This window comes from Macrotis lagotis, chromosome 1 (assembly GCF_037893015.1).
Source record: "Macrotis lagotis isolate mMagLag1 chromosome 1, bilby.v1.9.chrom.fasta, whole genome shotgun sequence".
In the NCBI taxonomy this organism is placed as follows: Eukaryota; Metazoa; Chordata; class Mammalia; order Peramelemorphia; family Peramelidae; genus Macrotis; species Macrotis lagotis.
Window position 1 is genome coordinate 415,181,178 of NC_133658.1, and position 144,179 is coordinate 415,325,356.

The 144,179-nt window shown below is 36.5% G+C and overlaps 3 protein-coding genes across 6 annotated transcripts; all 3 read right to left on the reverse strand.

Moving 5' to 3' along the window:
* Positions 1-8,624: 8,624 nt before the first annotated feature.
* On the reverse strand, positions 8,625-21,969 carry LOC141506320 (alpha-1-antiproteinase-like). 2 transcript variants are annotated; one of them, XM_074212997.1, is made up of 5 exons: positions 21,859-21,969; positions 16,511-17,136; positions 13,578-13,848; positions 11,841-11,985; positions 8,625-8,899 (listed from the first exon to the last, which is right to left on the reverse strand). In XM_074212997.1, exons 2-5 carry the CDS (start codon positions 17,133-17,135, stop codon positions 8,717-8,719), a joined length of 1,224 nt encoding a protein of 407 aa, XP_074069098.1. In that variant the 5' UTR covers position 17,136; positions 21,859-21,969; the 3' UTR covers positions 8,625-8,716. The 2 variants fall into 2 exon arrangements, with proteins under 2 accessions (XP_074069098.1, XP_074069099.1); XM_074212998.1 differs by having other exon boundaries at positions 21,891-21,968.
* A 29,214-nt stretch (positions 21,970-51,183) lies between these two features.
* LOC141504206 (uncharacterized) lies at positions 51,184-99,173 on the reverse strand. The gene is made up of 11 exons (XM_074209055.1): positions 99,076-99,173; positions 92,788-93,426; positions 91,020-91,290; positions 85,315-85,462; positions 83,928-84,113; positions 76,710-76,714; positions 71,442-71,506; positions 64,733-65,392; positions 56,353-56,620; positions 54,312-54,459; positions 51,184-51,886 (listed from the first exon to the last, which is right to left on the reverse strand). Exons 2-11 carry the CDS (start codon positions 93,422-93,424, stop codon positions 51,674-51,676), a joined length of 2,601 nt encoding a protein of 866 aa, XP_074065156.1. The 5' UTR covers positions 93,425-93,426; positions 99,076-99,173; the 3' UTR covers positions 51,184-51,673.
* Positions 99,174-121,036: 21,863 nt separating this feature from the next.
* On the reverse strand, positions 121,037-143,851 carry LOC141518534 (thyroxine-binding globulin-like). Of its 3 annotated transcripts, none has more exons than XM_074230664.1 (5): positions 143,788-143,851; positions 127,638-128,290; positions 125,168-125,441; positions 123,498-123,645; positions 121,037-121,372 (listed from the first exon to the last, which is right to left on the reverse strand). In XM_074230664.1, the coding sequence occupies exons 2-5, from the start codon at positions 128,269-128,271 to the stop codon at positions 121,169-121,171; spliced, it is 1,260 nt and encodes a 419-aa protein (XP_074086765.1). In that variant the 5' UTR covers positions 128,272-128,290; positions 143,788-143,851; the 3' UTR covers positions 121,037-121,168. The 3 variants fall into 3 exon arrangements, with proteins under 3 accessions (XP_074086765.1, XP_074086757.1, XP_074086753.1); XM_074230656.1 differs by lacking the exon at positions 143,788-143,851 and adding an exon at positions 134,422-136,533; XM_074230652.1 differs by lacking the exon at positions 143,788-143,851 and adding an exon at positions 131,796-132,015.
* Positions 143,852-144,179: the final 328 nt, after the last annotated feature.

Here is a 144,179-nt window from a genome sequence, read left to right on the forward strand (position 1 = left end):
AAAGCTTTTTCAGCATCTATTGATATAATCATATGATTTCTGACAGGTTTGTTATTGATATAATTAATTATACTAACAGTTTTCCTAATATTGAACCAATGCTGCAACTTGGTCATAATGTATTATCCTAGTAATAACTTGTAATCATTTTGTTAAGATTTTATTTAAGATTTTTACATCTATAGTCATCAGGGAGATAGGTCTATCATTTTCTTTCTCTGTTTTAACTCTTCCAGGTTTAGGTATCAGCACCATATTAGTGTCATAGGCAGAGTTCTGTCTTCACCTATTTTTCCAAAGAGTTTATATTGAATTGGAATCAATTGTTCCTTAAATGTTTGATAGAATTCACTTGTGAATCTATCTGGCCCTGGAGATTTTTTCTTAGGGAGTTCAATAATGGCTTGTTGAATTTTTTTTCTGAGATAGGGTTATTTAATTATAATAATTATATATTATATATATATATATATATATATATATATATATATATATATATATATATAATTTAATTTCATCTTCATTTAGCCTGGGCAACTTATATGTAAAGATTCATCTATTTAGCTTAGATTATCAAATTTATTGGCATGCATACAGTTGGGCAAAATGCTTCCAGTTTATTTCTTACCACCTCATTGATGGTAAGTTCACCTTTTCCATTTATGATACTAGAAATTTGGTTTTCTTCTTTCTTTTTTTAAATCAAATTGACCAGAGGTTTATCAATTTTATTGTTTTTTTTTTCATAAAACCAAATCTTGGTTTTATTTATTAGTTCAATAGTTTTCTTGCTTTTGATTTTGTTAATTTCTTCTTTAATTTCTAGAATTTCTAATTTGTTATTTAATTGGCGATTTTTAATTTATTCTTTCTCTAATTTTTTTAGTTTCATATTTAGTTCATTGATTTCCTGTTTCTCTAATTTATTCATATAAGCATTTAAAGATATAATAGAAGTTGCCTTGAGTGTATCCCATAGATTTTGGAATATTGTTTCATTATTGTCTTTATCTAGGATGAAGTCATTAATTCTTTCTATAATTTGTTGTTTGATCCACTCATTCTTTAACATGAGGTCATTCAGTTTCCAAGTAGTTCTGAGTCTATATTTCCCTGGACCAACACTGCATATGATTTTTATTGCCTTTTGATCTGAGAAAGATATATTCACTATTTCTGTCTTTCTGCAATTAATTATTAGGTTTTAGGTTTTGATTCCCTAGTACAGGGTCAATTTTTGTGTAAGTACCATGTACTGCAGGAAAAAAAGTGTATTCCTTTCTGTCCCCATTCAATTTCCTCCATAAGTCTGTCATATCTAAATTTTTTTGAAAAAGATTTTATTTTGAGTTTTACAATTTTTCCCCTAATCTTACTTCCTACCCCCCCCCCCACAGAAAGCAATTTGCCAGTCTTTACATTTTTCCCATGGTATACATTGATCCAAATTGAATGTGATGAGAGAGAAATCATATCCTTAAGGAAGAGACATAAAATATAAGAGATAACAAGAACAGACAATAAGATATAATATTTTTTCCTAAATTAAAGGTAATAGTACTTGGTCTTTGTTCAAACTCTACATTTCTTTCTCTGGCTATAGATGGTATGCTCCATTGCAGTCAGCCCCAAATTGTCCCTGATTATTGCAGTGATGGAATGAATGAGTCCATCAAGGTTGATGTTGCTGTTAGGGTGTACAATGTTTTTCTGTTTCTGCTCATCTCACTGAGCATCAGTTCATACAAATCCCTCCAGGCTTCCATGAATTCCCATCCCTCCTTGTTTCTAATAGAACAATAATGTTCTATGACATACATATACCACAGTTTGCTAAGCCATTCCCCAATTGAAGGACATTTACTTGATTTCCAGTTCTTTGCCACCACAAACAGGACAGCTATAAATATTTTTGTACAAGTAATGTTTTTACCCTTTTTCATCATCTCTTCAGGGTATAGACCCCAGTATTCATATTGCTGGATCAAAGGGTATGCATATTTTTGTTGCCCTTTGGGTGTAGTTCCAAATTGCTCACCAGAAAGTTTGGATGAGTTCACAGCTCCACCAACATTGTAATAGTGTCCCACGTGTCTAGGTTTTCTAGCAATCTATTTACCCCCTTAACTTCTTTCTTGCAATCTATTTACCCCCTTAACTTCTTTCTTGTTTATTTTATGGTTCGATTTATCTAAATCTGTGAGTGTGAGGTTGAGGTCTCCCACTAGTAGAGTTTTGCTATCTATGTCTTCCTCTAACTTATTAAAGTTCTCATCTAAGAATTTGGATGCTATACCATTGGGTGAATACATTATTTAATACTGAAATTACTTTATTGTCTATGGTACCTTTAATGATATCTATTTTTGCAACTGCTTTGTCTGAGATAAGGATTGCTATCCCTGCTTTTTTTCACTTCAGCTGAAACCTTTTACTTTTACTCTATATGTATCTCTCTCCTTAGATGAGTTTCTTGTATACTGTAGGATTCTGGTTTTTAATCCACTCTGCTATTTGCTTATGTTTTAAGGGAGAGTTCATCCTGTTCACAATTAAAGTTATAATTACTAATTCTTTATTGCCCCCCATGCTATCTTCCCTTTGTTTGTATTTTTCCCCCTTTGTTTACTTTAACCGTATTCCCCAGTATTTTGTTTCTGAATACTACCACCTTCAGTGTGTTTGCCCTCCTACATCTACCTCCCCCTCTCCTTTCTTTTCCCCTTCCCTTTGCCACTTCTTCCTTCCCTTGCTTCTGTTAGTTCCTCTTCCCCCCTCCACTCTCCCCTTTTCCCCTTTTAATACTTGAAAGGTAAGATGAGTTTCTTAACTTAACTGAGTATATGTATGTTAACTTTAAGCCAAATCTGATAAGAGTAAGATTCAGGCAGTTCTCACCTTCTCCCTTCTTCCCCTCTATTGCAATAGGTCCTTTGTACCTCTTAATGCGTAATGAGATTTAGCTCATTCCATCTCCTCCATCCTCTTGTCTCCTTACTGTCCCCCCTGTTAAGGAGGTATTGTTTTTAACTCATTTTGTCTGTGTCACAGAAAAGTCACGAGTGTCTGTCACTTCTGGCTAAGTATATTCTCTCTAATAGAGTTACAATTCTTGAGAGTTATTAGAGTCTTTCTCCCAGGTAGGTAGATAGCCAGTTTCATCTTATTGCATAACAGTTTCATGACTAAGTCATGAGTATCCATCACTTCTGGCTACGTATATTCTCTCTAATAGAGTTACAATTCTTAAGAGTTATGAGAATTTTTCTCCCAGGTGGTGATATAGCCAGTTTCATCTTATTGGATAGCAGTTTTTTTCTTTAACTTTTTTTAATGTTTACATGCATCTCTTGAATCTCCTGTTTGATGTCCAAATTTTCTATTTAGCTATGATCTTTTCATCAGGAAATGTTGGAAGTCTCCCATTTCATTAAATGACCATTCCCCTCCCCCCCCCCCAGAAGAAAAGGCTCAGTTTTGCTAGATAGTGGATTCTTGGCTGCATTCCAAATTCTCTTGCTCTTTGGAATATGTCATTCTAGGCCCTTTGATCCCTTAATGTTGGTGCAGCCAGGTCCTGCATAATCCTTACTGTGACTCCTTGGTATTTAAATTGTTTCTTTCTGGCTGCTTGCAGGATTTTCTCTTTTATTTGTTAATTCTGGAATTTGGCCAGAATATTCCTTGGTATTTTCATTTTAGGTTCCCTTTCTGGAGGGGATTGATGTATTCATTCAATAACTATTTTGACCTCTGGTTCCATGATATCAGGGTAGTTTTCTATCACTAAATCTTGTAATATTAAATCCAGGTTATTTTTGTCTTCAATGTTTTCAGAAAGACCATAATTCTTAGGTTATCTCTCCTCGATCTATTCTTGAGGTCAATGGTTTGGCTGATGAGGTATTTTACATTTTTCTTCTCTTTTTGATCTTTTGGCTTTGTTTAACAGAATGTTGTCTCATGAAGTCATTAGTTTTCACAGATTCCCTTCTTTTTTTAGAGAACAATTTTCTTTATTTACCTTTTGCAGCTCCTTTTTCCAATTGGTCAATTCTATTTTTGAAGGAGTTTTCTATTTGCCCAAGTGTAGTTTTGAGAGAATTATTTTCTTTTTGCATTTGCCTAATTGAAGATCTGAGATAATTATTCTCATTTTATATTTGTCCAATTGTATTGTCCAAGGATTTGTTTTCTTGTTGCAAGATGTTAATTTTCTCTTGCAAGGTGTTAGTTTTCTCTTGAGTTTCTTTTCCCAATTTTCCCAATTGATTTTTAAACTCCTTCCTGATTTCTTCAAGTCTCTTTGGACTGGAGACCAATTCATATTCTCCTCAGAAGTTCTATATCTCTCTGGATTAGGATCCGTTTCTTCTAAATATTTTTCAATGGGCCTTTCTTCATTTTCCTAAGATCTTGTCTTGGAGGAGGGGCTGGCTCTCAGAGCTTTGCTTTTGAAAACCCTAGAGGTTTGTTTACTTGACTTAGAAACTCCAAGGGCTGGCAAGTAGAGGGCGCTGGTTGATTTCTCTGGAATGTTTGAGGACCTCAGCAGCAGGGTTTGAATTGTCCTTGAACAATGGTCTGGGCCTTGGGGGAGGTAGTTAATCTCCCTTTCAGCTGAGTGAGCTCTACTGCCCACACTTGCATCTGAGGGCGTGGGGGGGGGCAGGTGGTTACTGTGTTTGTTTTGGTAAGAGGACTCGGCTAAACATATGGTACTCAGGCCCCCAGCCCAGGGGTTGATCTCCAGTCATGCTCTGCAACACTCTATTCTGGTACTTGCCCTCCAGCCTGGCTGGGTCTCCCCAGACCTCTGCTTCCCAAGCCAGAGATTCCTGGATAATGTTGGTCCTCAGACCTGCCACCCACCAAAACCTCCATGGCTAAAGTCAGTCTTCTGGCTTCACCCTGCTGCTACTCCTGCACTAGCCCTCTTGTCTCTGCTCCCAGTTCACTCATGGTCCCTTGAGACAGACCTTTTGGTAGGTGTTCTGCTCCTAGCTTCTCTTTCCGGGTTTTGTTTCTACTCCTAGCTTCTCTTTCTGGGTTTTGTCAATTGAACATCTCTTAAGAGGTTTCTTTCATGTTATTTTTGAGGGGAAACCAGGAGAACTTAGCACAGTGCCCATCTTCTTTCTGCCATCTTCTTCTCTTTTAATTTGAACTGAATAGGCTTTGTTTATGCAAAAATTTTATTAATTTTATGTATCCAAAATTGGCTGTCTTTTGGGATCCTTTCTATTCTTTGGTCATGAATTTTTTATCTGTCAATAGATTAGAAAAAAGTAATTTCTTCCTTGTACCGCTGATTTGTTTATGATCATTCTGAATGTCTAAGTCATGTACCCATTTAGCGTTTATCTTGGTGTTAGTTTGAGATGTTTGTCTATTCCTAATTTTGACCAGACAGCTTTCCACTTTTCCCAGTCAGCATGTTCATTTCTAATGAACTCTCCTTCTACTCACAGTGATGATTTAAAATGAAAAAAGAAAAAAAGTTCATCAAAATCTACCAACACATCAATGATTTTTTGATCATATATATGATATCCCCTCACTCTCCTCACCCTCTGACCCCCATTCTTTATCTTGGTAGTGAAGGAAGAAAAGTACTTTTCTCATTTCTAAGTTCAAGATTGGTCATTAATAATTATACAACCTTTATGTTCATTTTATTGCTTTTTCTGCTTTATCATTGTCATTATGTGTATTTTTTCCTGGTTTTGCTTTCTTCACTCTTACTTTATCAATTCATCTAAGAATATCCACTTTTTTAGATTTTTTAATATTTGTCATTTCTTTTGGATTAGTAAAATTCTGTTGTATTAATGTTACACAATTTGTTGATTCCTCAATTTGTGGGCAACTAATTTGTTTCCCCTTCCCTTTTTTTTTGCTATTATATATAGAAGTAGTTAGTACTGAGAGAAATGATTATTAATAACTAATGATTTGGAGGGGATCCAGAGTTCCCTTCCTTTCTAAAGCCCTCATTAAAAACGCAGTCTCTGAAGTTTGAATAAACTTTCTCCTCAATTGTGGTCAGACCCCATCCAAGCTTTCAAGGAATTTAATCTAAGTTGGGGAAGTCCATTTTACTCTATTCAGGTTTGAATGTGGATGACTTGGATTACCTAAACTGAGAATAATTTAGAAATAAATTATAAGGGACAGTGCATAGAGCATCAGCCCTGGAGTCAGGAGGACCTGAGTTCAAATCTGACCTCAGATACTTAATAATTGCCTAACTGTGTGACCTTGGACCTGTTACTTAACCCCATTGCCCCTTAAATAAAAATTAAAAAAAGAAATATATGACATAAAGTTCATTAAAATATTGTAATATTAATTTTCTCTCATTACTTGTTAACTAATCAGCTTTAATTTGCCACCCTTTGAAATACCCAGTTTTCCAAGGACAGATAAGCCTTGAGTTTACCATTATTATGGTCTTTGGCAGTTGAGAGAACCATTGACCTCTTTAATTAAAATGCTATTGTTATTAATAAAATTATTAAGTTATCCAGAATCTATGTCTCTTGAACTTTTTAAACGTCATAGTACTATGAATATTTTGGGACCTTTTCTAGTGCTCTCCCTAGTAGAATTTCTTCCTAGAAGTCTCTCTTGATTTTTACTTAGGAGCCTTACCACATCTACATTTTCCCATAAACTACACTGTGATTCTTTCACAGAGGTCTTTTTTGATTGGAGTGGGGACATTAACACAAAAGGCAGGACAAAACTCATTTAAATTCTTGTTTGTTACCTGGGCAAGTTATGGGTTAAAGCCTCTGCCACTTTTCCTATATAGAACCCCTGTGTCCCTCCATTCTCATCCTTTTGTTGACATGATTATCCATTTTTTTTGATACTATCCAACCTTTTACTTACTATCTAACCTTTTACTCTGACTGTTTACTCTTTTTGGGTTTTCTCCTTTGGCTTTATTCTCCTATTCCTTAAACCTCTTTACTTTACCAAGTTTCTATCATTAGCCTTATTCTCATTTTTTTCATTTCCATTTGTTTCCTAGGTAATTTCATCTATCATTAGTTATCCTTTTTATGCAAATAACTCCCAAACCTTCATCTCTGTTACAGAGTTTCAATCCTTCTAGCTGCTTATTAAATATTTCCAAACATGTATTCACCCATACCTTAAATTCAACACATTCAAATAAAAACTAACCCTTTCCACCAACTATGTCTGCCCTGTCCTGGACTTTCATGATGTCTTTCCACCTCTCTCCCCACCACATCTACACTGTTAACTTCAGAGTCTTTCCCTCATCCTACACGTTCAATAAGTTACCAAATTTTGTTAATTTTTACCTCTGCAAAGCCTTCCCCTCTTTTCTATTCTTGTATAACCATCCGACCTCAGATATAATTTCTTCTCTTGTAATAACTAACAATTGATATTTTTTCTTCAATCTCTCTTTCTCTCTAATTATTACTCCTAATAATTTCTAACATAATTTCCTATGTTGCTGCTCTGGTCATATGTTATTCCTGAATTGTCCAAAGGGATGTGATTGAGACTAGGATATTGAGGAGCATATATTGTTCTTTTTTGGATGAAAAAATAATAAATCTTCAGCCTGGAGAAAATAAGATTTAAGGTGAAGTATCCTAGTTGTCTTCTAATATTTTAGAATGAAATGGAAGAGGGCAAGACCTCTTCTGTTTGACATCAGAGGCTAGAACTAGCAAAAATGTGTGAAAGATCAAGAGTGGGTGATTGAAGACAAAATAAGTGTAGTTCCTAGCAATTAGAGTTGTCCCATAGTGGAATAACTTGCCACAAGAATGAATGAATTTCTTCATTTCTTGAGGTCTTCAGAAGCAGATTATTATAAAAATGATTCCAACACATAATTTCTAAACCTCTTAATGACTAAAATGATGTGATTTTATATTATGACTTTTGAGTTTTTTTCACTTTTGTGATTATATCTAATTTATCCTGAATGCAATTTTGTTTATACTAGATTATTTGCATATTTTTTAGTTCAAACTCTTTAAAGGCCAGGTACTGTTTTTGGTCTCTTTCTCTATATATATATCTTAATCACTTAGCATAGTATCCGGTACATAATAGATGCTTAATAAATATTGTTGCCTTGACTTGATCAATTCAATTAAATGTGCAGTTTTTTGACTGTCTACAATGTTTAGAATTCATTGCCAGGCCACTGAGTGGGCTAAAAAGATAGATAAATCCCATTGAAATGAGACAGCTTTTACTCTTTTTCAGAGATGGATACATGAATTATATTCTAGTGTTCCCAAGGGACCCTTTGGATCAGTTAAAGTCTTCTAGGCCCAGGGGAAATCTGACTGGGATATGTTACAGAGAATTTCTGAGAGTACAAGATTGATTCCAGTTCAAGTAAACTCAATTTCACTTATGACCATAACTAAAGCCCCCTATAGCATCATCATTCTATATTCTTAGGGTCCTTTTTAGCTCTAAATAACTAAGGTCTAAATTCTCTTGTTTATGCTTTTAGTTGTCACAAGTGGTTTCCCTTTTCATTTGCCATAGTGATTTATAGACATCTCTATGAATCTTTCAAATAAATTGATACGAAGGAAATTGAGACTCCATTCTGAGGGTACAGATGTGAGCAGGATTCTGTTGCTTTATTTTGCAGTAGAAGAGCAAACACTGATATTTTGGGGGTCTGGGACTGATGAAGTTAATTTCCTCAAGGTTTTACAACTTTCCCAAAGAAAAGTGTGCTCCTTGTTTGTGATTCATACATAAGGATTATAAAAGGCTTGTTGAAGTCAATGGTAGGGGGGATGGACATAGGTATGGCTTCCATGAAAGTAGCTCCTGAAGCCTCTGTTCCTTTCTCATCAATGTTCAACACAGCCTTGTGCACAGCCTGGAAGGAAAAGGAATAGCACAAGTCAAAGACAAAGGAAAAAATGATAAGAATTTCTGGACATTATTACATTAAGATATTATCTAGGGAAGACCTAGAAAGGACATTAATTTGATTGGGTGGGGAGCCAGATAGTAGGTTGTTTTGCAAAAAAGCAGATACCTTATTATTGACATTTACTATTAAGTTCTAGACCACTCAGTTCTGGGCCATTAAGGAGAATACAAGATGAATAAAATATCATCCTCTCCTCAGGGAAATTATAGCCTAGATTTCTAAAATATCAGGTAGAGGATGATAAGAGGAAATACCAACAAAGGAATTTAACAGTTAAGGATGTTTAATTCTAACTGGCTAGATCAGAACAATTTGTGACAAACCTCTCTAGAAAGGTTTCTGTTTCTAGAGATGACTTGTCATAAGTTGTTCACCTATCCATAGTTCTGATAGGTAATATGTTCCATATTCTTCTAATTTTCTCATAATCTCTCTCTTTATATTTAAGTCATATATCTATTACTTTATCTTGGTAAATGGAATAAGATAACGATCTATGCCCAATTTCTCCCAGACTGCTTTCCAGTGTTTCAAATTTTTAAGTCATTACACTTGTCAAATACAAGGTTATTATATTTATTTTGCCAATCCTCACCCCTACCAAATGATTGAGTCATAGACACTGCCCCTAAAATGTCAAATTAATTTGGTCAGTTTAGCTAAATAATCTTTAGTTGAATTCCTCTATTCAATAACTAACAAAGGCTCCTTCCTATGTATAGTATATGGGAGAAACAGTTTGACATTCAAGGTTTTCTATTATTTGGCGCCACCTATTCTCTATATAAGCTTGCACTTGATTCCCATAGTCATATGCTGTTTAGTGATTTTTTCCATTGTATTTATATTTTGACTCCTTAATCAAATTATACATTATTTGAGTTCATGTGAAAAATCTTTCCTGTTTTTTTTCTCTATTGGGTAATAGAGCTTTCAGCAGTAGCTTCTTATTCTTGGTCATTTCAGTTGTGCCTGACTCTTTGTGATCCCATTTGGGGTTTTCTTGGCAGAGATACTGGAGGTGTTTTTCATTTCCTTCTTCAACTCATTTTACAGATGAGGAAACTGAGACAACCAGTTCAAGTGACTTGCCCAGGATCATGCTGTCAGTAAGTGTCTGAAGTCAGATTTGTACTCTAGGCCTGGAACTCTAGCCATTATGTACTTAGCTGCCTTTAATAATTAGATTTCAATATAATTGTTTTTCTTTGTTGTCTTATGGTATTTTAAGAAAACCTTATTCTGAGAAGTGGTCCCTTAGGCTTCACCAGATGTCCAAAGGGAACCATGACACAAAAAGAGTTAAAAAAACTTAAAAGTTCACTAAAATGTCAAGATCACAGAGAAATTGTTTTCTAATATGCATTCTAATAATATATAGAATTTACCTATTGCTTGCTTTCTAAAAATTTTACAATTATTATTTCATTTGATGCTCAAAACTACCCTAGGAGGTAGATGCTATTTTGCAGACAATTATGAATATAGAAAATTTATAATTAGAAACAAATTCTGTAATCTTTAATGCTGTTAAATCTTGTTAAATGTGCCAGGCTCTTTGCTGTTGAGATGTAAATTGATTCCTATTGTTTCATGGTTAAATGTAAAATTTGCTTTTTTTACATCTCAAATTCTTTTTGTTGTATTTTATTTATGGCACTTTCCTTAAGTACATGAGGAAAAAATTGAATTATGTTTTGCCCCTGGATATCTTATACTAAATTACAGCCTGACACACTCTGATTCCTTTAGCGCTCAAGTCACCTGAAGCTCTGATTCTAGGTAATTACTATATTGTAATATTTTGATAATTGATCTGCTATTAAATTTTGTTCAGGTGTGCCAGACTCTTTGCTCTTGAGATGTAAATTGACTCCTATTGTTTTACTGTTAAATGTAAAATTTGTATCTTGTTTCCTTAATCCCAACCCCTAGCTTCTAACCTTCTATCTGGTTTTAGTCATGTAAGGTGGAGGGATTTCCCTTTTTACTCTGTGTTCAGATAATGGACAAGGCTATAAAACCTGAGCTGGACCCCTGATTGTGGCTGGTTTGTCAGCTCCTCTTGACTGTTCTTTATCTCTTTCTCTCTTTTATCTCTCTTCTCCAGGAGGAAAAAAGTTTTATCCTGTTTACTTTGCAATATTTTACAATAAATCCTAAGCAGTTTTAAAATTCCAGGGAGCATGCAAATTCCTTTGTTTTTCATAACTCTTGATTTATATCCCATCAGCAACACTATCATTATACCCAATTTACAGATGAGGAAACTGAGGCAAACAAAGGTTAAGTGACTCACCAAGAGTCACACAGCTAGTTAAGAAGCTAAGGTTGGATTTGAACTCATATTTTCATGACTCAGTGCTTTTTCCACTGAACCATCTAGTTGCCCACAAATCTATTAGATCGGATTCAGTTAATAATGAATCTATTTTCTCTCCAAAATAGCTAAATCTGAGTCTTTACTTAAAACTTCTGGGTTATGAGGTCTGTTCCAAATTTAATACAACTTCTCTATGATGAATATATATATAAACTCTGTTTAATACATTCATTTATGTTGTATTATATATTCTTTCCAAGCTCAATATTCGTCTCAGTTTAAAGGGGAGGAAAAAGATGAAACAAGATATTTGATTATAGAGGGATATTTGAATTTGAGTTGTGATCTTTATTTCCTTATTATGTGTGTGACTTTGGACAAGTCATCTCTGAATTCAGTTTTTTCGTCTGTAAAATAGGGATTATTGCCTAGCTCCTAGCATTATTGTAAAGGAAATGCTTTTCAGTCTTAGAGAAAAATGCAAATGAAAGTTCTTCTAGCTATTATCACACTAGTAACATTTGGGGGAATTTAAAACTAAGACAATGTTCTTAGACTTACCTGGGAAAGTTTAAGCTTTGCTTCATCTGTGATTCCAGAGAGATCTGCATTATCTCCAAATACTTCTGTAATACCCAGCTCTCTTAGGACCTTCAGATCATAGTTTCCTGAGATGGAAACTTTTGGAAGATATAAAGTAACTGCACTATTAATAAAGGAAGATAAAAGAAAAAATCATCATGGTTAAAAATAAATAAAAAATGACAAACATGTAAATATAAATAAAATGATAAAACAATGAAACAAATGATAATGATATAAATATAAATAACAAATAAAATTTGAAAATATGTTACATAAGGTTTAAGTTTTATTTTTTTAAATAAATATTTATAAGTAGTTTCTATTTTTTTATATTATAGCTTCCAATGTGTTTTTCCCTCTTCTTCTCCCAGGAAGGTATCTCCAGAACAAAGAATAAAAAAAAGAAAAGAGAAATATCAAAAAAGATTGAAATTATTTGTGGTGTTCCACACCCATCAGTTTACCTCTGCAAAGAAGAGGGAGAGATACTTATTTCTCATATCTTTTCTTTGGAGAATCATTATATTTCAGTTCATTCAGTTCAAAACTCCTCAAATGAATTGCTGGACCTCCTCTGGAGGAGCCATTCCCCAAATAACCTTTCAGGCCAGTATGCCCTTCTCATTCTACTATCTCCTGCTGCCCCATCTTCCTTTAGAGGCCAGCTTGCTCTGGGCATGATACCCCAAACTTTCCCTCCCTGTCTTCAGGCTGAATCCATGTCATTATCTAAGCTTAGTCACCATCTCTTGGCTATTTCTCTTTCCTCCTTATTAGCTGTCATTGATGTTCTCACCAGCTCAACATGTAGTCTCCTCTACTTCTTCTGAAACTCACTATCTTGCTGTTTCTCTGGAGTCTAGCTTGTAAACTTTTGCAGAAACCTGTGAATTAAATTTTAAACTTTTTCTAGCCCTCCTAAGTCAGAAAGCCTTGTTATTTCTTCACCCAAAATAAATCCACATTGATTCTTAAGCTTCCTGCTCCCCTGAAAGTCATTTCTCCCAGCTTCAGTATGAATGTTATTTCTCTTAACTCTCACCCCCTCCCCCAGTCCCTGTGATTGTAATCTCCTTTAAAACAAGGGTGGGGGGCAGTTAGGTGGCACAGAGAATAGAACACAGGCCCTGGAGTCAGGAGGACCTGAGTTCAAATGCAATCTCAGACACTTAATAATTACCTAGTTGTGTGACCTTGGGCAAGTCACTTAACCCCATTGCCTTGGAAAAAACCCAAAGAGCTTTTTTTCTTTTTTTCTCATTTCTTATCAGTGTCTATCCCAGTGATTTGCACATAGTAAGGCTTAATAAATGTTTTTTTTTTAATTGAATTGAATGGATGATCTCTGAGGTGTTCTCTAGTTCCATATCTCATGATATCATTTATGGTGTAATCCTGAAGTAGAGGAAATGTTAAGAGAAATAATGAATCCCTGCTTTAGCCTGAAAGGATTAAATCTCTGAGCTTCTACCTCTCACATGCATATCCCAAATTACATCAACTCTTCTCTCTGGATTATGGCCCCATCAACATATACCTGATTACCTCATCTTCCTGCCCCTTTTAAAAACTCACTCCTCCTCAGGTTAGATCACAGACATGCAAAGATGAATATTGAATCATTATTATTGTTATATCTTTAGTATTACCTTGATACTGGCCAGTTTACAACTTAACAAATAATTTGCTGATAGCACAGAGTAAGAGGATTACCTGTAATGCACATTTCTTGACCATTTTTCTATCAACTCCTTGCTCAAGGAATTCTCCACTAGTGCTAACTTCCCTGTGTCTGGCAGTATAAAAAAGGCAGTTGCATTTCCCAAATACTTCATTGCCACAACCCAGCAAGCCAAATCATCATCCCGAGTCACGTGGAACATTCCAAGTCGACTCATTGTTTGAACAGGCACAGTTGTTTTGTCATCCACATGGAAAGGACGTTCTGTAGTGAGCTCTGCTTCAAAGGGTTTCTCCCATTTGCCTAACAAGAGAATGTGTACAAGGCAGTGAATTTATGTAAGTTGCAAAGATAGAAAACCAGTGACAGAAAAATTAGCTATTCCTATTACCTACAAAGCTATTACTTAAGGGCAGCTAGGCCAGTGCAGGGCTGGACCTAGAATCAGGAGGATTCATCTTTCTGAATTCAAATCTGACCTCAGACCCTTACTAGCTGTGTATGACCTTGGGTAAGTCATTTAACTCTGCCTCAGTTTCACCTAAAATGAGGAGAGGGAAATGGCAAAACATTTCAGTATCTGCCAAAAAAACTCCATGAACACTCAAAAATGACTGAAAAAACCTTAGTATTTACCATGACCTTTCACTGGAAAATAGAGGTAGGGAAAAGTATAGAGAAAAGTTTGGACAGAGAGTTTGGAAAAGACTTGAGATCATGTCTTGACTCTGCCAACAAATGGGCAAAGCATTTTAGTTCTTGATGTATTATTCTACAAACCTTCCAAGAGTTACTTAGAAATCAAATGGGTTTTTATACTTTGTCACCATTTACTATTTCCTTCCTAAACCCTGATGGGGATACAGAGAGTACAAAGAAAAGGGAAACATGGATGATCTTTAGATGACAGCATGAGACCCATTCTTGATGATCAAAAGTTATTTCTGTGAGATACTAATGTGGTTAACACCTGGAAAATGGAATATTATAGTTTCTATTCATGTCAGGAGATACCCAAACTAGGTAGGTCTATGGGAATCATACGATACTAGATCAAGAAGATACCAGAATGGGAAACATCATAATTGTTGCAGGGAAATGATATAGAGAATTATGAATGTGGCAGAAACAAAATCTTGTTAAATGGTAGGAGGTTCCTCAGTCTTGAGATCTTGCCTCTCTTGGACACTTTGTTGTTTGTTTCTTGTCCCTTTTCACTTAACCCTACCCTGGATGCTGGTGCAGCAGAAAATGACATGTTGAACTTGGAGATCAAGGAAGGACCAGTACATGGCTTACCATTGGGGGATACCTGGTCCAAGGTGTAAGCACCCTACCCCAGTTTATTTTTTAAAGTTTTTTTTTTTTTTTGCAAAGTAATGGGGTTAGGTGGCTTGCCCAAGGTCACACAACTAGGTAATTATTAAGTGTCTGAGGCCGGATTTGAACTCAGGTACTCCTGGTGCTCTATCCATTGCACCACCTAGCCACCCCTAGAAGGGTATTTTTAATAGGAAGTGCTGCCCCTTTGATCTTCTTGCTTCTTCCAGGCTCCCGTACAGAAGGATGGGACTTTCTTATACTCTTTCTTAATCCACGTGGAGCATCATGGGCCTCACCATGTAACCTGGTTAAACCAAGCCCAATGGCTGCCTGCCCTTTCCTCTCTCTCTCTCTCTCTCTCTCTCTCTCTCACACACACACACACACACACACGCACACACTTCACCTGGCCTGTTGTCAGGGTGCTTACTACTTCTTACTAATTTTGGCCATTGTACTTTGTAATGATATTTTGCCATAATAAAATCCTGAGCAGTTTTAACATCCCAGAGAGCTACAAATTCCTTGGCTTTTTCAGAGGCCTTAAATCTTCTGCTATCAATTTCTAAATCTTTAAAAATCGGCAACAATAGCTTACTTTTGGTTAAAGTTTACAACTGTTGGTCCCTTAATAACTCTATGAGCTGGTCAGTGTAATTAATGTCACTCTGCAGATCTCCAGAACTCTCCAACTCTGTTTCACTCCTCCCCCACCCCTAGGCTCTCAGCTGTAAATTGAGCATCAGTGAAGTTAGGTGTGAGTTGCTCATAGTCTAATCCAGGTAACTCAGTCCAGCTCTCTATCCAATATTCTATAGTGAAAAATAGCACAACAAAGGACATCAAAGCAAAACATTACAACCTAGATCATAGAATGATAAACTTGGAAGAAACCTTAGAATATGAAAACGTAGACTTGGTATTGATGATCTATCTATACAAATTGGAACCAATTATGATCTCAGGGCCTTGATGCAGAGAGAATGTTAAGCAACAAGAATGTTATACTAGCAAAAAGTTATCTTGTGCCATTTTGGGCTGGTCTGGTACTATCTTGTATATCCTAAATTTTGTGCTAACAAATCAAATTGTATATCAATGTCAATGTCAAATCTATCTTGCCTCATAGGAACCATCTGGCACTGACAAGGTTATCTTGAACCTTGTACTAACAGAGCTAACTTTTACTGGCACCAACAGAAGGATAACTAGAATGCAGCAGAATGACAACCACAGACACTAGTTAACCCCTTAGGACATGTACAGCAATCTTAGCCTGGGACTATATTTTAACCAAGCCTAATTAACACAAAATCTGATTATACAAATTAGTCCCCCCTCCCTTTACCTACTGGAAAAAGTACAGGTGCAGATGGGGATCAAACTACATATTCCTTTAAGAACTGAACACTCCTGAGTTCCTCCCTAATTCCTTCCTAACCTTTTCCATTCCCTTTAGTTCACTCACCATGCTCTGCTCTCCCTTAAAAAAACACAGCCTATCCCCCTTCTAGTTTTCTATTTCCCTTAAGAAACCTTAATGTACAATAAAATTAGCATGTCCCCTGTATTACTGAGTCTGAGTCTGAGTCTGGCTCTGTCAAACCTCAAACCCAGAGTAAATGCATCAGAATGATCTTACCTTTAAAGAAAATACAATTCACCAGAACAAAGACTGCATCAGGGTTAAGGTCTTGAACCAAATTAACTATTTTTCCTTGGGTCTCCTTCTCCACATAGTCATTGATCAATTTCTTGGCAGCCTCGTTGTCTTCAAAATTAGTAGAGAAGGTGTCTGAAGCATATAGTTTCTTGCTGTCTTCCAAAAACTTCTCTGTAATTTTCAACTTTTTGTCTATGAATAGACCATTGCTTGTGGTCAGTTGAAGCTCATTTCCAGGTAAGTTGAGTGTATGAAGAAGCTGTTGGAAGCCACTGAAGATTTCTTCCTCTGAAATCTGAGTGAGATTGAATCCCAATCCATGCAGGATCTGATCATGAGTGGATGATTTGGCCCCAAGAGCCAGCAAGGTAAAGGCAGTGAAGATGCTTACTGGAGAGAAGAATATGTTGGTGGTGTTGGACTTAGAAACCAGCAGCCTGTATAAATCGAAGCTAAATTCAGCCATATAGGGGGAAATTTTGTGACTGGCAGAGAATGGGTGAACAGGTTCTTTAATGGCTGGGGGTTCCTCAGCTAGGTGGCTGGGGACCAGGCTGCAAAGCCCAGCCAACATTAGGCAAAATTTCAGAACGAACGGCATCATTCTAAAAGAGAATAAGGTCACAAAGTTGGAATACCTCTGCTAGAAACATCACAGATTGTTCTCTCTGGTTTTCAACAGGCCTGGCTTAGTTATGCCTCCATATCTTCCCCTGGGGTATTATTTAAATAGCTAGATTTAATCCCCACATCCTGCCCCTTGTTAGAATTTACTGTTTCCAATCTAACAACATTTGCTGTTCATGCTTTTCAGTTGTGTCTAACTCTTTGTTGACTCCATTTGGAATTTTCTTGACAAAGATATAGGAGTGGTTTGACATTTCTTTCTCTAGCTCACTTTACAGATGAGGAATGGAGGCAAATGGTGAAGTGACTTGCCCAGGGTTACATAACTAATAAGTATCTGAAAATGAGTCTTCCTGACTTCAAGTCTGGTACTCTATCCACTGTTCCACCTAGCTGCCTAATTGAAATTATGCTTTAATTCAATTTCACATTTAATTTTAATGAATTTAATGAAATAAAATTAATAAAACAAATATCAAAATAAATGTTAAATAAATAAAAATTTATTTAATGCTTACTATAGTTTAGGCCTTATACTCAACATTAGAGACATGTATGAAACCCTTCTCCCAAAACCTTATATACACCTCTACTTCTTATTCTCCATGACCTTAAATTGGATTAGATTAAAGAGATTAGAGAACTATAAAGAGTTTAGAGCTAAACAGATAGAGATGATAGATAAACACTATGTGTGAAACACTGTGCTAAGGTAAGGAATATACACAAATAAATATGAAGAACTTAGAACTCATAGTAGGCACTTAATAAATGTTTATTGATTGAATGATGCAAGGTAGAATGCAATAAGGAAAGAAAGTTTTTGGCAAATTTGAGGAAAGATAACTTTTGTTGGTGATAGGGATCATCAGGGAAAACTTAAGAGCCTCCATGGCTTTTAACCTGAGTTAAAGGACCTTAAAGTAAAAGGAGAATTTCAGCAGGAAGAGATGTTGAAAGAATGGATGTGTTCTAGGTTTGAGGGAAAGGTTATTATAGAAAATTATTATATTATACTATATTATTTATACAATATATTATAATATAATGTAATGTAATATAATGTAATACAATATAATATGATATGATATAATTAATATAATATAAGATATAATATATTATTATGCTATATATAATATATTTTTGTCTATGAATAGACCATTATATTATATATATTATATTATATATAATATATTATATAATATATCATAGAAAATAAATTCCTTTAGTATTTTGAGATGTTTTACCTTTGATTGTATTTGATAGAATCATAGAGATATAGCTGGAAGGATTCTTAGAGGTCATTTAATTCAGTATTATTTTACAGATGAGAAAACTGAGGTTAAGTCAACTTGTTTAGAGTTACACAGCTACTAAATGTCTGAGGCAGGATTTGAACTCATATTGATGCAAATAATTATTTGTAATTAGAAGCAGATTTTGTGATCCTTTATGCTGTTAATTTTGTAAAAGTATAAAATGTTATTTGTTCCTGGGATATAAATCGACTCCTATTGTTCCATTGTTAAATGTAAAATTTGCACCTATCTCCTCATTCCCAACTCCCAGCTTCCAACCTTTTACCTGGTTCTGGTCAAGTAAGGGGGAAGGGATTTCTCTTTTTCCCTCAGTACCCAGAGAATGGGCAAGACTATAAAACCTTGTCCTAAACTGCCCTCCTACCCACTGATGCTCACCCTGGCTCTCTCCCTGACATCTTTCTTTCTCTGCTTTCTGTTTGTCTCGGTCTCCTAAAACAACCTGGACTAGCATTTTGTTATTGGCTTATGTCCTCAAAGTGCTTGCTGTTTTTTTTAACTAGGAAGAGGAAAGTTTTTAATCTCCATACTTTGTAACCTTCTATAATAAATCCTGAGCAGTTTTAAATCCTAGGGAGTACGTGAATTCATTCACTATTCAAGGTCTCTCAATCTCTATTGAAGACCACACTTCTCTCCCACTAGAATATGATTCTGATTACATACACTCTATCCACCTCACTAACCCCCCACCAAGGTGCTTAATTAATACATACTTATTGATTGATTAGTTGAACTTAGAATAAGTAAAGGAAAATTGTCTGAATAAGGTTGGAAAGATAGATTAGAATCTTTAATAATTAATTAAGGAGGATAGCTTTGGTATGATGGAAAAAAAGCATTGTAATTAGAGTCTAAATCCTGGCTCTGGTATCTTCTATCAGACTTCTGTTGTGGCCTCTATGTCTCCGGGCAAATTATTTAACCTCTCTGGGCTTTAGGTTCCTGTTGTACAAAATGACCTCTGAGGTTCCTTACAGTTCCAGATTACCTTAGTTTGTGTTTTTATAGGTCACATAGAGTCTCTCTATATATTTCTAATCAGAAGAATGAGATAGTTAGACTTATGCATTAATAGTAATACATATGTGAGGGATTCTATTTTTCCTGTTCTGCCCCAGAGGGAAGAACTAGGAGGAATTGTAGACAGTGCCAAAAGGCAAATTTGTTCTTGAAGTAAGGAAAAATTTTCTTCCCAAGGAAAAAACAACATTCTTTCCTATTCAAAAGAAGAGTGGGCTGCTTTTGGATGGTGTCATTTCCTTTCACAGGAGGTCTTGAGGCAAACACTGGTTGATGATTTATCTAATATATTATACTGTGGATGGGGGTATGGAAGATTATGGATTGGATTCATTCTTTTAAAGATTCTCCTGATTCTAAAAAGTGGAAATTTTTTGACCTGGAAGGTCTTCTCTTTTTAATCTCTGCCAGACCAAATTGTGCTACCTTAAGTCTCACAAGAAATGAAATATTTCTTGAGTTATTGAAACTATAGTGATGGCCTCTGCTGTTTTGTTTACTTAATCTGAGAAGATAGAGAAGGATAATGCCATCTTATGGTATTATTGGGTTAAATAAAACTGAATTTGAGTTAATGCTGACAAGAGACTTTTGAATATAGAAATGTAGTCATGAGAGAATCCCTCCCTCATCCTTCTACCTTGCTTGACTAGGTGGAACAAGCATGAGAAGAAACCTCCCTATCCCATGAATAGCCCTTTTTCCTGGGAATAGTTTCCTCCCTCTGGTCTGTGGAGACTCCCACAAGTCATACTTGCAGTTAGATCATCCTCTCATTCTTTTCACCTGGGAACTTAGCAAATCAGACTCCAACATCTAGACATCTGGGACTGGGTGGGTGGGTGGGGGGCAGTGGGCTGGTATGGGAGTTTGAATCTCCTATTTAAACTCACCCTTCTCTATCTAAGGTGGGTCATTAGTGTGACCTGTACAGATTGTTTCATAAATTCACAAAAGACTTTGACTTAAAAGGGATCCTTTGTTTTTGTGTGTGTTCTCTCACAAATCTGACACCAGACTGGGATACCAGAGACCCCTGACTAAGAGGATTTTGGCCCCTTGGGAGTTCCTCTGATAAATAGCTACACTTGAGATATTAGAGACCCTGTCTAGGCCCTTTTGGGAGTCCCTCTGGTAAACAGCTATAGTCTGCCATGTATACATATTTCTACAATTTGCTTGTCTCAATGATCGAAGAATATAGTGGAAAGACCAGGAAACTGTTTTCAAGTTATGGGGCCTGCCACTTCCTTCTTTCATAGAGAAAACAAGGATGTTTTGTCCCTTTTATCTCTAAAAGTAACAGAACCAGAAACAGAATTTCAGCTTTAAAAGATACCATGAAGAGTGACAATAATTATTGCCCCCATTTTATAGACTTAAGAAGCAAGACTGAGAGAAATTGATTCACCCATGGCTACAGAAATACTAAGTGTTTGAGGCAGGATTCTAAGACTTTTTTGTAGTTAGGCAGCAACTCATTAATGGAACAGGTTTTCTCATCTGAGAATGTAATATTAAAATCACAGTAATATGGATCTCAATAATACCATGGGCAGTTAGATGGCACATCTAATCTCAGATACATACAAGCTAGGTGACCCTGGACAAGTCACTGTTTGCCTCAGTTTCCCCATTTGTGAAATGAACTGAGAAGGAAATGGCAAACCATTCTGGTATCTTTGCTAAGAAAACCCTAAATGGGGGCATGAAGAGTCAGACATGCCTGGAACAACTGAAACAACTGAACATCAACAACCAATAAATGCTTGTAGTACCTATCTCACTGGACTATTATGAAGCTTGAATGAAATAATTTACATAAAGTGCTACATTGAAGTTGTTTTTTTAACACTCTTATAAGATATATTGTGCCTGTATTATTATCACCATTTATAGGTAAGAAAGCTGAGGCTTCCTCAGAGAGGTCAAGTGAGCGATCCATGAATACACAGCAAATACCAAAGAAAAGACTTGAACTATACCTTCTGACTACAAACTCAGCATTCCTTTTCTCATGGCAGACTGCCAAATTGAAGCAAGCTCTTCATAATAGTCTTTGTTCACTTTTAAAAAGCTCCCTCAAGATCTTGGTAAAGGCTAAAACCTAATACAATTAGCTGATTGTCAAATTCACTAAAGGCAACCTTGGTAGCTACCGACATTATTATTTAGTCCGAGGGATCATTATCATAGGTCCTCCTCTTCGCCCATTTTTTGGGAAGTTCTAGTTTTCTTTCAAAGAACTGAAATGCAGCCACTGCTCATTCCAACCTCCTGGGCTGTTCTGCAGATTCTCACCCACCAGCTCTACTGCAGACCACACAGAATGGGGTTACAGGAGAATACATTACTTACAGTTCCCTCTCCAGAGTCCTCAAGAAACTCACCAGGAAGCTTATCCAGAACCTCTTGCTTCATGGGGTGTTATTTAAATAGCTAAGTAGTTATGGGCAGGGGTGGATGAGGCTCTTCTTCCAGTGAATATTAACCAATGTAACTCTGGTTATTTGTACAGAGCAAACAATGACTAAGTCTGTTTGTCTAGGTGCAATCTTGTACCTTTCTATCGCCCCTTTCTCTCAAGGTTAACTTCTGGGATGCAAGGGGTCTCTTCTTATTACCCAAGGGGCATCTTTGGCAAAACATTAAATTTACAGTCTCCTAAACTTAAGTTCTTTGGAGACAGGACCTTCCTAAATGTCTTATATTTGCATATAAATCTTATGTGAAATTCACATAAAAACTTATGTGAATAGACTGGGAGGATTCATATCTAGTCTGGAAGCATTCCTACTTTTATTTTGCCTATCCTTGGATCAAAAGCTTCTAATCAGTTCATTGCCCATTGCAGAATGTCCAAGTAACATGTGACACTCAAAACCTTTCATAATCTGACCCCAATCTACCTACCTAGAGATCTAGAGACACTTTTTTTTGGTTTGAACAATCACTTCCCCTCTTCCATAGTTCCTATCACTAAAAATGCTCACAAAAACAAAAACCTAGTTATATAAAAGTGGCTAACATAGTATTAGAACTGACAGCACATTTAAAAACAAGGGCTAATAATTCCTCATTTCTTCACAGAAAGAAAGGACCTTTCTGTTCAAAATCAACCATTTAGAACTAACACTGGCCATTATGTTCCAGCCTGACATCTCCGGGCTTTGTTTCTTTTTTCACACCATTGTTGTCCATCCTAGCTCTTCTGTAAAATCAAAGCAATTTTTTTCCTCCTGAAAGGTAGGTGAGTCTATCCAAACTAAAAATATCACCTGGTGCAAAAAGTGGGTCTCCGACAACAACACTCTGTATTGGGTGTGAAGGGAGGTTGCCAACAGAAGGTCCTTATTTCTCTAATATGCAACCCCAGATCCTGAGATAGTTGAACTGGGTCACTATAAAGACTTTACTGCTGGTAATCTCCTGTCCAGGCTGGTTCCAAATTCCTTATCAGAGATATGACAATCTATTTTTTTGGCTAGGGAAAGGATCACAGGGTGTTTCAGTGTTGTGCTATGGATGTTAGCAGTAACCTTAACAGGACCTTGCAGTCTGCAAAATCTTGATGGGAGTTAGGAAAAAAATAGACTTTTTTGATTGCTTCCATGTAGCAATTGGTGGTGAGAAATTCTCAGTGAAAATTTTGCTTGGATAAAAGAAAGAATTCTCTATTATGGAGAGTTGTTCCACAGTGAATAACTTGACAGAGCTGAGATTGAGAGGACATATCTTGAAAAGATAGAAAGACGTGTCAAATCTAATGATGAAATTTAATCGATGTGAATATAAAAATCTTATAATTGAGTTTAAAAAATCAGTTGCACAAAGAGAAGACAAAGAAAGAAATGACTATTACCAATTATTGTGGGGGGGAAATGGGGCCTCTGGGTGGGCTACAAACTTAACATTAGATCACAGTGAAACAAGAAAACCTCAAATGCCAATTTGAATTTAGGTTGTATTAATAGAAGCTTAGTATGCGGAAAAATGAGAATTGATATTTCTGTTGTACTCTGCCCTGATCAAAATTTTGCCTTGGTCTGGGCACCACATTTTAGGAAGCTAGTGATCAAACTATAAAACATTCAGTCAGTCAGTCAGTCAATAAAAGGATTTATTTAAGACCTTTCTATGGACCAGGCACTGTTCTAAGTGTTGAATACAAAGAAAGGCAAAAGACATTCATTGCCCTCAAAGCAGTTCACAATCTAATGGAGAGATAACTTGCAAACAAATGTACAAACACATATAAGATAATTTAGAGATAATCAGCAGAAGAAAGGCACTAGATTTTGGAGGATTTGGGAAAGGGCTTTCTGTAGAAGATCAGATTTTAGCTAGGATTTGAAAGAAGTCAAGGAAGATGGAAGGTGGAGAGGAGGAAGAAAAGCAGGTTGGTGAGGGCACTAGAAACCACACCGTAGGAGGAGAAACTGGATCGTCATGTCTTGCAGATGGCTTTAGAAAGAAGCAGAAGCTAATTCAAATAGATACTTGGGGTTCAGTGGCCATCAGAGGGCAGCGATCAGCACAGCAGAAGAGGGGATTCCCCTCCTTTCTCCCTTCCCTCCCTCCCACTATATGATACTCTGTGATGAAAGCTTTTCTTTGTGCCAGAATGGGGAAATTAGCAGAGGGGAAAAGGAAGCATATTAAATTTATAGGCAAAAGTTTATCTTGTCAGATAATAGATTGGGAAGCTGGAATAACTGGGTTGATTCAATGTGAGCATTGACCATCAGGGAGAGCTGAGAAATGAGGAATGAAAAATCTTTAAGAACTTCAAAATCAAGGTATATTTTGATTAGCGTCAAGAATTAGATTCTCATAGTTGGAAAGACTTCAGAGACCATCTAATCTAACCCATATTTAACTAAGAAATGACCATAAATGACATCTTCTCCAAGTAGTTATCCAATCTTCCTTTCCCTTCCTCTTATGAGGAAGCCAATCTACTCTTGGATAATTCTAGCTGGTAGGAGGATTTTCCTTACTTCAGGTCTAAGTCTTTTTGACCTATTTCTCCTCATTCTTCCTTCTGGAACTAATTTGAACACATCTAATTTATCTTTCATATGACAGCAAGTAAAAGAGTCAAAAAACATTTATTAAACCTTGTCAGGCACTGTGTTAAGTCCTAGGATGCAAAGAAAGTCAAATAGATAGTCTCTGCCCTCAAGGAGCTTACCTTTAAAATTTTTTTTTAAAACTTAAGGCAATGGGGTTGAATGACTTGCCCAAGGTCACACAGCTAGGTAATTATTAAATGTCTGAGACTGGATTTGAACTCAGGTCCTCCTGATTCCAGGGCCAGTGCTCTGTCCACTGCTCCACCTAGCTGTCCTGGCAGCTTACTTTCTAATAAAGAGAGACAATATATTAATAATTTGATAGCTATAATACATACACAAAGTAAATACATATAATACATACACACACATACACACCCACATGTAAGAGTAGCTGGAAGACACTGAGAGGGGAAGGAATTAGCATCTGGGGGACTGGGAAAGTTAAGGAAACTGAGGTAGAAAGGTGATGGGCAAAGTACTCCAGGTGTTGGAACCATGTAGTACAACAACATAGGAATGGAAAATAGAGTATTTTAGAAATTTTAAGCAGACCACAATTGCTGTATTGTAGAGTTTAAGGAGGAAAGTAAGATGCACAGAGACCAGAAAGGTAGAAAGAGACCAAATTACAAAGACCTTTAAATGTCAGAGAAGTTTCTATTTGATCCTGGAGATAATATAGAGTCACTTAGAGATTATAGAAAAAGTGTGTCTGTGTGTGTGTGTGTGTGTGTGTGAGAGAGAGAGAGAGAGAGAGAGAGAGAGAGAGAGAGAGAGAGAGAGAAATACACTTTAGAAAAATCATCTTGCAGACTTCCTGTTTATGTGACCAAGAAATGCAGGCCTAAACATTTTTTCTGGTTCTCATTTTCCTCTTGAAATCCCCCAAAGGGGAATTATTCATTAGAGGTAGAACAAAGCTTTTCCACAGGAATAAAGAAGCAAAAAGCCAACAGGATAATGGTCTTATGAATTCATGAATGGAGTATAGATACTCCTATTGTGCTCCCTTAGCCCCAGTTTTCTTATTCTGGCAGGATTCATAAACATAACTGCAAGTCTGTACAGGATATACACAGGTATGTCTCTGCTGCTGTAATCGCTGGCAGTAAGTACATCATCCTATGTTTTCCCAGCATTCTTTCTTTCTTTTTGTTTGTTTCTTTTTAACATTCATTAAAAAAAATTGAGTTCCAAATTCTTTCCCTTTCTTTCTTCTCTCCCAAGGCAAGCAATATGATATCAGTTATACATGTAAAGTCTTTCAAAACACATTTTCATACTAGCTATGTTGCAACCCCCCCAACCCAATAAAAAACAAGAAGCATAAAGTGAAAAAAAAAACTATTCTTCAAACTTCACTGAATTCTCTCTCTGGAGGTGAATAGAATTTTCCTATCCTGAAAGCTTTGGAGTTGCTTGGGGATTTGGATTGATCAGAATAGCTAAGCCTTTCAGTACTGATCATGCTTATAATATTATTATTACCGTTTACAATATTTTTATGCTCACTTTACTTTGTGTCAATTCATATAGGTCTTCCCAGGTTTTTCTGAAATCATTCTACCTGTTATTTCTTATAGCACATTAGTATTCCATCACATTTCTTAATCGATGGGCATCTCTTCAATTTTCAATTCTTTGTCACTGCAAAAAGAGCTCTTATAAATACTTTTGTATATCTAAATCCTTTTCCCTTTTCTTTGATCTCTTTGGGATTCAGACCTAGTAGTGGTATCAGTAATAAGCAAATCACAATCTTATCTAGTCAAGTGTGGAGAAAGGGGAGGCAAAAGAAGAGAGAGACCATTTTTGCCTTCCTTCCTGGGTTAGACTAAAAGTTAGGGAACCCTCAGACAGTAGAAACTGTCCCTGGAAGAACCACTCTATCCTACAAAATGTGGCAGACACTGACTCAGCTCTATCAGAGAAATGGATATCTGTAGGTCATAGTCTGGCATGATGAGCTTCACTCTGTGGGACTGGGAATTAGAGTCTATATGGAACCAGTCTTGTCTTCCCAGAAGCTATTTGGGGAAAGGACAAAGTATTGGTAATAAGTGAATTCCTCAACATGGAAAGAGGCTGAGGGGCCAACAGTAGGGATAAATTCACTATCAAAAGGGACCAAATAGGGGTGGCTAGGTGGTGCAGTAGATAGAGCACTGGCCCTGGAGTCAGGGGTACCTGAGTTCAAATCAGACCTCAGACACTTAATAATTACCTAGCTGTGTAACCTTGGGTAAGCCACTTAACCCCATTGCCTAGCAAAAAAAAAAAAAAACCAAAAAAAACCTTATAAAAAAGGGACCAAATAAAGTGACAAGGAAATCTAAGGAAAAAAATATTAAAACCAGATTTTGATTTGAGGATGAAAAAAATTTAGTTAAAAATCAAGAGTAACAGCAAATAAATTAATAGAGAAGATAGTAAAACTAGAAGATAAGATTACCGTAACATCCAAATGACTAAATTATTTTATTTAGACAAAGAAAATTGGAAAATACTTGGTGAAATACACAAATTTGTGAATTTTGAAGATATCATGGAACCAAATCAGGATGTTATGAATAGTTCTAGAGAGAAATCAGCATCTTAAGAGAGTTCAAAAGGAACAAATGAGGGCTGGCTAGGTGGTGCAGTAGATAGAGTACTGGCCCTGGAGTCAGGAGTATCTGAGTTCAAATCCAACCTCAGACACTTAATAATTACCTAGCTGTGTGGCCTTGGGCAAGCCACTTAACCCCATTTGCCTTGCAAAAAAACCTAAAAAAAAAGGAACAAATGCTAGGATGTTGGCCTGTCCAGCAGAAAAATTAACAGAATAGAAAAACTTGAATTTATGCTGGTGAGATTATCCAAGAAAGTAATTATTTAATTGATAATACAAATATATTGAAGAGAAAGACAATATTGTAAGAAGAGAAGCCAAAAGAATAACATCAGAAAAGGCAAGATCTACATAAGGGCAAAACCCATTGAATACATTGAATAGTTTGAACTGAATTCAAAATACATTTGAATACAGAATCTGTAGAGACAACTTAAAGATCATAGATCTTTCAAAAAAAGTAAAAAAACACCTGAGCACCAAATGTCAGAAAAAAATACAAAAAATGCCCCAAAATGCTGAATAAGAGAAAAATAAGTAATAATCAAGGAATCCAAAGATCACCTCTAGAAAAAATATCCTATGCTACAAACTCCAAGACACACTTAGAATTCCAATGAAAAACAACAAATTCCACAAATTCTTCTGGTTAGAAGAAAATCTTCAAATATAAAGGAAAGAAAATTCGAGCAACAGAAGACTATTCTACTTTCACCAGAAATTACAGAAGGAAAAGGAATAATATATTTTGAAAAGCAAAAGAGTTCAAAATGCAAACCTTAGCCTAATCATCTGGACATCAACAAGAAAAGATGGTCATCAAAAAGAGAGGTAATAAAAGAGGTAATAAACATTCCTACAAAAATAAGATTCAGTAGATTATTCAACCTGCTAACATTTCAGTCAGTGGAAACAGAAAAAGGTAGACAAATGCAAATACTAAGGAAAGTACAAACAAAACAATATATATCTAGATTTAATAAATCATTTAAAATTTTAGTTCCAATTCTCTCCCTTCAATATCTTTTCTACTCATTAAGAAAGCAAGCAATCTGATACCCATTATTCATATGAAGTCATGTGAAATGCATTTCCATGTTAACTATGCTGGGAAAAAACCCAAGAAAAATAAAGAAATTGAAAAAAGATGCTTTCCTTTACACCCAGAGTTCATCAGTTCTCTTTCTGGAGGTGAATAGCAGCTAGAGCTTTTAAAAGGAAAAGAACTAGAATTAAAAAGATATTTATATTATAAAAAAGAAAAAGAATAATAGAGATACTATTAAGAGATTTCTTTCTAAAGGCATATAAAAGGGATCATGTTAAAATTATATTTAAGGGTGTAAGAGAGATGACTATGGAGGCACAAGCTTGAGATACAATGAACTAAAAACTCATGCCTTTCCTCTCAGTGGTGAATTAATGTATTTTGTTAGACTAAACTGTAAAATGGGAAGGTGCATAAAAGAGGAGAGGGAAGGTAGACGATAGAGGAGAATTGTGATGAAACCTGATTAAGTCAATGATAAATAAACAATGTAGAGAAAACAATTTCTATGGTTTCTTAGGAATTAGTGGGGGGAAACAAGAATACTAGAAATATGGCAAAGAGAGTATCTGAAAAAAAAAGGGAAGAAAAGAGGGAAATCTCATTTTTTTGGTGGGAGGGGTTCCTACTGATGGAAACTTCCATATGGGTAGAAAATTGACTTGCCCAATGCCGCACAGCTAGGCAATTATTAAATGTCTGAGGTCAAATTTGAACTTGGGTCCTCCTGACTCCAGGGTCAGTGCTTTATTCACTGTGCCACCTAGCTGCCTTGCTTCTGTGAATTTTTAATGTTTCATTGAGCCTTTTTTCCTTTGGTGTCCCTGTCTTTATCCATTAACTCTTCCTCCCCCCCCCAAAAAAAAACCCTTCTCCCATTAGAAGCCCTTCCTTGTAATAGCTAATTACAGTCATGCAAAACATTGGTTGCATCTGAGAAATATATGTCTAGTTTTGTGATGACAGTTTGCAAAATATTTATTGAGATGGGATGAGAACTGAATCATTGATTCTTTTGAAGTCATTGTCAATTTTCATTAAGTTATTATAGTCATTATATGAACTGTTTTTCTGGGTTCTACTGATTTCACTCTGCATCAGTTCATAGAAGTCTTAGATTTCTCTGAATTCACCGATGTTCTCTCAGTAGTCTTTTATTAAGCTCCTACCAAGAGCCAGGTACTGTACTAAGTTGAAGTGATTCAAAGAAAGGCAAAATATAGTCCCTGCTCTCAAAGAGTTCACAATCTTTTCATGCAATATTATTCCATTACAATTATATGCTATAATTTGTTCATTTCATGATTCAACCAATGGATATCCATTCTCGTTCCAGTCTTTTTGCTATAACAAAAAGTGCTGCTATGAAAGCTTATGTAAATATGCATTCTTTCCCTTTTTCCTTTACCTCTTTGAGGGGTTACACCTAGTGGTTGTATTCTGGTCAAAGATTATGCAGGTTTTGGGCAGATTTCCAATTTCCCCCAGAATACTTATGGAATCAATTCATAGTTTTACCAATAGTATATTTATGTGGTGAAGTGGTTAGAGCACCAGCCTTGGAATCATGAGGTTTTGAGTACAAATCTGCCCTCAGACAGTTGATATTTGCTAGCTGAGTGACCTTGGACAAATCACTTAACCCTGAGTGCCTCAAATCCAGGGCCATCTCCAGTCATACTATTCATATCTGGTCACTGGACCCAGATGGCTTCTCACTCAAATACAAATCACACATTTCTCATGGCATCACCTTCCTAATGTAATCATTTATAAGCTTGTCCTTCAACAATTAATATTTTTCTTATTTGTCATATTTGACAATTTAACAAATGTAAAGTTGAACCTCATAGTTATTTCTTTTATTACCAGTGATCTGAAACATTTTTCATTTGTTTGTTGGTAGCTTGCATTTCTTCTTTTGAAAACTGCTCATTTATACCTTTTGTACATTAATTTATTGCAGAATGATTCTTGTTTTTATATTTTCTAGCAATTCCTTATATACCTTCAATTGTAGACTTTTGCCAGAGTAATTTGCTATAGGGATTTGTCCCCCAGTTTCTAATTCTAACTGTATTGATTTTTATTTTTTGAAAAAGTTGTTTAATTTAAGCTATTAAAATTGTTCATTATATGATTTATAATCATCTTTATCCCCTTTTGGGTCAAGAATCTCTCTGCCTCCCTGCCCTCCCACCCTCTTTTGCTCTTAGTTATGGAATTACTTTTTATATGTCATGAGTCAATTTGGAGCTTATTATATATTATATGATGTACAAAGTTATTCTGAACTAATTTCGATTAGACTTTTTTCTATTTTCCTCAGCAGTTTGTTTACCCCAGTATTTGGTGTCTTTGAATTTTCTGAATACTTTGCTTCTATGTTTGATTGCATCTGGGTTTTATTTATATAATTTATTGCATTGGTTTATTTCTTAATTCTGTCACACTGGATGGTGTGGCTAGGCTTTGGTTCTTTTCACTTTAAAGTCTGTATGTTCCTACCATGATCCTGACAGAATTATGAATGGGGTGACTAGGTCTTGGTCCCTCCTCATGTCCTCACTGGCAACTCTGACCTTGGACAGGGAGTTTGGACTGACCCAACTTCAGAGTTGGCTTTGGTCCCATTTCCACCTTCACTCTCACCTCTATCTCCATCTTTTTTTTTTTTTTTACTGTGTGGAGCCACCAAGCTACCTTTATTCCCTTATAGGCCCTGACTGGATGTCTAAGTTTGTGTGCAGACTTAAGGCTTCCTAGAAGACCTCAAAACATGAATATTTTTGCCCTGTCTTTGCCTTCTCTCATTTTACTCTTTTTTAAAACTCTTTCTTGTCTGACTTCTGATGACATTACACACAACTGAACATGTACTCTCCAAAGTTAACAGTGATCTCTTAATTTTCAAAACTAATACCTTTTTTTCAATCCTTATCTTTCATGCCTTATTTGTAGTTTTTGATATTTTCTTATTAGATAATCTCCTTTTGGGGTTTTTATTATATTGCTCTCACTTGATTCTCCTCTTATCTGTCTTTCTCATCCTCAATTTCCTTTGCTGGTTCTTCACTCTTGTCAAACCCTCCAATTGTAGGAATCTCTCAAGCTTCTGTCCTGGTCCTTCTTCCCTTTTCTTTCTCTACTATATCTCTTGTCATCTTATTATCACCCATTGATCAATTATAATTTCTACACAAATTATTCACAGACTAAACTAATTTCTCTTCCAAGATCAGTCTCATATCTCCATTTTCACTTTGAACATTTTGAACTGAATGTCTTACTAGCATCTCAAACTGAGCATATCCAAAATAGAATTCAATATCTTTTCCCCCAAAATCTTTGCTCTTCTGGATCCCCTATTATTGTTGAAGAAACAAACATTCTCCCAGCCTTTTAGGTTTGTAAATTCAGTGTTCTTCTCAACTCATCATTACCACTCATCCTGATGATATTTTGTCCTTCATTCTTTTTTTTTAGGTTTTTGCAAGGCAAATGGGGTTAAGTAGCTTGCCCAAGGCCACACAGCTAGGTAATTATTAAGTGTCTGAGACTGGATTTGAACCCATGTACTCCTGACTCCAGGGCTGGTCCTTTATCCACTATGCCACCTAGCCACCCCTTTGTCCTTCATTCTTGAAGAAGACCATGACATCAGGAAAGTGATGCCATGACAAGCACATGAATTGGATTTGAGTGAGGGGTTGCTGTGCTAAGACACCAGCCTCACTTTCTCCTCCAGTGCTATCTGGATTCAGTGACCAGATATGAATTAGGATCACTGGAGATGGCTGTGGATGTGAAGCAATCAGGGTTAAGTGACTTGCCCAAGGTTACAGAGCTAGTAAGTGGTACGTGTTTGAGGCTGGATTCAAATTCCTGTCTTCCTGTCTCCAAGGCCAGTACTCTATCCATTGTGCCACCTAGCTGCTCACCCACACATCCTACACATCTCAGCAGTTACCAAATCTTGTCATTCACCTTATTTCTCATATATGTACTTTCCTTTTCCTTCACACAGCCATTATGCTACTTCAGGTCCTCATCATTTTTTACTTGGACTATTGCAAAAACAAATTTTCCAATTAATTTCCTTGTCTTATATCTCTCTTTAATTCAACCTTCACACAGTGGCCAAAATGATTTTTCTAAAACATAGGTCTGATCATGTCATCCAGGCTCAGGTATAAAATACTCTTAAGATTCTGGACAACCTGTCTTCTTCCTATCTTTCCAGGCTTCTCTTACTTTCATTCCTTCTAAACATTCTATAATCTAGTGATACTAATTTATGTGCTATTTCTTATTCATGATATTGTTTTCTGTCTCCCTGACTCTGCACTAACTGTTTCTCATTTTTGAAATGCTTTTCCTTTTCATCTCTTCATTTTTACATCTTGTTCCTTCCCATAATGTGATTAAGTAGGAATAATTGAACTTCTCCTAGGGAGGTTTCACATACCATATCTTCATAAGGATCTTAGTAAGGAGATTTTCTCCCAAAATATAATGCTGGTAATACAGGAGAGTTAAGGAATCATTAATAGAATTAGAAAATTCAAGGAAAGTGGAGAAACATGAGAGAATATTAAAGGTTTCAGAGTGATTATCAACTGGACCAAGATAAAAATTTGCAAACAACAAAAAAAGAAAGATGTAGCACCTTCTTGGACAGACTTATAAAGATTTTTGTGAATCATTCAGGTTAAGTACAAGGAAGGAGTGAGTGTCTCTAAGAATCCTTTTAGGAGAGAAGAAGTAGAAAGGGGAACCAGGACAGAGTTTTGGGTACACTTACTGTTTGGGGGTATGATATGAATGATGAAACAGTGAAAAAGAGCAATCAGAGATCTCTTAGGGAGGTATTGTCAACCTGGACCTGGAGAACTTTTTTCCCAAAAAAGAATGTCTATCACATTTCAATAGATTTCATTTCCTTTGTAATTCTATATATTTCATTTTCTACATTTGAAATCATTATTTAGAGTTTATAGACTTTATCAGATTGTCAAAGAGATCCATCTTACAATAATGACTAAGAACCCTTAGAGAAAATATGAGTTAGTCAAACTTAAGAAGATTCTTTAAAATTTAAAAATTTAAATTTAGCCTTATTAAGAGGTTATGACAAAAGTCTAAGAGTAGTGAAAATATCAGCTAAAGTGAAATAGGAAGGAGAGCAGGGATGTGCAATACATAGGGAAATGTAAGTTTGCTAGCATTGGTAGTTAATTGGATATAGTTGTGTTATTGTTGTGGTTGTTTGTCCTTCCTTCTCAAAGAGGACCATGATATCACTGAGGTGGTTCCATGACTTGCAAGTGAATTGGATTTAAGTAAGGTAGGGCTATGCAAAGTCATCAGCTTTACTTTCCTCCATAGCCAACTGTGTCATGGGGTAAGATGTAGATCAAGATGATTGGAGATGGCCCTGTTACAGTAGGGGACCTTGACTTTTTTAAGCTAAGGTCTTTCCTAGGTCTCAGCAATTAAGGATAGGTGAGAGAGAAGGCAACGAATGGTGTCTTTTACCTAGTTAAAAAAATCATTCTGGGAGGGGAAGACCCTCAGAATTTCTGTCCAAAATAGAAACAATTGAATACTTAGTGTTTGTGCTTTGCTGCTTTTTATTCATAGAAGCATTTATCTTTTTCTACTAACTAGTATCCTTCTGTTTTGCCTAGTTAGCATTTTCCTTTTCTTTTATCTTGGGAGTTCTAAGCAAACTTATTCATAATAGTAAGCCTATAAGGAATGATTTTAGATGAACAGAGTATATATACTTTATGGAAAATTTAGAGCATGCTGTTTATTCAGTTTCCTGTATGATGTTGAATGGTTATAGGAGATTTTTGCCAATATAAAACACTTTGCAAATCATCAAGCACTATGGAAATACTCTTGATTATTGACTGAAAGAAAGGCAATGGTCATATTAATAAATGCCACCTTTGAACTATTCCAACAACTCTATGTCATATTGTTTTAACACTGTTGATAGGATATAGAGAAGAAAAGCAAATGAAGAGTCAGTCCCAAGGTCAGAGTTTTGAATATGAGTGACTGGGATCGCATTAGAAATAAGGAAGTTTAGAGGAGGGGTAGGTTTAGGGGAAAGAAGGCAAAATCCATTTGTACTTGTTGAGTTTGAGTTGCTTATGGACCCACTAAGATTTTGAAGAGTATAAAAAAAGTGTTAACTTGTCCTGGCATCAGTGGACTTGTTCCATTGATTCTTGAGGATCCTGAAACTATATATCTTTTAGTGGACTGGTGCCCTGCTACAGAGTAATACCAATATTTGGTGAGTAGTCAGAAGATGTAGATAAAGATTTTGTGTTAGCATGGTTCTGAGCTTCTAAGGAACTACACAGCAAAGAATAGTGCTAGGGAAGTAGTGAATAGATCCAGAATTTTGATCTGAGCATAATTAATGGCAAATAGGGAGTGCTATATGTGCATGTGTATATGTTGATATCACTGTGTGGGAAGAGTAAGTAGACCTTTGAACTTGAATTTCTGCAAACAGGACTAGTGAATGTTCTATGAAAACAGGGAAATTAGGACTTGCCCAATGACCAAAGGCCAATATTGATTTTGGATCTGGAGGGTATCCTATGTACAGCTACCATTCTAATTTGGCTGATTGACTTGCTGAATACCAAGGACAGTGGTTCTATCCAGAGTAAATAGTAGTAAACCTGATGAATTGAATTGAGTTTGCATTAGAGCCAGAGTTGGAGTAAATAAACATTTATTAAGCACAATGTGCTAGGCACTGTGCTAAGGGCTAGGAATACAGAGAAAGACAAAAAACAGTACCTGCCCTCAAGGAACCATAATCTAATGAATAAAACACACAAAAAGATGTTCAAAATGGGGTGGCAGTGAGGGTGGGAGTGCCCCACTGGGGTAGAAAATGATCTAAGGATTTTTTGAGTTTCATAATTGCATCTTGCAGAATGCTAAGTCTCTGGAGATGATGAAGTCCAGGAAAATAGCCTGGTGGGAAATGCAGACGTTTTTCTGTTTTCTTTCTGCAATCAGGTAAGATCTTTCTATTATGAGGCCACTGAGGGGCAGGGTGGACCAGAAGCAGAATGCCTGAGTTCAAATGCACCTCCCAGGGTTGTTAAGAAGGTCAAATGAGATAAAATTTGTGTAGTGCTTTATAAACCTTAAAATGCCATTTAAATGTTAGTTTTTGTTCTCTCTCTCTCTCTCTCTCTCTCTCTCTCTCTCTCTCGTTTTGGGGTTAAGAGATTTACCCATGGTCACACAGCTAAGTAAGAGTTAACAGATCAAATTTGAACTCAGGTCCTTCTGACTCCAGGTCCAGTGCTCAATTCACTAATTCACTGCACCACCTAGCTGCCCCCTATTTCTCTCTCTCTCTCTCTCTCTCTCTCTCTCTCTCTCTCTCTCTCTCTCTCTCTCTCTCGGCTTAGCCTAGTTAAGCTGAATTGATGTTCTCTTACTGCAGTATGAAATATTCAATAAAGCAATGGTGTCCATTAAGAGTTATCTCCATTTTTTCTCTGTGGTACCTCTAGTAACTCATCAGTTAATCAAAAGTTGTGCTGGTTTAAAGATATGAAATTTACTCTAGCAGAAAATACAATAAATCCAGAGCCAGAAAACCTGAGTGAGGTACTGATTCTGTTATTTATTATTAAATATATTATGTAATGTATAAAGAAAAAAGTATTTATTAAATAACCTGCAGGCATTATGTTAAATGCTTTACAAATATTATCTCAATTGATCATAAAGAGGTAGATGTTACTCATTCTCATTTTATAGGTGAGGAAACTGAGGCAGACAATACTTAAGTGACTTTATAGAAGAAACTAGAACATAGAGAGTTGAAGTGACATTCCCAGGGTCACATAACTAATAAGTATCTAAGTAGGATTTGAACCCAGGGCTTTCTGACTCTAAGTCTTCTTGCTTATCTCTATGCTATGCTGCCTCTGATCAAAACCAATCTTCTCTTCCAGATTTTGTATAGTATTTTTGCACTTATCTAATACTTTTATTATATTAATGTAATAGTTATTATGAACTTAGGCTATAGTTATAATTTATTTAGTATGAATCATTTTAGGTTGAAATTTTCAACTATGGTCTTGGTTTTTATTTCATTTAATAAATATTTGTTGATTTAACTAATAGCTATGAATTGAATTCAATAAAATGAAGAAAATTCAATTATCTGTTGGCTCCTATAGCTCAGTGCTATACTTAAGTTGGACTAATCCTCTTGTGATAAATCTCTCTGAACTTAGCAAGGCCTGGTCCTGCCTTGTGCAAGTTGAAAACTATGTACCTTGATTTTACTCACCCAGACTGGAAAAACAGGCAGGATGATTAAAATCCTGTACCCCTTGTAGTTATCCTGCAATAACACACTCTCAAGACTATAAGTCTTATATTTCATCTGCCAACCATTACTACTCAATGACTATTTAACTCTCGTCATCTTATACTTTCCTTAATATTATATAATCATCTGCCTAGGAACAAACTAATCCCACCACTATCTTCCATCTTTGCATCCCCATTTTCCTCAATCTTACTTTACCCAATTTTTATTCTAATCCTGTTCACTTCTGCTGTGTGCTTAGGGGTGAGCTGGAGTCATCTCAAATCTGTGAGCAGATTGTTGAATTTCCTTGAAAATCTGAAAATTTCCTAAATTCCTAAAAATCAGTGATTGATTTTATCTTGTTGATTTTTAAAAAGTGATTTAATTTGTTGTTGGAGAAAATGACAGTAATTAAGATTAAATTTAAAAGTTTGTTATGAATATATCCCCTCCTCTCCACCCCCAGGAGAGTTTGATATTAAACATTTTCCAGCACATTTTTGCCTCTGGAATTCCTATTCCATGGTGAATAGAATTCCTTTCATTTTGTATCTCTTCCCTTCACCTTTCTTCTATCTACTTTCTCTTACTGACATCTGGTTTCCTCCAAATGACATTATATCTTCGACCATTCTGACTAGAATCAGTTGCCCCTTTATTCACATCCTCAAACATGGTGGTCTTGGAGAGGAAGTTTGAATGCCCCTTTGTTCTGTATTGCCATTTCTAGACTTTCTCTTTGCTTTCATTCCTCAACAACCTCTTCTCCTTTGAAGTTCATCCCATGACCATTGACACTTTATAATATGGTGGCAGTTGTATACCAGTCCTCCTTTTTCTGTCTCCTTTTTCAAGGAGTTCAGTATCTGACTTATGATTTTCCCTTCTTGCGAAACACCTGTCTCTATAATTTAACATTTATCTTGACTGTATCTCAAACTCTCTACCCTCTCAATTCCTTGATTTATTCAGACCTCTTGGTTTACTACACCTCAGACATACATAGAGATTGTCATATCCTTGATCATACCATTATATGTAAGTATTTCGTTTTCTTTTGTGGGGATTTCAGAATTGTCCAATCTGCATGAAAAACTCCTGAGGCAGAGTTCTGAGTCAATGGTACTTTATTAAAGATTCCATGACCCTATCTAATGAAGTAGACCTCAGATTTTCCCCCTGATTTGAGATGTCCCATCCTCCAGGCCTTAGTTTTATAATGCTTGATACCGGGACAATACAACTGAAGCAGAACAAAATTATCCAATCTTATTGGTGGACTGACTTTGTCCTCAACTCTCTAGAAAAGTCTACAGAAGCTACAGAATTCCATTGGTTGACAAATGGGTCAGTGAGCAGACCTTAATAGTTCTCTCTTGACCTTTCAGGAGGTCCTTCCAAGTTAATGAATACAATCATGGACTGAACTGATAAACATATATCAAAACATATATGAGCTAATGGGCTGGTAGAAAAGCAGACTGCAAGATGGTAACCAAAATCACTCATTGATCTAGTGCTCATGGTCATTTCCCAAGTTTAGAAATAACTGAATAAGAAGGAAGAGAGAAACAATCAAAATGGTTAGGGTACTTTCCATGTAATTGTATCACCTCCACCATGGTGGGTTTGATCACCATAGCAAGGTAAAACAAGGATGGAGGTCCTCTAGTTAGCTTCCTGTGCATAAGCAAATTCATAGCTCTGGGTCAAATATACAAAACTTGCAATCATTACTCCTAGGGAGTCATATCAAACTCATTAGTATTGTTTGGAATAAAACGGAATCCAATTAATCATATCTCACACTTAATAAAAAAATCTGGGGCAGCTAGGTGGCGCAGTGGATAGAGCACCAGCCTTGGAGTCAGGAGTACCTGAGTTCAAATCTGACCTCAGACACTTAATGATAACCTAGCTGTGTGGCTTTGGGCAAGCCACTTAACCCCATTTGCCTTGCAAAAACCTAAAAAAAAAATCTGGCATTCTTCTGTGTGACTCTTTCTGGGCTTCACCTTTACTAACCCTATTCTTACTTTCATTGTGACCTCCAATTGCTCTGCCTCTCAGTACTTCCTTAGATAATTAATACCTGCTTTGACTTTCTTCTCAAATTTAGGTGTTAAAGTTAACCAACTGAACTCCACAGTGTCTTCTGCTCTCAAATCTCTTACCCCCTTTTCCCTTGACAAATTTCAGTCCCAAATAACTCACATCATTTGCCTTTACTACTCCCTCTCAAATGGTTTTGAATGGAGCTAATGGAAATCACACAACAATGTTGAATGAATACACTACAAATTTAAACTTTCAACTGGGCCTTTTCTGTAAACATGTAATCCTTCCTTCACTTGCTATTTTCCTATCTAACTCTCTACAGAAGCTATTTTAAACCTTATATTTCCCCCTTAACTTTTTCAAATTTCCACTCCTTTGCCCTCTTGCTTGAAGACTTTGATTCTTATTTTACTGAGAAAATTGAGACTATTTACCATGAGTTCTCAGTTCTCTCTCAATCATCTAATAAGTCCTAAAAAACTTGTATCTTAGCTTCCTGGACAAATTAAGTGCCTGAGACAACTTTTAGAGAAAGAAGTATCTTAAAAAATACCTGATATAGATTGAAAGTAGAGATGACTAGTAAATATTGATCTTCTCATATCCCACCCATTGGTAGTAAGGTCCTAAAGATCTTCTAGATCAGAAGTATATAATTCACAGCCCATGAGGTCATAGAACTCCTCAGTGTAGCCCAAACCAAGTAAAAATGTAATTGGAAAATGTTTAAAAATAAAGAATTAGCCAACACAATATTAATTTGTGGTTTTCTAAAACATTATGTGACCCACAGGAATTTGTTTCTACTTGAGAATGTTCTGGAAGATCTTCTTCTATTTAAAAGGCTATTGGATTTTTATTGTATAACTCTAATCCTGGAACTGTAAGGAGCCTGGCATAGGCAAAAAAAGGAAGGAAAAAATCCATAAACTATAAATTTAGCAAAAACAAAACAAAAGCAAAATATTTAAAGCCTCCATGAAGGAGTGACCCAAAGTGAAAGACAATGAAGACTAGAAGTAGAGTTGCCTTGCAGCTTCCAAAGGACCTAGGCCCAAATCTCAATAATCTGATCCATGTAGTGAATGATACTAAACCTTTGCATTTTGCAGTGGGTCACCTGGTGTTAGGTGATGATAATGACCAGGAGCAGCACCAGAAGCAACAGGGACCAGCACCAACTGGTTGTGGTCCTACTGCAAATTATCTCGTCTTCCTTCTGATCCTCTGCTATGCTGTTATACCTGCTTTGTTCCATGACAAAGATCACTCATCATAAATTAGATTAGATGGTCATTAAACTCTTAAATTTAATCAGTCCTAGATATAAGTTGATATATTTCACTTGGTATTCCTTGTCCTACTCAACAAGACCTATCATGGGAGCCCCCAAACCCTCTGCGGAGAGAAATGAGGGAAATTTCCTGGGCGGAAATGAGATCTTTCAATTGGGGAGTAACTGAACTATTTCATAAGGATACATGAAACACCTTGAATAGATCTTGACAGCCAACTGACTCTATGAAGGCAATGGAACAATTAGGATCTAAACAATTCTAGACTGGAACTATGTTTAAAAACAGTCTATCGTTATTAGGTAGTTCTTTCTGTAGGCTGGTTCTGAGAAATCACTGGAATGGAGAACTTTTCTGTTACTAGTTATTGATTTGTTGAAAACAACGTTTTTAGGGGGTGGCACCAGACACTAAGATAACAAAGTTGTTGCTTAGGAACCTGATATTGTGCTTAACAAGACTAGTCAGAATATGGTATATGAAGTGAAAAAATCAAGCTGATTTGTTGATGATAAGCCTCATTTTAAATCTTTGTCATTATATAGTCTAGGTGATCTGATTAGAGACCCTGGTGAAATATGAGCTTTAAGGAAGGAGGATTTGTTTGTTCTATGCCATTTACCATGGTGGCTGGTGTGACTGGGACAGTGATATCATTTCTACATAGTAATCAACTGGGATTTCTTGCCATGAGGTGAGAAAAAAGACCAATATAATAGATTTTCCCAATATAGTTCAGAAACAACATGTAATTATACCTTATTAGTCCTTGAGAAATCAGTGTTCTGACTGATATGAGCAAGACCATAACTGCCTTGTATTTAGGGAGATCATATGAATCTACATTCAGCACCAAATGGCATCATGATTCTTGTGTCTAGAATGTTGATGGAGCTACTTCCCAAACTATGACAGTCTTGTAAGGTTTAGTTATTAAATTTGGCCAAAGGTATATATGATCTCTCTTATGGGTGCATAATTGCCTCAGAAACAATTATATGTTATGGGAGGCACAAGAAAAATTTTTCTATTGAACTTGATCCCTATGAGAGAGCCTTTGACTTTCTAGCTCACTTTTCTTCATGGCTTAAATCATTGGGCAAAGACCCAGGATAGACTTCTCAGAAATCAATGTAGATAAAGATATTCTCTTTCCATTCTCCCAACCCCCAAGGCTCTTCCCCAACTCCAAGCCTCTCCAATATCTTTGCCAAGGAATCTCCAAATGGATCATGAAGAGTTGAACATGCCTGAAAAAATAACTAAACAGCAACAACAAAGTCCATTCGTAGGCCAGAAACCCCCCCCGCCCCAACTCTTCTGTTTAGCTTTAAAAGCTCTGTACAACCTGGTTAAGTAACTTGCCCAGGGTCACTGTGCTAGAAGTATCAAGTATCTGAGGCTTAATTTTAATTCAGGTCCTTCTGACTCAGGACCAGTGCTCTATCTACTGCACCACCTTTCTGGACTCACAATAAACTACTTCTTTCAGACTTTACAATCTAACCAATTTTTTCCCTCATTCCTCTATTTCTTTTCTCTGCACTTTTCACTGCCTACTCCTTACTCCTAGAATGTACTCCTTCATTTAAATTTTAGAGTTCCTATTTCCCTTCGAGACTCAGTTTAAATATCATTTTCTGTATGAAGCCTTTCCTCATTTTCTAGTCTTTGGTTCCTTCCTGATGAGATAATTCATTTGGAGCCATACTCTATTTCAATCAGCATCAATCAATCTAATATTATTCCATAGAAGTAGTAATTATAAGCTCTGTATGTTAAGTCCCAAAGCAGTGAGCTGCAGATTATAAGATCACTTGCTTAATCATAAGAAACTACCCAGAGTTTCCTCTGGATTCTCCACCCTTGTTTTGCCTTGTCTTGGTGACCAAGCCCAATGTGACCAAGGTGACTCAACTACATGGAAAGTCTTCCAATTTATTTTTGTACCTCCAGATCATTCTTTCTTGTCCATCATAAGTGAATGGAAAAAGTCAATTTTATATGTTTCTCATCCTATTTTATTCTAGAAATGGTCTGATATCTTGTTTTATCTGCAAGCCAAAGTGGTGAATGATATTTGTGAATAGTTTAAAAATTCTAGATGAGATTTTGAAGTTAATGTATGAAAATGAACAACTACTTAGCCCTAAGCTATAATTGATAAAGGCAAGTAAATAAAAATATACCCAAATATACAAACACACATATATGAAGATGAATTCTATTGGTGATTTTTTTTACTTTTTTTTAAAATTTATTTTTTTATTCTCATTTTGTACAAATGTTTTTTTTTACATTAATAAAATATACTTGTTTACAAGTAAACAAAATACCCCTCTCCCCATGAATATAGATAGACTTGCTTGGGCGAAAAAGTAAAGGGGAGAGGAAAAAAAATTAAAATTTAAAAAATAATAGTAATAATTGTAGGTATGGCCAGGTGGCATAATGGACGAAGCACCAGCCCTGGAGCCACGAGCACCCAAGTCCATATCCAGCCTCATAAACCCAATAATCACCCAGCCATGTGACATGCAAGCCACCCGATCCCCACTGCCCTGCAAAAACCAAAAAGAAGGAAAAAAAAGACCAAAAATAAAATAAAATAGTAATAATAGTAGGGGTGGCTGGGTGGCAGACAGAGCATTGGCCCTTGAGCAAGGAGCACCTGGGTCTGAATCCAGCCCCAGACACCCAAAGATCACCCTGCTATGTGGCCCCAGGCAGGCCACCCAGCCCCACTTGCCCTGCACCCTCCCCCAAATAATAATAACAAAAAATGTGCTTGAGTCTTTGTTCCAACACCATCAACTCTGTCGTGGGTGGATCACATTCTTTATGTGATCCAACGTTGCCATTGCTGATCGCAACTCCCTCCTTTCTTATTTCTCCACTACCATGTACTATATTTTCTTTCTCCTTTCACTCTGACTCTGCTGTAGGGTCGCTGAGTGGCGCAGCAGACAGATCCCTGGTCCTGGGGCCAAGAAGCCCTGAGCCCCCATACCACCCCTTAGGCCCAGAATCCACCTGGCCCTATGGTCCTGGGCAGGCCTTCCAATCCCAGCCCCTTGCAAGAAGTAAAAAAGAAAATGTGTTATATCTGACCACTATCCCCCCATGGTACATCCTCTCCTCCTTTATTCACATCCCCACCCCTTCCCCCTGCTCCCCCCCTCCTTCTTACTCCAGTTGTCTATACCCCATTGAGTATATTTTCTGTTTCCTCTCCTAGCCATCTCTGAGAGCAAAGGTTCCCTCATTCCCCCTTGCCTCCCCACTTCCATATTATTGCAATAGCTCATTGTAATAAAAAAAATCTTATTATGTGAAATATCATGGACTATTCCCCCTCTCCTTTTTCTTTCTCCCATTCCATTTCCCTTTTTTTTTCCTATTGTCTCCATTTTTACACCATATTTTATCTTCGAATTCAGCTTTCTCCTGTGCTTCAACTATAAAAGCTCCCTCTACCTGCTCTATTAACTGAGATGGTTCATATGAATATTATCAATATCATTTTTCTATACATGCAGTTCATCCTCATTAAGTCTCTCATATTCCGCCCCCCCCCCCTCCAATCTCCATGCTTCACCTGAGTCCTGTATCTGAAGATCAAACCTTCTGTTCAGCTCTGGCCATTCCAAAAGTAACCTTTGAAATTCCCCTGGTTCATTGAAAGTCCATGTTTTTCCCTGGAAGAGGACATTCAGCCTTGCTGGGTAGTTCATTCTTGGCTGCATTCTAAGCTCTTTTGCCTTCCAGTATATTGTATTCCAAGCCCTATGAGCTTCCAATGTAGCTGCTGCTAAGTCCTGTGTGATCCTGACTGCAGCTCCATGATATTTGAACTGTATCCTTCTGGCTGCTTGTAATATTTTCTTTTTGACCTGGGAGTTCTGGAACTTGGCTATAATATTCCTGGGGGTTGGTTTTTTGGGATCTCTTTCTCGGGGGGGGGGGGAATCGGTGGATTCTCTCCATTTCTATTTTGCCCTCTGCTTCTAGAATATCAGGGCAATTTTCCTGTAGTAATTCTTTGAAAATGATGTCAAGGCTCTTTTCCTGATCATGACTTTCAGGTATTCCAATAATTTTCAAATTATCTTTCCTAAGTCTGTTTTCCATATCAGTTGTTTTTTTCAATGAGATATTTCACATTTTCTTCTAATTTTTCATTTTTTTGGTTTTGAAGTATTGATTCCTGATTTCTGTTAAATTCATCAATCTCCCTGAATTCTATTCTTTGTCTGAAGGATTTGTTCTCCTCAGAGAGTTTTCTTATCTCTTTTTTCCATCTGGCCAATTTTGCTTTTTAAAGCATTCTTCTCCTCAATAACTTTTTGAATTGTTTTATCCATTTGACCTAAGCTGTTTTTAAGCATGCTATTTTCTTCAGCATTTTTTTGGATTTCCTTGACTAGGCTGCTGACTTCATTTTCATGTTTTTCCTGCATCTCTCTCCTTTCTTTTTCCAGTTTTTCTTCCAACTCCCTCATTTGATTTTCAAAGTCTTTCTTGAGCTCTATCATAGTCTGAGCCCAATTTCTGTCCTCTTGGGCTCATTTGCAAAATATTTCTCAATGGTCTTCCTCTTGTTTCTTTGCTTGTTCATTTTCCCAGCCTAAGCCTGTTTTTTGGGGTGCTTCCTGAGCTTTTGGGACACTCCCACAAGGGTCTCAGTGTGTGAGGCTCTGTCCTCCCTCCTGGTCTGTGAATGACCATAAGCGCCCCCCTCTGCCATGGGCCGAGGTGGGGGGGCCTTGTTGTTCTATGGGGGGGCCTAGACTGGGATCAGGATCTGAATGTGGTCAGAGCCCCAGAGTCCTGTTCCAGGGGCAGAGGACAGAGCTAGGCAGTCTTTCTCACTTCACTCCCCTCCCTCAGCTCAATGGGCTCATGTCCTTGGGGCTCCTGCTTACCAGCTCTGCCTGCTTCTGTTTCCGGGTCTAGGCTGCTGAAAGACCAAGCTGCTTGCTGTGTGTCCTGGGGGCTGGGCTCCACGTGCTCGTTCTGGCAGAGGTCCCCCGCTGTTCCCCCCACTTTGTGCCCAGTGCTCCCTGGGGTGCAGCTCAGGAGACTCCCCCGCTGCTGTGAGCTGCAGCTCCCAGCACCCTGGGGCTGCCTCCAGGAGGCTGAAGTTCTTTCACTCTGGTGGGCCACCCCTCTGGCGGGCTGCCTCTCTGACCCAGGGAGCAGAGCCTTTCTGCTCTTTGCCAGGTTACCTTGAGTAGGAGAACTGCTTCACTGGGTCCCTTTGTGGGTTCTGTCTCTCAAAAGTTTAGTTAGAGTCCTTAGTTTATGAGTTTTTATCAGAGAGCTCCTAAGACTTGATCCCTTCATGTTGCCATTTTGGCTCTGCCCCTCTATTGGTGATTTTTAATAAAGTTATATATGCTGGTAAAGTGAGGGATTATTTTTGAATTGCCATTTGGATCACAAATAATGGAGACTGTGAAGCTGTACTGGTGAGTTTTTTAGTTTATGAGACTATCCCATAACATCATGATAATATGATTAGTAGGAAATGTGATACAATTTTCAAAACTGGATTAAAAATTTAAGCCTGAAACAGAAATATCTTCAGTTTTGGTTTAAGCAAAAAGAAGATAAAGAAGAATAAAAGACTAGTGTTGCCAAATGGGAAAAGCTAATTTTATTTGGGTTTACTATTATCTCCTGACTGTTGAGCATGTCTTTTTTAAAATTTTATTTAAGGCAATGGGATTAAATGACTTGCCCAAGATTACACAGCTAGGCAATAATTAAGTATCTGAGGCTGGATTTGAACCCAGGTCCTCCAGACTCCAGTACCAGTGCTCTATCTACTGAATCACCTAGCTTCCCCTTGGACATGTCTTGAAAGACAAACATGTTTTAATATAAATAACTTAGTTGCTCTGTGCTGTCTTGAGACTGACTACTCAGTGTATTTATATATCCCACCCCAGAACTGACAATTGCAATTATTTTGGCAACTTTTAAATGAATTTAGTTGTACATCAGGTTCATTATTACATTAAAAAAGAAATGTTCTGTTAATAGTTTCCTAGTAAAATCTCATCCTCCTAGGGAAGGGATGAACAGCTAAAATAATTAGAAAAGAAATTAGCTTAAAGTGAAAATTTTTCAGTTGGTTTTAATAAATACTTGTAACAAGATTAGGTAATTATAAATACCAAATAGGAATTTGAACTCAGATTTAAAAAAAATTTTTAGTTGTTATTTGAATTTGTTAGCTGAAAAATGTAAATTCTCTGACCTAGTGATGTTCATATGAGAGCTATTAATATTTGAATTGGCTCTCACTACCTGACATAGTTATTGTCATAGCAAATTAGAATTGTATTAAAATCTATTTTGTCAGAGATTTTTAACAGAGAAATGATCTTTACAAGTGACCTGAATTGAAGAAGCAGATCTATCAGAAGCTGCTTTGAAGCTCATTCCAGTATTTCACTCATTCCAGTATTCCTAAGAGAAGAGATATCTAGAGGACCACAGGGCTGCATCAGAGGATGTCTAAGATATTGGACAACTATATGAAATACAATGAGTAAGCAAGCAACGTCATGTTTCCCACAAATGATTCCCGATCCACCTGTAACTGAGTCTTCAGTGATTAGATCCCTGAATCCTGCTTTGGCTTTTGTGCCATCCCTGATAACAATGACTGATAATTCTTTTGTTCAACCTGTTTGCTCAGTTCTCTTCATTTACAATGGCAGAACCATCCAGATCTGTTTGTGTTCTCTGTAGGATGTTGTCTCTCATCACCATAATTAAGTGGCTGTTTGTCAAAATTGCTTGAACTATTTTAATAAATTTAAATGATTGCCCTGTGGGTAGGGCAAATAATGCTTGCACTATTGCACTTAAGGTAATGCCCTATGGACCCCCAATTTTTATATTTTGCATGGCATGTCTTATTAGAAGGTATCTATCCCTTACATTCTAGGTTAGTGAGATCACCTCCGACATTTACTGAATTAATGTTTAATCAAATGGAACATGATCGGTATAAGTTGTCCCCATTTTTCTTCTTCTCTATTGTCACTTTTGCACCTCATTCCAGTTAGGGAATTGTCTTCTTCTGGTTTTGTGATGACCATGGATGACTATGATCCAAGCTTTGTAACAATTGTAACAATCCAAAAAAAAAAAGACTGAAGTGGATCGAAGTGGGGGTGGGAGGGGGGATGAGAAAGATAATTTATTTGGAGCCCTTCTATATTCCAATGACAATCAATCAATCTGATAGGATTCTATAGGGTAGTGACTACAATCTCTGTACATTAGGTCCATGAGCTGTGATGTGAACTGAAGATTATGAGATCACTTGCATAACTAGCATAGGAAACTAGTTAGAGACCCTCTACCTTGTTTGACTCTGTTTTGATGACCAAAACCTGCATGACAGAAGTAACTCAACTACATGGAAAAGCCTCCAACTTATTTTCATAGTTCCGGGGTGTTCTGTCTTGTCTAATGTAAGGGAGTGATCATCTTATGATCACCTAGCCAGTATGTATAGCCTCTAACCATCTTTTCCTGCATAAACTAAGGAGCCTAACTTATTGCCTTGCCCAACAACCCATTACCCTGATGACATATTGTTTTGCTTATTATAGTTTATTCTAGCCTATGTGTTATATGTCAATCAATGGAATTATTCTGCATGTCTGTTGTGGCTTGCTTCCTTGGGGCCCAGAGCGGCGACCTCCCTCCCGGAGGGAGAGAATAAGGAGTCAAGCCACTACTGCCTTATGCCTACAGCTCAATTTTATTACTGCTTAGCTACTACATATATACTGTTAGGTCTTCCAGGGTAGAACAAAGAATAATAAGGTAATTGGAGGGATAACAAGTGGGGTGTACGTGCAGCATTGCATTACAGGATAAGGGGGTATGTTAGGGGGGAGGTGGTAAAACATAGCTGTGTCTAGTGCCCTTGGTCGGTGGGGAGGAATGTCTAGCTCCCAAGGACTCCGGCCCACCTTTATCTCTTAGAGTGGCTTGCCAGCTCCTGAGATTGTCCAGGTGGCGGTTTACTTGGACAAGATTTGTGTCATGGCTGTTAGAATAGCCTGTGTACCCACACATGTCTAGATAGCAGACCTTATAAAAGTAACACTCTAAAGCAGAGGGAATCCCAGATCATGAGGAAGATCTGAGGTTGACTTCATTAGAGGGAACCAGGAGCCATTTAATAAAGTGTTATTAGCTCAGAGCTCTGCCTCAGTCTCTTTTATTGAAGTTAGGACAGTTTTAATTGCTACACTGAACAGTCTCATATTTAACTACTTGTATTTAATTTGTGAAGGCAGTTAGGTGGTTCAATGGATAGAGTGTTGGATCAGGAGTCAAAAATACCCAAGTTCAAAGCTGACTTCAAATATTCACTAGCTGTGTGACCCAGGCAAGTCACTTAAGCCTGTTTGCCTCAGTTCCTCATCTGTAAAATGATTTGGACAAGGAAATGACAAACCACTCTGTCATCTTTGCCAAAAAACTGAAATGTGGTCATGAAGAGTCAGACATGACTGAACAATAGCATTTTATTTTGCTCTCTTTTTACACATACACACAAACACACACACACATTTATATATGTGCTTTATCCCTAATAGAATGTAGTTTTCTTTGGGAGTAGGGTTTGTTTATTTATTTGTATTTGTGTCTCCATTGCTAAACACAGCATCTGGAGGTAATAGGTACTTAATAAATAGTTTTGATTGATTGATTACTCCTTATAGACAAGACTTTAAGAAGACTTTACTTCTCATTTGGGTTAAAATATTGCACTCTAGTTGGTACCATTTCCAAGAATCCAGCATCCCTTTCATGCTATGAAGAAATCAAAGGAGAAAGATTTAGTGGAGATCTCTATGCACCGGACAGACAGATAAAGTAGCATTATACTGTGGAAAGGGTTGGATTGAGCTTTAGAGTATTTGGGTTCTCCTTAGTATCCTGCCCTTTTGCCACTTATTATTTGTGTGAACATGGGCAAATCACCTAACTTCTAAGAGCCTCAGTTTCATTACCTATAAACTGAAGGAACTAGATCCAGGAATGTGTGCTTAGTTTTGTGCTATTTAACATTTTTATCATTGAGTTGTATAATGATATAGATAGTATACTCATAAAATTTATGGATGCTATAGATAAATTAACAGCAGTCAGGATACCAATCAATCCACAAAGACACATTTATTATATTTACCAAATGCCAAATGAGGCCAAAATTCCCTGGATAAAAAGAAAGATAAAAATAGTTTCTGCCCACAGAAAAAGGTTTTGAGAAGGTAGAACACTGGGTTTAATTTAATAAGATGAAAATTTGCAGAGATAAATATAAAGTTTGGGTATAAAAATTAAATTTCACAAGTGTTAGGAGAAGGTATAGTTGTATAGTAGTTATTCTGGAAAATATCTGGAAGTTTTAGTGGACTGCAAGCTCAGTGAGTCAGAAGAATGATGTTTCTGCCAATGCAAGTAATTTGACCTTGGGCTTCATTCAGTGGGCCATAGTTTCCAGAAAATTTTGCTGTTGTTCAGTCATTTTTCAGTTGTATGCAAGTCTTCATGACTCCATTTTGTGTTTTCTTGGCAGATACTGGAGTGGATTGCTATTTCCTTAGTGTGAATCACCTCTGACATTTACTGAATTAATTTTACAGATGAGAGAACTGAGGCAACCAGTGTTAAGTGACTTACCCAGGGTCTCACACAGCCACTAAATGTCTGAGTTCAAATTTGAATTCATGTCGATGAGACTTGTTGAGTCCAGGCCTGGTACTTTTTCCACTATGGTGCCACCTAGCTTTCAGGACCAGGTAGGTCATAGTTCCATTGTGCTCTAAGCTGACTCTATGTGTATGTGATAGGAGTCCTGCTTTCAACACTATTTAAGAAGGACATTGACAATTTGAAGAGAATCCAGAGGAGAGCAGCTAGGATAAGTGGAGGGCCTTGAGCCTATTGACATAACTTATTTGAACTTTTTTCCTCAATGATTAACAAACTCACAATGGATTGTTACCTCCCCATCCCAATGACTCTAACCCTTACCTGTCAATATTGAATCTTAGTCTCATTCTATCATTGTTGATTTTCTTATTCCCATTTTCCTATATCCCACTCTAAAGCTACCATACCTTTCTACTGAGCTCCCTGGAATGTTTATCTAGTCCTGTCAACTTTGCCTTTGAAACATTTTTCCTATATGATTCTGTTCTCTCCTTAGACATTACCATCACATTAATTCAAGCCCTCATGCCTGACTAATATATATATATATATATATATATATATATATATATATATATATATCTTCCTATTCCAAACTATCCTCTACTTAGCTGCCAAATTGATCTTCTGAAAAAGCAGGTCTTACCATGTGACCCTTCCCTCACCCCCCCACCCCCACTCTACCAGATTAATAAACTTCAAATATAGGATCAAATATAAATCAAATATAGGATCAAATATAAAATCCTCTGTTTGGCATAGAAAACCCTTCATACCCTGCCTTTTCCCCTCCAATCTTTCCAGTCCTCTTACAATTGAATCATGCCTACATACACTGTAATCCAATGACACTAACTTTCTTACTTTTCCTTGAACAAGATAGTACATTCCCCAACTCTCTGTATATTTATGAGTTGCTCCCCAGTTCATGGAATTCTCTCTTTCCTTTATATCTCCCTATTAACTTCCCTGGCTTCTTTCCAGTCCCCCTCCATCTATACATGAAATACATCTATACATGAAATCTTTCCTGTTCCCTCTTAATGCTAATGCCATCCCTCTCTTGGCTATCTGCAATCTATCTTGCGTATACATTGTGGTTTGCATGTAAACTCAACAAGAGCAAGGAATTTATTTTGCTTTTCTTTATATCAACAGTGCTTAACATAATTCTGGTACACAACAGGAGCTTAATAAATACTTTTTGATTAATTGTCTGACTGCATTGGAGGACCTAGGGGGCATATATAAGTCTATAGAAGAGAAGATTAGGAAGGAGTAGTGACTATCACGTGGAGGAAAGATTACATTTCTTTTGTTTGGTTGTATAGTGTAGAATCAGAAACAATGAATGGAAGTTACAAAGAGGAAGATGTTTAAACTTGGTATCAGAAAAAGCTTCCTAACCATTAGAACTAATTAAAAGTGAGATGGCTTGCCTTGAGAAGTGGTGGGTGGGAGGGCTTTATGCAGAAGCAGAATGAAAGTTTATAGCTTATCATATAGTGGGCATGGATCAGAATAGATGGCCATGGAGATCCCTTCTAATTCTCCAATTCTGTAATTTTGTGACAAGGTAGTTTCTAAGGCATCTTTAATTCTATATTAATGATCTTATAAGTGGCTGATCAATCAATCAATCAAGAATTTATTCAGTTCTTACTATAAGACAGTCATCATTTTAGGACCATGGACAAATGAGTGAATGATAAATAAGAGTGATAAATATTAATAGCATCTACAATATCAGACCACAAGAAAATTTACTTTATATCCACAAAACCTCCAAATAACTTTTATTATTTTTGTTGTCAATATCATCCCTTATTCAGATATTTTACCCTTGTGAGTTATATCTGAGGTACCATGCCTATTTCATGTAGGAAAAACAGAGATTTAAAAAACAAGAAATTTTTCTGAAGATGGTTTCCATTATCCTATCTCTTACAAAAGTTAACTTGCAGTTGGGGTTATAATTTTTCCAAGGAAAAGCAGACTCTGGGCAGACACTTCCCAAATCAGCAGTAAGAAGGGTCTGTCAAAATGAACAGTTGGTGGAGATGTGGGTGGAGATGTGCTCGGGGTCTCAGGCTGGGATAGAAAGGTGGAGGTAGCTGCAGCCTTGGTGCCTTTCTCATTTATGTCCACCGCAACTCGGTGCAGCAACTACAGGTGGGGAGATGGGATATAGGAGGCAAATTTAATTTGTGGCTTGTAGAATGATATGAAGTCATAGACTAGGAGGGCTTAGAATTGGAAGATTCTTTGGAGATTTTTTATTCCAATTTTCTCATTTTATAGCTGAGGAACCGAGACCCAAACCAGGGCTTGGACTTACTAGTTTCCTATCTTCCAGTCCAATTGTCTTTACATTATATTCCTACAAATATCATTAAGTATCTATTATGTTCATGGAAGTTCCAGTGGCCATGGAAGACACAAGATTTAAATTTCCCTGGACTTCAGGGAAATAGTTTAGAACATAGATAAAACCAATGTCAAAAGAATTAGATAAATCTCAGATAGACACAATATCCAAATTATCTCAGTAGAATATGTACTTCATTATGGATATAATTTATATGGACAAGAAAAGAAATGGATACTTAAAATATATGGACCATTATTAAATTCGTCATCTTTTTTCACTTATTTTAGGGGCAACCTGGCTGTTTTTTTAAGGTAGCAGAGTAGTCTGAACTTGTTTCCCCTTACCCTTGAAGCAGTATGTTATAAGAGGAAGAAGATTCTATTTAGAGTCAAAGGACCTGGTTATGAACCCAAACTGCTGCATACTCTTTGGGAACTGTGTTCTTGGAGAAGTCATTTAATCAATGAACCTAACTTAGTCTCCTTATCTTTAAGGTGAGAAGGTTGTATTAGATGATCATCAAAGTTCATTCTCAGCTTTCAATTCATAAATTTAAATTTATAAAGGTAGAAGACTCAGTCCTAGTGAGAATTCTGTCTAATGTCTACCATTCTATCCTCTGCTATACTTTGACTCCTGTTTTGTTCTGTGGATCAGGATCACTTGTCACAAAGTAGATAGCCTGTCATTGGCCTTTTGCACATAAACAGACTTAGATATAAGTTGATAATTGAATCTCTGCTTGTTTATTCAATGTTCCTTGATCTAGGATATTTCTGTGTAGAGCCCACAGAAATCTTGGATTTGAGGATATTGTAACCAGGGTTCATGTTTTTGGATCAGGTTTATATTAGATAACCTTTGAGATTCTCCTCAGAGTTACAATTCTTCAGTTTCTTTATGGATTATTTCTCAAGTGTTCTGTGTCTAAAGCTCAATGTTCAAAAATAGATTCTTGAGATAGTATAGTTTAGAGTTAATAGCATGGAACCAGGATCAAGGAGGAAGTGTTAAAAGCCCTGGACCAAGTAGGATGAAGTGGAAAGAGGCTTTAGGCTTGAACCTTACCTCTGCTATTAGCTGGGTTACCTTGGACAAGTCACCTCACTTCAATGTGTAAACTTTAATTTCTTCTCTATAATTTGGGAGTTGGACCAGATGCCCTCAATTCATTTAGAAAATGTTTAAACTTGATTAAAATTGAAATCCAATGTCTCAGACAAGATAATTTTCCAAGATAGTCTTGGGGTAAATTGGAAACTCTCCCTTCCCTTAACCCTAGAAAAGACCACTTTGATTTCATAATTGTTCAGTATATCTATACATATTTATAATGGGTTTTATTTTTATTACTTTCTCAATGAGTGAAAGAGGGAAAGGGGCAGGGAGAGTATTTAGAACAGAAAATAAAACAAAATTAATTAAAAAAATAAAGTAAAAGATGCTAAACAAATCTAAGTCAAATTGAATTATTGAATTGCATTTTTACTATTAATTGCTATAGGCAACTCAACCTTTTTTTAAAAAGGGAATAACACAAAAAATGAAAGAGCATGGCATGAATTAGACTTGGAGTTTGGAGGTTATGGAATCAAATCTTAGTTCTGACACTTAATAACAATGTGAATTGTGCAAATCTTCTTAACCTCAGTTTCCTCATCTATAAAATGAATGTGTTGAATTATTTTGGTTTCTAAGGCTACTTTCCACTAGAAAGGATTATTATTCTAAGAATGACCAAGAAATGCTCTCTAAAGAGTAGCTGAATTAATGGTATAGATCATAGGATTTACAGCCAAAACAGACCTTAAAAGTCTTATCCCTTTATTTGACAATTGGGCGAATTGGAGGTCCAGAGAGCAGAAGTGACTTTTCTAAGGCCACATGGACACAGAATATCTGAATTAGGACTTTGGTTTCTAACACCAAATCCAAAATAAAGATTATAAATCTCTGAAGGGGATTATAACAAAGGCAGGTAGGAGGCTTCGGGATCCCACAAGAGGAAAGAAGTCAAGAAACAAAAGCTACTCTTGTGACAGAGTTTCAAGTCATCCTGAAGTGTTGGCCATGTAGATGGTGTTTTATTTAGTGCTATTGAGAAGAACAAAGCATGGTATGAGATCCCACGGTACAAGTAGGGGAATTTGATAGAGGAAAACTAGCCTCTTAACTGAAAGATTAAAGGAAAGAAGATACTATTCACATTTAACACCTTACCTTTGAGACTGCCAGGTGTGGTTGTTCAGTGGTGTTGGATAGATTGACTTCTGGAGTGAATATGCTGGAAAAACCCATTCTGGGAAGTGTTTCTTCCAGGTTATATTCACCAGAAATTGAAAACTTAGGCAAATGTAAATTTAGCAGACTTCATAAATAAAAAGGAGAAAGATGAGAAACAAGACTTGTTTGATTAGTCATATTATTTCAGTACCATTCTTTCCTTTCTACCCTGGTTCCTCCCTCTTTTCCTTCTTCCGCTATTGAGCTAAGGGCTTTTGAAAGTGATACTTTTGGTAAAGAGTTGGGAAAGCGTGGTGCCACCCACTTGAGGGTGGGGTTCAGCCAAAAGGGAGTAACTAGCCAGGCATCTTCTGCAGCTTACAACCCACCTCTTGAAATGGCATAAACCTCCTGCAGAGACCTATAACTAGAATAGGGAAAAGGAAGGCAATATATATATATTAATATGACTTCTACTACAAGTCTAGTCACAAATATTATCTCATTTGATCCTTATAAACTATCCTGTATTATTATCCTTATTTTACAGGTGAGTAAACTGAGGCAATTAGTGGTTAGGTGACTTGCCAAGGGTCATACAACAAATGTCTGAGCTGCAACCTAGCTGCTTAGAATAGATACCCAAGTGAAACCAGTAGGGATTTATTCTTTATCTCTTTCCTCCACAAAAACCTTGGTTCACAGTCTCATCATAGACTGTATATTAACCCAGTACCTGTGCTGTGAGGAAGGGTTCCCACCTAAGGAAAATGGATCAAAAAATGTTGAAGATGGGCTCTGGTTAATGCTTTTGTGATCCTTAGAATTTGAAAATGATTCTCTTTATGTGTCATTGTCCACTAGGAGATTCAAGTCTTCCTTGGAATAGATGTGATTCAACATCTGGAAATAAAATACCTAAGTACCATAGTGTGATATTTTCAACATTTTAATAATTTTTTAAAAGGCATATTTAATCATGCCCTTCCTGATCCCTTGTGTCTTGCCACGTTCTATCCTAGTCAGTTGCCTATCTTGTCTTTATGATCTGTCTGGGGCTCAAAAGTCTTGTTTTATATATTTATCCAGAGCCAAAGAATGATTTCTAAAATTCCTTTCCTGAGGCAGTGAGATGGAATACTGAACTGAATGTTGGGCTTGGCATCAGGAAGACATGTTCAAATCCTGTTTCAGATTTAGAAAAGTCTTTGAAATTCTCCAAGATTGTTTTCTCCTCTGTAAAAATGGTACTCTTAGAGGAACCATGTGAGATAAAATATGGAATCCACTTTACACATCTCCAAGAGAAATACCAGATCTCTGAGGTTATTTCCCACTCTAAAATCCTATGGTTCTGTGGATGAGGATGCTAAACTGAGAGGAGAGGAGCCAAGTATAAGAGAAAAATGTGGGATCTGACTTATTATTGCATATAATTGAAAAGGATAAATGAGAAAAAAGGGAGCAGGTGAGAGAATTTATCTTATTTCATTTGTACTGTTATTTAGAACACTGTGGTCTGTTTAGTATCAATCTTTTCTTCATAATTTCAGAAAGTGTAATCATATGAAATAAACTTTGGTGGTGATTGAGTATCTGTCTGTGAAAGTGATTTACCAGAGATAGTTTTCCTTTGCCTAAATGAATGGTTAACAGAGCTACAATCAGATAATTCAGTGGATAGAGTGTTAGGCTTGGAGGAGTAAGACCCGAGTTTAAATTTGGACTTAGATACTTATTAGTTGTGTGTGTGTGGGCAAGTCACCTAATCTATTTGCCTTAATCCACTAGAGGGAGAAATGGCAAATCACTCTAATATCTTTGCCAAAAAAACTCCATCAAAAGTATGGTCTGCAATCAGACATGAAACAAAAATAAAACAGAGAGCTGCTACTTCCTCTTTCAATAGACTGTACCTGGAAAAAAATCAGAATCCACAAGTAAACAAAAGATTTCACTCTTTCCCAGATACTCTGTTTCCTTGGCTAATAACTAAAATACCTCAATAGGCCCTTAGAAATCCAGATAGCTCAATTACCTGGGCAGTAGTAATTTGTTCCATTTCTTCAGAGTCCCTGGATTCAGAGAATCTTCCACTTGCCTCATTTTCCCTTCATCTGGCAGAATGAGAAGAATGAGGACATTCTCAATGTATTCCATCTGGAGTACAATGCAGGCCAGCTCCTTGTCATACAAAAACCGATGCTGTGCCTTTTGCTGCATCATAGAGGGTCTGATGACCTCATCTACAGAGGAACTCAGGTGCTTCTTAATCCAATAGTGCTTGAAAGGGTTCATCCATTTGGCTTAAGGCACAGAAATGAGAAAACAATAAGTGAGTTAAACTCAAGCTGCTGCAAAGATAACTCTTTACCTAGCTTTCATGTATTCATTACTGTTTTTCTTTCATTCTATAGTTAGAAGGGGCAAGATCAGAGTAACTGGCTTTCCTACTTAGTATCTTTGAGACCTTGATCATGTCTTCTCACCTTGATGATTATCAGTTTCCTTTTCTATAAAATGAGAAAGTCAAGTAGATAAACTATAAGGTCCCTTCCGATTCTAAATCTATAACTTTGGGAGAACAATTTAGCTTTCAGACAGGAAGAAACAAAAACAAACCCTGCTTTATGTCTAAGCTGCTCCCTTGGACATCTTGGACAGTGCCTGGAGCTTGGAATAATTTTTCCTTTTTATGCACCTTAATTAGAGTTTACTAGCTGTTACTTAACCTCTGCCTTAGTTTCCACAACTGTAAAATGAAGACAATAAATAGCACATATATCTCCCAGAGTTGTGATAATCAAATGAAATAGTATTTGAAAAACACTTAACACAGAACTTGATAAATAAATGCTTATCCCTTTCCTACTTCTATGATCTAGATCTGCTTTTTCTACAGCTCCTTGTGATATTTTAACCTGTAAGGCCTAGGAACATAGTGAGAAGAGCACTGGCTGTGGAGAAGGACTTGAATTTGAATCTTGATTCTTTCTATTTACTTTCCAACCTTCTTTATCAACCTTGCTTTCCTCATCTGTAAATTAAGGAGGTGGATATGAGATTCTCTAAGACCTCTTTATCATCAGATTCTATGAAAGTAGAATATTGCTTAGTTTCTATGTCTTTTAGATGTGATGTATTTCTTCATGTGTGGCTTTATTTAGTTAAACTTTTCCTGGTGCAGAAGACAATTTTATATTTTACCTGAAAGGGATACAAAGTACCATAAAAATGTAATATATTTTAAGGAAATAGGATGTGATTCTAAAAAGTTCTAAGTGAATTTCTTATAGTTGAAGTATATATCAGAGGATCCTGAAAGATGGTAAAGTGACTTAAGGTGAAAGTTCCCCGTCTCCTCTTAAGTCAGTCATCATGGAGCAACTCCAAATGAAGCAAATTTGACAGTGAGAATGAGAGAATATTGAAAGGACCCATTACAAAGTAATTCATACAGAAAAAAAATCACCATTGCTCTTGTTACTTCTTCCTTTTCCTATGACTCAGGGTGGCATTGGCCCAGGACAACCCTAAATCGTCTTTGAGATTTTCAACTTTGGGCAGACATTTGCAGTTAACCTTTTAAAAGTATTCCAGGGGATTGTGCTCCTTGGATGGCTTGAGGACCATTATTTACAACAGTCCTAATGATTGAGAGAAAAGTAAGGAACCTTCTCAATAGGAATGTGATCCGATTAAGAGGGGTCAGAGATTATCAAGGAGAGAAGTGTGGTACTGGTAATACTTATTTAATGCTCCATAGAAGGAAGTAGGCAGTCAGTAGAGGAATGAAAGAAAGGTAGAGAAGATGCTTGTTTGCAAAAGCTTTTCTTCCTAGCAGAATTTCAGGGACCATCTCCAATTTTGGGGGACCAAGAAAGGCAGACAATAAGTGAAAATACAGTGGTAATGCAGTCAGACAGCATGAGATTGGGGAGAGAAGTAATATCAGTGGACCTACAGAAATAAAAGGATTGAAGACAAGAACAACATTTACAGCATAGTTTCTCAAAATGTGATCTGGGGAACCCTAGAGATCTCCAAGACACTTTGTTTTTAGTTTTTGCAAGGCAGTGGGGTTTAAGTGGTTAGCCCAAGGCCACACAGCTAGGTAATTACTATTAAGTGTCTGAGGCCAGATGTGAGCTCAGGTACTCCTGACTCCAGGGCCTGTGCTCTATCCACTGCTCCACCTAGCTGCCCCTTCCAAGACACTTTCAACGGGGTCCTAGAGGTCAAAACTATTTTCATAAGACATTTAGATTTTTAATACAATAAATATTGATAGAGGTAGCTCATATAAACAAAAACTCTTTAAAGGAGTATTCAGTAATTTTTAAGGGTATATAAGGGTTTTGAGGCCAAAAAGCTTTAGAACTTCCACCATCAAGAAATAAGTCAATTTTTCTGATAGAAAATTGTTATATGAGAAAGAGAAATGAGCAAATATTTCTAAAAGATTTCTCAAATATTTCACAACAAAGGAAACTAAGTTAATATCACTTAAAGTGAAGATATTGCAACCAGTTCTCCAAAGCACCTGGAAATGATACAGGAGCAACTCCAGAAACCTCTAGAATACCTGGAGCAAAGAATTAAATGAAAATATAAAAGAGGCTCTCAAGAAAAAAATATCAATAGCTCTAACAAGAGGGCAAGGATTTAAAATAAAAGACAAATAGCATCCATAGAAGTAAATTTTCTGAAACACAGAAAGACAGAGTAGAGAAACCAAAAATGAAGCTGTAGAAGGAAAATTAAACAAAATCAAAAGATAGCAAAAGTACGAACATAACAACTGTAACCTGGGTTCTGGGAATGTTCAGTTCATTTAATGTGGAGGTGCTTTTGAAGGGGTTTTGGATTATCTCTAAATTACCTAAGAGAGGTTTCTGGGTCCCCTACCAGGTGTGTATGCATAACCTTCTTTGATTGGTGACTTATGTCTTTTGATGAGATTAAGTTGGTAATTATTTTAACTGCTCTGTTTTTGGTTACTCTTATTTGTGTCCAAAGAGTGATCCTCATGGGACCCAGGATTTTGGTTCTGGATAGATCTTGAGGACCCAGCTGTAGAATTCTCAGGAGCTACTTGAGTAGACAGGATTAATTCAGTATCTGGGTACCACCAGGACCAGAAGGATTATGTAGAAGACAGATCAACATGATTTCCAAAACAAAACTGGGGCCCACCAATACTATGATAAGATACAGAAACATTGAGGATCATGAAAAGAGGAGAAAGAGATCAAATGAGGTCTCAACCTGCATAAAACCCCAACAGAAGCCAAGGATTAAAGCAGAAGGTGAGACTTGATATATCTACTATCCACATTAGTAACTGTAGCTATATCCAGATCTCAAAAAGAATAGGACTAAAACAGACTTTCCAAACAGTACCAAAGGAGATTGGTAGGATATAAAATTCCAATTCCCTTGAACCAGAAAAGAAAAAGAAGACATCAAAGACAATGATTATGGGGTAATAGAGACCCAAGAAGTAAATTCAGAAGAAGAGAATAATTTCACATCAACTCTAGGCAGAAGCTAAGAGGAAAAAAAGTTTGGTCACAAAAACTACAAGAATGGCAGAAAAAAATAAAGTAGGAGATTAAAAGGAAATTATTCATGAAATCAGTGCTTTAGAGAAAAATAAACAGAAAATGAAACTGAAAGCATAATATTGACCAAACAGTGGTCCTTGTTCCCTAAAAACTGAATAAATAAAATACTAATATTTTAATATTTAATATTCAGCATGAAAATACTGAAAAGAAAATAATGAATGAAAAAGTGATTGAAAAATGGTCCTTAAAAACTGAATAGAACAAGACTCAATGATTCCATGAAACAATACGAACATTTAAAACAAAATCAAAAGATTGAAAAAAGTACCTATAAGAAAAGAAAAGTGAGTTAGAAAGTATTTGAGGAGAGATAATTTAGATTCCTGAATACAATGGTCAAACAAAAAAATGATAAGAGAAACTACTTAGATCTATTAAAACCAAAGTCAAAATGAAAATAGAAATAATTAAATATTATATTTTCTGAAAGAAACTTCCAAATGCAAATTCTCAGCAATGTTATTGCCAATTTCAATAGAGAGTTTCCACTTCAAAGAAAAAGTACTAGAGGAAGATGGAGAGAATAGCTTAGTATAATTATGTAGCGGGAAATGGATTTTTCATAGAATAAAAAAATTTTAAAGCACTGCTGATGAAAAGTTGACAATACAAGAGAAATCTAGAAAGGTAAATTTGATGATTGGAGGGAATTAAAGAGTGACAAAGTGCTTATATTCCAAAAGGGGAGAAGAGAAGTATACCTTAATAATTCTAATGTCTTCATGGTTCACAGAGACAAATAAGATAAACATGGGGCATTGGTGTAGATTTACTCTGTAATGTTGGTTTTAAGAAAGGAGAGAGACAAAAGGAATGTTTTAGGGAAAGAAATGAGGAATAAAAGGTACTTATTCTAAATGAGTAAATGAGATAAGAGGCACACACACATAAACATATATGTAGAGTTTGGTATAGAAATCTATTTCTCTTAATGGGGAAAACAGGCAGGGAAATGAAAAGGGGATGTGGTTGAAACTTGGAAAGGGAATAGTCACAAGCAACTTTAGAGGGATTGATTATAGAGTGATGAATAAAAATTGCCATTGTTGATTACATTCCTTTTATCCCCCCCTCAACTTTTGAAAAGAGAAAGCCTGGAGGAAAATAGGAAAAAGTACATTAAGTATGGGGGGATGAGCAGGGAAAATACCCAGAATTAGGAGATGGAATGTCTTGTTTGTGGAATAGCAAGGAAGTTAAAGTTAACTGGGGGTGAGTAAAATGTAAGAAAACTAGAAAGGTAGGAGGGGGACAGTTTATGAAAGACTTTGAATGCCACAAAGAGTATATTTGATTGAAAGAGTGATATGGAGTCACTTAAATTTATTGAGTAGGAGTAGGAGAGTGACATGGTTAAACCTGTGCTTTCCAAAGATCACTTTGAAAGCTGAGTGGAAGATGAACTAGACCAATTAAAGAGGTACTCCAATATTCCATTTGTGAGATGATGGGCAGTGGTAATATCAGAAGAGAGGAATCATGTATAAGTGATGTTATAAAAGAATGATGGACACAGCGTGGCAACAGAATAGCTATGGGGAGGCGTAAGAGATAGCAAAGAGTTAAGGATAGGTTGTGAGTCTGGGTGACTGGAAAGAGGGTAGAACCTTTGATAGTAATAGAGAAGTTCAGAAGAAGGAAGGTTTCTGGGGAAAAGATAATAAATTCAGTTTTGGACATGTTGAGTTTGAGATATGGGTACATACAATTTGAAATGTTCATTAGAGTGTTAGAGATATGAGTTTGGAAGTCAGTAGAGAGGTTGGGGTAGATAAATAGATTTGAGAATCATCATTAGAGTGATAATATCTGAATTCATGGAGCTGAAGATAATTAAGTGACCACTGAGGGGCACTCATGGCCAACAGGCATGACCTGCACAACGATTCAGCAAAGGATGAATGAGTGGTCAGGTATGTTGGAGAACCAGGAGATTAGTGCCATGAAAAAATGAAAGAGACTAAGTATCAAGGAGATGAATGACAGTTCCAAAGGTTGAATAGAGGTCAAGAAAAATGAGGATTGGGAAAAGGTCATAAGATGGAGAAATTAAGAGGTCACTGGTACCATTTAGGGAGAGAAGTTTGAGTTGAATGGTAAGGTCAGAAACTGAAAAAGGAATGAAGTGTCTGTCTCCTATATCTGATGGTTGGGCTAGTCCAGCACTGAGAGTTGGCAGGGCAAGATTGGTGAAAGGGTAAGGGGGGAAAGGGATTCAAGAGAGGAAGTGAAGAGTTGAATTGATTTACTAAAGGAATAAATGGGAAAGGAGTGAGGCCAGTGAAGAAATAAAGGCCTAGGAAAGACCTGAGGGCTAATGGATTGGAGGTCACAGTGAAGATAAGACAGAGATAAATGGAACTATAAAAATTGTGATCGTATAAAGGAATTTCAGAGTTTATAAACATGGAAATAGAATACTTACGGCAAAATCAAGGCTATGACTATCTTTTGTCTACTTGTGATGCTGTATAAGAGTTGGTCATGAGAAATTAACAAGGTGAGAAACTGGGAGGTTAGGGCATTTGACAATAGTATGTATATTGAAATCCTCTAGTATGAGGGGAAGGAAAGAAAGACTATGAGCTGGATACTGAACTCATTGAAGAGAGAAGCAAAGTGTTTTAGAGGTCAAATAGACAATAGTTATCAGAATTTGATTTAATGGGAGATATAGATGGAGTCAGCTTCAAAAAGGGAGAGATTATTGAACAAAGGAGGTAGAGAGAGACCCTGGAAGTTGCAGTGGTGAACAAGATGTACCTAGGATGACCTTACCTTGCTTGGCTAAATAGACAAGGAAATGAGAGAAGGTGAAACCAGTGTTGGGAAGAGTGGTAAGAAAACTGTGTCATCAAGCAAAAGCTAGTCTCAGTGGCAATCAGAAGATTAAAGGACTAGATTTAAGATGAAACAAATATGTTAGCCAATGGATGTGTATTTCAGAGTGCACAGTGGAAGGGGTGGGTAGATTACAGTGGGACATTGTGGGCTTTGTGTTGAGGAGTCTAAAAATGAGGGCAGGCAGCAGATGATGAAGAATGGAGTTTGTATAATGACAACTGAAGAGTTAGAATCACTGGGATGGGCAATGCATAACAAGATGGAAATTTGTTAATCACTGAGGAATGTGTTCAGGAGGATTTTCAGCATCACTAGAGGTATGGCCTAAGGGTGGTGTTCTCTCAAGATATTCGACAGCTCAGGAGAGAACAGTGGTGAGGGCTGATGGAATAGTGTCTGTATCCTATATCTTCAGGTAGAACAAGCTTGGGGATAAGTGGAGGCAGAGGAAAGAATGTTGTCTCTTTGTCCTGTGTTTGCAGGAAGGTATGATTAAAAAGAAAGTAGATTCTCTTGCAAGTTGGGAAAAGGTCAATACAGGAGATTGGTACCCAATGGAGTGGAGTCTTTCTGATTCTTACAAGAGGAAAGAGACCAGATCAGGAGACCTTTGAGGGTGAAATGGTATCTCTTCAACCTCCTAACATTTCTCAATATGTCCCATTATCATCATTCACACAGTGGCCACCTTCTCTAGGTCCTCATCACTTCACACTTGGTCTATTGCAAAAACTTCCTGTTGCTTAACTTCAAGTCTCTCCTCACTCCAATCTAGCCTCCATTCAGCTTTCAGAGGGATTTTGTTAAAGTTCCTGTCTGACCAGAAAGGGATTATTCTTCTACTCAGGAAACTCCAGTTTCCTATTACCTCCAGAATCAAACATAAAGTCTTCTTTGGCTTTCACAGTCCTTTACAACTTTCCCCCTTTCTGTCTTCCCAGTGTTCTCTGGAGAGTGAATTTGTTCCCTTTCACAAATTATTGGCCACCTTAATTTCATTAGCTAATTAGAAACTTTAGCGATAAATTCATCCAATTTCCTCATTTTATAGAAAAAGAAATTACAGTCCAGAGAAGTTCAATGACTTGACCACTCAGCTAATAATTAGCAAAGAATGAATTTGAACTCACATCTTTCTACCTCAAAATCCAAGGCCTTTTCCCACCATTCCATGATCCAGGTCACAGCTTCCCCATATATACTATGAGAAGCTTGTATTGATAATTTCTAAAGTCCCTTCTAACTCTAAACCATAAAATTTAAAAATTCTATAATTATGGCTTGTTTCTTATAGAGGGAATGGCTAAGATTTCTGCCTTTATGAATAAATCCCATTCAAGCAATCCTGGAATAACAGCAAAGATCACCATAAGAGGTAAAGTATCTCTTCTTCAGATTTGTTTTGTTTTGATTGATCTTGTTGAGATGAATCTCTGAGGTCCTAAACATCTCTGGACCTCCATTATTCTATGTAAACTGAAGTGAGCACAAGACTTTTGCACATTTTGAAAAAGATACTCTCTTTAAATCACTGAGTAAAGTCTCAAAACCTTAGTTGTAGTTCCAAGTTCCTATGCATTGATGGGATTAATTGTGGCCCAAGGGAACATCTTTGTGTTTTTATTTTTTGGAAACATGAACAACTGAAACATGAAGAAGTATTTTTCAATGGGATTTAAATTCATTTTTCTCAACTCCAAATTCAGGTCTCTTTCTATTAGATCATCACAGCTACTTATTTATATCTGTTATTTTCCTAACTCACCTGATGAACATGGAATGCATGGGGAAAAAGAGTAAGATGGGCATCACCAGGAAGGAGATAGAAACAGATTCATCCATCAAATAGAGTATTCACTGGATGATCTCTTAGAATCAGATCTTTTGAAAACCGAGGTCCTGTGTTTCTATGGAGTAGGGATCTATATAAATAAAAATGCTCACCTTTAAAAAATATATAATTCACAAGCACCATTATCGTGTTCTGATTGAAATCTTGAAGAAATTCTCTTATTTTCCCATAGGTTTGGTTCTCTATGTATTTGTTAATATCTCTCCTTGTCGAGAAAAAATTAGTAAAGTTGAAGGTAAAAGTTGTGGTTTTATCCCACTCTTTGATGCTATGCCATTCATGAAGTAGTTTTAGGTGCTTATCCAGGATCATGAAACTTCCTACCTTCAGTTCATGTTTTTTGCTGTTCAAGTTTAGCTTATAGATGAGATGCTGGAAACCCTTGTAGATCTCAGATTCAGGTATCTCTGTGAGGTTGAAGCCCAACCCTTCTAGGATCTGAGTTCGAACCTTAGCTTGTGTCCTAAGGGACAACATGGCCAGAGCCATGGAGATGCTTACAGGGGAGAAAAAAATGTTCTCATTTGGGGCTTCAGAAGTTAATTCCTTGTATAAGTGTAGGGCAAAAATGGTATTACCATTGGAGATTTTATGGCATGGCAGGTATGTTTCTGATTGTCTTTCATCTTGTAAGTAGATCCCAGTCTCATTATTTCCCTCACAGTCAATATGAGGCTGACAGTGAATAACAGCCACGAGCCCAGCTACCAGCATCCACATACAAACAGGCTCCATCTCCAAGGGGTGTCGTTCTGAAAATAATGGAGAGTGGTCATGTCAAATATGCCTTATTATAAAACTTTCAGTGACTCCCCCTCACCTACACAATGAAATCCAAACATCTACTATGCAAGATCCTCCACAGTTGGGCTGCACCAACTTTCCAACCTTATTTTCTGTCTTTTCCTTAGTATGATCTCAGTTTGATCTTTATCTTCTTTATTTTTATTTATTTAAGGCAATGGGGTTAATTGGTGTGATCTTACCAAACTCATCTATTCAATCTCCTCATCATACCTTGCATATTTCCCCATTCTTGAGGCTTAGCTCATCCTGTTTTTCACATTTGAAATGCTCTCCTTCCTCCCTTCCTCCTAGCTAAAGAAAGTCTTTCTATCCTTAAAGGCCCAGACCTAATTCTTGCCTCACAAACCTTCCATGATCACCCTATCCAACAATGTTCTCTCACTCTAGTCAAAACTAGCTAAATTATAGCTTTTGTTGATACCACTCAAATGTCCTTACCTAGCTTGTGTTGGTCTCAATTGGAGTCATTGAATATGCCTGTTCTCTAATTAGGAGGGTCCTTTTAGGACCCTATTAGCATCCATGAAACCTTTGGCAATCAGATTCCCTCTCTGTGCTCCAATTACCTTATCTGTAAAGTGGGTACTCTTTCTTTCCTTACTCCACACTTTTCAGTTTTTCTTTATGTATTGTCTTCTCCCTCTTAGAATACAAAAATCCTTGAAAGTAGAGACTGTCTTGTTGTTTTAGTCATCTCAGTTATGTTTGATTCTTTGTGACCCCATTTAGAGTTTTTTTGACCAAAATACTGGAATAGCTTATCATTTCCTTGTCCAAAAAATTTTACAGATGAGGAAACTGAGACTAGAGTTAAATGTTTTGTCTAGGGTCTCACAGCTAGTTAATGTTTGAAATTAACTTTGAACTCAGAAAGATGAATCTTCCTCTTCTTGCTCTTCCTCTTCCTCCTCCTCCTCCTTTCTTCTTCTTCTTCTTCTTCTTCTTCTTCTTCTTCTTCTTCTTCTTCTTCTTCTCACAGCTAGTTAATGTCTGAGACTAACTTTGAACTCAGAAAGATGAATCTTCTTCTTCCTTTCTTTTCTCTTCTTTTTGTTTCTTTCTTTTTCTCCTCTTACTCCTCCTTCTTTTTCTCTCCTCATAGGATAATTGTGAAGAAAATTCTCCAGAAATGCTTACAGATAGTATTTTTTTTTGTTTGTTATTTTTAGGTTTTTGCAAGGCAAATGGGGTTAAGTGGCTTGCCCAAGGCCACACAGCTAGGTAATTATTAAGTGTCTGAGACCAGATTTGAACCTAGGTACTCCTGACTCCAAGGCCGGTGCTTTATCCACTATGCCATCTAACTGCCCCTACAGATAGGATCTTATGATAGCACCCATGTACCCTCCACTCTTCATCGAGTGCCTGAATTGCTAATTAATTTATGCACTTATAAAATGAGGCAGTGCCTAGTTCTTTGGGTTATCATTGGGAAAGACCATGATGGCAGTGAAGAAGTGAGGCAGCAATCTTATTTTAGTAAGGCTCATGCAAATGGCACAGCAAAATGGTGCAAAAGGGAGGGGAGATACAGAGGCAAATGATATGAGGGACAGGATGGGATGGAGGAGGAAGGCAGGCAGCATGGTCAGAAAGTAGGGAGTAACAGTGAGTAACTCATGTAACTATGGATTAAAGTTGGGAGTACTCAGCAGCATGGACCCAGATGGAGATAGTAGAGTGCTAGGGCAGGGCAGGAGTTTGGAAAGACAACACTTCTAGCTAGCTACCTTGGAAGCTGACCCTATAGGTTTTGCTAGATCCTGGGATTTGGTAGATCCTGGGTTCTAGCTGGTTCCTTGGCCCTGCCCCTGCAAGACTTCTAGATAGGATTGGAGCTTTCAGAATTGCTGGGTGGGGGAGTGGAAATTTAGTGGCCAAAAAAAGCCAGTAGAATTTTTGATTGTTTTGAGACATAGACTCTAGGACTGGGGGCAGAGATTGTTTTTGATTCTTTTTGTATCCCCAGTGCTTAGCAAGTATCAGGAAATATAATAGGTGCTTAATACATTTTTATTGATTCATTAATTTACTGACAGTCCTCTCCCCTGATCAGATCATTTATAGATTATTGTTTTCAGTGTTGGGTGCTACTTTTTCTTCTATATAAGCTGATATGCTGGCAGTATTACTATGAAGCCTTACATATGACATGACAACACATGTGTGAATGTATATCTAACCAGCATGTGTTTTTGCTACTTACAAGGTCAAATGAGATAATTTTAAAGTTCATAGCATAGTACACAGAGTAAGTGTTGGTTGACTGGTTCTTGTTTTTCATTATGAAAGAAGACCAAAATGACATAATTATATTTGAGACAAATACTGTGTGTCCAGTTGGCTGATCAGACCAATACAAGTTCAGATTGCTCTACCATAGGATGGGCACGAATAGTCCATGTGAACACCTGGGGTAGGTACTCTAAAATTATGAATGTCATGTTTCCTTTGAGCTGCTTCAATTTTGCCTTCTTCATAGAGTGCAGCACCCTCACTGATGAGGGCATGCCATGCTGGGTGGTCCTGTGCCAGTGCCTCCCATGCTGTTCAATCAATTCTAAAGTTCTTCAGTGAGACCTTCAGGGTGTTTTGGTATCTCTTCTTCTTCTTACCCCTTGTGAGCATTTGCCCTGTGTGTGTTCTCCATAAAATAGTTTTTTAAGCAAATGCAAATTCTAACAACAGGTCCAGTCCATCATGGTTGCACTCTCTGTAGTAATGTCAGAATGCTAGGTGGTTTAGCTCAAGATAAGATCTCAGTGTCTGGTATCTTCTGTTAGGCAATCTTCAGAAACTTCCTAAGACAATTTAAATGGAAGAAATTCAGTTTCCTGACATGGTGCTGGTAGACTGTCCAGGTATCACAGGTGTGTAGTAATGAGTTCAGCACAATGACTCTGTAGACCTTCAGTTTGGTAGTCAATCTAATGCCTCTTCTCTCCCACACTGTCTTTCAGACTTTCAGAGTCTCCCAAAAACTGAGCTAGCTCTGCCAATGCATGTGTCAATCTCATTGCCAATGTGTTCCTTCTTGTAAAGGACACTGCCAAGGTAAATGAACTTGTCCACAGAATTTAAAACTTCTTCATTTGTTATAATCAATGGTTCCACATATGGATGATGTGTTGGTTGATGGAGCACCCGTGTTTTCTTGGTGTTAATTGTTAGATCAAAATTAGCTTAAGCAGCAGATAATCAATCTATACTTTATTGCATCTCAGCTTCAGAGGCTACATTGAGTGCACAATCATCTGTAAATCATTTGTAAAAGAGATCATGCACCAATACTCCCTCTGCTTTGGTCTTGGCTTGTAGCCTTTTCAAGTTGAAGATTTTTCCATCAGTCTAGTAGCTGACCTTGAGGCCATGTTCATCTTCAGTGAAGGTTGAAAATATTATGCTAAAATATGGGAGCAAGGGCACATCCTTGTTTCACTCCATTGGTGACTGGGAAATCTCCAAAACATCATCCACTATCCAGAACTCAGGCATGTATGGCATCATGAAATTGACATACAATACTGATGAACTTCTCTAGGCAACAAATTTTAAACATAATTTTCCATAAATTCTCATGACTGACAGTATCAAAGTTGTATACAGACCTGTGCTCTCTTCCTGGAATTTTTTCCTGGTTTTAGGGCAGCAAGCACCATATTGACTATTCCTCAACTCTTTCTGAAGTCATTCTGCCTCTCAGGGAAGTGACCATTTTCCAGATGAAGGATCAATCTATTGAGAAGGACTCTGGAAAGAATCTAACCAAAAATGACTAAAAGAGAAATAGCCCCTGTGATTGTCACAAGATAATCTATTCCCTTTACCTTTATAGAGATGGACAATGGAGGCATCCTTGAATTCTTGGGGATAACCTCTTCATGCCATTATAACATTAGTCTGTTTTGGATGAGCAAAGGACCTCCCCACCTTGTAGATCTCAACACCAGGTGCGTTGCCACTTGAAAGGAACCTAAAGACATTCAAAACCTGTTCTTCAGTTGGAACTTCAGCTAGGGACTAATTGACTTCAACTTGAGGCAAAAAAGTCAATGATGTCTGCATTGATTGATGTTGGTCTGTTAAGAACACAATGGAAGTGTTCAACCCATCTCTCTAGGATTATGTCCCTATCTTTAATCAATGTGGATCTATCAGCACTGAGTAGTTGAGATTCACTATATGTCTTTGGCCCATAAATAGTTTCAGGGCACCATTCAGGGTGCATCCAGGAAATTTCATTGAATTTATGTAAATTAAAAGCAGTGTTTGTGATGAGAAGGACATAATGTGCAAGTCTTCAGTAGTAGGCAATCATTGCTGTTTTTTCCAGCTCAATTCCTCCCAAGAATTCCCTGCCATGTCTGGTAATCTGAATCCACTCTATTAATAAAATCACCCAGAATTATGAACTTGTCCTCTTTTGATACATTGATGATATGTGTCTCCAGGTCTTCATAAAATTTTTCTTTAACTTCATCAGTGTTTGTCAGGGTGGGAGCATAGATTTTGATGATGGTGGCATGGTATTTTCCTGGAAGTGACAATATCATTGTCATGAGTCTGTTGTTCACTCCTTTTGGTAGGCATTCAAGAATGTCGACTAGATTAGTTTTGATTGCAAAACCTACACTGGCTTCATGCTGTCCCCCTTCACTGTGGCCTCTCCAGAAAAACGTGTATCCAGCTTTGACTTCAGTAAGCTGGCCTTCATTGCTAGCCTTGTTTCACTCAGTGCTGCTATTTGGATATGTTCATCTTTCAAGTCTATTGAATCTTGAGTTGTTTATGAGTGTGTGCACATTCCATGTGCACCAATGCAATGGTGAGTGATTTGAAGAAGTTTGTGTAGACTTCTTGTGTTGCAATCAGGGTTGGGTAAGCAGACAAGTTTTAGGGCATCTTTTTTTTAACCCTTTCTCACATCAATAAGTGAGCAGTGTGATCCTTAAAAGGGCTATTCAGTCACCTAGGGGGCTGCTGAAACTCACTGCTACTTACAGTGGGGAATCAAACTTATGGCCTGGGCTGCCTGTGTGCATGATTGTGATTACATCTCTCAGTGTATCTGCACCTGCTGCTTCGCCACTTGCCTGTCACTATAGGACTTTGAGGAATGATTATGAGAGATGTCTTTTGTTGTATGTATAAATTGGATTTAAGTGAGGTAGAGTTGCATGGAATCATCCACCTCACTCTCTCCTCTAAAGTTATTATGATCCAGTATAATATAACAGAGTCAAGACAGCTGGTGATGTGTCTTTTTTTAAAGATTTTTTTTATTTTGAGTTTTACAATTTTCCCCCTAATCTTACTTCCCTTCCCCCACCCCCCCCCCACAGAATTGAATTTGCCAGTTTTTACATTGTTTCCATGTAATACATTGATCCAAATTGAATGTGATGAGAGAGAAATCATATCCTTAAGGAAGAAACATAAAGTAAGAGATAGTAAGATCAGACAATAAGATTTTTTTTTCTAAATTAATGGTAATAGTCCTTGGTCTTTGTTCAAACTCCATAGTTCTTTCTATGCATACAGATGGTGTTCTACATTGCAGACAGCCCCAAATTGTCCCTGATTGTTGCACTGATGAAATGAGCAAGTCCATCAAGGTTGATCAGGTGATGTGTCTTTGATGTCTAACTAAGCTCTTAAGTGCTTTACAGCACTTGCTTCAGTTGGCTTTATGGACATTGGAAGGAATTGTTTTCTTCTGTCCATTCCACCAGTGGAAGATTTCATATGCTTGGAGTAGACACCCCCCAACTACTCACTGATGAGCTTGAGATTCCCTCAGTTACCCTTAACCTGCTGAAATAATTTACCAGGATATAGCTGCCCTACATGTTACAGTTTCTTGGAGCCAAAAGTGAGAGTTGTCAAAAGTGGAAAGCAGCCATGAGGAGGGCTCAGTAGCCCTCACACCAAGGTAGTAGTCTTCTTTGAACACATCATATACCCCATAGTAAGTGTTATATAAATTTTCACTACCTGCACCACTGCCATCCCCATCACCATTGTCACTGCCACTGCTACTGCCACCACTACCATCACCACTACAAAGTTTAGAGGTTTGGGTTAGAAAGAGAAAATGAAAGGAGAGGTCCTTATTCTTACTCTTCTTGACCCAACCCTCTCCTCTCTCAATCAGGGTATATGGGCTAGTCAAATTCTTTTCAGACAACAAGTTTCTCTTCTCATTAAGGGTCTCAACAGACATTTCTCCAAACTCTCCCCTCTTCCAAATTCCCTTATTACTATCCTTTCTATAACATAGACTTTCAATCTAGATATCATCCTCAGCTCCTTTCTCTCTCTCATTCCCCTAATCCAATCTATTGCCAAGTATTGTTAATTATACCATTACAGCATTTCTCATATATGTCCTTTTTCCAACTCTGATATTGCCACACCCTGGTTCTCATTACCTCACTCCTCTGCTATTGTAATAGTTTTCTGGTTGGTTTCCCTTTCTCAAGTCTTTCCCCATTCTGCTCTCTCCTCTACTCAATTGTTAAAATGATCTTCCTAAAATGCAAGTCTGACCAAGTCATTTCCCTCTCCCTCCCTACCCACCTATTTAAAGAACTCCAGTGGTTCCTTATTTCCTGGAAGAGTAAATAAAAAATTATACATTTGACTTTTAAATGACATTCATAATCTGCTTCTTTTTTTTACCTTTCCAATCACCTTGCTTGCCTCTACATATACTCTTCATTCCAATGACCCTGCCCTTTTGGCTATTCCTCACTTGCAACGTTCCATATCATTCCATATCATTTCCAAATCATTTCCTTCAATTAAAGTCTCACCTTCTACAAGAAATCTTTCTCAGCCCAATTAAAACATAGTGCTTTCTCTTTGAAATTATCTTCAGTCTGGGGCAGCTAGATGGTGTAGCAGATAGAGCACCAACCCTGGAGTCAGGAGTACCTGAGTTCAAATCCAGCCCCAGACACTTAATAATTACCTAGCTGTGTGACCTTGGGCAAGCCATGTAACCCCATTGCCTTGCAAAAAAAAAACTAAAAAAATATTTTTGTAAAATATATCAAATAGTAAGGAAAAGCAATATATTATTACAAGGAAAATATTACCAAGATAATATACATAGATTCTATGTCTAACCACTGGCCAGTGTGAATTAAAATGACAATTTAAACATAAATAAAGTCTATTTTTTGACAGTCATTTATGAGGAAAGATAAAAGTGATGTCTTCAAGTTTGCAAAGCACTTTAAATTTGACAGAACATTAGACTTTTTCTTCTTGGTCCCAGAGGACAAGAAGAGAAGTTATAGGGAGGAATTGCAGAGATAACAACTTTAGGCTCATTGTTAAGGAAACCTTCCTAAGAAATAGAGCTACTATTAATTGGAATGCTCTGCCTTAGGTGGGAACTATTCCTTCTTGGGGATCTTCAAGTGAAGACTGAATTACCTGTTGTTGGGAAGGTTAGAAAAAGAATTCTTGGTTAGGTGTGAGATGGACTAGAAGGAATCTGAAATCCCTATAAAATCTGAACCTGTGGTTCTTTGTTTCTGGCTCTATTTATCTAGCAATGTGGTTTTAGGTAAGTCAATTCATTTGTCTGGTCTTCTGTTTTTTGGTTTCTGAAATGAAGGAGTTGGATTCTTGCTTGAAGGTTCTTAAAACCACCAGCCTTGTGATGTTAGTGTTTCATGATAACATGGTTTATAAATCATAATAGGGAGCAGTATGATATAGTATAGTAGATAAAAGAGAGCCAGTATGACATAGTATAGTAGATAAAAGCTGACTTCAGAGTCAGAACGACTTGAGATTGATATTTCACCTCTGGCATAGACTGACCTTGTGACCCTGAATTACTCAACCTTTCAATATCTAAGACAATAAGTTGAAGAATCTGTGCAGTTATGCATTGATAAAAGTTTTCTTGCTGAGAAGCTGGCAATATTGACAAAAATCATCAACGCAGGAAAAAAGAAAAATTGATTTAAAGAATAGCTGGAAAAAGGCTCAAAGTGAAAAATGAAAATAGTAATTTTCTAACTATTTAATGATAAAAATAAAATTTACATTTCTTTGGTTGAAGTTTTATTTCATTTGACTCATTGCTCTTTGAAAAAAAATTTAGAAAAATGTCTAAAGAAAAGGGTTAACTCATTTAAAAATGCTTTGATGTGGCCAAATATTTAAGATAAATTCTTTGAGAACATAAGTACTGGATCTGGGATTTCACTGATATGGGGAATCCCCAAATAAGAAAAATCTCTTTATTAATTCTTGCAGGCACCTTCCCTGCAGCTTACAGTCTTAGAGAATCGTTTAGATTTCTGAGAGATTAAGTGACTTGTCAAGGGTCATACAACCATTATGAGACTAAGACAGGACTTTACACCATATTTTTGTGGCTCTGAAGTCAGTTCTCTATTCATTATTCAACACTGTTTTTCAAAACAATACCCTCCCCCCCCATTCTAACCCTTATTGTTACACGACTAAGTTTGGGTTAACCCTGCTTTCCAAGCTCTCAGATACTGTCTTAAAGGTAATAGACCATGGTGAGAGATATCTTCTTTTCAGATTGTTGGAAGAACTACAGTTCTACTTCAGGAGACTCCCAAACTCTACTCATCTGAGAAAGAGAAATCAATATAACATCACCCAGACATATTTATATAAGTCTTCCAAGGTATAGATGTACTTACAGAACAATTCCAAAGAGTCTGTCCAGGGCTTCACGTCTGCATTTTCTTCTACTTACTGAGAAAACAGTATTTGGAAATCAGAGTGAGCCCAGTCAATATTTGCTTGGTGATTTCCTGGAACTTGTTTTTAGTCAATGCTAACAACAAATAGAGAAATCTTTTCTAAAAAAACAAAGAAGTCTAAAAAAAACCAAGACCAAGCAAACATGCAAATAATGAACAAAAAACAGGAGTAACTCTTCCCTTTTTCCCCCCTATTCTTTTATATAGCAATATATGAGTAGCAGTATTCCAAAAGAACAAAATACAAATCCTCTTCAAATACGGTTCTCAGAACATTGTTATTCCAGGTTTGTTCTAGTTCATTCCTTCTAGAGAACTCAAAGGACCAGCTATAATTTGAACTAGTTCACAAGAATGTTCTGAAAACCTTTCAAATTTTTTTTTCCTTCTATCATTATAGTCATGGCATAAATTGTTCTCCTGATTCTGCTCATTCTGTATAAATTTATTTAAGTCTTTCTATGATTCTCTGATTCTGTCCCTTTCATCATTTTAATGGTACAATACTATTCCTTAATATTCATATACCATAATTTGTTTATAAAGTCCAATTGGTGGTAATCAGTAGTTTGCTATAACAAAAAGTGTTATTATTAACATTTTTGTTCATTTGGGCCCTTTCCCCCTGTCTTTGACTTCTTTGGAGTTTATGCCTGAGAGGGGGCATTGAGTGGATAAAGTGCCAGACCTAGAGTCAGGAAAACCTGAGTTTAAATCTAGCTTCAGACATTTATTAATTCTGTGATCATGGACACATGATCTGAATTTACCTCAGTTTCCTCATCTGTAAAATGAGCTGGAAAAGGAAATGGCAAACTGCTGCAACATCTTTGCCAAGGAAACCACAAAAGGGGTCACAAAGAACTTTGTTTGAAAAACAATTGAACAATTTTGAATCTAGAAAGCAAAATACTTTTTAGAACAATTAGACTAATTTCCAGCTCCACTAACATTGAATTAGTGTGCCTGTCTTCCAATAGACATTACAACAATTGTTTTTATTTTGGGGGGTCATGTTACCTATTTAATAAATGTGATGTAGAACTCGGTTTTTTTATTTTTTGAGTTTTTTTAACCTACATTTTTTATTGTTAGTTTTTATATAGTTGTTGATACTTCCTTTTAAAAATGTGTATTCATCTTTTATCAATTTACCTAATGGATCCTTTTCTTAAATATTCAGATCAATTCCCCATATATTTTGGATAGCTGACCTTTGCCAGATAAATTTGTGGATTTTTCCTCTGTAAATTTTTTTCTTGTTAATACTAATTATGTTACTCTTGTTCTTTTTAATCTAATTAAAATTGCTTTATTTTTTTATGGTCACATCTGTTCCTGGTTAAAAAAATTCTACCCTTATTTGTAATTATAAAAAGATATCCTTTCCCCCTTTAGGATGTTTATGATATGACCTTTCATGTTTAGGTACTGTAGATATTTGGGACTCATTGTGGTTTATGGTATGAGACATTTAATTTCTTTCTAGACTGTTTTCTAATTTTTCTAGCAGTGAGAAGTGGTGAATCCTTAATCTACTAGTCAGTGAGTGTCCTTGACCTTATTGAACACTATGGTGCTATGTTTACTTACTGCTGGGTCTTGTTTACTTAATTTGTTTAATTGGTTAACTTTTTATTTTTTAAGCATTAAGTAACAGTTTTCATGATTTGATGATTTTTGCTAATGTAGTTTGAGAACTGGTACTACTATACTATCTTTCTGCCAACTTTTCTTCATGTTTTTCCTAGGGATTTTTGACCTTTTCTTCCCCTAGATAAATTTTATTATTTAAGCGGGTTACAAAAAGTAATTAGCCTAATACTCTGAGATGACTCTACCCAGAGTTCAACTTCTCTAGGGATGTTGATAATCTACCTGCACTTATTACTCAGTGATTAACAGACTCCTAAAAGACCTCCTAAATATCACCATTCAAACCTCATTCTCTACCTCCTACTTTCCCCTTTCTTATTCTTATTCCTTTCAACCCCAATTCTCCTATTGTCCCACTCTAAAGCTACCAGCACTTTCTACTGTGCTCTATGAAATGATTGCTGCATATGTAATAAACCTGCTTTCATCTTAAATCATCCCCTTTCCCTTCTTTCCATATTCTGGCTCCCATTGAGATGTGATTCCTTCCTAATGGCACAGCTTTCCTAGCCACTCTTTCCAGCATTGGTTACACTGTCACCCATTCTCTAGATTCACTGATCCTGGTGGGAGGGAGCTGGACTACTCCTTCCCCAACACTGCCACATTCAGACTTCTACCTCTTCTCCTTTCAGGTTAAATGCATGCCACTCCATCAAAATTCTGGTGGCTGTTGTCTAATGGTCACCAGGACACTCTTCCTTCACCAAGTCCTGGGCATGATTTACAGACTTTTTCTTCTTTCCAACTGTTGTCTCTATACTAAAGGTCATATTAATTTGATCTCAAACACCCGTACCTCCCCAAATGTTAATCTACTTTTTTCCCATGACCTATTTCATCTAACCTCAGCTACAAGCAGAGAGATGGTTATATGAGTCACAGACACATCATTTTTATACTCATGAACTTTGAAATTCCTTATCTGAAATAATCTGCTGTCTTTGCATCTTTTTCTCTTTCTGTTCTTCAACTTCAATGTGAACTTCCAATTCTTCACCCCCTCAGTTCTTTCTAAGTTTATCACTCTGCCTTGGCTATGCTCTCCTTTCTCCTTGATCCCTTGGTGAACTGAGTCAATTCTACACAATCTTTGCTCAGATCCCTTGTCCCAATCTTTGCTAGCTAACCCTCAGCCTTGGATTATATGTAACCATTTTCTGTCTTCACTCATTCTATTGAACAAAGCAAGAGAAAATTTCAGAACCAAGCTGACTGGAATGCACTATGAATTTATGTTACCCTATTTCAACTGGGCCTTCACTTCAGTTAGATAATTTGTTTTCACATCCCTAATTGACTCACTGGCAATTAGGTGATGAAGTGGATAGAATGCTAGGCCTGGAGTTAGGAAGACTCATTTTTCTAAGTTCCAATTTGACCTCTGACACTTATTAGCTATGTGATTCTGAGAAAGTCACTTTGCCCTGCTCGCCTCAGTTTTCTCATTTATAAAATGAGCTGGAAAAGGAAATGGCAAACCATTCTAGGATCTTTGCCAAGAAAAACCTAAATGGGGTCACAGATACCTGAAAATGACTGAACAACAACAGCAAAAATTGACTTATCATCCTATTCATCCACAGTGGCTTTTCCAAAACTTTTCATTCTTCTTTAAACTTTGAATGATTTCCCCTTCCTCCACCCTCTCAGTTGAGAATCTGGCTTTATATCTCACTTAAAAATTGAGATTATTCACACAAGAATTCTCTCTTTTCCCTAATTTCTAATCTAATATCACTCAGATACCTTTCTCTTATGCTCTCCTTCATCTCCATCTCATAGGAAGAGGTGGTCCTTCTTGCCAAAGTAAATGCTTCACATGAATAATTGATCCCTTTCCAGCCTGCTTTCTCTAGCAGATTTTCTCTCTATTATCCCTAATGTCTCACTTATATTCAATCTCTCCCTATTTACTGGTTGTTCTCCTATTTCTTATAAACATACCTGTCTTTCTCAATTTAAAAAATTACCATCACTTCATCCATCCAGTCCTACTAGCTATTATTCTGTTTCTTCTACTTTTTGTGGCTAAACTCCTTGAGAAGGCTGTCTCTAATCAATGTTAATACTTCCTTATCACTTTCTTCTTAACTCTCTAATTTGGCTTTTGACCTCATCATTCAACAGATTCTGATCTTACCAAAATTACTAATGAGTTTTTAATTCTCAATTCTAATGGCCTTATAAAAATCTTTATTCTTCTTGACCCCTCTTCAGCCTTTGACATTGTTTATAACCCTCTTCTCCTTTATACTTTCTTCTATCTAGATTTCTGTGATACCACTTTATCCTAGTTCTCTTTCAGCCTAACTTCTCCTCAGTTTCCTTTGCTAGATCTTTGTTGGGGTCATATTCATTAATAAAGAGTGTCCCTTAAGACTTTGTCCTGATCCTCTTTTCTTCTATCTATGTACTATTTTCCTTATCAATCACATCACATCCCATGGATTCAGTTCTCATCTCTAGGCAGACAATTCTCAGATTTACTTATCTAGCTCCAAACTCTTTCCCTCTCTTCAAATTAGCATCTCTAACTGCCTATTGGATATCTTGAAAATTCCATAGACATCTTAAACTAAACACACACAAAACTGCCATTGCCTTTCCCTTCAAGTCCACCATTGTTCCAAACTCCCCTATTTCTATTGAGACCATTATTCTAGTTAGCCAGGCTTACACCCAAGGTATAATTCTTGGCTCCTCACTCTTTTTCATTCCTCTCCCCACCCCATATCCAATTTCTATCTCCATCCTTGTATAGGACTTCATCATCTCATACATAAATTTCTGCATTGATCTTCTGACTGGTCTCCCTGTTTCAATTCTCTCCTCACTCCTGTCCATTCTTCCTTCTGCTGTCAAAATGAGTTCTTTATAGCACAGGTGTCTCCCTATTTAATAAATTTTAGTGACTTTTGGTGACCTCCAGTATCAGATTAAAACCATCTGTTTGACATTCAGAATCCTTATAACCTGACTTATTTATACCTTGCAAGTCTTTTAACATCCTACTCACCTATATTATCTCTGTGATCAAGTGACATTGAACTCTTGGCTGTTCCTTAAATAAGATGCTCAAGTCTCCTAATTCCAGCCATTATTTTTGCAAGGCTATGGGGTTAAGTGGCTTGCCCAAGGTCACACAGCTAAGTAATTATTAAGTGTCTGAGGCTGGATTTGAACTCAGGTCCTTCTGACTCCAGGGCTGGACTCTGTCTACTGTGCCAGCAACTGCCCTTGCCAGCCATTTTCTTAATGCTCTTTCTGCTCATCTCTGCCTCCTGAGACTATGGTTTCCTTAAAATCCTAGCTAAAATCCTTCCTTCTTCAAGAAGTTTATCCCAATGCCCCTTAATTCCAGTGCCTTATCTTTTTGATTCTCACTAATTTATCTTGCCTATTCTTTGTTTATACATAGTTGTTTGCATATTGTCTTTCCCTTAAGACTGTGATCTTCTTGAGAGCAAGGTCTGTCTTTTGTTTCTTAGCACCGTGCTAAACATAGTAAGTGCTTAATAAAACTCATTGACTGAGTGTCTGAAAGTAATCATTTTCTGTATCTACTGTTATAATCATGAGATTTTAAAATATGTTCTATTATATACAGAGTTCCTATAGTTTTATTGATGCTCCTCTTTCTTTTAATTTTTTTTTGGTATCAATATTTCTACCATCAACTTTTCCCACCACATCCCTCCCCTTCAAAAGAAGTTCTTCCTTATAACAATAATATTGGAGAGGGGGCAGCTAGGTGATACAGTGGAGAGAGCACTAGCCCTGGAATCAGGAGGATCTGAGTTCAAATAGGGCCTCAGACATTTAATAATTACTTAACTGTGTGACCTTGGGCAAGTCACTTAACCCCATTGCCTGCCAAAAAACCCCCAATAGTATTCAATCAAAACAAATATATTTATTGTATTCCTAGTTTATAGGTTTTAAGCCAAGAAGAAGCAAGCATTCTTTCATTTCAATCTTTTATAGTCATAATGGGTATTTTTATCAAAACTTTTAAGTCTTTCAAAATTATTTTCTTTTACATTATTGTAGTGATATAAATTATTCTCCATGTTCTTCTAACTTCACTCTGCATAAATTCATAAGTGTATTCTTAGATCTCTCTGAATTGGTTCCTTCTATAATTTAATATTGCTCAATATTACTTTGTTATGTTTAAATATCACAATTTGTTCAGTTGTTCCCCAATTAATAATAATAATAATGATAATAAACTGTTTCTAGTTCTTCACTACAACAAAAAAGTGTTATAAATATTTTGATTAACATGGGCTAATTTCTCTCTATCTTTAATATCTTTGATTTAATGTAGTTCCAAAATTCTTTCAGTACTTGCACCAGGGTATTAGTGTGACAGTTCTTCCATAACTCCTCAATAATTGCCATTTTTCATAATTGTCAATCTCATAGGGTTAGTTAGAACCATAGAGAAATTTTCATTTCTCTTTTATTAGTGATTTGAATAATTTTAAAAATCTAGGTTTTGATGACTTTTATATCTTCATTTGAGAAATATCTATTGATATTTGAATAAATTTCTATCAAAAAATTTTAGCTATCAGATTTTTATATAGATAAATTTGTCTGAAGTATTTTTTCACTATTAACTATTTCCTTTCTAATTTGATTTTGTTTGTGGAAAAGCTTTTTTTACACTATGCAATTAAAATTGTTCATTTTATCTTTTATGATCATTACTATTTCTTCTTTGATAGATCACATCTATCCCTTCTCTGTTAATTTGTTGTTTAATTAAATGACCTTTTTGCATCTATTGAGATGATGATGCTGTTTTGGATGTTTTGGTTTTTAATATTATTATGTTGATTGTTTTCCTAATGTTGAGCAATCTTTGCATAAATTCCAGTTGATTGTAATGATTGTTTTGCTTAAAGATTTTATTTATTTTTGAGTTTTACAATTTTTCCCCTAATCTTACTTCCATCCCCCCAATCCCCACAGAAGGCAGTTTACCAGTCTTTACATTGTTTCCATGATATATACATTGATTCAAGTAATGATTGTTTTGGCTAGATCATTGTGATCTTATGAGATTTTGTTTAAAATTTTAGAAACATTAATATTAATGATTTTGGTCTATAATTTTCCTCTTGAATTTAATTTTTCATGGTTTAGGTATTAGGACTATACCTTTCTGATAAAAGAATTCTGGTAGGGTCTTCTTTTTTAATTTTTTGAGAATAATTTGTGAAGTATGAATACTATTTGTTTTTTAGAATTTTTATAGAATCCTCCTTGAATCCATCAGGATCAGACACCTTTTTGCTATGGTGGATTTTTGTAACAAGATCAACTTTTTTTTTTAAAAATTGAGTTATTTCCAATAATTTATGTGGTTTTCTCATAGTTTGGTATTCTATTTCATTTGTGTTCTCAGTTTTGTTAGCATATAATTGCACAAAATGTTTTCTAGTTGTACTTTCATTTCGTCTGGTTTTGCTGTGAATTTACCTTGCTTTTTATATTTATTAATTTTATTTTCTTTCATATTTAATCAGATTAACTAAAGACATACCAATTTCATAGTCTTCTCAAAAATAGCTTTTAATTTTATATATCATTTCTTTTTATTGTTTTCAATTTGTTTCTCCTTTTAAAAATTCTCTATATAGCATCAACTCTCAGAGACTATATCTGATGCAAGATCATACTCTCCCTTCGTAGAACATCATGCTTCACCAAGAGAAGAAATTTCATCAGCAGAACCCTTCCACTGCCAAAGCAAGGTCTCTCTTATATTCAATCTTCCCCCCCACTCCCTTTTATCAATTTTTCCTGTAGGTTCTTTTCTTCCTGAGAAATGACAGGCATAACCATTGCTTCATTGCTAGCCCTCAATTTGATCCTGGCATATTACATACTTCCTCTATCTCTCTGCTGCCCACTTCCCACCCCCATGACCCTTCCATTTTTTAATGTAGACCCCACATTTGTTCCTTTAGGATTCCTTAGTTTAAGGTTTAATTATGAAGGTAAAAAACTCACTTTTCATTTTGACAGGATACAATTACTTGATTATCACTCAGTTTTTCTAGTTGTTCAATCTTGTTTATATTTCTAGTTTTTCTTGTCTGTTATTGTTTTCCTCAATTAGAATATAAGCTTCTTGAGGTCAGGGACCATAGTTTTTCTTTTTTCCTATAACATCAGTACTTAACATAACGTGTAGCATATAATTAGAGCATAATAAATGCCTGTTAACTGAATGAATCACCACTGTCTTTGCCATTTCATGGCTTCTGAATTTCTTAACAGAAATGCATCAGTCATTAATTTTGTTAAATATCACATTGGGCCACGCCTGACTTTAAAGAATAATTTTTTAGAAGAAGAATCAAAAGGCAATGTGAAAGTAGAATCCAGAGTAAAATCTCAAGTTTAACACACCCAGAAATGTGATTGCTTAGCTCTAGAGATCACTGGTCAAAGATCGAATACTAAAAGTGTTCAGGAAGGCAGACCATATACAAGGAACCTAAGCCAGAATGATGGAAGAATACATATCCACTATGATATTAAAAAAGGAATATAATATTTTGAAACTCAAACCCAGTATACTATCCATGACACCATCTACCTGTTCTGAGAACATAATTAACTCATAATAAAAACATTTAATAAAATGTCATAGTAAGAACAATAGCAACAAAATATCTCCTTCATAAAGCTGGGGTATTCTCACAAATATATGGAGCATTACTAGGGAGAGGAGTTGCTCATAGGGAATACCTTTCTGGTGTACACACCCCATAGGGAATAGTGCTGCTATATTTTTCTGCTTAGAGATGATAGGCTTTTATTTTTAGCTCTTTTAGAAAAAAAAATAGAAGCATTAAGCAATTAAGTTCTCTTGCTTTGTTCCTTTAATGACTTGGCTACTTGGGTCTGTTATTTCCCCAGTAGATTCTTGGTCATGAGTATTAAGCTCTTTCAAACAAAGAAGAGGCTCTTCCCAGCTCACTGATCCTTTTGACATAGAATTTTATTTGAATTTTTTTTCTTAGGTGAGGGCTTGGGTCCTTTTGTCTTAGAATGAACTCTGGTATATGGGGGGCCATTCTCTGTGCCTCCTACTTTTTATTCTGCATACTTTTATATACTTATATTGCATATGTTTAAATGTGTGTATGCTATCTCCTATATAAATTCCTTGAAGAAGGGATTATCTATGTAAATGTGTATGTGTGTCTGTATCCTCAGATACAAATGAAGTATTTATAAAACTCTTGATACAGTACCTGGTACATGTTAGACACCTAATAAATGATAACTCTTCATAATAATAATAATCAGTTGTGAAAGGTTTAGTATTTCTTATCAAAGCTATGTTGTTGTTCCATCATTTTTCAATGGTGTCTGACTCTTTGTGATCCCATTTAGGATCTTCTTGACAAAGATACTGGAATTCTATTTCTTTCTCCAAATCATTTTGCAGAAGAGGAAACTGAGGCAAAGAGGGTAAGTGACTTCCCCTGGGTCACATAGTTGGTACCTGATGCCATATGTGAATTTAGACTTTTATCCACTGCACCACCTAGCTACCTGTGATCAATACAATGATCCATGACAATTTTAAAGGACATATGATGGAAAATGCTATCCACTTTAAGAGAGACAACTGATGAACTCTGAATGTTGATTGAAACATTTAAAAAAAATTTTTTTCTCACTTAAAATTTTTTTTGTAACATGGTAAATGTGGAAATATATTTTATATGACTTCATGTGTATAAGGAATGAGAGGGAAAAGTACTGGAGTGAGGAAGAAAACTTGGAACTGAAAATAAAAAATAAAATAATAATAAAAAGAATGAGTTTAAAAATGTTCCTCTTTCCCTTTCCCAGTGCCTGACATGCAATAAATATTTAATGAAGGCTTTTTGATTGATTGGTTGAAGATCTTTTATGGAAACTTTTCCAAATACTAAATTCAGACCACTCATCATGGTTTATAGCCATTATTTTTATTTACTTCAACATTAGCTTCTGAGTCTCAGTTAACCCCAATCCATCAATTTTTGGCAGTAGGGTCAACAATTTTTCCAATAAACATGGCCTGGTGAATGTGTGTATTTGCAAGGTACATTATGAAGGGCCTGTCGAATCTTATGATGATAGGGGGCGATATATTGCGGTGGATTGCTATGCTTGTGACAGCAGCTGCCACAGTGCCAGTTTCATTCACTTCAAGTACTGCCTTGTGTAACACCTAGGAAAAGAAAAATATGCATTATCACTGTGGGTATCAATTAATGGCATAGCTGAAAGCAAGCCTCTAACAAGGTACCAGGGCTATTGTTATACAAGGGCAGAACTCCTTATAGATTCATAAATCATAGGAAGTATAATTAGAAGGGACCTCCAAAAAGTGAAGATAACAGTGAGATAGCACACACACACACACACACACACACACACACACACACACACACACACACACACAGTGAAAGTATCTCTCCAGGGTTTATGAACTTGTTTTTAAAAAATGTTTTGATAACTCCATTTCAATATAATTACTTTCCTTCAAAATCCTATGCTTTTTATATTATATATATTTGAAAACATTATTACGAGGAATCCATAGGCTTCACTAGAAGATTTTGAAAATACAAATGATAATAAAAAAGGTGAATATTGATCTAGAAGCTTTGAATCTTTTCTCCTGCACATGCATCTTGATTCAACACACTCATTGTTTTCAATCAGTCAGTCCAACTCTTCATGACTCCATTTGAGGTTTTCTTGGCAAAGTTCCTTGAGTGGTTTGCCATGTCCTTCTCTAGCTCATTTTACAGACAAAGAAACTGAAGCAAAGAGGGTTAAGTGACTTGTCCAGAGTCACACAGCTACCTGAGGTGAAATTTGAACTTACAAAGATGAGTCTTTCTGATTTTAACCACTGTTATCTAGCTCCTAGCTGATAAACACACAAGTGTGTTTTGTTAAAGATAGTCATTACCAAGCCTCTACTTGATAATTTACAGCTTTGTAGGACTTAATTTTTTTTTTATTTATAACAATGGAATTTAGTGACTTGCCCAAGGTCATACAGTTAGGCCATTATTAAGTGTCTGAGGCTGAATTTGAACTCAGGTCTTCCTGACTCAGGACTGGTGCTCTATTCATTGTGCTACCTAGCTGACCCTTTGTGGGACTTGTTAGTGATTGTGTTCCCCTGGCATAAACTTTAAGGACTTAGATTCATCTACATAATCCAAACTGGCATAAGAAGAAGAAGAAGGATTTAAAAGAGTTGTGATAGAATGATAGCTACATATCCAATCCCATGACAAGTTCTATTATACATATAAACTTTATTTCTGAATTTTTTTAATTTAAAAAATGTTGATCTTTGTCAGTAAAAATAGAACATCCCTCAGAAATAAAGCCCACAGAGTTGAATCACTTACCTTGGAAACTTGTAGGTTGTGTTGTGTGGAGATGCCTGTGAGGTCTGCATTATCAGTGAAGACATCTTTTATGCCAATTTTGGGAAGTAATTCTTCAAGGTCATAACTGGTGGAGATTGAGATCCTAGGCAGATAAAGCTCCACCTTCCTGTTGGAAAAGAGACCCAAAAGGAACTGGACTTTGCCATTCTTTGTTTATTGTCAAATGATTTAACTCCCCAAAGCAATGGATTTCAGGGATCTTTTTGTTATTTTTCTGACTCTTTGGGATCCCATTTAGTTGTTTTTTTTTTAACAAAGATACTGAAGTGGTTTGTCATTTCCTTCTTTAGCTCATTTTATAGATGAAACTAAAGCAAAGAGGATTAAGTTACTTGTCCAGGGTCATACAACTAGTAAGTGTCTGAGATGGATTTGAACTCAAGGAGATGTTTCCCTATCTCTGAGTCCAGAGCTTCTATCCATTTTGTCATCTAGCTACCCATCAAATGGACTTTACTATCAGCATAAGCCAATATTGTTCATAGCCTACTGTTACCCGGAAAGTGAAGCATAGAAAGTAAAAATCCTTTCTGTACCAGTCTTGGTCAAATTTTATATTGTCTTCAATCCCGAGGGAAGATTGGGAAAGGGCTGTATATGCCTGCCTAAACAGAGCTAGGGAATATTTAAGCTTGAGGTACCAACATTATGGGCAGCTTGGTGGCTCAATGGATAAAGCTTTGGTCCTGGAGTCAGGAAGACCTGAGTTCAAGTCTAGTTTCATATACTTCTTAACTGTATCACCTTGGGCAAGTCACTCAACCCTGTTTGCCTTCCATTTTCTCATCTGTAAAATGAGATAGAGAAGGAAATGTCAAATCATTCCAGTATCTCTGCCAAGAAAACCCCAAATGGGATCATAAAGAGTTAATCATTATTGAATGACATATCAAGATTTTTAAGTTCCTTGAGACAGGGACTTCCTTTATCACTTGTCTCTCAAAGCATTCCAGAATGTCAGAACTAAAAGAAACTTTAGATAATCCAACCTGTACCTAGATTGACATCCTCTCTAATCTCCTCTTCAAGTCATCCCCACCAAGTGATCGAACTATAGTAGGACTTATGTGTATGTGGGTCTATATGTGTGTGTGTGTGTGTGTGTGTGTGTGAGAGAGAGAGAGAGAGAGAGAGAGAGAGAGAGAGAGCAAGAGAAAGAGAGATAGAGGTTGGTGAACTTGTTTAAACTATATTTTGAAAACTATTTCAATAGAACTGGTTTTCTTTCTAATTCAATATTATGTTATAATTCAATTTTGTTTTAGGTATTTAAAAATATTATTCTGAGACAGTCTATAGGCCTCACCAGGTATCCAGAAAGACCTGGGAATTGTAAACAAAGTTTAGGAACCTGCTCTTTAGGGTGTCCACATGTCTGGAATATTGTATCATGAACTCAGTTGGACTATATGGTCTTTGAGGTCCTTCCAGCTCTGAGATCCTATGATTATTTGGACTCCTAGGAGCTTTTCCTGGAGCTTTTTCCTTTGGCAGGAGAATAGTACACTGTCTCCTAGAGCAGCCTTTTGGACAGATCTATTTGTTAGAAAATTTAAGCCAAAGCCTATCATCTAGAGTCTTTCTGGTCCCAGAATAACATTAAACTTTTCACTTGATTAGAGGTATCTACATTAAATTCAAATTAAGCCCGTACAGAAATAAAAAGCTCTCCTGGTAATGATATGGTCTCATTTATAGAGTATTTTTAAAATTGGTGCCTTTTAAATTCTTGCAAACTGAGACTTTCCCTTTTTCACAAGGACTAATAATAGCTTCTATTTCTAATGTACTTTAAGAATTTAAAAAGTCTTAAGAAAAACAAATATGATCATCCCATTTTACATATGTGGGAAGTGAGGCACCAAGAAGCTAAGGGATTTGCATAGTCTAACACTGGTGAAAGTGTAGATGAATGGTTTAATCTCAGAAATTCTGATTTCTTTCCCCACAATGTCACAATGCCTCTCACTAAAACCTGTTAGAATGGCAGCTGCAGTTTTATTATATGTGTGGTCAATATAGCCTGTGTGGTCAATATGGCCTATGTAAGCATCATGCAGATTTTTCTGTTTTACTTAGTTGCCCATGTCTCAAGGGAAGCAACTCTGGATTTGGAGTCTTGACTCTGCCACTCACTACCTAATCCTGACCTTGGGAAAATTTCTCCATCAGCCTGTTTCTTCAAATGTAAAATAATAATGTTGACTCAGATAACTTTTAAAATACCTTCTGGCTTTCACTCCATGCTCCCTTTATCCCCTATATAAACTGGTAGTTGCCTGTGACATTGTTGTTGGTTATGAATTCCTTTTATAAAGGCAGTTAAATTATAGTCTGGTAGCTGAGGCAAGAGAAGATTCATATTTAAGAAAAAATCTTTCACCAAATATTTATAGTTGAGTGACCTACAGCAAGTAATTTTACCTCTTGACCTTGCTTATCTATCAAGTGAGGATATTATTTTAATTACTCCATAGAGTGGTTGTGAAGAATTTATAATAACTGATATTTATATGAAATTTAAGATGTGCAAAGTGCTTTATGTATATCATCTCACTTGATTCTCAGAGCATCCCTGTGACCTATGGTTATTTTGCCCATTTTACAAATAAGTAAACTCAGAAATGTAAGTGACTTGCCCATAACTCTAAATAAGTTTGAGAAGCAGAATTTGAAACTAAGTCCCTCCTAACACTAAATACACTTAAATTATGATACAAATTCAAGGAAAAGAATATAACACCCCAAGGCAATACAAAGGCTTATGATGGGTATAAGAAGTCTATGGAATATTGTCTATGATGGTGACAACTCATCAAGGCAATGTACAGCTGGAAAAGCTATAAATATAATAAATATAAATGTACAATATTATGTATAATATATTATGCCTATTACATAATATATTATATATAATATAATAAACATAAATAGCTGAGTGAATCAGTCATATAGCAAGAGTAAGGAAGAACAGGTGAGAAGACTAAGAATTGCACTGTTTTACTCAAAATATTTAAAGAAAAGGAAAAAAGACCTCTAGTGGTTTGCTAGATCCTTTATGGAAAATTTACAGGACAATGAGGACTGAACTAACATGGGATGGGAAGGAATGGATGATTTCAGTCTGTAGCCTAGTGTGAGGAGGACCTACATCCATGGAATCAGAATCCTGAGTCCGATCTGTGTTTAAGTCCTCTCTTTGATTCTTAATAGCTGTGGGTCCCCAGGCAAGACACTTCTCTGCTCTGGGACATTATCTCTTCCAATTTTAAAAGGATTATTGTGGGAATTAAATGGGTAATGAATATGAAATGTATGGCAAGCTGGAAATCCTCACTCCACTCCACATTGTCCTTTATACTCTAATTTATTATACCTGTTTTATCACATTGATTATACCTAACCTTGGATTGCACCCACTATCTACCACTTTCAGTGAATAGTGTCAAGAGAAAATCATCTTCTGATTGGTTCCATTACAAATTTATGTTATATAATCTTAAAGGGCCCTCACTATGCAAGGTTAATAGATTTATACTTCTTTTCCCCACTCAACACAATAACTAGATACAACCTTTTCATCTTTCCTCTGAACTTCCATCAGTAATCTTTCCCCTGAACTTCCATCAGTAATCTTTCCCCAACCCTCTAAGCTTAGAATCCTATCTTATACTTCACTTAAAAAAAACTCAGGCTATTTGACAAGAGTTCCCTCTTCTTCTCTCCTCCTCCTTTTCAATCTCTTCTCCTTCACCTTTGTTTCATCTGAAGAGGTGGCCAGTCTCTTTTACTTGCACAAGTGATCCCATTCCATTCCATCTTCTCCTTTTTCCCCCTCTATTATCTTCACTTTTTTGCTAATCTTTAATTTCTTCCTAATTATCGACTGCTTCTCTGCTGCTCTTGTCTCCTCCACCCTTAAACAATTACTTGATCCCACAATCTCAGCTCACTGTTGCCCTATGATTCTCCTTCCCTTATAGGATAAACTCCTTGAGAAAGTCCTCTGCAATTTGTGTTTCATATTCTCCCCTCCCTCTCTCTGAAGACTGATTTTCAATTTCATCATTCAACTGAAACTATTCTCTCTAAAGTCACCTTTTCTCAGTCCTCATCCTTTTTGGCCTTTCTAAAACCTTTGCTATGGTTACTTTCCTCTCACCCATGGATACTCTCTTCTCTTTGCTTTTGTGACACTGTTCTCCCATATCTCCAGTTCTTCTACCTGTCTGCTCATTCTTTTTCAATTTTCTTTACTGGCTCTTCATTCAGGGCAGGCCCTCTAATTGTAGGTGAATGTCTCCTAAGGCTTTTTCTCCTCTACCCCCTCTATAGTATCTTATTTGGAGATTTCATTAGTTTCAATGTCTTCAAACATCATGTCTAAATAGACTATTACTAGATCTATATAGCTAGTTCAAAATTTCTTTTTGTTTTATATCATGAATCATCTCGAACTAGATGGTCCATAGACTCCTCAAATTCAACATATCTAAACTAAACACATTATATTTCCTTCTGTATTCTCTACTTTTCCAACTTTTCTATCACACTCAAGGGCGCTACTATCCTTTAAATAACCCAGATTCATCCCCTCAGAGTCATCCTTAATGCTTTCTTACACTGACTCCACATATCCAATCTTTTGACAAGTCTTATTGTTTCTGTTTTCAAGTTGTTGTTCATTTGTTTTAGTCATGACTCCATCTGGGTTTTTCTTGGCAAAGATACTGGAGTAGTTTACCATTTCCTTCTCCAGATCATTTTATGGATGAGGAAATTAAAGGAAACAGAATTAAGTGACTTGACCAGGGACATGCAGCTAGTAAGTGTCTGAGGCTGGATTTGAGCTCAAGTCTTCCCAACACCAGTTCCCAAGCTACCTATTGTGCCACCTAGCTTTTCCCTACCCTCAAAAAATCTCTTCTGTCACCTTATATATGTTCACACAGCTACTACCTTGTTGTTATTGTTTAGTATAATCTTGTATCATTTCACACCTGGACTATTGCAATAACCTTTTGATTGGTCTCTTGGCCTTAAGTTTTTCACTACTCCAGCTTATTCTTCATACAAATGCCTATCTTAAGGAACCATGCCATTCCCTGTTCCCCCACTTAATAAATTCCCATGGCTTCTTATTACTTTTAGGATCAAATATAAAACTATATTTTTTAAAAGTCCTTCACAACCTACTCCCTTCCTTTTTAGTCTTATACTTTACTCCCCTCTATATATGCTGTAATTCAGAAACACTAGTCCTCTTGGTGTTCCTAACCAATGATACACCTCCTGACTCTGCTGTCTCCCTACATCTGGAATGTTCTACTTCCTTGTTCCCACCTCTTGGCTTCCTTTCTGTCAAAACTCAATTGACATTCCATTTTCTGCAAGAAAACTTTTCTGGTTCCCTTTTCTATTCCAATTATGAGTGTTTTTCTTCTTGGATTTTCTCCTATTTATAGTTTGTGTATTTCCTATTTACATAGTTGGTTTTGTGTTATTTCTACCATAAATTGTGAGGATGGGGACTGTGTTTTTACTTTTCTCTGTATCCTTAGTATTTATCGTAGTGTTTGACATGAAATAAACATTTAACAACTTAACTTGTGACTTGTTTGCTTGATTATAGCTATTAGTTATAAGCAATCCTATGACCATACCTTCTTTCTGTAAATCTCGAACATTTTATTCCTCCTTCAGAGATGATAGCATCCAGTGCCTGTTCTAATTTGTCTTCATCGGGTAGAATTAAAATTAGCCAGGCATTCCCTTCATAGGGTAAGACGACCATAGAAGAGAACAGTTTATCCTCACGGCTGTAGTACAGTCTTTCCCTTTTCATCATCATTTGCACTTCTACTATTGTGTTCTTATCCACATAAAAGTTCTGCAGCTCAGTAAGGTTTGCATTAAAAGATGTCTCCCAGTCTCCTGCAGAATCAACAACAACAACAAAAAAACATTGTATAACTTTGTGAATTGGGAATCTTGAGTGTTATATTATCCAGTTAGTATTCAACTGAGTTCAAAGAACACATTTTTAGTAAATGCCTACCATTCACTGGACCACCAATCTAAATAGAATCAATCTTGTGTTAGATCCTGGAAAGAGATGAAAAACCTCATATAAATTGCAGTCTAATAGGGTAGACAGAGATCCCTACACAGAGAAATAACTACATGTAAAATATGTCTCAATAAGAACATAGAAGTACCATCAAAATACTCCTTGAGGTCCCCAATTTATACTGTATGACTAGAAGAAAGCTCCATGGAAGTGGTGGCATTTGAACCGGGTCTTAAATGAGTAGAGTTGTCATTGGCAGAGATATAGGGAGGCCTTTCAGACCGGGAAGATGAAATGATCAAAGGAAAATTGGAAGTTTGTAAGTGGTCCATTTTGGTTAGAGTTTAGAGGAAATAGAGGAGAGGAGAGTGAAATAACGAGGTCATAAAGGCAGATGAGCAAGAATGTGAAGTCCTGCATTGAGGGTGGGTTGATTAGGGTCACCTTCTGCTTTCTTACCAAATGCATTTCTTCAGGCCAGCATGGTTTTATGGTAGGTTAAAGTCACTCAAAGTAACAGCTACAGAATAGACAACTGGCTAATCAGAAAGTGAAAAAGCAATTTGGCAAGAAAAGCAGTTTGACCGGAGGAAAGTAACTTTGCTTCTGAACCCCCCAGAATCATTTCTCTATATTTCAAATGACTGATGTGCAATAAATAGAAAATCCATACCTAATACTCCTCTTGAAAAATAGGAGATCAATGGAGTGATCATGCAACTATGTCCATCTTCCTACTCCCCATAAAGGTGCAACTCCAGTCTGGAGTTATGGAATGGGTTTCTATATCATCTCTACATATCCATGTTATAGGAAGGCTGCCAAGTCTTTGTTACTATTAAAAAAAACCCTCACCACCAAACCCCAGTGAATCACAAAGATCAGTGACTTATTTTGCAGAGACTAAACAGCTTTACAAAGAAATTTATTCTATCACTTTTAAATAGTTAACTTTACCCATCAGAACCTAGAATTATAGGATTTAAAATTGGAAACGACACCCTTGAAAATGTGACCTCATTTCAGGGAGGTCATGTGTATTTGAACCCAGATCCTCTGTGTCCAAGCTTATCAACCATATCATACTATACTTCCTGAATAAAGGAAAAATCATCAGAGAAATTTAAATGTCTTTGACCATTAGAGTCAAATTATTAAAAAATGATTGATTTAAAATTGAAATAAATACATCAACTCTTAAAGAAAATATAGATTAACAGAAAAAATAATTTATAATCATTTGATTTGAATGCAGTTTTCAAGAGCAGAGCTATATTACATAAACTGTGGTACAGGCATATTCAAAATTAGAAACACGAAGGAAACATTGATTCATTCAAGATATATACAAGAAGTCTTACCCTTAAAAAAATTGTAGTTTATGAGTATCATTGATGTGCTGGAATCTAGCTCTTGGATTAATTCTGGAATTTTTCCATGTGTTTTCTTATTTACATAATCATTAATCAGCTTCATAGAACCTTCAGAATCTCTGAAGTTTGCTTCAAACACCTCAGCTTCATACAAATTCTTGACATCATCTAAGAATTCTTGGAGAGGTTTTAGCTGATCATCAATAAAAAGGCCATTACCACTTTCTAGCTCTACTTTGCCCTCTGTAGTGTTCAGTAGGTGGACAAGAGCTTGGAAACCTTTGTGAATCTCCCTTTCCTGAAGCTCTGTGAGATTAAAACCCAGCCCTTCCAAAAGGTTAGTTAGGGTGGCTGTTTTGGCCCCCAGGGAGAGCATGGCAAAGGCAGTGGCAATGCTCAAGGGAGAGAAGAAGACATTCTTGTGAGGATTTTCAGAAACCAAGAGCTTAAACAATCTTCCAGCAAATTCTGTATTTGCTGTCTTTATTTTGTGGTAGGCCAGTTCATAGTTTGCATGAGGACTATGCTCTTCAGGGTCAGATTTTTCTTGGCAGAAAATAGCTTTTGGAATCCAAGTCACTAGCAGGAGCAGGTAGAGGGGCAGCTGCATTTTCCTTAGGAACATTGCTAAAATAAGTTAAAAAGAGATAATAGCATTATGATGTTTGTTAAAATATATTTTAAAATCTATGTATATATATATGTATATGTATATAAATAACACGGAGATCTGTGACTGAATTCTGTGTAATGTAAAAATGCACGTATTTTTTGGATATACTGATCATGACAAAGCTAAAGAAAGGGGAAATGACAACATCTGAAATAGTGGATAGTTAATCTTTTTTTTTTTGATAGTTAATTCTTAAGAGAAGAAATGGAGGTAGAGATGTATTTAGGGGGAGTGGTCAGTCTTTCTCTCTGACACCAACCAATATTTGAGTGGGCAGTGCTTTCTCCCTGTTATAGTCTGGAGTCTTATTTTGCCATCTCATGTTCCTAGGGAATAGGGGTTGAATGGATTCAGGATGTGTGTATTGGTACACATTTAACAACCAACTCTGTTAAAAAAAACATATTCAGGATATAACTTAAATATAAATTGCATTATTAATATTTTCTTCACTAATTTCTTAAGTCTAGACAATTAACAAAATAATAAATCAACCTCTGATATGTAACTTTTACTAATTTCCAATATTTAAATGCTCACATTTGAAAACCTGTATGAGATAGGTCCAGCAAACCTCTGGGAACCAGAATCACCTACAGTGAATGTTGGGGCAGGTAAGAATGAGGACAGAAATGGGGAAAACTTCTGTTTCCTCTAGATGCCAGGAAATAGTGGTTGGGCTTTTCTGGGGGAGGTAGAAAGACATTTTTTAAACAAGTGCTCAAGCAGAAGCCTTCTGTTTTTAATCGTTCAGTCATTTTCAGTCACCTAGGACACTTCATGATCCCTTTTTTGAATTTTCTTGGAAAAGATACTGACTTGGTTTGCTATTTCCTTCTCCAGCTCATTTTTCAGATAAAGAAAAAGAAGCAAATGGGATAAAGTGACTTTCCCAGGGTTGCATAGCTAGCATGTGTCTGAGATCAAATTTGAACTTGGATCTTCCTGTCTATAGATCAGGTTCTCTATCTGCTGTGCTACCTAGTTGACTCCAACAGAGGCCTCTGCAGAGAGATTCTAGGAAGGGACTTTAGCAGTCATAGAGTTAAACCTCTTCATTAGAAAACTGAGGCCTGCACAGGTAGAGAAATTTGTCTAAAGTACATAGGCAGTAAGTAGTAAGTGATAAAGCTGGAATTTGAAACTATATCCTTTGACTCCAAGTCCTGGCCCTGTTGTGGTCCATATCAACTCAAGGATCAAAAGCATCATTTCAATTAACCTGGGCAGGAGGTCACCTCAAAGCATAGGAGAAGATGGGGAAAGAGGAAACCATTCAAGAAGGCAAGCTCAGACCAATCTTCCTTTGGCAGCCTCTGTCTCCCTTATGCCAGGGATCTTCCTTTCCCTCCCCTCAAGAGTTTTGTGTCACCAAATTTCTTAAACTTTCCTGTGGGCTAGAGAAAGGTTGTTGTTTAGTCATTTGAGGCTAAATCTCTGTGATCCTGTGGACAAATCACAAAAAAACCATGGAGTTTTCTTGGTAAAGATATTGGAGTGGTTTGCCCTTTCTTTCTCCAGCATGTCCCCATTTTACAGAAAAGGAAACAAATTAAAAAAGGGTTAAATAACTTGTCCACCCAATGAATAAGTATTAGAGGCTGAATTTGAACTCAGATCTTCCTGACTTCAGGCTCAGTCCTCTCTACATAGTGTTGGCTAGCTGCCTCAATGGATGGGGAGATGAGTTAGGTATTTCACAGGGTACATTTCATGGGAAGACCAGAGTGGTTGAGAAAATATTGATAAGTCTATTGAAGTAAGTCCCAGAACAAAAGATAAGGTAGAGTGGAAACTATGGAGGCAGTGCTGATGTCCTTGCAAAGAGATTTGGTGGACACCAACCCCTAGGATTGTTGTATGTACATTGATGTAGAGTATGACCCTCAGAGGAATAAAGTTGCTAAGGGAGAAAAGTAGAGGGAGAATCTGGAATTGATAGTGAGCTGCAGGTAATATTTCTTCTGCACCTCCTTTTCTTGCTCTAGTGTATCAGGGGACCTGAGAAAAAGAACATATAATTCCAGAGGGAGTACCCAGGTATGCAGGTATGATCAGACATACTGGATCTGGCTCAACTGGTGGCAAAAGCCAATTGTTAAAATTTCAGCATGAGCATTTATACCTCAGAAATCAGCAAATATTAAAAATGAGGGATTGGTTTATTTTTTTGTTGCTGATTGCTTAGCTATAAGAAAATGCTATTAATTTTGCTTAAACTTAAAAGGGAGTCCTAAGTACATCCCCACCAAGGGTTGATTGTTAAACATTCACTAGCATACTTCTGGATAAATACAAGATATTTAGTCTAGACCTAAGATAAAGGCAATTTTACTCATAATAGAACAGGATTTCCAGAAGGTACTATGGCAGGGAAAGGAACAGCAGCTGGGCCAGAAGTAGGTGGATATGAGGAATTAGAACCAGGTAGTATGGAAGGAAATTTTTGCTTGGGCAGTTTGAGACTCTCAACCACAGGGAGTCAGAATGAGAAGAGTTTGTGAATCATAGGACAAGAGTTTTTCTCACACTTCCTTTGTGTTTCAGCTGTCCCAGGTGCCAGAATCCCTAGTTAAAACTCTGGATAGAGGAATGAGGTCAAGGTGAGGGTTAACCATTAAGCGAAATGTGTTTCATTGCTACCTAGGAATACTTATCTTTTTTTCCTGTCCATTATACTCCAGAGTACACTGACCCCATGTTTTCTTTTCTTCCATGGTTATTTGTAAATCTGCTGATTTACAATCTGAAATTTGGAATCTCATTTATTGAATTTAAATTACCGAAAACAGCTTGTGTGACACCCTCAACCCTTCCTCCAAGTGGACTTTTAGTGAATAAGGATTAAAATTCAAGCTAAAGGGATGAAACTTTAAAATTGGAATTAATCCTTGATTATGACTCAGAATGAAAACAATGTAATTAGAGTTAGAAAGAGACCTAAGAAAGAGTTCATCTAGTCTAGGTCTTCTTAATTTAGTTCAGTATGATTTTTAAAAACAAACAAACAAAACAAAAATGCCAAAGCAAAAACAAACTTTGATAACTGTGTTCCAATAGAATTGGTTTTCTTTGTAAGCATGTAATCTTTGGAATTTTGCTTTATGCATTTAAATATCTTATTCTGAGAAGGGGCCTATAGTTTTCACCATCCTGCCAAAGGGTTAAAAAAATCCTGGTCTAGGTCAACCCTTTTTCAATTCATACAATCCATTTACAATGTCCTTGATGAAGGTTCGTCTCTTTTCTTCTTACATACATTAAAGAGGAATTCACCATTTCCCAAGACAAACTATTTCATTTGGGGACTTCCTCTATATAAGCTTAGCCTAATGTTGAGTTGAAATTTGCCCTCACATAAAACTGGAGGGAGCCAAAATGCTGCCTTCACTTGTATTTCTCTTCAAACTAGGTCCAAGTTTGGAAGTCTTGTTCACCAAGAAAGAACTTAATGGATTTGGAGATAAGATATTTTCAAGGATGGCAAGTATTAGCAATGTATGGCACAGGATGAATGAAACAATTGCTTGTCACTCTCCCAGTCCATCATCTACTTCTAATTTTTTCTCTCTATTTTCTTTTCATATTTCTTGTTTCTCTTTTCCCTCCTATTCTCTTGTTTCCTTCCTCCCTCTCTCCCTTCCTTCTTTCCTTCCTTCGTCCCTCCCTCCCCTTCCCCTTTCTTCCCTCCATCTTTTCCTCCCTCCCTCCTTTTCCTTGTTTTTCTTCCTTTCTTCTTGCCTTCCTCTCTTTCTTTTTCCTTCTTTCTTCCTTTTCTTCTTCTTCTTCTTCTTCTTCTTCTTCTTCTTCTTCTTCTTCTTCTCCTTCTTCTTCTTCTTTATTACCCTTTTTCTCCCTCAATGCTTATGTTACTTCATATATTATCTAGACATTTTATTTAGTCCCCCAAAGCAATCACTTATCTCTGGTATATGAGTATATGACAGCCAATGGTGTATTTTTGTAACTCAATGGACATTTATTTCTTTATTCCTATTGTCTAAAGATCTTGGAATTGTCATACCCATTCTGAGTATTTATCAGAGATGCCATTCTTGTTTTTCATAGACTCAGAAAATTAGCTCCAATCTCAAGTGGCTCCATTAGGTTAGTGCTAAACAAAGACTGCCTTAGCTTAAGTCTGATGTCTCAAGGGTCTTCTGGAGTATTTTCAGATTCAAGCCAATGTCAATCACTTCATGTTGTCTAAAGGTTTCCAAGTTAGCCTTGGATTGGAATCCAGTTCCTCTGGAATATGCTGATGATGTTATTTTCATCGTTAATATAGATTGACCAAAGGTTGGGGGTCTTCTTCCAGTTTTCACCTTGATGTTGTATACATCCATATATCAGACATGGTGGCTTAATTGACTTTTTCTGGTGCTTTGACTTTAGATGGTGATCAATACCCTATATTGTCCTAGTGCTGTCATTCATGTAGAGGAGGGATTTGGGTTGAATTCAAGGAATTGGTTAGCTCAGAGTGGTTTAGTGAACTTAACAAAACATTCTGTGGTTCTGAGCATTTTTGGTATGTCTAAGACACCAGGAAATAGAAGTGAGACTTTTCCTTATCTTAATGAAATTAAAAATAGTTTCTGAATGCACTTAGACATTGTTTGATGTTCTTTAACATCAAATGATGCTTGCAAAGATACTCTTTCATTTTACCCTAAGAAAGATTCTGGGAGATGGGTGTTATTCTCTCCATTTTGTAGATGAGGGAACTGAGGCAGTTTTGGAGATAGAGCTAGTAAGGGTTGGAGATTGGATTTGAATGCATGTCTTTCTGACTGTAGGTCACACACACTATTCATTGAGTCTCTTAACCTATTCACTTTTTTTTTATTTTGACCTCTTTTTTTAATTTCTTGCCCTAAATTGCTCAATCTACCTCATAGATCAGAAGATCAAAAGAAATGATGTATATAAATCACTTTATAAACCATAAAGTAGTATATAAACATCAAATCTATTGTCATTATTTTTATTTTAACATCTACTTGGAGAAGATTTATTTCCATACACCTCAGGAAACTTTTCCCTTTTTGTCTGCACTTTGGAGTAATTTCCTTATCTAATTTCTCCTAATATGTTCCCCTTTAATGCCAATCTACAACCTTTCAATCTCCTCTTCAAAGTCTTTGTTGTAACCAAATACAAGAGTATAATTTTAATTCTTAAGTTTCCTTTAATTAAATCATGAGGATATTTATCAAATAAAACATGGCTGTTATTTTTGCTAATGAAATGAGATTCAGATCTATTTCAAAGATAATTGTTTTATGTTCATTCATTTTGTTGAAGCTGCTTTCCTTGATCAATGAAATTTTCCTTCAATTGGTTTGTTCTTTCTTTAATAATTTTTGAAAGAAATAGAATAACTTATTATTTCACATCACTTTAGCAAAAAAAATTCAAGTAAATATAGGGGAATTTCAAAGATTCTCTATTACCACCCTTTCCTGAAAATGCAGTTAGTAAAATTTCAGATTAATGCTCAGAGGTCACTGAAACCATTAATGTCTATAGCAATTATAAAAGCTACAGGCTTAATATTCCCAAATTGAAAAAAGTAAAAAAAAAAAGAAAGAATGACTTACTGAAGATTCCACAGGAGCTTCTTCTTCTTACCAGTGCCAGTCCTTTACTTATGCTGCTAGCTGTTATTATGAAATAAATAAACCCTAGTTAATATTAACTTCAGCAACACAGGATGATGCTCTAGCAGGCAATGGCAAATCCTGGGTCTTTTCTTGCTTACGTGTATCAATAGTAAGATAAACACCAACTAAAATTGAGAGTTGGGGAGGAGAATTAGCTAAGTCACACATTCTATTTTGTGCTTGTTTTGTGAAGCACAATCATGTAGTAGGGTTTCAGGTCAGAGGATTTGGAGCTGGAAAGGACATTAGGTAGGGAAACTGAAGATTAAGTTATATTCCCAAGGTCACAGAAGGAATAAATAACAGAAGCCAGGGGTTGTCTTCTGATTTGAATATCAGTACTCTTCACTGCACCTTTATAAAATTAAATAAGACTTTGGCTCAGTGGTTTTTAAGCTGGGATCTGTGAACTTGTTTAAAAAAATTATTATAATGATATTTCAGTATAATTGGTTTCCTCTGTAATCTTATGCTATGTATTTAAAAAACATTCTTTTGAGAAGGAATCCATAGGCTTCACTAGGTTGCCAAAGGAGACCATGATACAAAAATGGGGGAATCATGATACAAAAATGATTAAAAGTTCTTGTTTTCTAGCTTGAGATCAAACCACAAAAGAAAGAATGATTTTTGCTATGAAATTCAGTCACTCAGTAATTTTAGTTGTGTCTGACTCTTAATGACTCCAATTAGGGTTTTCTTGGTAAAGCTACTAGGGTGGTTTGCTATTTCCTTTTCCAGTTGATTTTACTATGAGGAACCCTGAGGCAAATTGAGTTAAATGACTTGGCAAGGATTATACACCTAGTAAATATCTAAGGCCAGAATTGAACTGAGGAAGATGTTTAGACTTGGCACTTTATCCACTGTGACACTGAACTGTTTTCCATTATGATCATTAATGGTTTTTAATTAAGACTGAGCAAAGTATTTAAACAAATGGTTAATTTTTTCTTCTAGAAATATAAACAAAATACAAATTAATGATCTTGCTAATTATTTTTCTCAATCATGAACAGGAACTGAAATTTGGTTTTTACATTATTACATAATTTGTTGCCTGATATCCTTTCTTATAAACATATGCCTGATCATCCATCATCTGCAGTGGTCATAAGTGTCTAGTGGTTTGTTTTTTTTTTAGTTTTTTTTGCAAGGCAATGGGGTTAAGTGGCTTGCCCAAGGCTACATGGCTAGGTAATTATTAAGTGGCTGAGGCCAGATTTGAACTCAGGTACTCCTGACTCCAAGGCCAGTGCTCTATCCACTGCACCACCTAGCCATACCGTGTCTAGTGGTTCTTAAAAAAGGCATAGCTTATTAGGATATGTCATGGTGAATGAATCACAGAATTTAGGGTCCTCAAAGGGATTACTTCTGACAAAGTAATGTGAGAAAATTACTCCTAAGTCCTGCACATACTTTGAGGAATTCTCACTTTTTTGGTTTATTGTTCACAATGATATAAACTGGGAACTTCCCTGCTAGTCCTGTTTTCTCACCTTTCCTAACTCCCAGTATGGTGCCGTCAACTGTTGGTATAGGTTCACTAGATTAAAAAAAAATGAACAAATTAATTTATCCATGAGTTAATGGAAACAGATAATAGTCTTTATAATATTTCATATAAAATAATGGTGCCTAGTAGTTATAAAGGCCTTCTAGAAAGAGAGAAACCTGCCCAATGTCATCCCATTACATAGATGGCTGCAATAAGAGGGCATAGCCTTTGTCATGATTCCTCTCTGAATCTGTACAGAACTGTTTACTTTGCTTTTCTACTTTCTTGAACTATAGTTCTTTTGAATTTGAAGCAGATGGCACTGGTTTTCTTTATGGCAATCTTTTCACCTTTATTCTGGCTTCTTGCTTTTCTTGGCTGGTGGTGTACCAGTATGGTCTCTCCTTAACTGGGGAAAATTCCAAGAGTTTTTTGTCTTGTAATATGGGTTTGAGGATGAAGATAGGACAATACTTTCAAACTTATCAAGGATCTATAAGAAGTTATCTTTCTTTCCAGCCCTATTTTCCATTATTCCCTTTTATTATTTCTACTTTCATAGTTGATAAATCATAAACTACTTTGAAAATATGATAAGGAAATGAAGGTGTCTGGAATTGCCCAGCTGAGGGTAATTTAAAAGAAACGGAAGGAGGGGATAGCTACAAAAGATTTTGTCTTAAAAAAAATTCCCATAATCTGATTGGGTTCAACAAATTGAGGAAGTTCATTGTTTTACTGCACATCCTGTTAATTGCCTGATAATAACTCACATTTCTATCAGATATGAAGGTTTATATAGTGATTTTCTCTCAATCCTGTAAAATAGGTAAGATGAATATTAGCTTTTCTTCACAGATGAAGAAAATGAAGTTCAGATAATTCTTTCACCACCTAGTGAAGGTTGGAGTTGAGATTCATATTTAACTTTCCTGATTTCATTTACAGCATTCTTCTATTGCAATATTACAAGCTGAACCTCTCTTCACCCCATCTTACTCCTGGTTTTAATCCTACTTCTGACATTGTTTTCTGTCTCTGGCTTTTTAAGCTCCAATTTTTTTCTATCTATTTTCTTGACATGATTCAAACACCCCTTTATCTGTAGTGAATTTCTTGATTTCCGCATCTTCCCAGCTTCCATCCTCAAAGCCATGGATTCTACTCATTTGCAAGACTCAGTTAAAAAATAGTACAGTTTCAGCCAGATTTAACAACTAGTTATTCTTCAGGTTATGTCTTCCTGTCCCTGGACTTGTATTATTCCTAAAATTAAAGTGGACTGCTCTCTTGCTTTCCTCTGGGCTCTCTACCCTCATCTGAAATATTCCCCTTTCCTCAAGGTTCAGTGATGATGCCATCAGTTTCATGAAGCTTTTCCTGATGCCACTAGCAATATGTGATCTCTCCTTTCTTTTCTATTATCTCCAAACACATTTAAGTATACTCTTTTTTATTCCCTTACTGGATCTTTGAGGATAGACACTGTGTCTTGTTTTATCATTTTTCCTCTAATGTCTAGCATCATGCCTTGAATAGGATAGCTATTTATACTATTATGCAATTGAACAAGTATTGTTATTACAGTCATAATAATAATAATAATAATAATTAATAATAATGATAATTTGTGCCTCATAATGATTTGATTATAGAATATCTTAAAATATATTATCTCACCTAATCTTCACAGCAATTGGTGATATTAATAGTACAAGTATTACTACATCTCCTTTTCGGATTAGAAAACTGAATTTTGAAGAATTTATGAGCTGATTTCTAGTCCTATCTTTGTTAAATTGCATAATCCTGAGCAAAGCTCCTTCCCTTGACTTTAGTTTCCTGATTTCTATACTAAGGGGTTTGAACTAAATTATTTATAAGATCTCTTTCAGTTCTACAGTTCTATAATTTTATGACTCATCCAAAGTCACATAGTTGAGTTAGTGGCTGCTACCACATAGTGGTTGAAGTAGTACATAAATCCTCAAAACAAATTCAAGGCACTTTTGACTTCACTCAGTTGCCTCCCTAGTGTCTATAATTTCTAATAACATAATGCATAATGAAAGCTGTGGGAATCATCTCACTTTTCTCTTTAGTTTCTTTGCTGGAATAAAGTTACATTTGCTTTAAAGGTATTTAAAACTGTATAGTTTTGTTCCTCTCTAGTGGTAGAATGTTGCTATACTACCCAGTAGAATAGTTTATTTTTTTCAAAGGGAGAAAATGATCATTTACTAATTATTAGCCATTGGAATAATCAACTTCCAGTATTTGGACTTCACTTTCCTTATCTGAAAAAATGAGAGAACTGGAGTAGATGATTTGAAAATTCCATCTAATATTCTATTATCTGAGAACAGAAGTTTGCAGAGTGCAGATGAAGACTTCTCCCTAGATCACAGCACTTTAGAAGTCCTGAAAATTTATGGATTCCCAGACTGAGTTATAAAAGCAGTAGGAGGATATAAAAGAAGCTCAGCTGAACTCCCCCTCCCTCAAGTTGAGCAGAGTCTAAGTCTGTATAAATCAGGTTTAAGTCAGGAAGTAGGCTTACAAAATGAACAAACTAAAAAAAGAACCTGACTATAAAAAAGCTAATATATTGACAGGGAAGCTCATGAAAAAACCCACAAAATACAATGAAAATATTTTTAAAGCAAATACTTAGAGAAATATGCAGATTGGATGTAAGCCCAGCAAGAATTTTTCAAAGAGTTAAAGAGACTGAAAATGCAAACAATTACCTAAAAATCAAGTAAGAATGGTACAAAGAAATGAGAGCTAGGCAAGAAAATTACGAAAGAGAATTAACAGCTTGGTAAAAGGGGTACCAAAATGCTGAAGAAAATAACTCCTTAAATTCAGAATTGTCCAAATGATAAAATAGATACAAAACATCATTGAAGAAAATAGTTTTTAAAAAATTAGAATGCGTCAAGTAGAAACTTATGACTTCATGAGTCATCAGGAAACAATAAAGCAAAGTCAAAAGAATGAAAATAAAATAGAAGAAATGTGAAATATCTCATTAAAAAACAACTGATCAAGAAAAAAATACTGAGAAGAGATAATTCAAGGATCACTGGATCTGAAGGTCAGGTATAGAAAATAGCCAAGATATCATCTTTCAAGAGAACCAGAGGGAAAAATAAAAATTAAAAGAACCTACTAATCACCCCCCCCCATTTTAAAATGCTAACTCCCAGGAACATTATAATAAAAATCTAGAATTCCTGGGTCAACCCTAAAAAAAATAAAAAAAATAAAATAAAATAGGGGCAGCTAGATGGCGTAGTGCATAAAGCACCAGCCCTGGAGTCAGGAGTACCTGGGTTCAAATCCGGTCTCAGACATTTAATAATTACCTAGCTGTGTGGCCTTGGGCAAGCCACTTAACCCCATTTGCCCTGCAAAAAACCCCTAAAAATAGAATTCCTGGGTCAAGAAGAAGATATTGCAAGCAGCCAGGAAAAAGTAATTAAAATATTAAGATTTAGCAACTACTATTATAAAGAAGTTGAAAATTTGGAACATGATATTCTAGAATGCAAAGTGACTAGAATTACAACCTACCTAGCCAAACTGAGGATAATTAAATGTCCCTAAAAATGTACATTTAATGAAATAGAAAATTTCTAGCACTCTTTATGAAAAGACCAAAGCTGAATAGAGAATTTGACATTCAAACACAAAGCTCAAGAGAAGCATAGAAAAGTAAATAGGAGTGAAAAATCATGAGGGATTTGGTAAGGTTAAAATATTTCAATTCTTATATGAGAAAATGATACTTGTAATTCCTCAGGATTTTATCATCACTAGGTCTATTGGGGGGATCTACTTAGAAAGCATGGGTGTGATTCTATTATGTTGAGATCATCTAAAAAAATGAAAGGGTGAGAAAGAGGAATGCCGTGGGAGAAGTGGGAAAGGAAAAGAACAATAGAAATATTATTTCACATAATTGTGATGAACAAAGAAGAGTTTAAAGAGTGGAGGGAAGAATGGGGGGGAAAAAGAGGGCAATACTGAAACTCACTCTCATCTAAAATAGTTCAAGGAGAGAAGAACGTGCATACACAAGCAGTTGAATACTAGGTTAAAACTATCTTCTGGGGGGTGGCTAGGTGGCACAGTAGATAGAGCACCAGCCCTGGAGTCAGGTGTACCTGAATTTAAGTCCGGTCTCAGACACTTAATAATTACTTAGCTGTGTGACCTTGGGCAAGCCACTTAACCCCATTTGCCTTGCACAAACCTAACCACCCCCCCAAAAAAAAACTATCTTCTGCTCTCTCTCACCAAACCCCTATCCCTACACACTTCTAGTTAGTATAGTAAACTTTTCAGTGGGCAGTATAAAATATCAATTATAGGAAGTAATATTTCAAAGAGGAATCTAGAAGTCACTTTCAGATTGTCTCAAAGATAAAAGTCATGTAGTAGTTACTTGTTTGATGTCTCATAAATTAACTAAAGGCTATATCCTGAAACTATGTACTAAATCAAGGAAAGTCATCTAGGCCTTACTGTAAGGGCACTTTAAGTCTTGCTAACTTGCCCATAGTCTGTAAACCTCAGTAAAACTCTAGATCTCTGCCACAAGGACAGTTAAACACTAGATGTTGCTGATAATTTTGAAATAGATGGATTTGTTAATTAACTCCAAGGTGGCACATATAAGAATTAGTGTGTCCCCTATCAACACCTCATAAAAATGAGACTTCAAATTCCTGCTCCCTGAACACATTTCCATCTCCTACTGATCATTGCTTCTGAATGTTCTTAACTCCAATCCATGGTCATGTGAATGACTATGCTTTCCATCTCTCCATTTCTTCCCATGTTACCTGATTTCCTCCATTATCCTGTCCTCATTTCCACATCTCTGAATTTTCTATGTTTAATTAAAGTGTGATTGAAACATTATTCCCCATTACCATAAAGGTTTTTCCTGGTGAATATCATAAGAACTGCATATATCTGCCCACACTTGATCAGAGTTTCTTGTTGTGCCGTTTTCTTAATTCCATAAATAGCAACTCAAGTACAGAAATTCATCTTACTCAACAGGGAATAAGAAGGGTAAGGTATTAAGAGAAAGAAATGGCAAAAAAGGGAGACTATATTAAAGGAAGTAGTGGTTAGAAACAAAATAGATTCTTGAGAAGGGGACAGGGTAAAAAAGAGAAGGATGAGTATAATAGGTTAGAGAGAAATATGCAGTTAGCTATCATAACTGTGAATATGAAAGGGATGAACTCATTCTTAAAAGAGAAAACAGAAGAGGTGAATGGATTAGAAACCAGAATGAAAAATGTGATTCATAAGACTCATACTTGAAATAGAAAGATGCACATAGAGCTAAAATAAAACCCAGAGCAGAACCTATTATACATCAACTGAAGTAAAAGCAGGGAAAGCAATCATGATCTCAGACAAAGCAAATACATGAAAGCAATCTAATTGAAAGAGATAATTAGAAAAAGTAATTTGTCATAGAAAAATTGTCACAGAAAATGAATTAATACTGAACATTTAAGCAGCTTATGGTATTCTTTTTTTAATTGTTAGCATTTTATTTGTTTTCCAATTATATACAAGAGTAATATGTACCTATCATTTTTTGTAAGGTTTTGAATTTTACAATTTCCCCCTCCCCCCACCCCACAGAAGGATGTCTGATAGTCTTTACATTGTTTCCATGCTATACACTGATGTAAATTGTATGTGTTAGGAGAGTAAACATTAGAGTAAACACATCCCCCCAAAGAAGATGAGAAAACTCAAGAATAGAGAGAGAAAAAAAAACATACTTCTGTCTGTGTTGAGATTCCAATGGCTCTGTCTCTGGGGTGAGTTGCTTTCTTTATCATAAGTCCACCAGAGAAGTTGCTTCAACATTTTTCCCACACTTGCTATTACTGGCTGTACCTCCACTCTATTTCTCCCCACTCTCATTTTTTCTATTCTCTCTCTCTCCTTTCACCTTGTCCCTGCTCAGAAGTGTGTTGTATCTGAGTACCCTCTCCCATGATCTTCCTTCTCTTCTATCACCTATTCCCCCCTTCCCTCCCCCCATTCCCCCTTATCCCATCCCTTTCTTCTTATTTTTCTTTAGGGTAAGAGATTTCTTCACCCTATTAAGTGTGTATGTTATTTCCTCTCTGAGTCATTTCTTATTTCCCCTTGGCTTCCCCAGTTCCACTCCATTGAAAGCTTTCTCTTGACTCTTATGTAAAATATCTTAGCTCCTTCTTCCTCGTCTTTTGCTTCCTACCAGTACTTCCCTTTATCACCCATTGACTCCATCATTTTACTATATACCATTATATTCTGCTCCTTCCTATGTCATATCTATCTATCTATCTATCTATATATATATATATATATAGATAGATAGATATATATATGCTCCTTCTAATAGCTGTTATAAATGAGAATGTTCCTATGAGTTATCAATATCTTCTTCCAATGTAGGAATCTAAGCAGTTCAATATCATTAAGTTCCTAATAGTTAGTCCTTCTCTTCCACTCCCTCTATGGTTCACCAGAGTCCTGTACCTGGAGATCAAATTTTCTGTTTAGCTCTGGTTGGTTCAATAGGAAAGTTTGTAAGTCCCCTGTTTCATTGAAAGTTCATCTTTTCCTCCTGAAAGAGGATGTTCAGTTTTGCTGGGAAGTTGATACTCAGTTGTAATATCATATTCCAATCCCTACAAGCCCTTATTGTAGATGCTGCCAGATCCTGTGTAATCCTGACTATGGAGCTTAGGTAGTTGAATTATTTGTTTCTGACAGCTTTTAGAATTTTCTCTTTGATTTGGGAGTTTTGGAATTTGGCTATAATATTCCTGAAGTTTTTCTTTTGGGATCTCTTTTAGGAGGTGATTGGTGAATTCTCTTGATTTCTATTTTACCCTCTGCTTCTAGGATCTCAGGGCAATTATGCTGTATTATTTCTTGAAAAACGAAGTCTAGACTCTTCTCCTGATCATGGCTTTCAGATAGCTCAATACTTTTTAAATTATTTCTTCTGGATCTGTTTTCGAGGTCAATTGTTTTTTCAATGAGGTATTTCATAGTTTCTTCTAATTTTTGGCTTTTTTTGGAGTTTTATTTCTTCCTGATTTCTTGCAAAGTCAAAGCTTCCTTTAGTTCCATTCAGCACTTGAAGGAGTTATTTTCTTCAGAGAGTTTTTTTTATCTCCTTTTCCAACTGGCCAATTCTGCTTTTTAAGGCATTCTTCTTTTCATTTGCCCTTTTGTTTTGCTTTTTTTCCATTAGGCCTAAACTAGATTTTAACATATTATTTTCTTTAGTATTTTTTTGTATATCTTTCACTAAGCTCTTGATTTGGTTTTCATGATTTTTCTGTATCACTCTCATTTCTCCTCTCAATTTTTCCTCCACCTCCTTTAATTGCTTTTTAAAGTCTTTTTTGAGATCATCCATAGTATAAGCCCATTTTCTATTTCTCTTGGAGGTTTTATATATGGAAGCTTCAATTTTGTCATCATCTGAGTATGTGTTTTGATCTTCCATGGGACTAAAGTAATTTTCTATGGTCAGATTCTTCTTTTTTCCGTTATTTACTCATTTCCTCAGCCCAAGCCAGCACTTCCAAGGGTTTGGATTTTTTTTGGGGGGGACACCCCATTGGGACCTTTATTCCTCCAAGATCTTATGGTCTCTTGCCTGTGCTTTGATACATAGATGGACCCCATACTTTCCTCTGCCCTGGAGCTCTAAGGAGGGATCCAGCTTGCCTACTTAGTATGGAAGCCCATACTACAACCTGGATCTGAGTATAGGCTAGCAGCAGAGTCCTACCCTGAGGGAGAGCAGTGAAATCTCTGCAGACTTCCCTTACCGTCTCTGGGGGTGCAGGCTGCTGTCTCCAGATTCTTGCTGCACATTCTGCAGCCTGTGCTCCTCACTCTACACTCATTCTGGTGTGGCAGAGTTCTCTCCCTACCCCTTCAAGCTGTTTCCAGTGATCTCTGGGCTGGGCTGGGTTGTGCTGAACTGCGGGCCGTGGCTTTTTTTTCAATCCCCAGTCCTGGTGAAACACATCTTTCCTGAGGAACTTCTAAATTATCTTGGACTGGGAAAATGTATCACTCAGTCTTTCTGTGGGTTCTGCCCCTCTAAATTTTGGCTAGAGTCGTCATCATTTGTTGGTTTTTGGAGTTTGGGGGGGCGGGAAGGAGTTCTCTGCAAATGCTGCCTTTATGCCGCCATCTTGGCCCAGTTTATGAAGGTAAAGTTAAGCTCCTTTCTCCCTGACTTCTTTTTGTCCCCTGAATAGCCAACTGCTCCCTTGATAAGGCTGCAGAAGTCTGTGTCCCCTCTGACGAAAATTTAGTTCGTTATACTCAGTATAGCCTGGATTAGGAACCATAACTGTTTCAGCACTGTTATGAATCACCATCCATTCAGTATGGATGTTACCTCCTTCATGAAGAGATTACATACCCTCTCTTTATAATGGATTTCCCCTTGGGCCTAATATAACATTTCACATTTATCATGTAATATTATCTACTTAGTCTCTGTTTCTCTCTTATTCTTCTTTTATAATTTAAGGGCCATGAAAGCAATAATTTTTGATTGATTAATCAATATTGGTTCAATGAATCCTCTGTGTCATTTTCATCAATATAAAGGAAAGTACTAGCTTTAATATAGAACTTAGTGATGCAATAATTTGTGCCCCCCTCAACAATGATGCCAGATCCAGGCCACAAAGTCACTCTATAGGAGAAGCAGTGGGAAACCAATATAGTCACATTTGAATCTCACTCTGAGATAGTTCCCCCCCCTTTAAAGACACAATGTAGAAATTTGTTTTTTTTAATAATGAGTTTGAATTTGTAACATTTTATAATGAAATTTGTAGTGAGTTTTGTATTTCTTGCCTTCGCAGGGGGAAGGAGGAAGGAGAAAATTAAAAATTGGAAATAAAATAAAATTGAATTATAAAAAGCAAAAAATTACCCCAATAAGCTGGATTCTTTGGGCTTGGCAAACACTAGGTTACTGGGCTCATATGCTTTTATATATTGTATGCCTATTCTGTCCCATTCATCAAACACATTAATTTTTATCCAATACTAAGTTGTTTTGATGACTACAGATTAGAATGTGGTTTTATTGGTATTGCCCTACCCTTCTCTCCTCTTGCTGGAATGGTATTGTTAGGGTTGATTTTCTTACTACCTTATTTTATATTCCTATATTCTTCTATTTTCTCCTCCTTATCAGGAAATTTAGAAGGTGTTTTCATTTTACTGTGTTATAGGCAACAGGGCATCCTCCCTTTGGCATTATACTGACATTTTGTCTCAATAATCTATAAGATCAGACCCTGAGGATCTCAGAGTCTTCACCTGGAATGTGAATACTACTTCCTGCATGTTGATCACTATGGCCATGGAAGTCAAAACATTAAGGATGTCCCTGCTAGATACTTGTTTTTTTTCCTTCCACAACAAGTAGCAATAAAGTAATTTTAAAGTTATTTCCTAGAGGGATGACACTTCTCATTTGGACTCCTCTATTCTATGAATTGGTGTCAAAAGTAGAAGAGGAAAAGCATATTCCAGATATTAACTTTTTTTTGGTGAAAGAAAGTGGAAAGTTCTGGGAGGACAGGAATCTTTCCCATGATGCCCAGTGGTCATCTCCTAGGAGATTAGGCATTCAGTAGTTGACAGCCTGTCCCTGACATCCCCTTACTGCAGATACCCTCTCTTCCAGGCTTTTGGACTTAAGATGGCTTAGGAACAAGAAATTAACCCCAAAGCAGCCAAGGTTCTATTCCTTGGCTACTTCTCATAGTGATAGAAGCTCTTACCTGGGAGGGGAAGGGAACAACAGGGGCAGACTCATGAATAGCACAAACAGCCATAATCTACCTGGTAACAGTGATCTCTTAACTGTAAAAGGTCAAGCTACAGACAAAGGTGTGGATGTATAGTGAAAGACAGCTGACTAGTATTAGAGACAGGCATCAGCAAAATCTTGGGGAATCCTTTAGAAACCTGGATAGTTGGGATTATATTTAGAGAGAAAACTAAACTGGCCCTCTTGTGGAAGATGAATGAATTGCCTTAGGAGGTTTATCCACTGACTGTTGGGAACATTTGTGTATGGGAGTATTGTGAATTATCTTCATCTGGTGTCCTTGAACACCAGTCTTGTCTTGCTAAATGCCATGGGAGTGGGAGTAGATTAGAGACTGGAAAGGTATTTAAGCACTGGTGTTTTCGTAAATAAATGGAGCACTTGGAGATCTTAATGGAGTACTTGTTTCCTTTGTCTTCCTTGTATACCACCCTTCCAACACTCTTCTGGGAAAGATAAGGGAATCCAGAAGTGGGACTCTACAACTGACCCCTTCTGACTAACACAATAACTCCCACTGGGTAGCACAAGGATAGGCTGCCCTATTAGAATGACTTTATGCAGTCATCAAACATATAACACTAAAGGGAATTTTTCAGTTGATCCAGACAAACAATAGTCCATTCTCACAGAAACAATTTCTTTCCTGATATAGGAGGCAGTCAATCCATAACCCAAATAGACAGGCTTCCCTTGATGATATGATTATCACCTGGGACATAGTTGATACATTAATAATTGCAGGATCACCTAAATGGGTCACTTTCCTTATTCTCTTTTTACATTTAAGAATCCCTGCCTGACTAGGCATTTGCTTTTACAGTGACCAGAGGAGGGAAGAGAGGTGACTGTGATAACCTTAGGAGTGGGAAGTCAGGAAACAAGGATAGAAGAAAGAGACTTTCTTGAAAAGCTCTCTCCACATAATTGATGTCATTGTGGTTACTAGGTTTTGAAGAATTATGGAGGGGATATACATCAGGTCTCTAAAACCATTAATGTTGAAAAATGAAGGATAGCCTCCAAAACTTTAAAGAAGGTAGATTAGATTATTGAGGTGGGGGGAATGAATGGGAAGATTGGGATGAGGGTTACTCAGGGGAGGGGAGACAGGTCACTTTTAGAATGAATTGAAGGGGACCTCTGAGCACCTCAGAGTATGTATTGTTAGAATGAAACTTTCAATCCCCCACTCTATCCTTCTCACCTCTCTCCCAGGTAGGAAAAGAAAATACATCCTGCATCTTTTATCTTGATGTCACATTGAGCAATTGAGAAAGAGGAATAGGGACATGGTCTTCAGGTTAATTGGTTCCCTCAGAGGATTATAAGCCACCTATGTAGGTCAAAATAGAATGGCCAAATGGGCAAATTAGATATTTTCTGAGTCTCCTAGATAATGGAGCTTAAGTGATTATAGTACTGTCTCAATAGGTAATGTAATGGGAAGGGACTCAGAAGGTCATTCTGATTTATAAGGTCAGTAATAAACTTCTGACCCTGAAGCATCTGATAACCAAGAAAGAGTTTAAGGACTTAATTGTCCTTTTTGCTCCTGCTGGATGCATATCCCACATTTAGACATCAAAATGAAATACCTTTAAACTGGTGCCTGATGTGGTGCATGCTTTGAGTGGGGACCAAAGCAACAAGTAGTATTGAAGGCTGCCTAACATTCAGCAGTTCTTCTACATGGATTTGTCATCTACCAACACTACATATCCACCTATCACCTCCAGTTAGAACAAACTGCCATACTGGGACCCAGAACCTCTATAATTTTGAATGTATGCATTTACAGGGAAAATGTTCAATGATTTTTCCTTTAAGAAGCAATTATTGACATGATCCTGTGCCCTGACTGAGAGAGACTGACTAGGGACATTCCTTCATATTGAGACTTGAGATCCCTATATGCCAAGAAATTCTGTTTTAACTGAGACCAAGTACCTCTAGGTGGAATGAAGACAGAAGACATCAATTATAAAATGAAACTGGCACATGGACCGAGAGAAATAAATAGCTGTTGGCTGGTCAACTTGATTCAGGGGAAAGATGAAGATAATTGTGAATATAGAAATTGGGTGGGGTTGACTACCACCTACTCTTGAGATATAAATTGACTTGAAGTAGAGAACTGTGATTGTAGCAGAAACAATCATAATCTTAAAAGCTGCTTGGATGGAGACCCTTCCCCCCCATTCTTGATGTACCATTGATTCATTGTTTAATGTAAAATTTGTATCCTGATCTCCTTAGGCTTTACCCTCTACCTAATTCCGGGTCCAGTATAGGGGAAGGAAATTCACCTTTTGCCCTCTGGATGAGAGGTAAGACGTAAAAACCTGAGCTTGACTCTAGCTCAGGGATACAGTCTTCTCTGACCATGGCCCAGCCAGTGCTGCTTGGTTGTTCTTTTATCTCTCTAGCCCTAGCCCTTCTTATGTCTTGTAACCTTTTAAATAAATTTTTGTTTTATTTCCACCCTTGCTTTTCTGAGTCTGAATAATGATTCCTCATGGGAAGAACTGGACTCAACTAGCCTGTGGCAACATAAATGGTGATCCAGCCAGGATATTCTGTCCAGACTGGGAAATTGGATGGACCTACATAGGTGAGCATGATTCGGGGGAGATGAAGAGAATTGTGAATGTAGAAATTGGGTGGAGATGTAAATTGACTAGAATTAGAGAAACAATTGTAATCTTAAAGGCTGCTTGGGTGGAGACCCCCCCCCCTCCATTCTTGATGTACCATTGATTCATTGTTTAATATAAAATTTGTAGCCTGATCTCCTTAGGCTTTACCCTCTACCTAATTCCAGTTCCAGTATAGGGGAAGGGAATTCACCTTTTGCCCTCTAGATGAGAGGCAAGACATAAAAACTTGAGCTGGACTCCAGTTCAAGGCTGCAGTCTTCTCTGACCATGTCCCAGTCAATGCTGCTTGACTGCTCTTTTATCTCTTCCTCTCTATCTCTCACCTTCCCTAGCCCTTCTTATATCTTTTTAATTTTTGTTTTATTTCCACCCATGCTTTCCTGAGTCTGAATAATGATTCCTTATAGGCAGAATCAAACTCAAGTAGTCAGCGGCCACATAAATGATGAGCCAGCTAGGAGACTCTGTCCAGACTGGGAAATTACATTGAGCTCCATATGTGAGAAGCAACACCCCCTTTTTTTAGATCCTAGATTTTTAGAAAAGTAGGAAAGTTATTGGACCTCTAGCCCTCCTTCTGTGTTTACTTTTTTCTGGAAAAATATAAAAAGGTTGAGTTTTGTAGGGAGTCAGATAAGTTGATCCCATGTGGTGTTTTGCAGTAGCCCTGGTGTGGGCCTGCCCTGTTTTCAGACTGACCAGAGAAAATGGCAGTTCTGAGTTGTATTTTACCCCACTGTGAGTGAGGGTTGTTAAGGAAGGATGTTCAGTGTATGTCCAATTGACATGTTTGCCTACCTATAAATTGACAGAGAATAAAAATATAGGGAAAAACTTGCTGTGCTCCTTGGAAGGAAGTAGATTTGACAAAAGTAAAACACCTGAACTCCTGGAAATTATCTTTGGGTGGAACTCTTTTTCTCTTTTTCTTTCTTTATGAAATGCCCTCTCTCATTCTCTGCCACCCCCACCCCCCTGCAGAAGGAGTGGGGAGGGAGAAGGAAAATCTTCCTTTTTTGAACTTTGAAACTCAAGCTTTATGTCCCAGATGGAATGCATGCTTCATTGCAGGAAGGGCAAGACCCCCCAAAACTTGTTTTAGAAAATAGGGGACTCATGTGCCTTCTTCCTTCTTCTGGGGAGGGGGGGGTTGGGCAAAGACTATGTTTTCAATTATAAGCTCCGTTCCCTAAAGACATTAAATGGGCAGAGAAAGCCTCATCTTGGGAGGGGGAATGGGAAATGGTCATATTGATTGAGAAACCTCACGGTCAATTAGTTAAAGAAAGGGGAAGATAACTTTTTCTGGGACTAGGAAATTCAGATTTCATCTTTTAATTAAACCTGTGCAAATAACTTATGTTTCTGTAATAGAGTAACTATATTTGAACTTTATGAATTTACTTAAGAATGCATTCAATTTTAACTATTGGTTGCCTATTTCAAAATCTTAATGAATATATGAGGATCCTCAAGAAATTCTGATTGATTCTGAAAGTTATTTTTTGACTGGTCTTGATTGGTACATTCAAAATATATAATATAAATATATGTGTGTATATGTGTGTACATGTATATTTAAACTTCAATGGGATGTTTTCTACTCTCTCTACTGGCCTGCAGGGGTGGGAAAATGTTTCTATATTCTGAGATCTGGTACTGTCCAGGGTATCAATCTCAGCTTGGTAAATTTGATACAATAGAGTTGTGTCTGTGTCTAAACTCCTGTGTCTGTGTGTGTGTAATTCATATCTGAAATAGTTACAGTTACCTGAGTTAAATGTTACTCCTTTTCTTTTGGGTTTTGAATTTAATTGCTTAAAAAGGTCTAATTTAAAATTCAATAATTAATGAAGTTGGGATCTGGGCATATGCTTAATATCATTTAAAAATTTGTAAGTGGCAAAGTTTGTGAAATGATTTCAGCTGTGAGCTAAGTTTTTGTTAGCCTAATGTTGATTGAAGGTTGTATTTAACTTAGGTTAATTGAGACTTAAAGTTTTAGTAAATGTAGTCCCTGCCCTCAAGAGGCTTTGAGAAGATAGGAAAAGGTCGCCACCTTGTTGTAAGGGGATAATAGACAGAGTATGTGGCCATGAGGAGTTCATCCTGAGAGTCATTGAGACCTGGGACAACAGGAAGGTCCATACCAGAGTGCTCTGAACTCAGGAAGGAGCTCTGGCCCTTCTTTCTCTTTGTTCTCCTGCCTTTCATCCTTATCTTGTTGAATATTCTCAGGAAGGACCTTTTGTCCTTATCCCTCTGCCTTTCATCCTCATCTTGTTCAAGTGTCCCAGGAAGGAGTTCTGGTCCTTATCTCTCTACCTTTCATCTTTATCTTGTTGAAGATTCCACATTTTTCCAGGATACAGACCTTTTGTGGCATACCCATTATACTTTCACAGGCCTGGAGATGAGGGATGCTGATACAAGGGGACTAGGCTTATATATACCCTTATTTCAACTATGTGAGTCAGAGATGTAGCATATACCTGTAATAAACTCCTTGCTTATCTCTCACTGGCTGACTTTCATTATTGAACATGCGGGACATGTCCGGCGGAGCTCCCCGAAGAGTTGTGTGAATTAAACTGAGACCCGGCTGCCCAGAGTGGACCACAACACCTTGTATTTAAAAAGAAACTATCTGAGAGCTAAATGAGAATAATTTAGTCACCTTTGAAAGTTTTGGAACAAGTCTTGAGAATTTATATGTGTTATTAACAAGGAAAATATAATTGGGATAAATTGTATGTCAAAGAATTTGGGAATATTGAATTATATATAATATAATATATCTGATTTCTTTTGGGGAAGAGAAATATTGTATTAAATTTTGTAATCTGATCTATTTTGATGTTAAATCAATATAATTGTCAACAATCTCACAAGGTCTTTTGTTGGTAAAGAAAGAAAGTTTGTAATCTTTGTCTCATCATCTATCATCACATGTTTATGGTAGGGAATATATATATGTATTTATCAGTTACATGATATTCTTTTGTAACTTCAAAGAAATTATATTAACAGTGTTTGGTTCTCTTGTGAACATGTAAGCTACTTGAATATTGTGATTGTTTTGAAGGGATAGTAAGGGAAATAGCACAAATTATGACCCCCTTCTGGGATAAATCTGTGGTTTTATGCATAATAACTTATGTTGTTAATTGACTTGAATGCCTGTTTTTTTTTTAGGTTTTTGCAAGGCAAATGGGGTTAAGTGGCTTGCCCAAGCCCACACAGCTAGGTAAGTATTGTCTGAGACCAGATTTGAACCCAGGTACTCCTGCCTCCAAAGCTGGTGTTTTATCCACTACCCCACATAGCTACCCCTTGTTGTTTTTTATTATTGTTATATTACATTGGAATCAATAACACATGTTAGAAACTTAGTTATCTGAGATGTTCTGATGGTTTTAAAGAATTCTGAAAGTATTCTGAAGATGACTAGTAGTTAAGCTTATGTATAGAAGTTTTTAGCTATATATGTAAATTGGATCTAAACTGTAGTTATTTGCTTTGATGGAAAAGCACCTATGTAACATAAGGAAGATAAAATAATGATGATTATTTGAGATTTCTCTGTGGCAATCTCTAGCCAATTGTTATGTGAGAAGTATGGAGATGATGGACAACCTCCTAGCCAGAAGGAGATGTTTAGTTATTTTAAACATAGTTAATATTAAATGGGTCCATTGATTGTATAAAAATATGAATTAGGATTATTGTTTTTACATCTCAAAATCTGTTTATTGCATTTCATTGCTGTTCTTAGGCACATGAGCAACATGGATAGCTGGATGTGCCAGTGAATTGTTCTCTTGGACCTTGCCTCAATGAAGCCCTCACTCTAATACATTCATCTCCAAATGGACTCTGAAAGGTGCAGGAGAATCTGGATGCAGGAGAAAGATGAAGAGAATTGTGAATGTAGAAATTGGGTGGGGTTGACTACCACCTACTCTTGAGATGTAAATTGACTTGAAGTAGAGAATTATGAATGTAACATAAACAATTGTATTCTCAAACACTGCTTGTGTGGAGACCCCCCCCCCCATTCTTGATGTACCATTGATTCATCATTTAATATAAAATTTGTATACTGATCTCCTTAGGCTTTACCCTCTGTGTAATTCCAGGTCCATTATAGGGGAAGGGAATTCACCTTTTGCCTTCTGGATGAGAGGCAAGGCATAAAATCCTAAGTTTGACTCCAACTCAGGGCCACAGTCTTCTCTGACCATGGTCACTGCTGCTTGGCTGCTCTTTTATCTCTCTATCTCTCTCATTCTCCCTAGCCCTTCCTTGTAACCGTTTAAATAAATTTTTGTTTTATTTCCACCCTTGCTTTCCTGAATCTGAATAATGTTTCCTCATAGGCAGAACTGAACTCTAGTAGCCAGCTACTACAAACTTACTAGAGAAAAAAATACCTGAAGCTGACCCATTGCTCATGCTAAATATTTGAGGAGTTTGATTGTTTAAACTTGCAGCAGATGTAATGGTTTGTGTACTGATAGAACCTCTTGTATTAAAGAGGTCTTGGGGAACTCACCAGTAATCAAGGTGTCTTAAGGCAAAATTGGCTTTATTTATGTTCAATGAATATTCACTAATGCTCAATCAGCCCAATGGACAAAACTATGAACAGTGATCTTTTCCCTCAATTGAACATTTAAAGATGTTCAATTATACTGACTCATGGACCATGGCCAATTTCCTTATCATTTAGCTTGGTCAATGGCAGGAAAATAATTGGAAAATCAAGTTCAATCCACTAAAAGGGGTCAATCCTCTGGGCTTGCATAACTGCCAAATTGAAAACTGAGGCTAAATTGTCTCAGAGAACAATGACTTCCATGGGAATTAAAACACCATATAGGACTGGGTCCACCAGAGAGAGAGAGGTTAAAACTTATCCTTTTGGCATCCAAGAAGAGTCCAAGAAAGTGATATATATATATATGTTCCTGACAACTCTCATCCTGTAGAAAGAGGAAATCTAGGACAAATTCTCTGAGGGGTAAAGCTATCCAGATAGTGGCAAATGAATTATGCAGGCCCTCAAGTTCTACATTATATCTTGATAGTAGTAGTAGATAATCTTACAGGGTGTGTGGTGGCCACATCTGTAGAACACCCCAAAACAAAGGCTTCTATCTCAGACTAGAATAAAAATTTTACCTTTGTCTTAGCTATCCTGATTATATTTTAGTGATAATAGAACTCCATTGACTCAACAACAGTTTCAGTTGAAATCTTCTAAGATGGGTCTTCTACATCTCATTCTAATCTCAAGTAGTAAGTACAGTAGAATAATGGAATAAAGCACTTGAAACAAAGGCTATGTTCCAGTGATAACTATTACTTCATTTGAGAAGAGGACCATGACATCAGGAAAGTGATGCCATAACTTGCAGGTGAATTGGATTTAAGTGAAGGAGGGCTGTGAAAAGTCACCAGCCTTGCTCTCTCCTCAGGAGCTATCTGGATCCACTGGCAAGATAAAAATTAGGACAACTGATGATGGCCCTGAATGCAGTGGAAGACTTTGACCTTTTTAAGCTAAGGTCTTTTTCCAGGCCTCAGTTTGACTGAGTCAATAACAATTCATAATTAAGGCTAGGTTAGAAATGAGGCAAAAAATGACTTCTTTTACCTGGGGAAAAAAATCATCAACCTGTAAGGGGAAGACCCTCAGGGTTTCTGACTCAAAAAGGAACAATTTCTATTTACATTCTCTCTGAGTCATCAGGGCCCAAAACAATAGTCAAATAAGACTTGGAAAGAACCAATTATTGGTCAATCAACTGAGAACCAGAGTGAAATGGGTTTAAGGAATGGTCCTTAAGATATCTAGCCAATAAACCTCAAAATATCTTGTGAGATTTCATTGATCAAAACTTATATTCCTTTGGACAGAGTATCTCTGGAAAGGGTATATACCCTATGTGAACAGAGGGAGAGAAGGGAAAGAAGGAAGGGTGGGAAGAAGGAAGCTGCATTGCCCAACTGCAACTGACCAGTTGGGTGCCAAGTAGAGCTGCTTCTACTATTGATGGTTTGTTGTTTGTCCTTTATTCTTGAAGAGAATTATGGTATCAGGAAGGTGATGACAAACAAGTGAATTGGATTTAAGTAAGGCCAAATTCATTTAATATTTAAATCAATCCTTTTCTAGATACACCACTTTGTCAGTCTACCCTTTGAACACTTCTACCCCTGCAAGGATGAATTTCTATTGCTGAGTCATTTCAGTCATGCCTGACTCTCCACAACCCCATTTAGGTCTTTTCTTTTTTTTCTTTTTCAAAGATATTGGAGTGCTTTGTCATTCTCTTCTCCAGTTCATTTTGTAAATGAGGATCTGAGGCAAATAGGGTTAAGAAAATTGGCCAGGGTAACACAACTAGTAAGGTTGAGACCAGATTTGAAATCAGATCTTGACTCCAGGATTGGCACTCTATCCATTGTGTTACCTAGCTGCGAGTCTCTTATTATCTTGAATATTAGCTGACCTATTACCAGGGGTGGAGGAAAGGGAGTTACTAGGTTACACCTGGTGGTGTATAACTCAGTGATCACATACCCAGACTCACCCTTTTTTTTCCCTCTATGCCATATTCAGCAGAATGGATGGCAATTTACTCAGGTTCCACCAATTAGGGTGGAGCTAGTGCCAACTTGGGTGTATTGATTCCTGCCAGGTATACCAGTCATCTTTGACACTGATCCTTCCCCAGGGCTCACTTACTTACCCCAGAACAGTCAATCTATAGTTCAAGAAACCTAGTGGGACCAAACAATAAGCTTGAACAGTGATCACAAATCATCCCAGGTGAGATTGAGGGAGTAATCTGGTGGAAACCAGAGCATACTAATGAATTCCAGCTGAGATAGTGGGTCAAGGGACTGAAGACATGCCTCTAGGCAGTGATTAGAAAGGAGGAGGTGATCAAGAGAACCCTAGGGTCTTTGCTTTATTTCTACAAATAAAGCAGGTTGGAATTCTCTTAACTATTCGTTTTGTTCCTTTTAATCTGATTATCTATTTGACTTTTAATCCTGGCCATCACCTATATAATGAGGTCAACCAGATCCAGGAGTACCATGGAAGTGACCCTGTTTTTACAGGGAAGCTAGTAATACTTAAATCCTTTCTGCCCCTGGTTCACCATTTTGAACATTGGTATTTTACTTTAGCATCAGATAGATGTCACCTAGCTCCAAAAAAACCATCTGCTGATTATATCAGAAATGCCTTCCAAACACTGCCATTCTGAAAGATAGACAGAAATAATTATGATCATGAAGAACTATTTGCAACAATGCATTCAATACAGTTTGCTATTTCCTTTACTATTTGCCTTATCCAGACCTCAGCCGACAGAACTTTAATTTCCATAATGGGATTGCTAGAAGAGGGGCACTGATTGTGAGCTTTTGAAAAATGGTTTTTACTGGTAAATCCTCAGCCCCCTATTTTCATCTCTTGCTGGAGTGGTATTATTTGAGTTAACTTTTCTAGCTCCCTTTTTTACTTTTACATTTCCCTGCTCTGTATTCCTCCCTTCTTGTCAGGCAATTTAGAAAATACTTTCATTTGACTGGTTCTATAGATAACAGAGTTCTTTGCAACTGATAATATGATGTTTTTTTCAAATGATATATAAAATCAAACTCATTTTGTCTCAGGCATTCAACTGGAGCAGGGATACTCGCCACCATGTGATACCCACTGCATGCCTGGAGGCCACACACTCAGATCATCCCTATTAAGAGTTATATTTATCCTTCCCTTGAGAATAGTAATAAAGTTTGTTAATACTATTTCTGTGTGAGATGATACTTTTTATCTAGACTCCCCTACACTACACAAACCAATAGCTTTAGGTCATAACACATTTATTTTCCACTTCAATAGTGAAAACCAGTTCATCAGTAGAAATTATGCAACTACTTTTCCATTGGTTCCATCACTTTTCCTAGAAAGAGAATGCTTCGGGTAGCTTTATCCAAAATCATCACCAGGAAGGGCCTATTGAGGACAATCAAAGTACCAGGGTTTACTGAAGCTGACCGAAATTCCATCCTTATTTCTGTGACAGCTGCAGCCTCAGTGCCTTTTTCTCCAACTTCTAACACCGATTTGTGAACCACCTGTCAAGGAAAAGCAAATATTATGATATCAGTAATTATGACAACCTTCTGCCTTCACCTGCTTTCCTCCTCCTTCCCTTCCCTTTTTGTCCTCCCCCCTTCCACAGGTAGCAATAGCTAATGGATAGGTTTCTCAGTCCTATAATAAACTAAATATTTAGCTACTATTATAATAATAGCTAACATATAATAAGCTAAACAAAATATGCTAAAAATCAGAATAAGTTAAGGATATAAAGAGAGCACTGGAATTTGCACTAGAGTGTCTGGGTTCATAAGATTATAGAATAAGAACTAAAAGGGGCCATTAGAGGCCAGTGAGTTCAACTTCTTCATTTTGCAGCAGAATAAACAGACCAGAAAGATTAAGTGACTTGCCCAGGGTCACACTAACTAGTAACTGGTAAATGTCTGAGACCACATTTGAACTCAGCTCTTCTTGCCTGCAAGTTTGCTATTCTGTCCCCTATCTACACAATTCTGCTTCAGTTCACATCTCAGTTCTGCTCACCTGTGTGACTTGTGGTGAGCAACTTACCCTTTCTGGGTTTTAATTATCCCATCTGTAAATGAGGTGATGGGACCAGATGAACTCTAAGGTCTGGATTCTAAGAAAATCATGAATATAGAACAAAGAATATGGCTAAGAATGGATAGATTTTTATAGAGTATGGAGTTTAGAATAAGATAACAACTTAGGAGACAACTATTCCAGTCCCTTTCATTTTGTAGATGAGGAAACCAAGAAGAATTTTGGAGTAAATGGAGAAAGGGAAGAGATTTTCTCATTGTAGCATGTTATAGTTCATCTGGTCAGAGGAAATGTTTGAGGAGTTTGAGAAGTTAGGTGCAGGGACTTGATACTGTAGTGGTGAGAGATTTAAATTTCCCAGACCTTGACTGGAACTTTCAGTCTAAAGCACCTTGCCTGGGTGCCCCTTTCCTTCTTGTAGAGAATCCCACAGGGGAAAATCCTATTTTGCACTTGATTCTCAGTAACAGGGAGAAACTGATTGCTGACATGGAAATGATGGGAAATATGGAGATAAGTGACCACTCTAGAGTTTGTAATAAAGGAGAGACTAAATCTCAGCATTGTCTGACATGTACTCTAGATTGGAGAAAAAGCAATTTCAAAGGGTTCAGAGGATAGAGGGATAGGATACTATGGACATTAAGGAATGTTTCAGGGGAAGGAAGCTTGGGGGGAGGCTGGGAGATACTCAAGAATAGCATTGTGAAGATACAAAGGAAAATATCACTTGGTGGTTATGTTGTCTCAAGGATTCTTTTTATGTAAATGGTTTGTTCTATCAGGTGTATGCAACCTTTTAACTCTTCTGGGCTGCATTGCTCAGCAAAAACTTGTCAAGTGTCACATATGGAGTTTAATATTTATACAATGTAGCACATATTACCATGAATATAATAATAAAATATAATAATGTCTACATGAATGAGCTTTGAGGGTTGTATGTGGCCTTCAGTCTGTGGACTGGACATAGTTGGTCTAGATAAGCACTGAGGTTCTTTCCAACTCTCAAGTTCTCTGATTCCATGAAACCAAGACTCATATAAATGATTGTCTAAGATTCCACCATGCCACCTAGCTGTCCTGATGGTAAATCTTTAACAACTCACTCCAAAAACCAAACCAAACCAAACCAAACCAACCCCCCCCAAAAAAACCCAAACCAAAAAACAACTCAACAAACCCCCCCCAAATCCATAACCCAAATGTGCAACATTGAAGTTTTATCTGCATTATTTTTTCAGTTAACACCAACAATATTAATAACATTAACAATTTAAATATCTTCTCCATACCTTTTTTAAGTCTAGAAATCACCAAAAAATAAAACATGATGGAATTTGTAATGTTGGTTAGTTTTCTATGTGTAAATCCTCCCACCAAAAATTTCACTTTGAATCTTTTGGATTGGTTAAAGTTGGTTCCAGCATGTTTCTGCCTATAATCCAGTGAAAGCTCCATGGTTTTTTTCACAGGAACTGTTGTCTATACATCTCCTTCATGTTATGTTAATAGAACTGATTTTTTAAACTCAGGTGAAAAATAATATATTATTCCTATTAAAAGAATCTAATGCAAAATTAGTCAACTTACATTTGAAATCATCAGTTTATAATGCTCTGAGATACCAGAAAAATCTGCCTGGTTAGTAAAAGCATCTTGGATTCCCATTCCTGGTAGGATGGTGTTCAGGTTGTATGAGGCAGAAATGAAAAATTTTGGTACATACAAATTCACTAACCTATTAAAGAGAGGGGGAAAAAGAGATCAGTCCTCAAATCTCACAGGATCTGCTATCCTCATCCAAACTCTTGATGTTGGGAGTCTCACTGGCAGAAGTGAGACATAGTATTGGGAATGACTGGTGTGGTGCATAGCCGCTAAGTAAATCACCTCCTTCAGAGAAATAGTGCAAACTACATGCAAAAGATCCTCTTCTGATTCAGATGTGAAACCATGTGACATGATAAGCTTGGGGTATAGGAGAAGGAAAATGTGCCTTGAATGATTAGTGGTCTCTTTACTCTCCACCATTCCATAAGAAAGGAGGGGTGCCAAATGAGGGATTACTTTGTTATCTAACTTTTATGATAGTCTAAATATGCAGAATGACAAAGAGTTTTGGACATGGCCAATTTGTTTTACTTGACTCTCTCTCTCTCTCTCTCTCTCTCTCTCTCTCTCTCTCTCTCTCTCTTCATTTTTTTCTGTTGAATTTCTATCTATCCTTGAAGGTCTGGTTCAAGTGTTACTTCCTCCATTAAAAGTCTTCCATATTCCCCTCAGTAGGAAATGCTTTCTCTTGACTCAGACATCACAAAGTCCTTTATTAATACCTTATACATTATTTTGTATTTTCATTCTTTCATATGTTATATACTCTTATTTGACTAGTAGCTCTTTGTAAAAAAATTATTTAAAAATTTGTTTATTATACACTATGTGCCAAACACTGTGCTAAATTTTGGGGCTACAAAAACAAAAGTGATACAATTCTTGTTTTCAATGAGCTTATAGTCTATGTTGCATTTTATTCTCTCTTGGATTTTCTCCCTAGCACAGAGCAAATGTTTATTGTAGTATCATATCTTTCAACATGAAATTCATGCAACACTTCAAACATTGAGTAAGAGTGTCACTTGGGTCAAGATCCTATGCTAGGCACTGGGGATTTAAGAATGAAAGGAATTGCATACCCCTTGACTTCAAAGAAATGAGTCTAATAAGTGGATGAGGATAACTATAATAGGAGTTACAATGTAAAAACAAAACAACAGAATAGATAAAATTGAAGTGGTACAGCTAGGTTTGAGCTCAAGGTCTTGGATTCTAAATCTAGCCAGAGCAGAGAATAATACTTCCTTTAGGATTATAAGTAGTAAATTACTATGCCCTCCCACTCCTGGACAAAAGGACCATATATTTAGCATTCAAAGTAATGCTAGATGATATCAAGTCCAATTTCCTCTCATTTTATAAATGAGGAAGCTGTATCTTAGAGAGACTCTATGACTTTCTCAGAGTCACACAACTCTGACTAAAATATGCCAAAGGCAAAATCAGAACCCAAGGTTTTCTGAATCTGACTCAGGTGTGAAAACTAGGGCTGATTTATATGGCTAATCAAGAAGTGAGGTTCTAGACTGGGCTAACCAGAGTAGAAAGCATGAGCCCTCAGGTACTTCAGTATCACATGCCAGATTGTTCCTTCCAATACTGCTACTTATGTCCTAATGAGAACTGCTCCATCTTAAAGAGGTTACCCTTTCTGGAGCAAGTGGTTCCATCTCCTCAGAGTTGTTGACATTAGAGTGTCCTCCAATGACTTCATCTGTCCTTCATCAGGAAGAACAAAAATGGCCAGTGCATTTTTACTGTAGTCCATCTGAAGTACAGTGCAGTTCAGTATCCTATCCACGAAGTAAAAGTGTTCTTCAGTTTTGTGCATGAAGGAAACCTTTATCACATCTGACTGGCTCATGTAAAAGTTGCCATTTTGCTTGGTTTCAAGAGGATCAAAAGGTTTCTCCCATTTGGCTTAAGGGATGAAGAAAAGAGATCATTACATTTCCTGGAGAAGGAAATTTATAGCTCAACAACCCAATTAAGGAAGATTAGAGTTGACAAGAGACCTTAGCTAATCATATCATCATTACACATTTCTATAAGGAATTCTAAAATTTTTCAAAGTAATTTTTTTACAAGAACTCTATATGGGAGGTGGGACATGTATTATTTTCCCAGTTTTATAGATGAGAAAACTGAAGCTCAGAAAAATAAAGAGAGTCACAGCTAGTAAAAAAAAAAAACAGAAGTCAGTTTCATTAAACACTTGGATGTTTAAAAAAAATGGAATTTAATAGTCATCTCATAGCTCTTGATATATTGGTCCTGGAGGGTAAGTTGAAACCCTTCTTCTTCCAGTGCTTTCCTTTGCCAATATTATTTAACAATCTCTTCTTTGAGGTTCACACAGTTATAGTTATCACTCAGTCAAAATACTAGTTTGGGCAACTAGGTGGTGCAGTGAATAGAGTGCTGGATCTGGAGTATGGAAAACTCATCTTCCTGAGTTCAAATCTAGCCTCAGTCACATATTAGCTATGTGACCCCAGGCAAGTCACTTAACTGTTTGCCTCAGTTTCTTCATTTGTAAAATGAACTGGGGAAGGAAACAGCAAAGCACTCCAGTATTTTTACCAAGAAAACCCCAAGTGGGGTCATGAAAAATTGGACATGATTAAAAAATGACTGAAGAACAAAAGTTCATCATTTTTTCTCCTGAGTTCAATACCTTTTTCCCCATCCCTCTTTCCAATCATTCTATATCTCTACTTCTCATTCATAGCAGCCAAACTGAAAAAAAAATCTGTCCTCATATGTTGCCACCACTTCCTTTCTTACCTTTTGCAATCTGATTTCAGATCCAATCTCTCAAATTAAACCACTATCTACAAAGTTAGCAATAATCCTCAACAGCCAAATGGGAGAATTTTTTCCCCTTCAAATTTGACCCTTCTTGATCTTTCTGTATTGTTTGAAAGTGTTGACTCCTTCCTGCTATATATTTTGTATTCTTTGAATTATCATGATACCTTGATTCTCTTCCTCCGTGTCTAACTGCTATTTCTTAATCTCTATGCTCTATAACTAAGGCATTGTTGCTCCAAGGCTTTGTTCTGGGCTGACTTCACTGTCTGTGTGGTCTCATTAAATTTGTCATCAATCATTGATTTACTTATCTCTTCTTTAAAGATGACTCCCAAATTTATATATATCCAGGCAATCAGGAAGCATTTATTCATTGCCAAGCACTGTTCTAGGAGATTGGGCTACAAATACTAAAAAGAAAACTTATCTTTCTCTCAAGGAGTTTGAATTGAGGGAAGATAACATGCAAGTAATTATGTAGACAATATATACATATATGTTATATTATATTTTATATCTGTGTATAGGGCAGATTATTATAAGGAATCCAAAGAGGAAGTTCTTATCTTCAACCTCCCCTGTGGGGGAAAAATTATTGTTCAGAATCACACAGTAGGTATATATCAGAGGTGGTGCTTGAACAGAACTTTAGCCAATTCTAAGATTTTGTCTAATAGCACTCTATTATACCATATTGTTCTTACAGCTACTACCCCCATAACATTAAAGTGGTTGATATGGTTATAGCACTTTACATTTTGCAAAGTGCTTTCTTCATAGCTCTGATGAAGTTCAATAATTATCATCTATATTTTACAGATCATTGGACCATAGATTTAGGCATTATAGGCAACCTAGTTCAACTTCTTCATTTTATAGATAAAGAAATTAAAACCCAGAGAAGTTCTGATTTCATAATTTTACACAGTATGTTTTTGTTTTGTTGTTTTTAGTCACAACTTTTCACAATTCTATTTGTTTTTTGTTGGCTGTTTGCAGTAGTTTGCCATTTCCTTCTCCAGTTAATTTGACAAATGAGGAAACCAGGGGGAAATAGGATAAAGTGACTTGCCCAATGTCATATCGATAATAAGTGAACAAGACAGGATTTGAACTTAGGAAGATTAATCTTTCTGACTTCAGTGTTGGTGTACCTAGCTAGCGTGTGTTAAAGTTAAAAGTTTTATTTTCTCTCTGGGGTCAAGATCAGTAAGTCCTTTCCACTATACTATGATGTCTTATGAAAAAAAGTACCAGGAACCTAAACTTGAAGCCCACAATTATCTATGTAAAAGTCCTTACCTTTAAAGAAAATAAAGTTCACTAGGATCATGAAAGTATTGGGTTCAAGATCTTTTATCAAGTCTACAATTTTCCCTTTGGTCTTCTTCTTCACATAATTATTGATCTTCTGTTCAGCTGCTGAAACATTCGAGAAATCAGTAGAAAAGGCCTCTGACTCATATAGCTTCTGGACATCAGTTGTGAACTTGGTGAGAATTTTTACCTGCTTTTGGATGAAGAGGGCATTTCCTGTTTTCAATTCAAGTTCTTTGTTAGGGAGATTTAGGGTGTGGAGAAGGTGATGGAAACCTTGGTGAATTTCCTCCTCTTGCATCTCTGTGAGGTTGAATCCCAGACACTCTAGAATCTGAGTCTGTGTGTCTGATCTGGCCCCAAGGGACATCATAGCCAAGGCTGAGGACACACTCACTGGGGAGAAGAAAACATTCTTCCCAGTGTTCTCTGAGGTCAGTTTCCTATATAAGTTGAATGCAAAGTCAGCATTACTGGTGGACATCTTATAGAGGGTTGAATTCCTTGCAGGGGAATGGTTGACTTCATTACCTTTACCTTCATTCTGAGTACCAGGAAAACAATGACCCGTAACATGAAGCCCAATAGCTATGAAAACTAGGTAGAAGGAAGATGACATTTTGGTAGGAAAAATATCTCTGTAAGGGAAGAAGAACAGGAAAGAGATTATCTGGTGGTCAGAAGTAAAACATCAATTCAAAATTCAATACTACACAGTCCAATAAATCATTATTAAATGATGGTTATGTTCAAAGTCTTGTGTCCTGTTCTGGAGAAACAGAAGGGAGGAAAAATATAGTTCTTACTCTATAAGGAGTTGACTATATAATGGAAGGACAAAACTGCATTATCTGGTATTATCTCTTTCTCCTAATAGATTCATAGTCAGTAGTGAAATATAAGAATTCAGACAACAAATAGTAGAGGTGGTGCTGTTTCACATTCCAGTGGGGAAGGCAATCTGTTACAGAAGCTGATTTGTTACATGGCCCTCCCTCTTCCCCTTTAAAAAAAAATAGAGAAAGAAATTTGCCTAGTGATTAGCTGCAGAAATTCCACTATTGTTAATTCATTCCCCTGGGCTAAGTATTGGCCTCCTAAGCTCACATACCTGTTACTGGTGTGAATGACAGGGTCATTGTTTCAGAGCCTTTAATAGCATTTTAGAGCTATAAGTTCATCAGTATTGGATATCAATTTTATGGAGGCATGCTTGCCTGGGCTCTGGATAATGGCTGATGCCCTTGTGATTTCCCTGTCACCAGTGGAGTAAAACAAGGCTGTGTCCTTGCTCCCATGTTTTTTAGCTTGATGTTTTCAGCCACATTTTAAAACTCCTTCACTGAGGATGAACACCACATCAAAATCAGCTACTGCATTGCTCATAAATTCTTCATCTTGAAAAGATTATAAGCAAAGACTAAAGTGTTGGTTCATGATCTTCTGTTTGCAGATGATTGTGCAATCAGTGCAGCCTCTGAAGTTGAGATGTAACAAAGTTTGGATCCATTCTCTGCTGCTTGTGCTCAGTTTGGCCTAACAGTTAACACCAAGAAAACACAGGTGCTCCATCAGCTAACACCACAACATCCATATGTGAAACCATCGGTTACAGCAAATGGAGAAGTTTTGAGTACTGTGGATAAGTTAACTTATCTTGGTGGTATACTTTCCAAGGAGGTACACATTGGTAAGGAGGTTGGCACATACATTGCCAGAGCTAGCTCAATATTTGGGAGATTCCAAAAGAAAATGGGGGCGGGAGAAATGTGGGAGAGATATTAGACTGACTATCAAACTGAAGGTCTACAAAGTCTTTGTGTTGACCTTATTGCTGTATGCATGTGAAACCTGGGCAATCTATCAGTATCATGTCAGGAAACTGAATTGCTCTATTAAATTGTTGTAGAAAGATTCTGAACATCACCTGGCAGGAGAAGATAACAGAAACTGAGGTCCTTTCTTGAGCTAAACTGCCAAGCATTCAGATGTTACTATAGAGAGTGCAACAATGATGCCAAAAGTATGCTTGCCAAAAAAACTATTTTATGAAGGGGGGGGGTAATCAGAAAAAGCAATACAGGGGCACCTTGAAGGTCTCTTTTTGGAATTTATTGTGCAGCATAGGAGAACCCTTTGCATGACTTCCCTTCATCAGAGACAGTGTTATGTTCTATGAACAAGGATGAATTGAAACAGCTTAAAGGAAACATGAGAAGCATAAATTTAGAGTAACCACCCCAGGTGTTCACATGGATTATTTGTGCCCAACCTGTGGTAGCAGTCTGAGGTCATATTAGCCTGATTGGCCACATTGGACACACTTAAATTTGTTTCCAACATAGTGATGTTGTCTTGGTCTTCATTGATAGAGAAGAAGAATCAATCAGTCTGAGCAATAAGAAAAATTACAATTTACCTAGTTAGACTCCCATATTTCCTTGAGGAAGAAACTAAACCTCACAGACAGAAAGTGATTTGCTAAAGTTAACAAACCAGTTTATGGCATAGCCAGTTCCAGAATCTGAGCCTGAAAATTGCTAATATATTGCTAATATTCTTCCAGGAAGGGTGGCACAAGGAGAAAATTCTGGTCATCTAAAGGGAAAAAGGGCAGAAGATTCTGAAAGGGAAAGAAAGTCTATAGAAGAAAGAAATCAGGGTGGAGACTTTGAAGGTCAAGCCTATTTCAAATCTTCATGGATTCAGCAAGCTGCATTTAGTACCACAAACCTTGCTACGATACATATTCCTTGTTAGATACTGAGGCAAAAGGAGACACTAAAGAATTGTTCTTCCCTTACCTCTTCTGGCTTCCTAGAATAACTGGTATCTCATTCTAACTCAGTGGTTTCCAAATATGATATAGTAACTCTTTACCCTGAATTTTTTCAGAAAAAATTACTGTATTCCTTTATAATTTAACACCATCTGCACAGATAATTTACTTAAGTTAAAATAAAATTAAATAATTTATTATTATTTAAAGTATTTAATAAAGTATGCACTGACTCATTCGTCAATAATCAAGATTTGTTGAGTCTTCCTTCCATTGACAGAAATCAAAATTAAAACAACCTTGAGATATCATTTTACACCTACCAGATTGAGTAAAAAGAGAAAAGTTACAAATGTTGGAGGGAATGTGGAAATATTGAGACACCAATTCATTGTTAGTGGAATTGTGCACTGTTTCAATCATTTTGGAGAGCAGTTTGGAATTAAGTCCAAAGGGTATTTATACCCTTTGACCCAGCAATACCAATATCCAAAAATAGTTTGGAAAAAAAGGAACTAATATATCCTAAAATGTTTATAGTGGAAAAGAAGTGGAGATTGCAGAGATACCTATTGGTTGGTGGGTGACTGAATAGGTTATTGTGTGTGTTTGTGATGGAATGCTGCTACTGTGCTGTAATAAATGTTTAGAAAAACTTAGAAAGGTAGAAAATAATGAAGAGTGAAATGAGGGGAATCAAGAGAAAATTATATATAGTAATAACACTATTGTTTTAAGAATGACTGAGAAAATTAGTTATTTTGAGTATTATAAATACCCAAATTAATTATTAAGAACATATTAAGAAAGGTACTATCTGCTTTCCAGAGAAAGAAATAACAAATAGATGTATAGAATAATTTTACTTCTATATGCACATCTATATAAACACATCTATACATACACAAACATATACACACATATATACATACACAGATGTGTAGATATGTGTATATAAATATGTGTATATATTTATATATAAATATACACACCTATTTGTGTCTAATGGTAGCCATCTCTAGAGTGAAGAGAGAAGAGGGAAGAAAAAAAAAGAAAAATAGAAATTAACATGTTAATTTTGTGGTATATTTGAAGGGAAAAACAAGTTATGCATAATAGATTTTCAGTTTCATGTGTAATCATCGTTTTATTATAATATATTATGGAAATGCCTGTTTTATTTCATAAATTAAAATAAAATAAGTTAAAACATTTATACTCTATATACTATATACTCTACAAAGAATTTTTACTGGATTTTTTCATTGAAATAAAATATCAAAATTTCTTCTTCCCTCAAAAAATTCCTCTTTGCCTTCCTAGACGGTCTTCATTTAGTTGCTATGACCCCAAATATTCCTTACCTAGTGACCAACCCTCTAGTGATTAGTGTCTCCATTGGCACACATTCTGCTGTTGGTCCTCTCCTAGAAGCTGTTCCAATTTCATTGCACCTGCCAGAGCTCATGCTTCTTTTGGCACCAGAGAGCCCAGATTTACCCTCAGAATGAAATGGGGTATCTGAGGAAGATATTAGTTCAGGAACATCAATATATAGATTATTCGAATTTTGGTACCATTAAAAGCCTTAGGGTCACAGAGCTATATAGAATGTTAGAGTTATAAGAAATCTTAGAATACAGAAGGCAATAGTGGTAAAGGACCTTAAGAGTTGATCCATTATGTTACACATTTTACAGATGAGAAAATGGACCTAGAAATTTGTACAAAGTCATAGAACTAGATAGTAGATGAATGAGGCCTAGAATTTAGTTTGATTTATTTTCAATTCATTGCTTTCTTCATTTGACTGTATTTTCCATGATGCCTAATTAAAATTTCCAGGTCTGAATATCATAACCAAAACATTAGCTTAGGCATGAAAGACTTCACCATTGGTTTAGGAAATAGAGAAGAAAGGATGACACTTGAGGTATCTGACACCATCTGGGAATATGTAGCCTTCGTATTTTCCTGAAACCTTGCAAGGGAAGGTGTTATCAGTTCCTATGGGTGGAGAGTCCTTTGATGTCATAAGACATGGTATGCTGAGAAATGATGCCTATAGTGTAGGTCACATTCATCAAACTCCAGAGATTGAAAAAGAAGGAAGCAAAGAATTCATGGATTCATCAGACTGTATCTAGTGCTAGACTAAATAAGCCTTGTTATGTGATCTTCCTTGTTATCTACTAAGCTAAGAAAAGCCATCAAAGAATAGCTTCACTTCCTCTGGCTCCTTGGAAGAACTGGTCTTTCACCCTGATTCAATCATATCCAACATGAAATTTTGATATTTCTTGCTTACTTTTTTTTCCACAAAAAATTATTGTATTCTTTTCCAATTTAAGTACATACACACAAATTGTTGTCTTAGTTTGTGTTTTATTAAAAGAAAATGAAACAATTACATTTTTAACAGAAACTATTCAAACATACAATAAATTAACATTTATGTATAAACCTTATCAGATGAAAATTATCCTTTTCATGTCACAGATCTGACATTTGAAAAAGTTTGTTATTAAAAGTAACTATTTTTCTATGGAAAAAATCTTGTCTCATTAACATATTTTACATAGACATTTTCAAGACATCTTAAATTTCATGTTAGAGTTAAAGTGTTCATAGAAAGCAAAAATAATGCTGTTTTCTTTCTGTCAATTATGGACCTTGTGAATCTTAATTATAAATATAGTGAATCATATTTTCAGGGACTTTTTTTATACTTTAGGTATGTACATAGTTTTTACTTAAACTGTTTCTCTTATCTTTGTATTGATTTCTGCTGTTCCAATGGATTTTCTCTTCAAACTGGTTATGTTTTATTTATTGTGAAGAGATTGTTTCGCTTAAAATTAGAGATAAAATAAAATGTAAAATATTCAAATTTAGTTATTGAATATTTCAAACAATTATCTATAATCATTTGAAGTACTTAAATTTTTTAAAATTTGTATATTTTTGTGCAACCAACTTATTACTAAAATCAATGATATAGAGAAATATATCTTTTTTTAAACTTCCACTCAAAATTGTTTAACTTAATATTTAATACTTCATACTCAATTGTAGGAAATAGATTTTATTAAAAGACTACATCTTTGTCATGAACCTGTGTGGACTTATGGCAGATCATTCCCATGTCAAAATTTAGCACTGACTAAAATATGATTTTGTTTTTAATACATCATATAAAGTAGTTTTTTTGCTGTTATAGAGCAAATTCATCAGCAGTCCTGAATGAGTGGAAAGATGATTGTATCTGTGGGGCCTCATTGTCACAAGACTACTTGTATGAATAATATAAAACTTAAAAACATAATTGTAGCTTATACTTCCTACTCACCACTCCCTCCCTCTCAAATAAAGCACATCTTTTCAATGAATTGTAATTATAGCTTTGCACTCTCTTTTCTCTAGTCAGAGGACTGGAGAGTAGAGTATTAAATTCCTTCCAATGCTTTCCTTTATAAAGTACAGAAATTCAACTTTTTGTCTCACCCTGCTTTTCATCTGCTGCTCTGCCCAGTTTCAACTGAGATCTTTTTAGGACCGCCCATTCACCTTTGTTATTCACTTGTGGTTGTAAGAAGCACATTTAGAGGTCATACTCTAGTAGAACCACTTTAGCAGATAGGCTAAACCAAAATGAGGACAACCAATGGGCCTCAAACATATTAGTGAGTTAGGAAGATGTCTATCCCAAGCATGTGAAGACTTCTCCTCTGGACTAGGTAGATTTGAACAATTTGTTCCAAAGACTGAAGCAGGCACCCTGTGGTATTTAGAGCTTGGTTAGACATTGAAGACACCATGGTCACCTACTGCATCCCAAGTCATTGCCTGTGATCTTGACTTTTGTTTTGCCACTGGGCTCTGATGATTCTGGAAGAGAAAGTAGGGCCAAAACATCTCTGCCTCATTTAAATTCAATTTATGTTCAAGTCAAAAAACTTCTCCCATACCAATTTTACCATTTTTACCTACCTTAAAGTCCTTTGGTGATGGGTAACTGATGAAGCAGCAGGTGCAGATACACTGGGAGCTGTAGTTACAATCCTGCTCACAGGTAGCCCAGGCATAGAGTCATCTTCACACTGGAGTGAAGCAACAGTGGGATTTGGCAGCTCCCTGGATGTCTGAGCAAACTTTTTAAAGGACTGCACTGTTTATCTCCTGGTGTGAGGAAAGCTAGAAAACATGCTGTAAAAATTGTCTGCTTCACTTAACCTAACTCTGGGCTGCTTACCATGGAAGGTAGGGACCTACCCTGAAGTTGAAACACAAAAAATGTACAAAAAACTTTTGCAAAGATGGTTACACTTATCATCATCAGTAGATAGAATATACCTGAAAGATGACCAGCTTTTGTTGCTAGAGAATTTAGTAAGTATCTCATCCAAATAGAAGCCCGGATTGAAACAACACTGGCAAGTGAAGGTCAGTTTACTGAATGGTTTCTCAATCAAGGTGTATGCTTCATGATGAACCTTGATGATGTCAAAGAAAAATTTTATGAAGATCTGAAAACTCTCATCATTAATGTGCCAAGAAGACAAGCTGGGTGACATTAATACTCTCAGATGGCAAGGAGTCCTTGAAAGGAATGGAGTCAGAAACAGCAATAACAATGGCCTCTAACTACTGAATACTTATGTGACTTATGACCATCTCATCACCAACACTGCTTTCTGTTCATCTAAATGCAATAAAAATTCATAGATACACCCTTGTAACAAAGATTGGCCTTAATAGACTGTCACTGCAAGGAGAAGAGAGTGATGAAGATGTGTGATGCAGAGTGCTGGACCAATTAAGGACTTATCTTCTCTAAGCTAAACATTCTCATTCAACAAAAGGCGATAGCCCCAAAGGAAAACAACTACCTGAAGACCACATCAACAGATTAAAATACTTCTCTTAGCATGCACAGTTTATTGCTAACTTTGGGGAAAAACTGAACCAACACATGGTTGGCAACAGTGGAGCAGAAAAGAAGGAGTAGGCAGTTTTCAGAGATTTGATGTACAGTACCACATTTACTTATATGGGCCAGAAAACTGCAAACAACAGGACTGATTTGATGAAATGGGATGAAATTCAGAGTTACTAAATCAAAAAAGAATTCTACAGGGTTTACCAGTAGGATAGTTTGTACTCCTCTAAGAAGGCAGCATTTAATTTTATCAAAAGTAAATTGCAAGTGAAGATCAGAGAGATGCAGGATTCTTGTCTCAGTAAAAAAAAGGCAGATGAAGTTCAGTTTTATGCTGATAGTAACAAGCCAAAGAACTTTCATGATGCCCTGAAGGTTATTTATGAAATAAAGATTTATGGTGTATCTCAACTACGCAGCTCCTTCAGAGTCACACTGATTAATAAGGACATGATGCTGTACTGAGTACTTCTATAAATGTTCTCAGTAGACCATCATCAACCAAAGTTGAAGGCATTGTTCATTTACCTCAGGCTGAAGTCAATCCCTCTCTAGATGAATTTACAAATGAAGAAGAGATTTTGAATGCCATTAGGTCTCATGTGACAAAGCAATTGGTGCTGAATCTATTTTAGCTGAGATTTATAAGACAGGAGAGTCCACTGCTCATAAAAAAACTGGCAAAAGGAATTTATTCCCTCAGGTGTTCAAAAATGCCTTCATTGTTCATCTGTCTGAAGGAAAGAGAAGTAGTCTGTCCCATAACAATCATGGCAGAGAAGAGTTCTCTCTTACTTGTTGTTGGCAAGATTCTTACTAGAGTTCCCCTTAATAGGCTGATCCTTTACTTGAAAGATTGTCATCCACTTGAGAGCCAGTGTAACTTCAGAAAGGGTCAAGGAATGGTCAATATGGCATTCACTGCCAGCAAAACCAGGATAAATATGAGAAGCAGAACGGAGGACTATATGTAGTATATGTCAAACTGACCAAAGCTTTTGATACTATCAGTCATGAGCATTTGGAAGATCATAGCAAAATTAGGTTGTTCATGGAAGCTTATCAGTTTTGTCTCCTAATTCCATGACATGGAACTAGCCTTGCCTGGGTTCTGGATAATTAGCAATGTACTTGAACTTTCCCAGTCACCAGTGGAGTGAAACAGAAGTGAATATTTGTTCCCATGCTTTTTAGCATGATGTTTTCACTGAGGATTTTGGATGCCTTCCATAAAGCTGAAAATAACATCAAGGTCAGCTACTCACTAATGGTAAATTATTTAACTTGGTAATACTGCAAGCCAAGACTAAAATGTTGTGCGACACAGATGATTGTGCAGCTTCTGAGACTGAGATACAACAAGTTTGGATCAATTCTCTGCTTTTTTTCTAATTTTTGGCCTGACAGTAAATACTCAGAAAACAGCGGTTCTTTACCACTCAACACTGGACCATCCATGCATGGAATCATTGATTACAGTATATGGAAAAATTATGAATGCTGTGGATAAGTTCACTTACCTTGGCAGCATACTTTCCAGGTATATGTATATAGATGATGAGATTGATGCACATATTACCAGTGTCTGGGAGGCATCAAAGGAAAGGGGGAGAGAAGAGATATTAGGCTGTCTATTACGCTTGAGAAGACAATAAATTTGGATCAATAATTCTGGAGAGTGGGATAGAAAAATCACATAGGGGAGAAAAAGGATTTCTTTTTTATAGTGAAAGTTCAAATGAGATTAGATAACATAAATGCAAAAGTTATCATTTTCTATACTGTAATGGGAAAGCTAGGTACAGTGGATAGTGTACCTGCGCTGAAGTCAGGAGGATCTGACTTGAAATCTGGCCTCAGAGAGTTGGCAATAACTAGCTGTATGACTTTGGCACAGGTACCTTGCATCCAGGGCCATCTCCAGGTATATTGATTCACAAGTGGCCACTGGACCCAGATGACTTCAGAGAAGAAAGTAAGGCTGGTGACTTAGCACAGCGCCCCTTCACTCAAATCCAGTTCACTTGCTTTTCATAGCATCACATTCCTGATGCCATGGTATTCTTTGAGAATGAAAACTTTAATGGATATACTCATCATGGCTTGAGACTTCCTCCAGCTCTGTTCAGTTGTTTATGAGTAGGAAAGCAGAAGGTAATTCAGCATTGGTGTTTGACTAAGTGTGTGCAGTGGTAGAACAATGTATAAAGGGAATTAGGAATAGAAGAGAAAGTAGAATTCTATAGACTCACTAAGGGGATGAGTGGCTTGGTAAATATTGAGAGTCAAAGCAACTATAGATCACTGTGAGAACAAAGGATAGATTTGGGAAGAATGAACAAAGGAAAAGATTGAATAATGATAAGTTGGCATTGGATGAAGAAACCTCAGAGTTCTTTATTACCAGAGCACTTGTGAGTAATACCATTCATAGTCATAGGAGTTGAGCAAATTAAGGAACTAGAATCTCAGTGAATTTGAGAATTCTATTTGTCATCTATCTATCTATCTATCTATCTATCTATCTATCTATCTATCTATCTATCTGTCTATCTAATGTTCTTTACTCTGACAATTGGAGTTGAGGTGGAGAGGGATACTGTAGGCCAGATACTGAATTCAATGGGAAAAAAGAAATGGTATCCTTGGATGTGGGGAGTAGGTTATTGAATAATAGCCACTGGGATCTGGTAGTCTTAGGGGTGAAGAAATGGAAATAACAAAGATGGTTATTTCTAGTAGTTTGGCTTTGATAGCAGAAAAGCAACATGATGATACTTGAGGGCATAATAAGGTGAAATTTTTGTTTTTCATTAATGGTCACAATTGGTCACATTTGTGGGTTGTGAAAAAGAATCAATAAGTTAGGAAAAATTGAGGACAAGAGGAGGGTGGGGTGGGAGGGCAATGATTAAGGGGGAAATTCTGAAGAAAACAAAAGCACATGGAAGCAAAAGTACAAAGAGGTTTTGGCAAAATAAGTCAGCTCTTCAGAGATGGAGCCTAGGAGGATAGAGTTTGAAGGGGATGGTGTGAGACAGTGGGATTTTGAACTGTGGAGTAGAGGAGAACTTCTCAGTGAAGTAAGAATTGAGAGGGTAGAGAGGAAGGGTTTGGAAAGTTTGGAATAGCTATTCAAAGAATTCAATCAGAGAAGACTATTAAGTATGCCATGATAGTGAACGTTTATTTGACTACACAAAGCATAAATTTTAATATATTTCTAAGAAGACTCAGAAGAAAGAAATAGGAAGAAAAATCCCAATTAAATAACAACAAAATATATCACATATCTGAGAATTAATTTACCAAGATACCCAAATTTAACTACAACTACTCAATATTTTGCAGAAATAAAAGACATAAAAGATCCAAATAATTAGAGAAATATTTTGTGTTCATGTATGAACTGCCCTAAAAGAGTAAAAAAAATGATGATAAAATCCAAATCTTGCTACAAATTTAGTGCTATACCAGTCAAATTGTTGAAAGGAAACTAAAGAAGTAGACAAAAACAAAATTCATTTGAAGAAATTAAAAGTAAGAGGAAGTGGAGTATGGCACTTCAAACTATTTTACAAAGCAATAATTTAAAAAAAATTCTGGAACTGGATGAAAAAAGATCAAAAGAAGTAAAAGAGAAAGAGAAAAAAATACATATAGCATTTCAGTATTTGGTAATCCCATGAGTACAAATGACTAGGAAATGGATTGATAGAAACTGAGAAAAATGGAAAGCATTTTTCTAACAAAAATATATTTTTCAGGGTGGCTAGGTGGCACAGTGGATAGAGCACCAGCCCTGGAGTCAGGAGTACCTGAGTTCAAATCCAGGCTTAGACACTTAATAATTACCTAGCTGTGTGGCCTTGGGCAAGCCACTTAACCCCATTACCTTGCGAAAACTAAATATATATATGTGTGTGTGTGTGTGTGTGTGTGTGTGTGTGCGCATATTTCATTTTTATCATCATGTCTTATACTTCAAAAAACTTCAAATAAGTAGCATAAGTGTCAAAAAGAAGAATAAGATGTTATTTCTTTCATATTATAAGTAGAATAAAAATTCAGAAGTATAAGAGTTTTCTAAAAATAAACAAACTTAAAACAAAAACATTGCATTGCAATTTCAGTCTTATCAAACTCAAAATTTTTTGTACAAATAGTCAATGCAACTAGAATGAGAAAATGATGAAGAGGGATGGGATTAGGCATTTAAATCACATTTACTACATGCCTACATGCCAGGGACTGTGGCAAATACTTTAAAAATATTTAATTTCATTCGCATGTCAATTTTGCAAAGTGGGTGCTATTACTATTTCCATTTTATAATTGAGGAAACTGAGATTAATAGAAGTTAAGTGACATAATCAAGGTCATACTGCTATTAAATGTCAAAGACCAGATTTGAAGTCACATCTTATTGACAGGACCAGTGCCATGCTACCTTGCTTTCTCATAAGAGGTAGAAGAAAGGATGAGTATTAGGGGGAAAAAATCTTTGTGTGAAATAATTCTAATAAAAGGCAAGCAACTGAAATTTGTAGAGAAATGATACATCCATGAGATCAAGAACATTCTCCAATAATGATAATAATAATAATAATAGCTAACATTTACATAAGTAAGCACAGTAAACAAATAATCAAGGGATATGAGCAAAAAATTTTCAAAAGAAGAAATAAACTATCAATAATCACTTGAAAATAGTTAAAAAATCACCTAAAATCTGAGAAGTGCATTAAAACAATTTAGAAGCAATGCTTCCTATCCATCATGTTGGCAAAGATAGTTAAAGCTGGCAAAAAAAAATATTTTTGAGAGATTGTGAGAAGAAAGAGGTGCTAATCCACTGCAAATGGTACTGTGAATTGGTTCAACTGTTTGAAAACAATTTGGAATTATGCAAGAAAAACTGCATTGCATTACTGGGACTATGTCCTAAGGAGGTTAACTGCAACAAAACCAGACAACTGAAAATATTCATAGATGGATGATTTATGATAGCAAGGATATGGAATAAAAACATGAGCCCATCAGTGTGAGATGACGCAACAAACTATGGTGTATGTTGGTGCATGGGGAATGATAAATATTAAGAATTCAGAGAAAGGTGGATAAGCTTGGCTAAACATGCAGAGTAGAGAAAAAAGAGTCAAAGGAAAACATGACACAGTAATTACAGCAATTTAAGTACAGTAAAAATGGAGAGGCAACAAAGCTCATTCAAATACAATAGTATTATCATCATGTGTTGGTATCAAAGTTGAAAGATACATCTCTTTTCTCTATGCAATCAATACATTATTCTTTTGTGAAATACATTTCATTAAGGATATTTATTATAGCTTTTGTTGAGAAGAATGTTTATGCCAAAACAAAATATATCAATAAAGTGTCATTTTTAAAGCATGGTATATTAAGAATCCAATGTGACAATGACTTATTATATGACTTCATGTTAACAACTTCTCTCTTCTGGGCCTGAGTTACCTCATATAAAAATGACATGGATTATTGGGACTGGTTAACTTTTTTGGGGGGAGGGGGAATAATGTTTTTATAGAAATATTGTAATATTTCTTTTTCATCTAACTACATTTTAATAGAATTGCTTTCTTTTGTAATCCTAGTTTTTTTTGTTTTTGTTTTTATGCACTTTATTCTGAGAAGGTGTCCAGAGATTTACCCAGTCTGTTTAAGGGAACCATTACACAAAAAAATGATTAAGAATCCCTGGACTAGAGTATCTCTAAATTATCTTCTAACTCTAATATACAGTGAGTCTATTTTTTGGTCCCCCTCCTCCTCCTCTTCCTCATCCTAGTGTGACGAAAGTTATTCTATTTCCAGTTCTGCCACTAACTAAATTGTATCCTTGGACATCAGTTCTTTTTAATCTGGAAAAGAGATGTGGGGAATTGGACAAGAAGACCTCTAAGCTTCTTTCCATTTCTACTACATGTTACATTGTCCTCAGGGCAAGAGGTTATAGCTTGTACCCAATGTTTTTAAATTACAGACTTTGAAGATGAATGATGATCTCACTAAGAGAGCTGTCAAGAAATCATTAAATTCTTCCTCTTCTAATTACAGGCAGATCTTGAAATCTTTTTAATTCTTGACATTCTCTTGAAACTATAGGTCTTAAGACTTGAGTTTAATCTCAACTCTGACATAGGCTGTGTCATTATGATCACTGGAAAATGATTTTATCTGAGGCTCAGTTTCCTCAACTGTAATAAATAGTAGTAATACAGTATTTACAAAACCACTTACTCATTGAAAATCTCCATTGAAGGAAATTGTACAATCTGTATTGAAAATATTCTCCAAAGCCTCTATGATCTTTACATAACAAAAATGCTTTTCCTACGTGGTACAGTGGATCAAGGAAAAAACTATAGAAACCTTAAGACAATATAAATATGAATTATTATTATTTTTAGCATTACATTTTTGATAAAATTGCTTCAAAATAGAAATTCTAAATCCTATGATTTTTTTTAAAAAAATATCTGACTTCCTTGGCTTTCCTCACCCCACCAGGTATAATCATTCAACTCTTATTGAAAATTGTAAATGTGTTTTGGATTGGCTTCCTCTTTATCTGTTGACTCAGTTATGGGGATCACAACTCTATCTCTTGTTGGACAGGTCTGCTTTAGTTAGACTAGGATACTCAGAGGTCAAACACCTGATCTTGCTTACGCCACACAATTCCAAACAAAATCACTGCATGTGTAAAAGGTTAGGAAGGTATTTCCTATGAATCAGATGTCTGTTTTTCATCCCTTACTTAAAGTTTCCCAAGGGATTCATCACTCTATGAACCAGATAAATACTGTTTAATCCCCAATCCCAAATTCAACTTCTTCCATGAAATTTTCTAAGATAAGACCAATGCATAATGATCTTTCTCCTTTCAGGTAAAAGAACTTACCCCCAAAGTTCTATTCACTTTATCACTTGAACATATATTGAACTGAACTGTTTAACAATTGATATTTGTCTGGTCTCCACCTAAAAATTCAATACTGGAAGAATTTTGTCTCATAGTTCCTACCTACTTCTCCACACATAGTCGGGGGCTATGCATTGATTGCATAATCATTCAATATTTCATTCAATCTTGAATGAATGAATCCTCATAAATGCACCTTCATCTCTTATTCATCAGAAATCTCCAGTGAAGAAAACTGTACTATTTATTTTGAGAACATTTTCCAAAGTCTCACTGGTCCTTACATAACAAAATACCTTCCTACATGATGCAGTGACTAGAGGACCGGACCTGGAATTAGGAAGCCTTAGCTTCCTAAGTTCAAATTTGGTCTCAGACTCTTAACTAGTTGGGTAAGTCACAGTTTACCTCAGTTTCCTTCTCTATGAAATGAGCTGGAGAAGGAAATGGCAAACAAATTCAACATCTTTGCCAAGTTAACCCCAAAAAGGGTCAAGAAGGATTGGACATGACTGAAATATGAGTGAATAACAACAATAATGCTTAACTTGAATACCTTTTGCTGCAACTTTGGACCACTTCTTATTCTGAGTAAGAAGGTGACTGTTTCATTGATGAAAATCTATGCCTAGCTTTAGTTCTATACCTATCATTGTTTCTAAGCTAGTGATTTCTCTTTCTGAGTTTCTGCTGACAATTAAAATTCTTTCCGACTGTCACATTCTATGGTCTTTAAAAATCTGTGTTCTAAGATTCCTTACTGTTTTATCATTCTTAGAGCAGGGACTCTTGTTTTTTTTCTATCCTTGGACTATTGCTTTCCACATATTAAGTATTTAGTAAGTATTTGTCTCAATCTATATAATTAAACACATTCTATGCTCTAAGATTCTTTATGGCTCAGACATTCTTTCTTAAAATCTCTGGTTCTATGTGGAGTAGGAATGGAAGCACCCAGAAGTATATTTGCAATTCTTGTACCCTCCCCTTCCCCCCAAATTGACCCCCCCTTGTATGGTTACAGGATACATTTGAGCACCGGACACCTGACACTTGGAAGGATCATCAATCAAGTAGCTGTGTTTTCTCTGGCAACATCCTTTGCCAACAATGATGTAAAAGAAAATCTATATATCTCATGAGACAAGGGTCCCTCTCAAAGTACTCTTCTTCCTCTTTCTCTCCTTTCTGAAATTTTGTTTTCTTTCTTCACAAAAGGTAGCTCCTCAGTGCCACCAGGGCAATGTTCAGAAGTTGCCATCCTAGAGTAAGACATATCTCCAAGACTGGCAGAGGCTATTTGGCCACTAAACAATTTAGTTTCTTACCAGGGGCAACTTTGTTGGGCTGGTAGGTCTAAAATACTATGAAATCCCAGAGAGAAAGGACTGGAGCCAAATTCCATAGAACCTTGGGACTATAACATTTCTAAAGGGAAATGGGTACTTACAGCACCTCCTCAAGCAGCCTCCTCAAGTCTCCAGGAGAATGCCTTCTTTCCTCACTTATGCCAGGAGATATATTGTGAAACAAAAATTCTGGTTATATATTAACATGAGCAACACAGACTCCTAATTTAAAAGATGGTTCAAAGATACCAAAGTAAAGAGTACTGAAGTGATAAGTGATGGAACTTTGGATAGTTCTCTTGGCTGTAGCTTCTTCTATTCATTATTAAAAATGTACTTCTGGGAACTAAGATGGTGGAGTAAGCAGTAAATCACCAAATCTCTTCCTTATTTGCCTCCAAACATCCATAAAATATTGTCTCCAAATAAAACTTGGAAAGCAGAACCAGCAAAAGACGAGGTGAAACAATCTTTGAACCCATGAAACTTGGAA

Bases quoted from the DNA above. Each gene is read 5' to 3' on its own strand.
- LOC141506320 (XM_074212997.1), bottom strand. From the start codon at position 17,135: ATGATGCCGTTCGTTCTGAAATTTTGCCTAATGTTGGCTGGGCTTTGC. The intron at 11,986-13,577 runs GTAATCCTCTTA...CTTTATTAATAG, and splicing joins TCAAGAAATGTGCATTACAG to TGCAGTTACTTTATATCTTC. The intron at 8,900-11,840 runs GTAAGTCTAAGA...TTTTCCTTCCAG, and splicing joins CAAAGCTTAAACTTTCCCAG to GCTGTGCACAAGGCTGTGTT.
- LOC141504206 (XM_074209055.1), bottom strand. From the start codon at position 93,424: ATGTTCCTAAGGAAAATGCAGCTGCCCCTCTACCTGCTCCTGCTAGTG. The intron at 91,291-92,787 runs GTAAGACTTCTT...TTGATTCTGCAG, and splicing joins AAACTACAATTTTTTTAAGG to GAGACTGGGAGACATCTTTT. The intron at 56,621-64,732 runs GTGAGCATTTTT...CTGTGCCTTAAG, and splicing joins GAATTATATATTTTTTAAAG to CCAAATGGATGAACCCTTTC.
- LOC141518534 (XM_074230652.1), bottom strand. From the start codon at position 131,899: ATGAGCTCTGGCAGGTGCAATGAAATTGGAACAGCTTCTAGGAGAGGA. The intron at 128,291-131,795 runs GTAAGGAATATT...CTTCCCTTACAG, and splicing joins ACTAGAGGGTTGGTCACTAG to AGATATTTTTCCTACCAAAA. The intron at 125,442-127,637 runs GTAAGGACTTTT...TCATCCCTTAAG, and splicing joins GAACTTTATTTTCTTTAAAG to CCAAATGGGAGAAACCTTTT.